At 39.3% G+C, this 144,179-nt stretch overlaps 5 protein-coding genes across 5 annotated transcripts; 3 read left to right on the top strand and 2 right to left on the bottom strand.

The window, feature by feature from the left end:
* Positions 1–1,475: 1,475 nt before the first annotated feature.
* itga5 (integrin, alpha 5 (fibronectin receptor, alpha polypeptide)) lies at positions 1,476–33,822 on the top strand. The gene is made up of 30 exons (XM_084916246.1): positions 1,476–1,935; positions 10,351–10,481; positions 14,307–14,407; positions 14,959–15,082; positions 15,244–15,305; positions 15,401–15,446; positions 15,567–15,692; positions 15,779–15,823; positions 16,062–16,105; positions 16,315–16,371; positions 16,981–17,033; positions 17,124–17,329; positions 18,189–18,380; positions 18,467–18,512; positions 18,784–18,897; positions 20,232–20,287; positions 20,692–20,849; positions 21,029–21,166; positions 23,506–23,573; positions 24,994–25,144; positions 25,250–25,342; positions 25,916–25,995; positions 26,146–26,226; positions 26,329–26,434; positions 26,733–26,891; positions 27,485–27,592; positions 30,225–30,338; positions 30,944–31,045; positions 31,174–31,296; positions 31,419–33,822. Exons 1-30 carry the CDS (start codon positions 1,727–1,729, stop codon positions 31,500–31,502), a joined length of 3,177 nt encoding a protein of 1,058 aa, XP_084772372.1. The 5' UTR covers positions 1,476–1,726; the 3' UTR covers positions 31,503–33,822.
* Positions 33,823–34,120: 298 nt separating this feature from the next.
* rapgef3 (Rap guanine nucleotide exchange factor (GEF) 3) lies at positions 34,121–53,708 on the bottom strand. Its single transcript, XM_084916248.1, has 27 exons — positions 53,078–53,708; positions 49,893–49,937; positions 45,954–46,060; positions 45,753–45,874; positions 45,066–45,243; positions 44,830–44,914; positions 44,442–44,502; positions 44,021–44,097; positions 43,770–43,916; positions 43,496–43,602; positions 42,388–42,476; positions 42,187–42,275; positions 41,837–41,980; positions 41,642–41,721; positions 41,510–41,540; positions 40,115–40,190; positions 39,003–39,140; positions 38,688–38,785; positions 37,819–37,944; positions 36,918–37,099; positions 35,896–35,986; positions 35,737–35,787; positions 35,537–35,624; positions 35,388–35,452; positions 35,227–35,281; positions 34,986–35,057; positions 34,121–34,843 (listed from the first exon to the last, which is right to left on the bottom strand). The coding sequence occupies exons 1-27, from the start codon at positions 53,159–53,161 to the stop codon at positions 34,725–34,727; spliced, it is 2,607 nt and encodes an 868-aa protein (XP_084772374.1). The 5' UTR covers positions 53,162–53,708; the 3' UTR covers positions 34,121–34,724.
* Positions 53,709–58,095: 4,387 nt separating this feature from the next.
* On the top strand, positions 58,096–61,600 carry slc48a1a (solute carrier family 48 member 1a). The gene is made up of 3 exons (XM_084918022.1): positions 58,096–58,829; positions 59,385–59,552; positions 59,707–61,600. Exons 1-3 carry the CDS (start codon positions 58,700–58,702, stop codon positions 59,841–59,843), a joined length of 435 nt encoding a protein of 144 aa, XP_084774148.1. The 5' UTR covers positions 58,096–58,699; the 3' UTR covers positions 59,844–61,600.
* Positions 61,601–63,928: 2,328 nt separating this feature from the next.
* LOC146364804 (solute carrier family 26 member 9-like) lies at positions 63,929–69,682 on the top strand. The gene is made up of 20 exons (XM_084917735.1): positions 63,929–64,053; positions 64,262–64,401; positions 64,527–64,637; positions 64,784–64,959; positions 65,062–65,226; positions 65,313–65,465; positions 65,595–65,677; positions 65,772–65,919; positions 66,005–66,118; positions 66,239–66,316; positions 66,423–66,518; positions 66,614–66,720; positions 66,808–66,877; positions 66,962–67,054; positions 67,145–67,282; positions 67,431–67,682; positions 68,205–68,259; positions 68,622–68,758; positions 69,503–69,562; positions 69,671–69,682. Exons 1-20 carry the CDS (start codon positions 63,929–63,931, stop codon positions 69,680–69,682), a joined length of 2,313 nt encoding a protein of 770 aa, XP_084773861.1.
* Positions 69,683–78,008: 8,326 nt separating this feature from the next.
* Positions 78,009–80,861, bottom strand: tmdd1 (transmembrane and death domain 1). Its single transcript, XM_084918382.1, has 5 exons — positions 80,772–80,861; positions 80,209–80,400; positions 79,784–79,903; positions 78,798–78,941; positions 78,009–78,317 (listed from the first exon to the last, which is right to left on the bottom strand). The coding sequence occupies exons 1-5, from the start codon at positions 80,839–80,841 to the stop codon at positions 78,082–78,084; spliced, it is 762 nt and encodes a 253-aa protein (XP_084774508.1). The 5' UTR covers positions 80,842–80,861; the 3' UTR covers positions 78,009–78,081.
* Positions 80,862–144,179: the final 63,318 nt, after the last annotated feature.

Here is a 144,179-nt window from a genome sequence, read left to right on the forward strand (position 1 = left end):
ATACTTAATAACGGAGCATGCTTTGTGCACTGGCTTGTTCCTGCTTGATGGCGTACATGCAGGTATGCATGAAAAGAAGTAGAGGAGGAATTACTTCAAAGAAAAATGTAACCAATACTCTGATGCTTTAACAGGTCACACAGATAAATCTGTGTGCACAGATAGCACGAAACCCATGGCTGTCAGTAAGTAGACAAAAAGAAGCCCGTGATGACTAAGAGCTGATTATCATTTGCTGATACTATTATACCCTGTGTCTAACCTCATGCATGAGGTCATAGGACTCTGATTGCACCACCATGACTACCTCCAATTGCTTCAGATTTCAGAACATCCAGAAGCATCATTATAAAACAGCAGTGCACCTTTGGAAGCTGCACTATCTTGTTATTTGAGAGCCATCGTGTGTTGGGGTTTCTGAATAACAAACCATGACCTCAGCTGAAAACTTTCAACAACAAATGTTTTTTATGGGTACAGCTCGTTTGTATATTAACCACACCTTGTGCCTTGGCTCTCAAAATGAACCAGCACTGTCATCTTAGGGACTTAAAAACAGAGTAAGAGAATGAGACCTGTCTGGGATTAGGGCTTTGAACCATCGAGCACCCCCGACAGCTGTGAACTGGCCCCCCCCAGACCCTCTGGATTACTCCCATCAGTTTCTGCTCTGTGTGTCAGAGCACTTAGAAGAGTTATAAATATGAGCAGCACTTGACAGAGAGTTCATGTTGCTACTGCCACACAGCCAAATTTGGCCCCTGTGTTCAATCCCTGAGGCCTCAGATGAATCAGCTAAACCAACAGTCACTAATTCCAGTCGGCCTGGATTGGTTTATTAAAGGTCTCATTGCAGTGAGTAGATGCTTTTCACAGCCTAACCACTTTCCTTGCTCCTCTCTCGTGTGACTCAGACAGAAATACATAATCTTCCCACACCCCCCCTTAAGCTCCCCAGAAGACATCATATGCCCAAATCAGATCCACACTGTAATTAGATAGAAATACATATGGATCACACATTGAGATCCAAGAGTGGCTGATGGACGTATAATTAGTACAGATTTATACAAATAGGTCATAAGGGAAGGGGAAAAGGCACATGGGAGTCTTGCATTTGGAAAGCGAAGCAGTTATATTTATAGTTTTTTAAAAAAAGCGTGAAGTGACGTTTCACTGACCTTTCAATCACCTAGCAGCCTACCTTCTCTGCCAACAAATTTGGTCTCAAAGGGTCACGATAAGTGTGAGATAAAATCAGAAAGAGGCTTTAAGGTCCATTGTTAACAGTCTTAGTGTGAGTGATAAAAGTGAGCGCATTTCTATCACATTAGTAAACATATGGGTTAATGGATTAGAAGATCCCTCTTCGAAGTTTTTTTTCTCTTCTCCCCTCTCTCTCTTCGTTTTTTTAGGGAATCACAAGCTCCTCCTCTTCTAAACTCTGTTACGGGTCTGGGAACTCCCTGCTGTATGTATCCTGATTAGGTGAGCAGAGAAGGCGTGGGCCTGAAGAGGGGCAGAGAGAAAGAAGCCGCAAGAAGAGCGGGGACGCCGAGAGGAGCTGACGGAGCATTAATGAGATATTGGCCGCTTAGAGTTACAGGGATGCAACTGTAGTTTTACTCCCCACTGTTTACAGGCTTGATCTACGGACTAGAAAGCAAAACATTTGGGCAATTTCACCATTCAAAACTAACTTTAGTGGATTAATTTATTGTCAAAAATGGGCTTGGTGAGATTGCTCACAAAGACGCCGGGGATAGTAGCCTTTTTCGCACGCTCATTTCTTTGTATTATCGGGCTATTACTGACTCTTTCTAAGCCTGCCTGCAAGGCTTTCAACTTGGATGTGGAGAACCCAGCTGTTTACAGCGGACCCAATGGGAGCTACTTCGGATATGCAGTTGACTTTTATTTGTCTGATTCTGGCAGGTAAGTGTGCTTAATATAGAAAACAGAAAATTTAACTGCAGAGCGTTATGTAGTAAAAAAATAAAAAAAATAAAATATAACATAGTTTCCGTATAAGGTCTGAAACATTTGAGGTTTATCTGGGCAATTCAAGTTTCCCAGTTGTACGCAAATATTGCGCACAGATTGCAGTGTTCACTGAAGTATTTCGGAACTTCTGGCCAAACTTCAGCCATCTACAGCTCACCCGTTAAAGTCAGAAGTTTCCAATAGGAAACACATTTCATTTGTGGGATGTTGTTTTGGCTCGGAAAATCTGAGTTTTGTGTGTATACTGTGCTTCCTGGACGCATGCCTTGCGCACAGCGCGCACACGGTCAGTCTGCCTACAACTTACTGCAATTGAATTTATCCAGAAAATTTGATTTTTTGTTGTAAGTGTTTTCTGAAATAAAGCCCACATAACTCCAATATAAAAGACTGAAAGCTTCAGTCTTTTATATTGAGATGAACCGAAACAAAGATCGGAACATTCGGAAATCTCCCTCAAAACTTAATCTCATTGTCCCACCAAATTACAAAATTAAGATGACCTTTTAATCCGCCCTTGCCTCGAAACCCCAGAACAAGCCACCTCACTGCAACCTTTAGCGATCACATCTCGGTATTAAATGCTGTGGCTGATTGTGATGCTTCCTGGTTCATCTGGGATGTGATCCCAGTGACTCTTAGCATGCAGTGACCGTCTCAGTATTCTTCCCGAGGGGTTTTTGGCATCAGTCACTTTTGGAAGTAAAACTTTGGCAGGCATGGCTGTGACCAGGACTTATACTCCAGTATTCTGTGGGGAATATAAATAAGGGGTGGGGTGGGGGATGCTCTGTCCCAGTATCATATAGTCTTTCTACCAGCTGGAATGCAGGAAAAGATAAGACATAGATTACATTAGTTCCTGACAGTTCTGCATTTGTGTTTGTTTTTTGTGTTGCTGACCATTCACTATATTTTGGTGAGACTTCCACCCAAACCTGTAATTGCAGTAATCATTAACAAAAGGTTATACAGCTGGAGTCAGGACTTCACTCCAATGTAATCACACTCTCTGGCTGACGATGTGTCTGCTGAACAGTTTCTCAGACCACTGTTCAAGCAGCCAGCATGCAGCGATTTGAGAACGGGCTTTGTGCCGAGTGGGCCGCGAGCATCAGCTTTAGTTTCCCTGTTTCTCCTCCCCACTTCCCTGGACGGCAGACTCTCAGACATGAACAGATTTCCTCCTCTTCTATGGCCCTGACTGTCTCTTTAAACTCCTTCTGCTATTGGTTTTTATTTCCCTGCCTGGGAAGCAGGGGTTTTAGGAGAGCTGTATGATTTAGAATGTGAAGCTTGCATGCACAGATCCCTCTCCCCCTCTCCGGCTTTCCCCTCCTTATTTCCTCCTATGCTGATGTCATTCTGCAGGCTTTTTAATTCACCCATCGCCTAAACCTTCCCCCACTGTCTAGCCTCTCTCCCCATCATAACTCCTAGTCTCATTAAGTATCAGACACTGTAGACGTCATCTTACCGATGACTTAATCTGAACTTTTTTACAGTTGAGTCGCTCTGCTCATGGAGGTGGACGTGAGACAATGGTTTATATGTCCAGGACAAGAATATTGCTTAAATGTAGTTTCCTAAAACACACTGCCCTGTAATTTTCCTCCTGATGATCTGTGTTCAAAAGGCAGACATCAAATAAAACGAAAGTCTGAGAGAGCACATTTAAAACCATTACTCATTGCTTTATCTGCAAACCACATTCATCTGCCACATTTCATCCACACTTTCTTAGAAGTGTACGCATCAAACATTATCAGCAGTGACATGAAATGAGTTCCTATTATCTCTTGTTTTGCCATCACATCATCATCGTCCACAATTTTTGGAGCCACAAGATGTGGGGGAGTATCTGGAACCACTGTGAGGTCAGTTGAGGGTTGCACAAAGAGATTCTTCTTGTCAGGATGAACTGCTGTGAGCCTGGCTCCAACCTTTAGGTAAAATTATTGCTGCTTTTCATCCATGCAGATTGCAGATGTGGATTCAGAGACTGAGACTTTCTCCTATCAATAAAGCTGCTGTCAAGTCAACAAAGAAGTGGGCTGCTTTCACCCACTTTGATGATGATCCTTGACAGCTAGTTTATATATGTGGGTCTGCCATGCCCTTTGGCATGACATAATAAAGTTAAATTTAGACATTTGTGGATGGCCCCCCATGGAAGGACGCCTGAGGATAGAACTATGTGTGACAGCTCTTGTCAGAACAGGGCAGGAAGAGCAAGAGGATATATGGTTCCCTGTTGTGTGAGCATGTTTCTCCATGTTGAGTGAAGATGGACATTTCACAGGCTTGCTTTTTTCTGTGTACATCAGTCCCCTTGTGTACCCTCCTCTACATGGACTTTGGAGGGCTTACTCTTTCCTCAACCACTTAATCACAACCACTAACTGACTGCTCTTTGACTTTCTCTGGTGTCTGGCATGGATAAGGGAGTGGATCATACCGAGATAGAAAAGGTTAAAGATCAGGAGCTGTAAACAATAACAGACCTCGCCTGGAGTGTATGAGCAGAAGAGACAGGTTGATGTGTTTCAGTGATGTGTTTGGTGATATGGATTAGCTTAGCAAGCCCTGTGCCTGTCCTGGTTTGGCCGTGACAAACACATGGCAAGGTCAGCCAGTCCATGTTGGTAACTCTCCTACAGTTTAATCTCTCAAACAGTGTTAGAGTTAAACTAATATTGACACTGGACTGGCTGCTAATGCACCAGTGTTTTTTCTGTGCCTGTGCAGGGGTCGCTCTCCATATATGATCAGTCTTATTTCTGTTATTGTTTTCATTGGTGTCCTGGTCTATAGACCTGGTTCTAAATCAAACCAGTAAGTGTTTGAGCTGCAGCACAGCACAGCTTGTATATTTGGGTTGCCAAGCTTTTCTTCATCCAGGTTCTCGTTGTTACGTGCAGACAAAGGGGCCCTTTGTCTAATGGCAGAATTTGTTTACCATTTTCCACTGAAGGAGCTTTCACTGTGACTCATTTCTTTTTTTAATTTATTAGCCTTAAAAAGCAGCTTTAATTTTCTGTTGTCAAATGTTGTTTTCACCTACTGGCCAGTAGGTGGGAAATATTCATGCAGGTTTTTGTGAAGTCAGGTGGGAATAGTTAGCTCGGTTACACTGTAGTCTCTTTCTAGGTTTTGCTGTTTTTCTTTTAGTAAAAGATACTTTTTTATAATGAGTCTCTGTGTGTTGCAGTGGAAACAGATGTCAACGTGGATGGTGATGATGGCTTTAAAGGGCCAGTGGAATGGAGCTAGCCACTGGTCAGGGCTGGCCTGACTGATACTTCAGATTTAATGTCTCACTGCCAGCAAGCCTGGTTTGTTTTACCTTGAATCATGAATGACTCACTTCTATAGTAATCTGATAAGGGCTGTCCTTTATATGGCAATAAGCACATGATGCCATTGTCTTCTTGTGAAATTCAAATTAGAATCAGTTTTATTATTTAGGAATATTTAGGTAACATTTAGCCTTTCTTGCCTATGAATGTGAGCTGCATGTGTGGGTGCAGCAGGGGTCAGAGGGGTGGAGAGGCAAAGTGCTCCAACAGCTGCAATCCCCCATGTTTAATACAACAGCTTCTCTATTCTGAGGTGAGAGCATTAGACCCCCTGATGTGGCCATTGTGGAGAGGTGTGAACCAGCAGCAGTAAAATCCCTGCAGAGGACTGTGAAAGAGGAAGAGACTGTGATCGTGGTTGGGGATGGGCAACAGTTTGGTATGAGAAAATGCAAAGATGAAAATCTGAGTCATTTTGGATGTTTTTCTTAGTAGCCGGGTGTTTTAAATGTCTTGCTTGCCACTTGTGAAACAACTTGACACATCAATGGTTTTAACAAAACAGCTACTGCTTTCCCCACATTCACTCTAGTGAGTTCAAACTGATTGCTGCTTGTTGAAAAGTTGGAAGAAAAGGCAATGATCGCTGAATGAACTTGTTGTCAAATTGCTGATCCGCGTAACAGCTCCTGGTTGAGAGCTGTGAAGAGAGTCAGCTGCTGAATAGCATAAAGTATTGAAGCCTAAGCTGTTATTTCTGGTTGTGACATCTGCTTGGATGCGCACACATTTTGCCTGTGTGACAATAAACAACATTATTTGGCTACCTTAGCTAGCAGTGCCTCAATTTCCAGGCCACCTGTTGCCCGGCTATATTATCCTTCTGAGGATACAGAGGAAATGGTTTTGCTGTGATATGGGATCAGATCCTTGAGAGACTGGGCTGTTTATCTTATCATCACTGGTGGGTGCATTTTCAGATCTTAATGACTTCTTTTCAAGTCAGTGCTGGGATCTGGAAATGTCTGTAAATTGTTAAAAAAAAAAAGGACATAACTTGCTCTAGGCTTGTAGAGCTACATATAGATCTTTTCCCCGTCCTGCAACTTACAGTAACATCTGACTGTTAAGAAAAAGGTGGCCTCTGCTCAGCGTAGTAGACTCACTGTAGTCAGCACGCGCCAACCAAACACTGCTACTCTCATCATATTCAGGCTCCTGGACAGCAGCATTGACAACATGTGTGTATGTGGTGTGTGTGTGACTAGACGAGCGTCCATATGGCAGCTGTAAGGACTCAAACAGCTTCTGTCTGGCCTTGACTTTGAGAGTACTATCCTGTTGTATGGGTCCATGTGATCTGCAATAAATCATCAGACACTACTGCCTCTCATTTCTGTCATTCAGCTGATCTCACTTCTCAAGTGTCAGTCACGCTACAGTTGGAAATCATTCAGCTTTTCTTATACGTGTTCCACATTTTAACTTGCTTTCGAATTTTGTCTCTGCTCCTGCTGATCCAGGTTTCATTCAAACTGTTCATGAGAGGGACGTTTAAATCTCTCTTTTTCACTGAAGGAATGAGAGCAGCGAAGGTCATGAGCTGTCTCTGGCTTAGATCAGATCACTGCATATGAGATCCTTTTTCTGATATGGAACCACTCCAGTGTTTAACCATATCCTAATAGGTTAGTGCAAACTCTGGGGCACACGTGTTTTACTTAGGTGTTGCTAAGGTTCAAGGGCCGCTGGTTCTTTTCTCTGGCCCTCTTTGTGCACAAGAACCGTAGCATTTGTTGAGCCGTGTTTATGACTGCAGATGGTGACTGCAGCCGGTGACTGCAACTGGAGGCTTAAAATGTGATTGTAATTTTTCCCTTTTCGAGCTTAAATCTTTTTTTTTTTTTTTTTTTTTTTTTTTAATAGTGTTCAAGTGACATCAGCCTTGCAGCTGGGTGGAAGACAATTAAATGTGGAATGGGGGGAAAAATGCTGTGCTGAACAGGAGGGGGGTAACAGAGGAATTTGACTGCTGACAACTTCCCTCTGTAACCTCATCATAAAGCGTATTAGTTACGGCTACGCACAGTTGTGTCACATCAGCAAGTTCCAGCACTCTGTATCACCCTTAATTTCTCAACCCCACATAAAATAGTGGTTGCAGTCTGGCAATTATGGCGTGGTGAAATGTTTTTTTGTCGAATGTCCCCTGATTTCTGACCTTCTAATGAGACAAACCCAGTACTTGGTTACAGTGAAGCTGTTGTTTACACATTCCTTACTTGCAGCCTAAATCGTTTAAACTAGTTTAATTAATGCTTAATTGTCAGCTGGGTGGTGCGCATCATTAGTGGCTGCTGTAAGGCAGTTGGTGGGACATGAAGAAGCCACTAATGCTTTTCATCTGCCCTGACTTTCCCATTAAAACATTGCTCAAATCTCTTTGTGTGTGAAATTGGCTTGCCATTTGTTCATAGCAGCATGACCAAATGAGCAGACCGATCTGTTTGAGATGATCACATTTGACCTTTTTATTGCCTGTCAGATGGATACTGTACTGCTGTTTTCACTGCACTACAGGAATTATTTGCCTAGTCTTCACTTTAGCCATTGCAGCACTAATGCAGCCCATCTCAGGAGTATCTCTGTCCTGAACAGCTGAGAAATCTTGTGCCTGCCTCTAATTACGTGTCTTTTCATGCCCCTACTTTTACCAAGGAATTTGATGAGTCGCACTCAGCAGATTGACGTTTGAGCCTCATTAAATGCTAATTATGCAAAAGCTCTTTCTTTTGAGCATGCAGCTATAAGATAAGGGTGGGGAAATGCCAACGAGAAGTTGATAGATCATCCAAAGATAAAGACCCATTAAATGCTAATTCTTCCTGCTTTACTGTGCAGATCTTTGTGTGTGCGCGTCTTTGCACATCTGCATGTATCAGTGTAAAGTCGTCAAAAAAACTGCCTTCAACTGCCAGCTTGCTGATTAAAGCATGATGTGCTTGTTTGGTTATTTCCTGATTATTTTTTTTCTCCTCTCTTTGAAAAGCTGCCATGGCCAACTGTGGCTGGACTCTGTTCAGATCTGATTCAACAAAAGATGCTGGGCTTTGTTTCCTCTGCCTTGTTATTGTGTACATGTTCCTCCAGCTGTGTCATTTATTGCATGCATGTGCTTGCAGATTAATTCTTAAATTATTTTGCCAAAAAATCATTTGCTCATCCTGGTTGTCCGAGAGCATTTGGCTGAAACAAAGGCAACTGTGCTCAATGAACTTTTCTCGCATAGGTTTGGAGGACTTGTAAGAGGCACACATGAAGTGTGTGGTCTGCTGGTGAGAAACTTCTGCTACTTCTAAACTCAGATCTGAATTTAAAGATAGCAAAAGCAAGCTCTCCATCTGTCTTATTGTGAGAATTCATAACTAGGAAATCTTGCTGTGATTTACAATACTGAACATGCAGGTCTTTGCTGCTTTACTGGGATATCCCTGAGTCAAAAATAAAAGGGTGGGGGGACACAGGTTCTTCCTCTCCAAATTGAATTGGTTTGCTTCTTTGTTCCTCTTCCAACGGGAGTTTCTGCTCTGGATTTGGAACTGGCATTGCACATTCTTATCAGGTACAGGCTACAGTAACAGTGCGACCGTGACCTTCTCTTTGTTCTCCCACATATGTGTTTTCATAACCATAGATACTAGAGGATTTCAAAGCTTTGTGCTGACCATCAGTAGACCCTGCCCCACCGCTGTTAGATTTTTTTTTTTCTCTGTGGTTTTCTGCATCTTAGCATCTACAGTTATGTTCCAGGAGGATTAATTACAGTGGATTACACCATCCTTGGAATATTCCACCGTTTAACTGCTGTTTGACTCATACTGACTCTCCTGTCTTTTTCTGGACCATACTGAGTAGTTACCCTTCGGGCCATGATACTAAGTTTAGCCCCAATGTAAACCTTCATGCACTATTGGTAGATCTAGGGCAGGAAAGGGTGTATTCTTCCTGTTTTTAAGCTCCCTAGACACTGTCTGGTCTCATTGGTCCCATACCTCCTCTACCCACATCAATCCCAACTACGTCTGTGATGCTTGTCAGGTCAAGTGGCTCAGGAATGAGGTAATGGCTAAACCCTTAGGCAAATTATCTACTGGATAGGTTTCCCCCCCTAATCTTGCCTAAGGCTTGATTGTCTCAATTTACATAGCACCCCCTACTGCTTTTATTCTTTTATTTCTGTTTGGAACTCACCTATAACCTCACTATTCTTTCCGTGTCTACTGGTTGCGCCTGTTCACGGGTGACTTGCCTTTCTGTAGTTGTACAGTGTAGCTCCAAGGACACTGATGTTTAGTATCACAGCTGTAGAAACAAGAGGGTGACTCTACTTAGCCTGTCTGCTTTTTTGTTTTCCTTGTGAATCTGGCCCACAGGGGAGCGTGTGTGACCATGCAATTGTTTCCCCTTGTATGTGTCTTACTGTAAACAAAGGGAGTGAATGTGCCTGTCAACATTGCTGCAGCTTGCAGTGGTTTTAGGGGATTATGTAAAACAGTGCTGCAACCTGTTAGGATGTTTAAAATAACATGCGCCGGATCATGCTTAAAGCTGTTCAGGTGGGAGGTCTGGAATGCAGTTTTTAATTGAAGTCAGGCTGGAGATGTTTTCACACATGAACTCCCAAAAATGTTGGAAAAAATTAGGTTGGGACAGTGTCCGAAAGTTTTCCTTTCTCACATGTAGCTCACAGCAGGAGATGGCTGGCATTTAGCTGTGTTGGAAATATTCTCTTTACTTTAGGTTTGACACCTTAACCTAAAGCAAAGTACCCATGCTGTTCTCATATCGGTGCAACTTCAAATAACAGAAACTTTGTATCTGTGTGGTACATTTGCACTCTCACATGCACCTCTGATTGATTAAAAAAGGGTGTAGCATATGTGTGAAATGACTTTTGAGCTACAAACTGTGGTTTGATTAAAAAATGTACATTTAAAAATGCTTGGTTATCTGTTAGTCACCCACCCTGTCTGTCTTTTCTTTGCAGTGCAAGTGTGCTGGTTGGAGCCCCCAAGGCTAGAACAAAGCAGTTCAACGTTACAGAGGGAGGGTCTGTATTCTACTGTCCATGGAGCTCCAGCCAAACCGACTGCCACGCCATCAAATTTGACCTTGAAGGTAAGTCTTATGACTGATATTTACACTCTGGGCTTCATTAGCGCCAAAGAAGTTTTATGCTCTTTTCTAGCTTTGCAATTCAAAAGAAATCCTTTTCCACGGGGCCTTGATGCTGCAAATCAGTTCATCCACTCTCTGAAACAAACAATTTTTTTCTGCCTTCTCCCTCCCTTTATGTCAAATTTCTTCTGTTCAACCATGAGGTTTGATCAGAAGATGTGCTGTTTTCAGGCTCAAAGCTGGTGCTGTTTCTCACTGACATCATGCAGAGTTAGAAATGAAAGAAAAAAATTAGCCAAAGTGGAGGCTTTGGAGCTTTTTACTTCATAGAAGGTTATTTGCACAATCCTGTTATCTGTGCAATGCAACTACACTCCCTTTTTCCTTTAACCTGTTTTTTGGGATATATTGTTTGCTCTTAAACTATTCAGTATTGTTGTTTCTCTGCCCATTTTTTGGAGGCAATCAGAGCATTTTCTTTCTGGAAAAGGAATCATTGTTTTACTCCATTGAGTGGTTGTTGGCTACATTAGTTCCTGGACTTTGGGTGTTCCTTTTTTCCTGTTTGTCTTCTCTTCAGGGATAAAAAGATAATGAGGTGTCAAAGAGTTCTTGAAGGGTACTACTTCCTTCCTCCAGATCATGTTTGTGTTGCCTGGCCTCGGGAGGTATACGGAGATAAGCAACCAATAAACAAATAGGTCGGACAAAGAAATATCCTGTTTGTATGACAGGTGAGGTAGACACTACCAGTCTTAACAAAGAGGCTCCAGTTGAGTCAAAATCAAGTAAAGTGGTTTAGAAGAACACGAGGAAGCGTGTGAGGTTGTCTTAAGAGTGGATTCATGTTTCAGTATGTTGACAGAGTGCCCACAAGCCCTGTTTTGCACAATGGATCCACGGCGAAGTGAAGAAAGAGCAGGTCAAATTATAAACGATGTAGCAAAGACATACTCCTATACAAACACACAAACAGTATGAAGCATACATGTAGGAGGACCCCATCACTTCTGGCTTCTTTACTGGGAAATCAAACTTAGAATTGTTGACCAACTTAAATTTATTCTCCCTAATCGACAAAGTGGAGAAATATTCCACTGCATGTTTCACAAGCCCTTTTCCCCCCTATTGGACGCCACTGCTTGGTACCCTTTGCTCCACTATTTTAGCACTGCTTTTCTTGCAACATAAAATGTGTCGTGCAGCCATGGATGCTGGCTAAAGGCCACGCAGAGTGATATCATGCACATTCAATGAGCCCTCGCGGTCAAGGTTAGTCTCCTGGGCTGTCAGAGTCCTTCATATTTTGAAAATGCTTTGAAAGAGCAGATTAGAGTGCCAGTGCCAGCTCTCACATCTGGATCAGAGTAAAACTGCAGTGCTGTGGAGGAACGCTTAGTCCATGAACATCTGCATGCAAATATGGCTATGACAAGCAGCTGTTACATGAATGACATTTACTGCTGCAATTCATTTACTGCAGCTTTGCCTGTATTTTCTTTGCCAATCATGATAGTAAAGACTAGTGCAATAAAAAAGACATTTAGTGATTTTTTTTTTTCTTTTCCCCAATTTATTCAGTATGAATAATAAAGAAAATGGCTCTAGAGTGTCTTGTATATTCTTGAAACAAAGTGGTGTCAGAGGTCGCCTGTTTCTTGGTGTTTTTGAGCTCTGACCCAGAGGCCACAGAACCTCTTAATTAGCCTAACTAATTGGGTCAAAGTGGCCAGAGACTCCCTCCTATCCACTTCCTCTGCCACTGAGATAAGAGCCTGTCTATTTGAGAGGACACATACAGGATGGGAGGCAGGGAACGAGAGAAAAGAGGAAAGGCCAAGAAACCAGAGACCAGCTCTCTTCTGTCCCCCTCTCGTCTCCTGCTGTCAGTACTCCCACAGGGGCAGCTGATGTGATGAGTGAATTTGGCCATTTGTCTTCTACCTCACTGACACACAGCAAAACACATACACACTTAAAACGAGAGGGTCTGACCACACTAATGGCTCTCCACTCACCCACAGTTCAAAGTAGACAGTGAGTCTATGTATGCACTGCAGACCTTCACTGCCCCTCTGCTCCCTGGAGAGACTGGCACCACATCACATCAGCACACCGTGCTATCCAGCCTCCCAGGGGGACTTTGGTCGGATCACATCTTGTTGTGGGTCCTTCTCTGGATTTCCCTTTATCTCCCCTGTGAATCTCCTCTATTTTCATCTTAAAGGAATTCCACATGATTACAGCTGGCTGCCTTCCGTCGCCTCACAGACAACAAAAAGAGCTTTTCATCATTCATTATAGTGACACAGAGCCACATAAAGACTTTGCTAACCTTGTTTGGGTCCTTACTATTAGGTGCTTCCTTTCTGTCACCCTGCAAGATAACCTGAGCATAGTTAGACAGTATGAATTACAAGACCACCTTTTTGAATGCTACTTTTGGTTATCTTGGGAAGTTAACGCAAACCAACACAGATGTTGGTCAGTCTTAAACTTCACCTGGCCGATTAGCATTTGCCTTGACCAAACAAACCCTTCTGTTAAGAAAATGTTAAAAAAAAAACATACCATGCAGCTAAGGCAGATTAGTTAAAGCAACAAGGAGCTGTTTGAAGTACTGGTTGGGGTTTTGCCCATGCAGCAAAAGCACTTCTTATCACTCTTTTGAACACTTGAGCCTGCTGCTCGCCCATGATGAATACTGTTAGCAGGAAAGCCCCAGAGATGTAGATTAAACAGAAATACATTTGGGTTATTAAAAAACTGTATTCTCTCTCCTTACTGCTTGGGTGATGGGAGGCATCACTCCCTGGAAACAGATGGGAGAAGGGGCTGTGCAGTTGTGGAGCCTTGTGGTGAGATAGTGAAAGAAAAATGAATAGGAAAATAGTGATAATGTTGAAACTGACAACAGAGAAGGGGAGAGTGAAGTGGGTGCCTAAATAGAGATGAGTGAGAAGCTGCTGTGAGGAAGCGAGGCCGGAGTGTGTGTGTTTTCCTTGGACCCCAGCCCCTTTGCTGTTTCCACAAAGACATGGTGCAGGCCTTCATCCTCAGCTCCAGGCTGCCTAGTTGGCTGGAAAGAAAGACTGAAGGAAGACAGGCATGGACAGAGTGAATATAATACACAATTCCTTCCTCACATCCACATGGGTCTTGATCTTTCCCAGTATCTCCCAGTTCTGTTTGACAGACACTAGCTCTGTTCTTTAGAAAGACACCTGTGGTTGCAGAAGTCTGCGTGAATGGGGATTATGAGTGAAGGACTCGTGGAATGGTTGATCTTATACGCACATTTGCACTTCCCCTTACAGATGTCAGCTCCTACACTCATATGAGCGATATGTGTCTTCCTTGCATAATCAATTAGTTGGGATTTCGTTCTTTATTGCAGCACAGATGTAGCATCTGTTTTCCAATAAAGTTGTGTTTAAACCTGACTCCCCAGACCATCTGTCGCATCACCTGCTGCTGTCAGAGCACTAAAGTGGGAGATCAGTGATACTGTCCAGGTGGTCAAACAGGGCAAAGGGTCAGCAGGGTTAAGCCACACCAGTCCAGTCCAAACCTGGCAAAAGCTAACACAACTACTATCTGTAGAACAGTGGCCGAGTAGGAAATAACATTCTTTTCAAGTCTAATCATCTCTGTATGAAGAAAGTGTAACATAATGCATGTTGTCTGCCAGTTTTTACAGATGTTTCCAAGAATCTGGAAGGGAGGGGCAGGCAGCGTTATGATGCTTGAGGTCCAGCTGAAGGAATGCATGTGTTATCATGCTGCTATAAATTCTTTTCTCTCTCTCTTCCTTTATTTCCCCAGGGGATCGCAATGTCTTGCTCAATGACACAAATTACCAAGCTGATTTCAAATCCCACCAATGGTTTGGTGCCACTGTCCGGTCTCATGGTGACACAATTCTGGTAAGGTAGCCTTCAAAGAGATGCATTTAAAATGATAGAATCTTCCTTAAGGGATGAAAACCTCAGCTGTTGCTTTCTGCTGTTAAGATCAGGAATTTCAGACTAGCCTGATGGCCTGATATACGACTGTGAGAAACTTTTTACTTGAGTGATGACTCACTCTCATGGCTGGGTGATTGCACATATCCTGTGTTAGTTAGAAATTAGGAGAAGTGGCTAGATTATTGCCCATTAAGTTGTTGTCATTCAGGTCCAATTTTCACCCCTAGTCTCAACTCACTGTACTCACAGCCACACACATACACCATGTGACATCAAAGTTTAGCTGCCTGTTGTTTGGTCTGATTGTACGGCTTGTGACCTGGGTTGAGTTACATGGTTACCCCCACATGAGACACTCCACTGACCTCAGCTTGAGACCCATTCTGAGTTCAACAGGGGGGTTTTCACAACTGGAAAAACATCTCCCACCTAATGGCTCACCCTGTTCATCAACACACTGTTAATCCTCCACTTTTCTTACTTGTCAATCCCACTCCTGTGAACTGCAGGCTTGTGCCCCACTTTACTCATGGAGAACTAAGGAGGATATTCCCCATTCTGATGCTACAGGAAGCTGCTACCTCTCTGTCGAAAACTTCACCAACTTTGTGGAGTATGCTCCTTGTCGTACAGGTAATCATCACCTCTCTTCAAATCTTATTGGCATGGATGCTTTAATATATCAGGATAACACCAATGGTTGTTTCCTGGATGGTTTCTGGATATCATTTGTTGATGCTTCACTTATTCTGACAGTAAGTCCTTCATGATACACCGCTCCTTTTGTCCTTCAGAAATCAGTGGTCCATCAGGACAAGGTTACTGCCAGGGAGGATTCAGTGCCGACTTTACAAAGGTAAATGTACATTTTCTGTCAGTGAACCAACACGGGTTTCTTGAATAGTTGTATTTTTTCCCACTGAGGTAATTCACAGGTGTTATTTTTTTTAGGATGGCAAAGTGGTGCTGGGAGGACCAGGCAGTTATTTCTGGCAAGGTATGTAGGACCTGCATCAATCAAAAGTCAAAAACAAAAATCACACACACACACGCACACACAGAAATCTCAGTATGTCCTTCCAAGTTTCTTTCTTATCATTATCTTATCTTATTTTAGGTCAAGTGATCTCTGCAGCTAAGGAGGACATTATCAGAGCATACTATCCAGGCTATTTTATTCAGGCGGTGAGTGGCCAGATCCAGACCAAACAGGCCCATTCTTTGAAAGATGACAGCTATCAAGGTAAGCTAATTAAAACGTTATAAATTTTGCTAAATCACATATCGTCATGTACCTGCCACGAATGCTAATTTTTCTGTTTCCTACAGGCTACTCTGTTGCAGCTGGGGAATTTAGTGGTGATGGGGTAGAAGGTAAGTCAACAAATCAGGTAGCAGACACTGCCAGCATTAGGTGAGGTTGACAAATAGTGAAACACTTAAAGACATTTACAGAGCAACATGAATGTTATAGTTGTAGTAAGATAAACATAAATCACTTACAATATTTTACATAATTATTGAGCTGGAAATGTCTTTAGTAAATTCTGTTATCCTCTGACTGGGCTTTAACCGTATTTTTCCCACTTTAAATCTTTGCTTTGTCTCACAGATTTTGTTGCTGGGGTTCCAAAAGGACACATGCTCTATGGTTCGGTAAGATCGCTTAATCATCACTCTCATTTTGGCTTTCATTTAGAATGGGAAGCCTGGGATTTATACTTGGGAATGATACAAGAAAGAAAACAACTTTAGCGATATTGTCACAGTGGGGATTATTTTTGCAGTGAATTCCTTTCCATGGATCGTGCTTATATTAGACCCTATAAAAAGAAAGTTCACCATATGTGCTTGCTGTGTTGCAGGTGTCTATTCTGAACGGTACAGATCTGACAAACATGACTGAGTACACTGGAGAGCAGGTGAGTCCAAAAACTCCCACCTGAGCCAACTACAGAAAGTTCTGTAATGCTCCACTTCCTCTGTGTTTTTATTGCTCAGCTCCCCATGAGAGCTCTTAATTTGTTGATTCATAGTAAGCATAAATAATTTCCTCTACTGCAAACCACAATAGAGACAAAAATCTAGCAAACACAATACTGCAAAGCTCAGTTATTGGGGTTGCAGTTGCAATTTGTGCAAATGGTTCTGGGAATAGAAAAGCAATCAACTTATTTCAACACTGGTGATTGACTCAGCTGAACAAACATAATCACAAGCGAATTTGCATACACTCCGGCGAGACTGCTTTTGCAGTGCTTTGTAGTCTGAAAATCGTGACAGAAACTGAACGAGAAATGGAACCGACCGGCCTTCACTGGACCCAACCTGTAAAACCCATCAAGCCTTTGTGATTTCTTGAGGCTTTATGATTTTTTTTTTTTGTTCTAGTAACAGAGAAAACACGCCTGAAGTTTAGTTTAACAGTGTGAGGGTTTGGGATTTTGGACTGCTTAAATTGTAATCATGCATTCTGTTGATGTGATGCTTAAAGTCATGGAAACACCTTTTCTTTTTCCTTTTTTTAATAGATGGGCTCATATTTTGGGTATGCAGTGGCCACAACTGACATTAACAGTGATGGGTGAGTAGTAGCTGTCTGTCTTTCTTTCTTTTATTTTTCAGTGTATCTGACTTTAAATTCTTTTTTGTGATTTTCCTTTTTTGTCTGCAGGATGGTTGACCTGCTGGTGGGAGCGCCCATGCTCATGGTCCGAAGCTCTCATGGACGCCTGGAAGAGATGGGCCAAGTCTACATTTATCTCCAGCGTAGCCCCTTGAAACTAGAGTCCCGCCTACCTCTAACAGGCACTCAGGTGTTTGGGAGATTTGGCAGCACCATTGCACCATTGGGAGATCTGAACTTGGATGGTTTCAATGGTAAGAATAGGGAATTATAATATGGTTGGACAGAAATTGGTAATGTGGGGAAATGATATATAAGGCAACAATTTAAAAGAAGGAAATTTAGTAACAATCTATTATGTTGCTACTTTTTTCTCATTACACTTTGAGAATGCTTGTATGCTTTGTTATAATATCGAAGATTACGCTATAACACAATGGCGCTCTGTAGAAATGTGCTTGCTTGAACCACTTATGGTCTCTAAAGAATGAAGCCGAATAGCTTTGGTGACTTCAACAATATTTATAGCCTACAATACATTTCACTTTATGAATGAACCAAACTAGAATACTAATAATGCTAAACCTAAAGACTGTTATGGATGGTAACTACCGTAAGTGTTTAGCTTAAAAGATAAAACAGTTATTGGTTATGAACTTTAAGTGTTGCTGCTTATGTCACAATATAAGGCATATAGTCAATAAATGATACAGTATATACAATGATGAGTATATCAAGTGATCTTGGTATAAGAGGATGAACATGAGAGCTGATCAGCTAGGATTCAGTTTTAGCTTTAATCACAGAAATGGACCGGACGTTTTATTCCTACATAACTGGAGATTATGTAGATTGCACAGAGCATCATCACATAGGTTGACTTCTAAATACCCCAGTGTCCTTATGTCAAAGAAAAAAAGTTTTGCATCTTAAGTGGCTTCTTTGTGCAATTTCAAAACATTTGCAACACTTTGGAGAGCAAGGAAATCTACATAGGCTATTTAAGTAAAGGATGCATATTCATTTTGTAGTGAAAAACAGCTGAAACTGTAAATAAAGTGCTCTGTGATTTTAGTTTCTTTCTCTAAATCTTAATTTTTCCCCCCCTGCAAGATGTGGCTATCAGCTGTCCATTTGGAGGAGAAGATCAGCAGGGACTGGTTTATATTTATAATGGATACTCAGAAGGACTCAGACAAAAGCCATCTCAGGTGATTAGGGGGCAGTGGGCTGCAGGGACTATTCCTGCTAGCTTTGGATTTGCCCTCAGAGGTGCTAAGGACCTGGACATGAACGGATACCCAGGTAAGTGAGGATGAAATTTGTAATGAGCATCATTAACGTTTTATTTTTTTTTTGTGTGTTTAATTTATCTTTCTTAATTTCCTCAGATCTCATTGTTGGAGCTTTTGGTATTAATAAGGCTATTCTATATAGGTATGTTTTATTTTTATGTATGTTTTTGCTTGATTGAAAAGTCAAATTCCAAAATTAATTCTGGGGGAAAAAAAGCATGGCTGTGTTCGTCTGCCTGGTATGCCAAGATAAATGTTTGGTCACTCTACAGATATAGTGTCAAAACAACACAAAAGGAAAGACAGAGAAATAGAGTTTCCAAAATCTGAAGCTAATGTATAAAGCACTTAAAGTGGAAACTGTAATATCTGATGACTGTGTCTTCAATCAGCATTCTTGTTGTTGCCTACAGATCCCGGCCGATAGTCAACACCAGTGCCTCGCTGACAGTTTCCCCCACCATGATTAATCCTGAGGAGAAGAACTGCATTCTCACCACTGGAAACTCCAGCATTCCCGTTTCCTGGTGAGTATTGAGACGGTCCAGAATTACAGAACACTCTGTTTCCTGCAGCTCTTCACTTTTGTATTTATTTGACCCAACTGTAGAGACATGGGCTTCCCCATTTCCCCCATGCATAAACATTTCTATCATAATAGGAAGTTTTGATAAAGAATATCCTTTACACAGTGATGGTATTCTGAGGACTGCTCTTATCTGACCTATTTTCAGATTGTCTTCATATAACACGCTTTATTTTGTGGAGTGGAGAGAGAAAAAAAGTTGAATAGAAAGAAGCATTGTTTGCAGTTTTCAGCCTGATCTAACTGTGCAAAGTATCCAGCTCCAAAAAAAAAAGAAAAACCCTAGAGGAAGGAGACCACGGTAGCTTGCTGCTCGACACGGTTGACACTGTGCTCCTGTTTCGGCTCCCCCCCCCCCTCTACACGCTGATCCATAAAGGAAACTGTTGTATACACATATGTCTTGATTGTGCTACGTTGCCTGGTGATGGGGAGATTTTGGTGATCGGGGGGAGGAGAGCAGAGGAAATAATGGGAGGGGAGGGGCTGGAAGGGTTTTGCAGTTGCTTTGAATGAGATATTGTTTGGTGGTGGAACACAGCTGGGAAACATCAGGACACGTAGACTCCCGTGAGCGTGCGCACACAGTTGTGCCGAAAAGGGCAGACACAGGAGCATTCATATGAAGTTATTGCTACTCTTCAAAAGGAGGCTTTGCACTTTCTCTGTCTTTTGCTCTCATTTTTCACCTCTCTTCCTGTTACTTTGCTTTTTTTCGGTAAAGCCCATCCGTCTTTCTTTTCTCTTTTGCATTATTTTTTTTTCTGTGACTCTTTCAAGGGGTTACTAGTGATAGGGGTTGGGGGTTTTGGGGTTGCAGACTTGGACAGCGGCGGCATGTTGTGTGGCTGATGTCATGGGAGAGAGCTACAGGCTTATATAGACAGCCACTCACTGGTCAGCACTGAAACCTGAGTCGTTGCTCAATTTCACCCTTCTTAACTCTGCTATTTCTTTGTGTGTGGGGAGGGCTGTGGGTGGAAAGCGGAGACACACTGATTTATCAGCCTGGCCGGCAAAAGTAGTTTTATGCCAGCCTATCTCCAAACATGTGTGGTTTTTGTCATAATATTCACTGAAAGCTCAGTGTGCTCCACGCCTTGTAATGTGAACCATGTAATGAGCTGACACACACAAAAAAGTCACCCATGAGAAAAGGCGAGAGAACAAGGGAGGGCATGTGAGGTGTCTTATGTGTACAGTATTTACACAGAGTCTCTGCCATTAATGGATATGCTTCTCTCATCATGTCCTTGTCCTTTCTTCCCAAAACAGTGTCAACCTGAGTTTCTGCATATCTGCTGATGGGAAGCACCTTCCAAAGAACTTAGGTGAGCCAATTTTCCACATCTGCATTTTATTACAACCAAGGAAACTGTCAAATAGCCAACAGTGGTAATGTTTTAAATCCATAACAGTCTGTAGGTTAAAGTGTTTTGGCAGCTAATGCAGATTTTCAGACTTTGTTATGACAAAAAGGGAGTGCAGCATGCCAAATGTCCTTTGTGATCCACCTTGAGTGATCTAACCTCTTCTGTCCTCAACATTTTTCCTCGTTACCTCTTAGTTATCATCTATTATTAGTCCCCCTCAGTACACAATAGCTCTATGTGCCATTGACTATGTTGTGTGTATTTCAGAGTATTTACGGAGGTCCTTTTCAGACCTGTCACTTTGTGACTCTAGAACATTCATCACACCATGAATGGTCATTTGTGTGTGTTATGCGTTCCAGATTTCCAGGTGGAGGTGCAGCTTGATAGTCATAAGCACAAGCAGAAAGGTGCAGTGAAGAGGGCTCTGTTCTTGGATTCCCAGCAGCCTTTGCTCCCGATGACTGTGAGGCTGAACCACGGAGAGCGAGTGTGCCAGCATAAAAGGATCTATCTAAGAGTATGTCCTCTCTTTCTCTAACAAAAAATGACATTTAAGCTTAGAATCATTATTGAAAAACTGCATATAAGTGAAGTGTAACTAATAGCTGTAGTCATTTTATAGTTGTGTTTCTGTGTCACTTTTGAACAGTCAAATTGCACAGTGGTATGACACAAAATGTGTTTTTCTCACTGTAGGATGAGAAGGAGTTCAGAGATAAACTCTCCTCTATTTATGTGGCCTTGAACTTCAGCTTGGACCCAAAAGCTGCAGCTGACTCCCACGGCCTGCGGCCCATCCTCAACTATCAGACCACACACATAATTGAGCAAAAGGTACTTTGACGTGAACTACACTTCTATCAGCTAGGTTAATTAACCCGGATATCTACAGAGCTGTTTAAATTATTATATAGTAAGTTCACTAATAATCTGCATGTGCGACTGAGATTCCTTCAACTCATTCTCTCTGATCTCTCGATTGCACTTTCCGCTATCATTCAGTAATCACTGGCCAACTCCTTACTGACTCTTCTGTTCATGATGAAAGTGTGAATCTTTTCTTTGTCGGCTGGGAAGAGATCCAGGGTGTCTGGAAAGTTGTTTTCAAAATGAAAATGTGAGACACATGTACAGTGGCGTGTTTCCTTGTCCCAGCAGGAGTAGCTCTTGGCCTGCTTAGCTACTGAGGTGAGTGTTTTCAGAGCTGCAGGCACAGAAGGATGGTCAATATTTCAGGGAGGGGCACGGACAGAATGTTGGCCCCTCTGGTTGAAGTGTCTCAGCATTTCTACATGAAGGCATCTTTTCAGCTGTGGCACAGCACGCACCATATGTTTAATTCAGCAACAGCCACCAGATTGGAGCATTAGGGGAATAGCAATCAGTCTAGTTTGATCTCCATCTCTTTCTTTTTCGTTCTCTGCCCTTGTGTGTTTCTCTTTTTTCCTTTTGGACCTTGTCACTGCTGTTTTTCTTTCCTAAATATCAAAGCTTTTGGGCCTCCAACAGATGTGGTCTACTGCTGTACCAAGACCTTGAGACAAGCCTGAGAGAAATAATTAGCCATAAACCTGAATCCGTTCTTTGAATGTATAAAAGCAGAGTAGGAGTGGTGTCAGACTGCCAACAAATTTAATTAATTTTGCTTTACTCTGTATGAATATAACGGTATACAAACAGAGTATGGTGACTATTATACCACAGCCTTGGCCTAGAATAGATACATGATGCCCTCTTGATTTCCACACATGCTTTGAGAATTTGTGGCAGGCGATATACCAGTTCATAGACTCTGCCAAGTTCGTACTCTCTCAAAGCTGGAGTGCGAATGAAAGGCAGCTGATGCGCCGAGCGCAGTCTCACTCTCTCATCCTAACATTTTCCACATGTATCTGTGAAGATTTGTGGCATTATGATGGATCTATTAATTGCTATCGCATCGCTCGTCTTGCACATAGCATGCATTTGTATGCATGCCAGTAAAGATTCAAGTTGCAGCCACCTTTGGAGAACTTGGAACCGGCTGAAATTGTGAATCAATGCCCTCCTTGTTCTTAAAACAAAGTCATCTGACCAATTGAATATGATTTTGATGAATGTGCTCCAGTCATGTTGCCAAGGTTGTGTTTTGTTTTTGCCAAATGATACTTGGACTCATTATGTCACATGCTGATGTCAGTGTTGATGTTGTTTAAGTACAGTAATGGTGGTACGAATGTTGTTTTCCTGCCCCAAACAGACATATGAGCTGGGGTGCACATGCGGCCAAGTTAGCATGCTGGTTACCATGGTGTGCATAATTAGAGCTCCTAGATGGTGTAATGACAAGGGGGGTTCTTGGCTCTCTCTAATCTTCTCCTCTATTTCTATTTATTGTCTTTATCGTCATGAACATCATCACACTGTCATAGTCACGGCGAGATGCAATTTAGCAATCCACAGAGCTTTCCCTGCCACACGTTCAGCGGTCATCCACTTATCCGGCAGTGTTTCTGCTCCTTTCTTGTCTTTCCCTCCACTGTAATCTCTGAACCATCCCTCCTGCTGTCAGGTCAACAGAGATATCTTATGTCTCAGCAAGTTCCTTTAGGCTGTAGGCTTCTCCCTTTGCATTTGATCATGCTCCACAGTGGTGTAGTGTGTGGTGAAGGCGCGGTTTACCACATAGCGCTGTGATGTGGGACACTGGTTAGAGTTAGGAGCTGGCTGCTTTGTGCTCAGCTCCATAGGAGTATCTTCTTTTGTACGGGCTCTGATCTGCACCCTGTTTATAATCTCCCCCTGTTTTACATTGCAAACAGAAAGCACGTGCGTGCCTGGACAGCTGGCTCATCAGGCTGTCTGTTCCTGTCATGACCTCACTGAGGCAGTTATTGTCTCTGTGTTTTTAGCTGTCTGATGTGTAGTGATGATGTCTTGTAAATAAGAGGGGTTGCAGTCCAGGTGTGTGTGCATCTTGGGTGGTGGTCCAGAGACAGGTGGTGGAATATATTAGTCATACTGCATGTTGCATCTTGCTACACTCATCTTGTTCTCTTCCTTAAACAGATCTTGTGATTTACCTTGTGTACCTAATTCTCTTCACGTGTAGAATAAGTGTCACAACCTACTGTGTGATGTTGGCCTGCACCTCTATATTCGGACTTTTATCATCTTCAATTTATATCTTCTAGGCACAGATTCTGTTGGACTGTGGAGAGGACAACATCTGTGTTCCTGACTTGAAGCTGGCAGTTAGCGGGTGAGTCTTTTTCCTTAGCTGTTGCTAAAAATCCCAGAGCATATAGGTTTTAGAAAATAGAATAAAGTTCAATGGATATTACACAGTGAACCCTGAACAGGATTACAGACACTGAAATTTTCACCTCCGCTATGCAAAAAGAGACCCTAAAGACCTAAAGACCTTTACAGACTTATTCTTGTTCTCTACTTTTTGTTTAGTTTAAACCACATTATGAGTGTTAATAGCTACAATTTTGCAGTACAGTAGGGGCACCATTCGTTAAAAACAAAACAAAGCAGGAAATGGCTCAGCTCCACAGGTGCTGTGACAAACGCTAAAGGGGGAAAGACAGAAAAGATGAAAGGAATCTGTTTGCAAGAGGCCCAACCCTGTCTTCATCGCCATCCCCGCTACACTTTGATTCGAGAAATCTGTTAGCAGTTTTCTCAAAAATAACTGCCTCCCTGATACTCCCTTCTCTGCTCTGTCATTTTGATTTCACATTCCTATATTTATCTACCATCTGACCCCATTTTCCCCAATGTATAACTTATCTATTACATATGGAACAACCTGCTGGGATTCTGCTGCGCCCCATCCGATAGAAACCCAGACGCAGAAAGTGTGATTATTGCAATTAAAATAATACTTTGTTGATTTTCGTCTGCTCTGCAGTAAATTATGGCAGCCTAATAGTTGTTGGAGGGGGTGATCAGATGGTCATGATTTAGTGGAATTTCAGAGAAAAAAGTATCCAACATTTGTACAATGTTTTTTTTTTTTTTTCTATTCCGCTGCCAAATCACATAACCTGTTAGACCAAGGGTCCCTCAGGGAAGTCTTTAGGGTTTTGTGGTGTTTTCTAATTTCGAGGCTTTGTTTGCTTTAAAAAGTGCCACGTCAGTTAAAATCAGGCCCCAGCTGAATCTTTGGCCAGCAGAGGATCGGCTTTATAACTCGTCTCCCTTTTGCTGTCTCTTGCTTTTATGAGAATAGACTTTAATTAAAAGTGCCCTTGTGGCCCTTCTTGTGGAATTTCTCTTTGTGCCTAGCTTTGGAGGAAGGTGTAGGGAGTGAGAAAAAGCAATAAATGGGAGATGTTTTATAATTCTGCGCCTTTTGTATGTCTTTAATATCACATGGGGAAAAAAATTATGTAAAGTGGGCTATTTTGAGATTAATCTAATTGTTGCATTTTTGCAGCCAGGTTCTAAATAAAATAGATCTTATAAGCACAGTGCATGCAGTTATATTAGTTTTATTAGAGCAATTTGCAATTTATTGCCTGTTCCACTGCCAGCAAATGGGAACAAAGAATGGCCTTGTTTACTTGGAAAACAACTTAATCCATGTTTATTTATGGAGGTATTTATCTAGTGACCCAACTAATCATTTGGGGTTTTTTTTGTTTTGTATTTTTTTTTCCTTGGGTCCTCAGTGACAGGAAGGAAGTCTACCTTGGTGATGACAACTCACTGACCTTGACATTCAATGCCAGGAATGAGGGTGAGGGAGGGGCGTATGAAGCAGACCTGTATGTGGTGCTGCCCCCTGAAGCTGACTACATTGGCATTGCCCGCAATAATGAGGTGAATAGAAACAATCAAACTGACACCCTGATTTTGGGACTATTAGGACTTTAATCTTGATGATTTTCTTTCGATGTGGTTTGACCAGTCTGTCCTCTTTTCCAGACCTTGACCCAGCTGACTTGCAGCTATGAGACGGAGAACCAGACCCGATACCTCAGCTGTGATTTGGGGAACCCAATGAAGTCGGGCACCAATGTAGGAGCAATGTTGTCTTTTGGCTGTCTTTCTCTTTTAGCTCAGTGCTTAAGAAGTTTAAGTGTTGTGGCACAAACGAGGTTGTTTGTTTGCTTGTTTTGTTTACATAGGACATATAAATAGTATCTGAAATTTAATGTATCAGTTATCAGTTCATAGAAACTAAAAAAGGAAGTGATGCGGTCTTCATTTTGGGTGTGGACAGCACAGGAAAAGTCAACGTGTATCAGGAAATGGTGTGGCAGGAAGTACAGGCTACATTTGTTCTATTGGTTCCCTTTTTTATTGATTGAGTCACAAGTCAGCATGTTTTTAATAGGTTTGCGGTGCAAGACAGTTGGCTACATGTTAACTCAAAGTGACAAAAAGACTTCTTTATTGTAAATGGATCTGAAATGACCCCTTAATAATGTGCAGCACAGGAACAAGAAGTCACATTTTTGTGCTGCTACATGCTCAAGCAGTCAGTCAGTAATTTTTAGATTGGGTCTATTAGGTCCTTTCCTTTTCTCTGTTACTTGTAATGAGAAAAAATTCAGAGGATGTTAATATGTCTGAACTTTCTTTCCTTAGCTTTGGGCAGGCCTACGTTTCACAGTGCCACGGCTGAAGGACACACACAAAACGATTCAGTTCGAGGCGCAAATCCGCAGGTACAATTTCATGTGATCACCAACACAGGAAAAAATAGAAAAAGTGTACACAATATCAACTACTTCTGATTTAATAGTACTGATTTTCACAACTCTCAAATGACATCAGCTAATCAGATCTTTTTTTTTTTCCATTCTCTGTTTCTACAGTAAAAATGAGAATAATTCCCATAGTGAGGTTGTAGCCTGCAAGCTGGAGGTGATTGTTAAGGCTGATGTCATTCTACAGGGGTGAGCTGAGTGTTAGAATTCCCCCATTCGTGCTTTTGTGACTTCATTAAATCCCTAGTGCCTCCCTACACATACTCTCATACCCCTCCTTCCCATTTTAAGTGTGTCTCGACCAGATAAGGTCTTCTTTCCGCCGGCCAACTGGAAACTGACCAAAAATTACAACGTGGAGGTGGACGTTGGGCCTGCCGTGGAACACATCTATGAGGTAATCGATGTTAGCTGTGCATGCTCAGTGGGGTTGAGCAGATTGGGTTGGAAAGCAGATATTATAGTTTAAAAAAAAGAAGGAGGAGGAAAACAGAGGAGGAAAACCAGATCACACGGTGGGATTTGCGCCAGTGCAGATCCATGGATTTGTAGATTAAAAAAAGTACACCAGATATTAATATTTCAGCATGGGAAAGAAACTGCTTGGAGAAACAAATGAAAAACTTAAGGGGACTCTTACAGTTTTTTTTAATGTTTGATATAGTAAAATGTTTCTTTTTCACTCCTTTTTCCAGCTTGTGAACAATGGCCCTAGTAGGATCAGCCACACCCTACTTGAGCTGCGCTGCCCTTTCCGTGTCCAAGGTCAAACTCTCCTTTACCCTCTGGAGTTCTCCACTGAAGGCCCCATTAACTGCACAGCTGACAAAAACATGAACCACCGAAACCTTAAAGTGAGTGACATTCAGATGAACACCTCTCAGGGTCAAATGAGGCAAAGTCAGAGAGTGAAGATCTCCCATCATTTCCCTGTGTGATTCCCAACGGTTGGCCCACACCCACCTTCTCCACCCTGAATCTCGACTCCACCCAGGACACTTTCCCCACCACTGCTTTGAAGTTCAAACTCTTCCCTATGCTCAGCACAGCTTGATGAACCACCTCACCCAGCAACACACTCATTCATCTACAACACCCCCTCATACTAAGTTGTAACTTGGGGATTTTGTGGGCAAAACATTTTAGTGTGGTTGTTTGTGTTTACATGTGACGTTTGACAGATGTTGAGCAGAGCTGTGAGTGGTCATCTGTCTTAGCTGTGATCTAATGTTTTTCCCACCCCCTAGTGAATTGCTAAGTATGGTGTATTTCCATGGGAATCCATAAGGAGTAGAGCTCACATGCTTCTGATTAATGACAAAAAGCCTCAGGGTCATGCTAACATTAGGTCTTATATTGACAGAAAGGGTGGTGCACTTTTCTGCCTAGTGAGGTCAGTATCTGTGTTGTTCTAATGGGTGGCTGGTGTGTTTCTGTTTTCCTTTAGCTCCAGCGCTCATCCACAGAGTCACCTATTCTGGCGCTAAAGGGCCATGAGCATCGCCTCGAGAGGAGGGACGTCCACAAGAATCAGCTTGCTCATTTGACTAACCTGGTAAGGCACTTAGAGGGAAATTGTCACATTCTATAAGAGCAACATGTTTTATGCATGAATGAACCCTGTCGGACAAAAAGGTGGAGTCTAGCAGTCGGGGACTGATTGTGATAGTGTCTTTAAAGCAAAGGAATGACAAGCTTTAGTTTAGTTTGGAGTAAGTATGATGATCGAAGTAAATCCATTTTTGCACCACACATAAACTTATATTTGAAACTATAGATTTGATGCTTTTCTGTGTATAAATGCGACCCTGTTTTGGTGACACTGGCCCTGCTCCTACATGAGGCTCTGGGGACGGGAAATTAGGTTATGATGTCGTTAAAAGGGAGGGGTCAGAGGTTACAGGCTTGTCCCATTGTGGTGATTAACATTAAAGAGCCTTTAGTAGTGGTGGGGAAAAAGGCATGGGAGGCTTTTTGACTGTGATGCACTGCTTAGTTCACAGACTTGTCTCTAATTTTTGGCTCTGGGTGTTATAAGCCTGCTCAGCCCCCACACACTGGTCCTATTGATCCACCCAGCTGTAGGTAGCTGCTCTATCTCCCTCTGTCTGTGGTTACCTGCCTCTACCAAAGAAGTCTTTGTCTCTGTGCCCGTCTCTCCTAACTGTGGTCGTTTATCAAGCATGTCCAATGACACTCTAGTATGAAGCAGCCCTTTCTCCTGTTTCTCTTGTGTCTGCACTTTTTCCTTATGCCTGAGAGAATAGACATCTCCATTCAGCGCAAGTCTTGATCAGAGTGCGTTACTGTTTTGTGGTCAGAGAAGGTGAGATGGTGAGAATTGTTTAGTTTTTGAAGGACTGGGATTAACTGCACCAAAACTCAAAAGACTTCCAAATTACTTTGATTTGTTTAAAATGGCCTCACTTTCACTGTGTTGTGGGACATGCAACATTCAGTGGCACTGAATGGGGCGCTCTTTGAAGATAATAGTGGTAGATCTTATTGTTCTAGCACATGTAATACATTTGAAACCACTTTACAGACTTTTCTGCTCGCTAAAAGCAGGACTTCTTGGTTCAAAGATACCAGACGACTGGGGTTTTTCTGTGCATGTCCTCTTTGTGCTTGTGTGGGCTCTCTCTGGGCACTCCAGCTTCCTCCCACAGTCCAAAGACCTGCATGTTAGGTTAATTGGTGACTCTAAATTGTCCGTAGATGTGAATGTGAGCATGAATGATTGCCTGTTTCTCTGTGTTAGCCTTTCGAAGGACTGCAAGCCTGTCCAGGTTGTACCCCGCCTCTTGTCTTATGACAGCTGGGATAGGCTCCAGCCGCCTCGCTACCCTAAATTGGACAAGCTGCTAAGAAAATGGAAGGATGGAAAAAATTTGTAGGCTAATAATGGCCGAGTGCTTTACACGTATGTTTAAGGCCTTTAAAACCTCATGGGTTTACCAAGTTGGGATACCTGGCAGATGTTTATCTTTATCAGAGGCTGAACCAAAGAACAATCTATTAACATACTGACTGTAGACTTGTGTGCGTATTAGTCTTAATTCTGTCCTTATTAATGATGAATGACTGCCATATTTTTTAACCAGCAACGGTAACTGTCAGCTTCAAGATTAACTAATTATAAATCTAACATCAAGCATGTCATATATGAAAAAGGGCTTCCACGTATTTAATAGCTCTGTTATGTTTTACCTTACCAAATGCTCTCATTATCTTACTTGAAATATGGCTGCAGTTAACAGTAGTTTTACCTGATCAACACTCTGATTCAAAACCACCTAATTTATTATAGCACCATTGAAGCGTAATTGTAAAACTTTGCAGACCGCTTCCGTACAGTAGCTGTGTTTTCAAGCTCAACTGTCATTTTATTAAGGATCCATGCCTCCATGATCCAGCTCTTGACCACATAATCCTGACAGTGAGGATATATGTGGGAACTGGGTCTGAGGCATCTTTGGCATTCGACCATGTGCATGTCATTTTCACAAACCTTTGAGGCCCTGCTGCCCTTGGGCATCAAGCATGACTACCGAACGGAAGCAGACTGATATGCTCTCTGTCTGTCTGAATAATTATTAAGTCTGTCTAAGACTGAGCCTAAAGGAACTAGGCGGGTACCCTCTTCTCCTACTTTTGCCCTTCTCTGTGTAATAAGTAAACTAATGCGTTCCCGCAGGAAACCCGCCGAAACCTCTCAGTCTGGGGGTGGTCTGGCTACAGTACCTTTAAAACAGAGTGTGCGCATGTTTTAAAATGTTAAATGTATCAAGCTGCACTATGGGGATCTAATTAAGATTGTGTACTCTACAGTCTTGAGAAAAATGGGCTGGTTTTAGTGGTTGGGCAATAATGTGGCGAGTGGTGCATGCTGCATTTTTACAGTCTCATGACATTCCTTCAATCTAATTCGAAGCAGGCGTGCAATAGGGATCATAACATTGGGTTCTTTGTTATATTTGTATATTTGTTCCACCGGCTTTTATTTATCTGTTCTGCTAGTTTTTAGATTTGCTTTAATAACTTCCACTTGAATTTAGGCTCTGTCATATTATTTAAGTTTAGTGGGAATAACATTTTTTGAGATGCTATTCTCGCACAAAATGGCTTGAAATGTATTTAACATCGCAAACCGCATCATAACGATGGCATTCTCTCTGTTTGCACAGAACTGCTCTACTGTGGACTGCTGGAAAGTTGAATGCAATGTGGGTCTTCTGCAGAAGGGGACTACAGCTATCCTTAAAATGCGATCCCGTGTCTGGGCTGAGACCTTCACTGAGGTTTGTGGGGGAAGAACCTTGCCATACAAACTCCCCCCACACATACTGTACATTTTACATATCTTCCAAACATAAGACAAAATACAGTGATAAATTGATCTTCCCCTACCAGTGGCTGTATATTTTCTCATGTCAGGCTCTGGCAGGAAGTAAGAAGCCATTTTTATTAAAGCGTTATTAAAATAACACTGAGACTCGACCTCAAATGTGCTGCTAGGAAAGGCAAATAGTTGGAGTTGTCAGTAAGACGTGTTTGGTTGTGATCAATTTGTACTCAGCAGCAGCTCTAAATCAGTTAACAGTATTGCCAGTTACGCATATTTGCCTAAACAAATGAGACAACGGTTGCTTTCTGAGGAAGCAGTTTGCTCCACACTGGTGTTCATACTGCAGCTTCTACCAGTGTTTGTCATGTCTAAAATACACAGATTCCCATCTATGTGGTATGTACTGAAAATTTAATATTTGGTTATCACAGCTTCTCATAGGGTAGGAATGCTAAAGGGTTTTTCGTAGGGAGATGCTCATGGTCAATGTCGCCACCTAGTGTATAACTAGTATATTATATGCATTTTGAATGTAATTTGTAATATTTTCTTCTTCAGAGAGCTTATAAGCAATATGTGCTGGAGTGCCTGGCAGAATACCGTGTGAAGAAGATGCCATATGCAATCCAGCCTAAACTTTTTCCCAGTGGAAACAAAAAGGTATTTAATGTGTTTATTAAGTTATTCAATTTATTATAACTTGTTCATTTCACACAAATCTATATTTTTAGTACATATTTTTGTATTGTTGTAGTTTGGAAGAAGACATCTTGTCTTGTCATCCTCAGGTGGTGACTCCAGTGGTTTGGAACAAGCCGGATATCGAGAACTCAGTTCCACTGTGGATCATCATCTTGGCTATTCTGGCTGGTTTACTGCTTCTGGCTCTTCTCATATACATCTTATACAGAGTGAGTACTGCTGTGATATAAAAGAATCATAGCATGCTTTTGATCTGAAAGATCAATTAATGTGATTTTGTCTGTTCTCATTTATGTTTCCTGCATTTCTGAAATGTTTTTTTTTCTTGCAGTTGGGCTTCTTCAAACGATCTGACCCTTACGGCACTGCCATGGAGAAAGCGGAACTCAAACCGCAGGCTGCCTCTGAGGCCTAAAAGACCACCAAAGCTACCAAAACCACAGTACCTGGCCATATGATTGCAACGGAGAATTGTGGTGGAATATGTAGAGTGGATTTTAAAAAAAAAAGCAGTTGAAGAGTTATAAGAAAGAAAGACTACTGGAACTCCACTGTGCTGCACTAGAGGAAGACAAAACTCCAAAGATCTCAAAGCCAAATGAATGTTTTCTTTTTCTATTTTTAATTTATGTCTTTTTTGCTGGCAGGGTTGGACTGTTATCAAATGGAACTTGTGTCAATGCATAAGGCTAACATTGGACTGTACAACAAAAAACGACTGCAGAAGAAATGCAGGCTACCGTCAACCTGCAGATGCAGCAAGATGGGTTTAATTTTATGGATTCTTGGTATGGATCATTTTGTTATTTCCCTGTAACTGCCTTATATTGGTGCTAATGATCTGATATGATTGCTGCCTCTGACAGGATATGGCCACATGTTGCTTGTGGCATCTAGGAGCTGTGAATTATGCTGCCTGCTGAGGCCTGAAAGTATTCTGATATCTCCTAAACACATTTAATTGACAAAAAATTAGAAAACTGTTTATCTGCCTTTAGTAAAGGCAACATTACATCGACAAATATTTAACAACAAAACCTGTTTTAAAGCTCAGATTTCATAGCTAATTGTAATTCCTTTGCTAAAATTTAAGTAATTTTAAATCCCAACTATTCAGAGGTGCTGATTCTTGCCCAGTGCATGCTGGGATATGCTCCACCACTCCACAACTCCGTAAATTTAAAAAAAATGCATAGATGGACATTTCTCACCCGACCATGGAACTGATCTCTCTCTGCCTCAGGTTGGTGGACAGTGCCGGGTTAAGTTGTTTTTGCACTCAAAGGAAATCTACTGATATTATTCCAAAGACACCAAAGACTGACTGACCTTCCTTTGAGTTCTGAATTTGACTCCTACTGATCACTTTGTTTAAATCCTGTATGTTTGAGTCGAGAGTTACCAGTGCTGGCAATGTCATTGTTGTGTAGTCGACTGGGATGGGACTGGAACCACCACAGACCTGTGAAACCTCATGTAAGGCCTGAAGCAGTGTGGTGCTTCTGTCAAAACGCAGTGTTCTCAAGATTTAGTTTTATTTTTAATGTCATTACTCCTGCTTTGTTTGGATTGGGTTCATTCAAGATGGAAGCCTAAATGAAGCAAATTGTGCTTACGGTGGAGGAAATAAGCATATAATGATATATTTTTTTTAAACTGAAGACATGACAATCAGCAATCCTGTAGCCTTGACAGTAGGCTGAAGGCAGAATGATTCTTTTTCAGCATAAAATGTGTGTTGCTGTGAGATACTGTATTTTTCTATTCTTTTTTTTTTTCTCTTTTTTGTGTAAATGCTGCCCATGCTTAAAATGAGAAGTAGCTGAAGCCATCCCACACCCAGAGGCTGCAAGGACACAACATTAAAATGCCTCGTGTTGGTTTCTTTTGACATATGCATAAGTTTAATGTGTCCTTAATGTAAATACTTAGTGCTTGTCAGTTACCGTTCCAGTTGTGTGTGTTTACATGTATACATGCGAGATTTCATGAATACATGCATTTGTGTGGATGGTATATTTATGAATGTTTGTTTTTGTCTTATTACCTTTCCCACTGCCTAGTCCTTTTTATGCCAATCACATCAGTAGTTTGAGATAATTGAGCTTAACCAGTTCTGCGTTACTTTTAAAATTGATAGCATAAATACCTCTAACAAAGGGATGACAGCTAGGCACTGGGAACTACATGTTGTTTGGAAGTGCAATATTTATATTCACTCGTTTTAATATTACAGTGCTTTCTTTTGATTTATGTTTTGTTTGTGATTGATTTGTGATAAATCAGACCTTTTACGTGTGAAGGTATGTGATGAACATGTAGCCAAATCCTTTGTTGGTGGTTCACTTGCTTTTTCTCACTAAGCATTATTTCAGGTGTGAAAGTTTTTGTTTTTCAAGGATTTTTCCCACTTCATATGTACTCACCACTGCAGGACCTTTCTGATCTCACTTTTTGTAGCATAGATTTTCATAAAAATACAAGCACATTTCTGGTATGCTGAATTAGTTTGGTGATTTATGTGCTCTGGTGTTGCACCTGTCCAAACAGCATCATACTGACCGTCTGCAATGCATTTGTTTGCTTCATTAAATTCTCTTCATAAATCCCCTTGTAGCTGATAGATACAATTTTCCAGATAGTCCACAAAATTTGCGTTTGGAAAATTATTTTTATCCTAAAATGTAGTCAGTAGACAATTTTTTTTTTTTTTTTTTTTTTTTTTTTAAACGAAACACAGAAAATCATTATTTATAATGATGGGATCATTATACTTCTTCCTCCTCAGTTACATCAGGAGAAAGCACTGGGTTCTTCATTTTGTTATTTACATGTCTTAGCCAGGACTTTCAAAAAGGTGTTGTAAATATTAATAAGATGGAGAATTGTGAATATCCTCACCCCATATTGGGGAGACCCTTTAATGTCAGGTGGAATGGGGGCTCTTTGAAGGTCAATTTTTACCTGTTACGGTTTGTACTTTAAATAAAATGATTCCTTTTTAAACATTTTTGTACTGTCATTAAATACACATTAGTGGGAAAATAATTTATTTAGAAAATAATATACGAAATTATGCATGTCAGTTAGTGCCAAACATGATCTGATACTATATATTTAATGCGAAAACACTTGTGCACTGACCTAAAGTGGTTAATTGTGGCACAGGTCTGTGTTCTTATGGCAGTTTTGTGGAATAAACAATGTGATTCTTCCACAGACAGCAGTATAAAAAAACTTCACAAAATGAATTTTGACACCAAAGACAAGAATACTTCACTGTACATCATGTTGTAACATTGCCTTTTGAAGGGATCACTTGAAATGTTTAGACACCAGTGTGACATAGGGCTTTCTGAATAACCACAAGTCCTGTCAACACAGAGTCAGGGCCACTGGAGCTCATTTCTGTGCACAGAGCCAATTTTCACTGTCAATGTTTTGCTGTGCAGAAAGCTTCTCCAGTAATGTCCAAACTCCTTAAGTAACAATGAATTTCCATGAGATGCTACATCTCCAAAGCTCCAGTTCCCACCTCTAATTGAGATGAGTTTGGAGGTTTTATTCTGTTATACAGAGTTCATTTTTCGGCTGTGACTTCAGTTTCACAGTCCTTGCACATTTTCAGTCATATGTCTTAGCAATCGATTGTTCTCGATAGCTGCGTCAGCTTGCGCTGGTTGTCAATCACCTTCAGGTTTTGGATATAGTGCCGGATGTTTGTGGAAGTCCGCAGAGGAAGGGCGTGATCTGAATCTAGAAAAGATTAAAATCATGCCTGAATCTGCATATGTTTAAGTTTTTGTACTTTTGTACAAACAAGGTTAAACTGAACCTTCTATAGATCTTATGAAGAAAATATTAAAAACTGTCGAATGGCATTAGAGATGTGGCTTACATGTAGACAAGCGAGTAGCAGCGCCTTCCAGAAACATACGATCTGCCAGGCCTCTCTGTGGAGATGAAGGCACTGCAGAGGGAAAATAAAACATTATCTTACCTGATGTATGCACAAACCTGCATTGTATGAGTTTACTCCAACATGCATGTGAATTACTTCCAACTTTTCCTGAATGCATACAGTCTCAAAGGTATGAAGTCAGTGGGGCCGATCATTTTGCTGCCAAACTATCACTTACCATAAGGTTGGCTTCTGCATCCTCGAACGATTTTCACTGTTTTGGCAAGCATTCGCTACGACAAGGTGAGAAAAGGAAACTCTCCAAGTCAGTCTCTTACTGAGGATATGGTTTGTAAGGAAACAATTACATAACAACATTTGAAAATAACTTTTCCATACCATTTTCTCAAAATTGACCAGTTTGTCTACATAGTTTGCGTTTCCCTCATGGATAAATGTCATGTCTAGATATAGGAAGGGACAGAAGTAATTAGTATCTTAATAATAAGGACTTGCCAGTGGATTTGCGATTTACTGGTGTCTGTTACCTTTCAGCAGCAGAGGCATGAAGGAAATGTAAGGAGGACTGAGTTTAGCTATAGCCAGTCTGTACGCCCTGTGGTTGCGTGAAGGGTCCTAAAAGAATAAGCGAGCATAGCACAATCAGACCATTAGAAACCTTAAAGAAGATATATTGTTTAGGACATTTATAAAACTTATTCAAAGCTGAGTACATAGTGTAATTTACCATGAGTCTCTCAAGAGAACAGTAAATCCTTTTTGTCTTGCTGGGTATTCTCTGTAACAGACAAGCAAAAGATTGCAAAGTCAATTTTAAAGTATTTGTTTAGTAAGTGTGGCAGAACATTTATTATTATCATGCCTGCTGCCTCAAGGGGGCTCTCACCTCCCAGGTCTTGTAAAGCCTCTGAATTGCACTGTTGCTTAAGCCAAACATCACAGCAAAGAATGAATTTAGATTCTTCTGCTCCTTTAATCTGTGATGGAGAGGACACATGACTGTAAATAAAGTGCAGTCCTTGAAGTGATGCTGGATGGATAAAGTTTAAGATGGGGGGATAAAAGTAAGTACAAAGGTCCTGCCCGGATACTCACAGTGACAATACCTGTATGATTACAATATATGATATTAAGCAGGATATTAATGTTTACTGTATCAATTTCTTTTTTTTGGTATAAGACCATGCTAACTCTTCTAAATGTATACTATATACAAAAAAAGTATTGGGCCGCACCTCAGTGGATAAAAAATGAGTTGGCCTGGATCTTTTAGTTTCAAAGAACAAACATCTTAATGCTTCTGCTTACTGAGACATTTTGGACAATTCAATGGTTCGAATGTTGTGGTAACAGTTTGGTGAAAACCTGTTTCTGTTCCTGCATGACTGTGCTCCACTGCACAAAGCAATGTGCACATATTTCACACATTTCTCTGTGAACCATAAATGCCAAACGTTTGCACCAAACCATCTGAGGTTTCAATCAACAAGTCTAAACTATGAGTTGCTTACTGGTAAGGTAGATGCACCTATGGTATGACTCTGAAAGTCGTAGATGACTTCCTTGTTGTGTCATTACATTACATTACAATGTGACATTGACCTTGAGGCTGACGTCACTGAGATTTAAACTGAGATTTGATTTATAGTAGATGCACCTATGGCATGAATCTCAAAATCCTACATTGCGTCATTCTTGAGTTATCGCAACCATAAACTTGACTGTCCACGCCGCCCACCCGGTAAGGTGATGACAACACCCCATCAGCCTTTTAGGGCCGGGAAAAAGGCAAGACATGCGTGAGGTCAGTAGGTTTCACTGTTGAGATGCTTATTTGTTCAGTGGCCAAACTGATGGACTAGCCAACCTGCTTTGGCTAAATGTATGGTTTATGCAATTAATTCTTACACTGAAGCAATCTTGATAAACTTCTTGAGCAGCATAGCACGTTTCACGAGGTCTTCACATAGGCACAGCTCAGTCAGTACCCAGTGCTGCACCTCATTAAAGCGACGCACAAACCGCTCTAGGTTAGCCGTGATGGCTCCAGGGAATTTGTGGCGCCCAAAAATGTAGTAGACCAGCTCCACCTGGAGAGACACAGACAATGAGTCACAACCACTGGCATAATTTAAACACACCGTGAAACAAGCAGACAGGAAGTCTTTTGCACGTATCTTTTGTTTCTTTAGAAATGTGAGGCATGCAGGAAATGACCCAAATAATCTGATGGCAAAGATGATACTGGTAGATAAAAGGCGGTAAAGCTTGAGAGTCATGCAAAGTTCTTTGTTGCACGAATGCTACTTTGAGCTTTGGTTATGTATGTCGGTGAGCAAATAAACAGCTATGGGCGTAGTGGCCATGAGATACAAAACACAACTACAAAGAGAAATCTACAACATTTAGAAAATGTAACAAAAACAAAAACAAATGCAGAACACTTCAGAACATGCATAAAGAATGTACAACAGGCAAATACACTGTTGAGAAACAAAAAGGCTTCAAAACCAAAAAGGAAATGCTGTCTTCTCCTTCCTGCATGGTTCTTTCTTCTTTCTCACTCCCGTCAGGCTGTGTTTGCTCAAAGGGGATTACCAGATCATTGTGTATCACTCTCTAATGTTGTAGGGCTTTTATTTTACAATATAAAGTACATAGAAATAGCAATTTTTGTAAAATATGCTATGTAAATCAAATTCAATACAATTAAAGTTAATTACTAGTTAATACTCTAGTGTTCTGAAGCAGTTTTGAAGCAGTCGATTGGTAAAATCAAATGAAACATCAATCATAGCCGCCAAGTTACCTCGTGCATGGCAGTGAACAACTCCCAGTCATAATTGGTGAGCTCACTGGCAATGTCTTTAGAAGACATCTGTTCAAGGACGTCAGCGGTTCCTTGCTCTGGACCCTGCTGCTCCTTTAGAGGTGTCTGACAGAGAGAGAGACGGCGCAGTGGCAGAGAGAATGAAAATCATCAGGAACAATGTTGTTCAGGTGAACATTTAATGACTCGCCTTATGGTTGGGGATGCTGCTTTCAACAAAACCATAATATGAAAAACCATAATAAACAACAAACATATTTAGAATATATCCCGTGAGTTAAATCCCCTCCTCATTTTCTATGAAATATAATAGGATAATATTAATCGTTACTAGTTCATGACCATGCTACAGTACTTTATGATGAAACTTGGCTGTGAGATGAAAATGACATGAGGCTTTTATTAGGTGTTGTAGGTACATAAATGCAAAATATAGGTTGTTTTAGGTTTGGCTGCTAGGTAGTTGCTATGAAACATAATGATATTGTGTATGATTCAGCTTTTGTGGCTATAAATGAAATGTTACTGTTACAAAATTAAATGATAGGATGTTTTCATAGGTGCTGTACATGCATAAATGCAGAAAACAGATCCTTTTAGCCTGTTGATAGTTGGTTGCTAGGCAACATCATAATGTCTGACATAGATAACAACCTGCAGCAATATCTGATGTAGATAAAGGACATAGGATGTACCTGTCTTCCAAGTCTGGTTGCTCAACCCCTGATTGTGTAGGAGGAGTTGGTGGACAGACAGACAACGAGTTCATGTATTTTAATAAGTGTGTTTTAATAAACTAAATAGACCAAAAAATGGTAAAGAAGTTATGGAAGAAAACAAATCCTCACCAGTTGTTCCACTTCGCTCATTGTGCAGATGAACAGTCTCTCGTTGAGTCCCAGGGCGGTGTAGACTGCAGTAGCATCCAGCTTTAGCTGAGCTCTTTCTGTGCGCAGTCATAGGAAACAGAGTAATTTTCACCGTAATTAAAAAAAAAGGAGAGCATTTGAAATTCTGTGAACACAACATAGGTTTGATGACAAACAGAATTACTCATCTGTTAGTACATTAGTCTAGCAATCTACAAAAAACTGATTATTTTAATGAAAAATAAGTGTTGATTCTAGAAAACAAAACAAAAACATATGACTAATGCCTCCCACCTCCTGTGGAGTTCATTTTGATGAGGACATGATCTTCTCCAGCTTTTCCTAATGCTGACATTATCTCCTGTACAGATGTATTCACCGGCAGCATCGGAGTGAGAGGTTTGTTGTCTGGCCTGTAGATCTCATACAACACTAAATCAGAAGAGGACAGAAAATAAAATGTCACATCATGCTAATTTGGTGATTAATTTAAAGACTAATGGTGCCCGTTAAGTTACTGGATGCTGAGATTGTTGTCCTTTATTGACATATTGCGTGACACACACTTCACAAGCACTGATTCTAAACCCTTTTCCCAACATCTGTCATCATGGCCATTCACGTGTTCATTTAAACTAACTCTAACCTGGATATGGACTTCAGCTTAGCATTTAAAACATTTTTGACTAGTTTTACTATTCCATCAATCAATCAGTTTTCCTGTAGACTCCTGGTGGAGCATAGGGCCGCAACAACACCACGCCAATGGACTGTTCTGGGGTGTTCTCTTCAGCTGGGTCCACGTCATTCGGGCAGTCAGTCCAGTGCTTGCCTTGTGAAGTTGTCGGATGGTTTTCGGAGTGTGTGGCCTATCCAGCCCCCTTGACCGACCAGGTTCTGGCTGGTTCTCTTCCACAGGTCTGTGTTCGAGATCTTCTCAGGCCATCTGATGTTAAGGATGTGTCGCAAGCACTTGCTGATGAAAATCTGTATCTTGCTGGTAATGGTGTTGGTCACCCGCCACGTCCCGGACCCATACAGGAGGACTGCTTTCACATTGGTGTGGAAGATGCGGATCTTGCCGCGCTTTCTATTCCATACTGCTATTTAATGCATATAGTGACCAAGTTGAACTTTATATTCAGTATTTTTAGTGAACATTAAACATGAACATCTAGCAAAACTGTTTATACTGTTTAGCTATATTTCAGACACAAATTTAGCCAGGTTTGATTTTGAAGTTGTTGGTAAAGATAGATGTAAAAGTTTATTGTGTATGATTTGCCATCAATTTCAGTCGTTTCCTTTTTTCATTTATTTAAATATCCCCCACTAGACTTCTATCCTTATTATGGGGATTTGGTTTTCTTGATTATTGTCAGCTGTAGTGTTTGAGCTTTACTCACCTTTATCATGTGCTCTGATTGGTTGAACCCTCCCCACTGACTCCTCAAAGTTTGAAAACCAATCAAACTGGTGGTTCTGCCAATAATATAAAAGGCGACTCAGTGACACTTCAGTGACATTAAACTCTCTAATGGCAGTAGAAAGACATTTCTTACACTCTGTCACACTTTTTGGCAAACATCCCAAAGGGTTTAAGCTCCAGTAGGACTTGTAGTATAAAGAAAAACTTTCATTTTGGCCTTTAGCCTCTGTCAGGGTTATCAAAAATATACTGCAGATACAACTTCAAATAGAACACATTTTAAGTAGAGAGTTTAAGTAGAAAAGACAAGCTGTGATATATGTCTGGTATACATATCCATCAATCCACTCAAATGTGTATTTTTGGGGAGGAAATTTTATTTTTAGTAGAAAATTATTCAGCATACATATTCACCAATAGATATAAGGCCAACTGGGCCTTATACCTTATAAGCCCCCCCTCAAAACAAATTAAATATGTCATGGCTGTGTCCAGGCAGGCAGGGATAGAGGACCCAAATGCAGACTCGAAAAGGGCAGATGTGAGCTTTAACAGCTTTATTGCTGGACACAAACTGAACTAAACCGAGAGATACAAACATAAGTTAAACCGGTAAAGGAGACAGAACACATAGCTAGGGTGAGGGTACCATGCGACGACGAGCAGTAGAAGACACGGACACTAAATACACACACTTGGTAACAAGGAAGTGGTGCACAGGAGGGTGACACACCTGAATCTAATTGCTCAAGGGAAGCAAGACAGAATACACTAACCTGAGACACGGACCCTCAAAGTAAAACAGGAAACACACAGACAGACCTTCCAGACACAGACTCAGACACACGATACTGACTAGACAGGTAAGGTGGGACCACGGCAGGTACAGAGACACCGACCAGACACTAAACAGAGGGAGCACTGAGTACAGGGACATGAGGAGCACAGGAACCAAAACCTAAAGAACTAGAAATACAAAACAGAAATCAAACCCTAATATATATGAACCAAGATGAAACCAAAGACTAATAAAAAATAACAATGCAAAATCCAAAACACTGGGTCACTGACCCAGGACCGTGACAAAATATGGTAAAGGATTGAAAACTGGTTTAAAACCATAGAAAACATACTATTAAAAAAGTGCTCAAATATGATCCAGTTAAAAGGAGTTGCTACTGTAAGAGAATTTTCTTGGGCATGATATCTCTGAAAAAGGGCCAATTTTCTTTACTTAATGGGTTGTTCCTCATACTACAAGAGTTGCTGGAGCTTCAGCCTCTTAAGACATCTGCTCTTCTCCATGCACCTTTGAAGTAGGCGAAGTTGTGCCAGAAACCTGTACTTTGTTTCCACATACTCAATAACTTACCCTGCTCAGTGACTGATAGCCATTCTCCAACCTGAAAAAGTATAGAAGAATTAAAGTGTTAAATAGTATGCGAAGAATATCTATGACTTGTGAATTGTTAAGAAATATGAAACATTATCTGATAGTGCGTACACTTTTGTCCTCCTCCTTTCTCTGAAGTCCTTCAGCACGTTGAACAGTTGCGAATTCGCTGCCATATCTTTCTTTAATCTCTGTTTCAACCCCAACATTAAAATAAAAAGATTGATGAAAAAAACATACTGACACAAAAATCACACAGTGATATGTTTAAAAATTTTATTTACGACTTTGAGGCTGAGATCTCACCTCCAGAAAGTCCAAGGCAATAGGGTCTTCTTTCAGGTGAAGGCCAAACAGTGCCACCCACTGGCCAACCAACTTTACTACTTTCTGCTTAATGTTGAGAACATAGGCAGTCTTCTCCTGCTCTGAGCCCTCAGCAAGCTGTGCCTGGTAAGTGCAATGTTGGTTAAGGGTATAACACATAAGACCTTAATTACAAAATAAAAACAACATTAACTATAACAATTTATTCTTGTAATAAAATGCACTGAGAATTCCATTATATTACAAAAATACACTATAATACAGCTTTGTTTGACTATAGTAATTCTCATAAACAACACTAGCTTCACTGTTGTCAGTATAAATGACACTGTAGGATATTGGTGCTGTAGTGCAGGACAGAGCTGGCTGGAGGGCATGAAGACTTTGTGGGTGAGCAGGAAGTCACTCACACAAGAATCTGCAGGGACACAATCATCACCATAATACAGTGATTAGAAAGTAACTGACTTGGTCTGAACATTTTTTTTTCAACAACAGAAAACAGGTATCTGTAATCTTAACAGTGTCACCTATAGCATCATTTCCATTAGACTCCAACTTTATTGTTTCCAGTAGGTGTTCCAAGATTTTCTCAGGTGTTCCTGACATAACTGTGTACCTGCAAAAAGCAAGACAGAAAAAAACAAAACAAAGAATAACTTTCAAAACCTTGTGTTTGCCTTACATTGGTCCACATAAATAAAGCAATAAATTAATTAAAACGTATTTGTTGTGTAAATGTTGACTGGTTATCTCCTCAAAAAGAAGAAGCACAAAAAGTCTCTTGACGTAATCATTGCATAGTTTGTCTAGCAGACTGTGTTTACAACACTTTGAAAGTTCTTAGCTGTATATCACAGCCGCGTAGACAATAGCGCTCTGTCTGTTTCAGATCATGGCTTTACTGTGTTTGCTTAAAACACTTCACCTTCCAGCACGTCTCTAATTTCCACACCCCTCTTTCGCTCATGATGCTTTTACATGACGCTACCTCATGTTATTAACTTTTGTGTACTCTCTCCCATACTTTGTTATGCTCTTGTTTGTTTATGCTCTCCTTTTTTTCTCTTTTCTTTCCCTCACCCCTCCACAGCCAGCTGATTGCTGCCCCTCCCTGAGCATAGTTCTGCTGGAGGTCTGTTTCTGTTAAAACTAAGTTATTCTTCTCCATAATCACCAACTGCTTGCTCATGGGGGATCGTCTGATTGCTGGGTTTTCTCTCCAACATCAAAGGATCTCTACAATGCAGTATAAAGTGCCTTGAACTGTTCTTTTCAATTGTGTAGATTTACAAGTAAAGAGAAGAAAGTGGTTTAAACGTAATCTAAATAAGAGTCCTGCATCAACTTAATTGACCTTCATACTTGATAAAGTGGTTCAAGACTGATAACACGTCACTCAGAAAGGCAGGGTTAAAGTCCGCCTATTATGTGAGTGTTAGGTAATACTCCATTAATAAACGGTTAACCACATCTTTAAAAAAGATTTATGTAATCATCACTTATTGTCAGCGGCAGTGTTTGTATTAGAGCCATGCATTATCAGCCCACACCCAGGCAAAGCGTCTTAATGATCATAAACCTACTTGTAAATTAACTGCAGTATTTTATAGAAGTTAGTAGGTCAGAGTCGCTTACTTGCTGCTGTTCCCTGCTCCTCCTTGTTCAGTCGAGTCTGCACTCTTTTCCAACACCAGCACAGTCTTCCCGTGCTCTTCCAGTCGCACTGTATTAGCCTCCACGTCCTGAAGGACAGAGAAGGATGACAACCAGTTTGAAAAGTTATTTGAAAATTTGCGTGAATCTCACATCTCTTAAATTGTCACATGGGGCTACATGTGTTCAGTAAGCACCCGATGTCTGACAGACAACTTCTGGTGATAAAAATGCAGTAAGAGGAAATCCAACAAACCTTGAGGATCCTTATGAAGTCCTGTTTATCAACACGAAGGAAATGACAATTGTCCTCTCGCAAGATGATGGTAGCGGCTCGAGGTTGCTCATTTAGCAAAGCTAGTTGCCCAAAATCCTCACCTTCATGTAGAGTAGTCACCAGACCCTATATCAACACAATACTCTGAGCTATACAGCATACTTGAAATCAATTGCAACGTGTTTTATTAGAGACAGTGGGTTTTATTAATTTGGAACCACTGGCTTTACCTTCCCGTGCGTGATCACATTTACAGAGCCTTTCCAGATGATGTACCAAGAGGTTCCTTTATCCCCTTGACTGAACACTATATTGAAAAACAAGCAGAAAGAAACCACATCAGTCAGTCATATATCTTTCTAACCATTACAACTCCTAGAAGATCACAACTTGAGAGCACCTTCCTTAAAAGTACTTTGTTAAATATGGCTTTAACATTAAAGAAATGGGTAGGATTGAAGAGAAAAAAGACCTGATGATCTTCTTACCCGCAGTAAACAAAGAAATTAATTATAACATTAGACGGTCTGAATAGTCTTAATCTTATTTTCTGGAAACAATGAATGTTTCACAGAAAAAGATGCTATTTTCTGTGCATAAGAACCGTATTATCGTGTGATTCAGCAACACAATGAAGCTGTGTAAACTCACAGACTGTTCCAGCTTTGGCATGTGATTCAAAGACCAGCACTGCTGCCAGCTCCTTACGCACCTACAGGCACAGCAGGACAAGAACAGACAGAAGCGCACTGATACCTTCTGCTATCATTGTTGTAAATGGGTTTTTCTTGATTTTCACTTTCATATTTCCAGTGTATTTTTAACATTTCTTTCATGTGGCATAAAATACAAAAGAAAAATATTATGGTTGATGTATGCAAGTAGAATACTGTCTTTAAAAAAAAAAAAAATTTTTAATAAAATATATCAGATCAAATCCATGGTTAACTATCATGAAAACTTGATAACAGTTCACATTAAAAAAAAAAATCAATATGTAGAGCCTTTAAAAATGTTAGGGGAGTTTATTGAGACTGACTGAAGAGGAGAGATGAGCGGCAGCTTTGACGTGGAGCAGCTCCTCGTAGATAACCTCCAAGTCCTCGGGACTCCTCTGACTGGGGCTGTAAAAAAAAAAGGAAAGAAGAAGAACATAATAAGCCAAACAAAACAAAATACAGTAACTTTGCTAGCACCTTGAACTTGTTGTAAGAAGCTTTCTGACAATACGGGTTATCATGAGGAAATGCTTATGTAACAACTAAACAAACTGACCATTTACGTAGAATCATAGTGAGCAGAGCATCAGGACCAAGCTGAAACAGCAGAGACAGAGCTTCCTGTAGTTCATCCTCTGAATCCTTCTCATTCAATATGTGGTTAAGTCCAAACTGGGGGTCTTGGAAGCGATAGAACTGTGTGTCCTTGTCGAGGAAATTCAACTCATGTTTCACTTTGATTGAGACAAAACACAGAAGAGAAAATAAAACCCTTAAAATGAAATGCAAGAATGCGGTTAGACATCTCCAACACACACGTTGCTTTAGAAACAACAACGAGGCAGATGAGTAAATTTTTAGATAAGTTTTATGCCGGTCATTTATAAAACTTTAGATAAATGGAAATAAATGCAAATGCTTTCTGAGTGAGTTCCTTCATTTGATGATGAAGCATTTCTGTCCTGATTGGAGTGGTCTCTTCCAGGAAGACAGTGTCTCATCCAAAGAGCTTAAGTGGTTAGTGAACACTTGACTGACTGAAATAACAACGCAAAACAAATGTCATGGTAGACTCGGTCACCAGATTTCAAGATACTCAAGCATGTCTGGGACATTTCTAAGTGTTGCCAAAAGCATTATCATCAGAATACATGAAAAGTAATTTGTTTGGACATTTTTCCACATCCTTCCAATTTTTCATCACAATACTAAATTTTTCAAAAGTTAGCTCTTCAGTTCTTACCATGGAGAAGTATTCCCTCATCCACTAAGACCTGCCATATTCCCACTGCCTGACTTCTTGATTGGAGGCCTTCATTTTGGGTCATCAGCCAGTCAACAAGGTCCTTACCGGAGCAACATTGCCTATGAGAGAAATTTGCATGTAATTAAGAGACACTGTTACTTTTAATCATGAACTAAATCACATCGCCAGAATAGGTACCTGTATGTTTTGAGGTGATGCTTTCTATCTCGGATCAGACCAGGGTTCTTCTCAATCATGACACTATATACTGATCTGGCTGCCTTCACCACGCGATCTGAGAGAAACTTGATAAACATGAAAGATAGGTGAAGTGACTAAATCATAAGGGTGTTGTGTTTTTTATAAACACAATTTCTGCCAATTTTTGGGATGGCGAAAGACCGAAGTCAGCAAAAGAAACGAGTGTTTGTGAAAGTGAGGAAGACAATTTCCCCCTCAGTTTTGAACAATGTTGTGTGTGGAGACTTCTGTAGGTGTCAAAGTGTAATGGAGTGTGTGTGGGGGTTGCACAGAGGTGAAAAGGTGTTAAAGATGCAAACTTAAATGCTCTGAGACTTTCCAGCTTCTGACTCTGGCCAGCACAGAGCAACAACAAACTGTATGACAACTCTGAACTAGTTTCCCTTTAACCTGCTTTGATGTCCCCACCACTCATTCTCAACAGCACACACACACACACACACACACACACACACACACACACACACACACACACACACACACACACACACACACACACACACACACAGAGTCCTGTTTTCATATCTTAGTGGGAAAATCCCATTGACATAATGCTTTCCCTAGCCGCCTACCCTAACCCTAACCATCAAAAATGAATGGCTGAACCTAACCATAACCTAATTGTAACTCTGACACTAAAACCACATTTTGAGTCTCAAAAATGCCTTTAAACTCATGGGGACAGGCATTTTGTCCCTATAAGGATTGTTATGGGGACAAACAGACCACACACGCGCACACACAAACACACACCCAGACACACACACACACACACCAATGGGTTGCATTAACCTAGACCATAACTTTAACCTAAACCCAAATCTTCAAATTTAGTGAGATTGTGGGGGCTTTCTTTTTGTCCCTATAGTCCCAACAATATTGGTAATACAAATACACATAGCTGCACATAACACACTGAGGTCAGGTTTGAACTCACAAAGGCCTGCACACAAGGGTGCACAACCTGCCAGCCACTCATGCAGAGGCAAAGCTTACGTAACAAGAATGTGCTTTGTTTGTGGCTGAAATTCAGCTCTCCAATTTTAGACCTTCTCATGCTTTATGGTCTGTATTTTGAACATAAAAGAATTGATTTAAACTACCACCCAACGATATTTACTGTCTCAATGACTGACAGTCGCACAAACTTTAATTCTGCGCCTCCCTGGTTGACTCCCACAGGTCTTGTGATTACATGCTTGACACAGGCTGTTGCCTATTTGTGCTGTGGATTTTCCCCTAGACACTGTTGTTTGTCTAAGGTGGTGACCTGGAGATTCACACAAAATCCAACACGGATTACTTCCTATATTATTTTCTTAAGAATGCAATGCAAAGAAGCCAGCAACAGAAACTACTTTCTGTCTCCTGCAGGTTTCTGCAATTCATTCAGGATGTAAAAACACCTACTGTTTGACTTATCTGCTGACATCATGCCTCGATGACTCCAACACAGCCCCTGGTTTTCCCTATTTAAAGTGGGCCATAACACATCCTTGGTAAATCCAAGTTCACACAAAGTTGTTAATTCTAATTTAAAATTGCAATTAACAGCTGCGGGCACAGTGTACACTTTAACCTATCGCCCTGACACTGGACTCTTCCCAGACCTGACATCAACAGAGTAAATGCGTCCTGAGGCCTCTGCTGTGCCCTGCTGAAGTTAGTGTGTCGTGAGGTCACTTGTATTCCCAGAGGCCCATTTTCCCATGGGGCTCCTGCAGTCACATTCTCATGCCTGTCAACTCCCAACTTATTTTCTTGATGAGGCGACTTTCCATTACCTAACTCATTCCTTACAAAAACAACATCAAAAGCCATACATCACTGTGAGCCCTCTGCTGCTGACTATATGTGGTTGAGTCTGCTTCCTGAACTAGGCCATCTAATCCCATTATCTGAGAACTACAACACACATGTAACTGTTTCTAGTGAGTGAAATTAAAGAGTAAACATTTTTCCCACAGGTGTGCCAGTCAATGACACAGAGTACAACACACACTCAGCCCATGCATAGCAACCGGCAGTGATGTATATGCCATCTATAACAGTTGGACAGGCGGCCATAATATATTCATGACAGGGCACTGTACTGTTGTTTAGGTAATTTTAAAGTCAGGAACCTACATTATTAGGTGATTTATGACTGAATATGTATAGTATAATACTCACGTGATCCATACTGGATCATACTCAAATTGTCAAGGAAATGATTATAATCTGTGATTATAAATTACTACAGCCAATTTTTGCAGGACCAGGCAAAGAACAGCTGTTCTATAGGTTGTACAGTTTACTCAAACATGCTAGATGCTTGAGAAAAGCTTGTAATTGTCTTTATCACACCTCAATTGGATTATCTTTTCTCTGTCTTATCCTTTTTGACTTAAATCTGATTGTGACTAAAACCATTAGTCATGCTCTTTTAAAATGTTTAATTTCATGCCTTTGTCTCATTCAGTGGAATATTGATGAGTGCAGCAATCACTGCATGTCTCCTTTGTAGGCGAGACATTTCTCTACTTTCTCTTTGACCTCAGTGGGCTGTGTTGTGTGAGAAGCACAGAGTGTGTTGACAAGCAGCTTCATCTTTGGGCTGATTTTTACCCCTCTCTTTCTCTGTGAGAAAAAACAACAACGCCACACTTCTTCAGCAAACATATATACCACAAACATGGGTAAAAACGTACGGTAAAAAAAAAGCTTTTCAGAGATTACTGACAGATTTCCGTTTCCATTTCATGTTTAAATTGGAAAATGTTGGAGCACAATCAAACCTTGCTTATTAAAAACACAAATCCTGTACAGTGCTATCATAATGTATGATGCTCACTACTGACTTTTAGAATCGGGAGCCAACATTTGCTAAGCAACAATAACAAAAAAAACGCCAATGAGGTTAGCAACACATGTCTCCTGCAGACTCAGTTGCTCTGTCCTCCCTCTGTGTCTTTACAAACCCGAAAATATTCACAGGGTTGATTATTTACCCATATGGAAAAGATATTTATATAAATCTTATAAAGTTTGTATCTGTCTTGTGTGAAACTTGTATTAAAAGCATACAAGAGTGAAAACAGATATAAGATCCCTTGGAAAATTATATAAATGAAACTTGTATGTTTTGGATACTTATTAAAACAATATATGAAAGTAATGAGAAAATGGCCACTTTCATGAGTAAATATGAAGTAGGCCACATCTTATGCAAGTCTTTTATAAGTTTTTACTATTTCTTTTCCATATGGGTAGGAGTTGAAAGATGCACTCTCTGTACTGCTTTCTACCTTTTCTGTCGCAGGGAGACCACTGAACCTAAACAGAAGCCACTTTCCCTGTCAATTCTTCTTATCAGGGTTTTAAAGGTTCACTACTTGGCATGCTGTTGAAGAAGCTGAGATAAAGCAACATGAGGGGCCTGGACTGAGTTAGGTAGGACTCAGGAGAGTGGGGAGGGTCAATTTATTGTGGGCCTTGGAGTGCTCTTTAGACTCCTTATGACTGCTTGCCCCTGCAAGGAATGTGTTTTTTTAAAACTCGGTTGAGTAGTAATGCAGGATATTATAAACAACAAAAGAACAAGTTCAGCAGTTTGAGAGGATGCAAGCTCTGCAACTCTGAATTATACTGGAGGTCAGTAAAACTAAAGCCACCAGTGCAGTGAAACCTGTCAAAGGCTAACTAGAGTTTAATCAGCTAATTAGTGACAACCAACAATAGATCTCACATGTGCTTAAATTATCTTTCAGGACGGGGGTGAAGGTGTTTACACTCTGCTTTAAATCTTACCTCTGCTCTCACATTGTGGTTCTCCTTATGGTCAGAGTGAGAGTCTCAAAGCACCACTGAAATGCTGTTAAATGTTGGCATACATACCTGCTTCATAGTGTCCTTTGAATTCAGAGCCTCTGGCAGTGGAGTCTGGGAGAAACAGAAAGACATACTTTATCCCCAGTGAACCATTTCTCCATATCTAAAACCTCTAAAATAAAGAAAATAAATTGCTCGGGAGCAGCATTCCACAGGAACTAGCTGGGCTGGTTGTTGATGACAATCTTGTTGTAGCTAGTCGGAAAAAAACACAACCAAGCTGGACCATCGAGATAGAACGAAAAATTGTTTTCTTTTCTTTGGTATGAAGGTCACTGCAGATGCATTATCTCAACCTGTGATGTGCCATTGTCTCCAACATGGTGTGGGTGGTTGTCAAGTGTGTGTAATGAAGTGGGAGGAAAGAGTATTTAGACCTCGGCAACAGAAGGCACATGGTTAAACTCTTTGAATTTCATTAAAGCAAATATTTGCTTTAAACTACAGACTATCCTTTCATGTAAAAAGTAATTGAACCTGAACATTTAAAGATTAATACTGAAGCAGCTGCCACAGGTAGACAATATTAATGTTTTTTCATTACACTCTTGAAATGCTCACTTAAAAGAGTCAAATCATTGCTATCTCTAACGTCCTACCATGTAAAAATATTCAACATTCCCACGTTTGTACTTTGACCCAAGTCAGACTTCCCCTTTGTTGCTTAGATTTTATGTTTTTATGACCATCTTGTGGCTGGTGTTGTCTGTCTGTATTCCCAAGGTAATTGGGTTCAGTGTAACTAATTGAAAATATAAAGGACATACTACGTTTCAACTTGCCTCACAGTTCTAATAATGTACTATTGTCACTTTAACACAAATCTCTCTCCTTCTACTGAATTGATGGATTGTAAGAGTTGTAACAAAACAAAAAAAGGTAAATATGCAGAGTACTCACATGACATAGAAGACATGTAAACAAACAGTAGCTAATGTGATTCTTCACATCGGTGATAGACATCGTTTTCTCTGCTTCTACTGCAGACACACTTTGTGGCATGTTTTATTTGGCCTGCTGTACAGGCAGCTACATCATGTGATATTAGCCGGAATGGACCACAATTTAGCTTGTAACCCAATTGCCACTGAATGGCAGTAACTCCATGAAAGCTAATTTATGAGCCAATCAAAACAAACGTGCCTCGTAAGTTAAAAACATGTGGAGAACATTTCAATATCTGTTAAACAGACACACTTAGGAACCCTTATGTATGTGAGGTATTTTTTCTGCATTGTGTCCATGTGTCAGCACTGGTATGCAGGAGCAAGAAGTCCAGGAGGGATGCTGCAAATGATGACAGCAAAATGAGCTCAGCTGTGCTCTTATCTGCCTCATGTGCTCAGAGAAAGAATTAGCTTAACCTTCAGGGCTTATTACTAAGAACACACGACAGTGAATAGAAAGATTGGATATCACTCTACTGCCAAACAACTAAACAGCTTTGAGTAAAACCAAATACAGCTATTATCTGTTACAGAATCAGATTCCACTAATGTGCTGATATAGCACAAACAATATTTGAAATGCACAATGCACAATGTGAATGCATGCATTTGTCAATTTTGCATTTAGGATGATTTAGCATGTTTTCAAGTTCTGTAATTTTTCTGTAAGATATCCGTCGGTTTTATCCGGTTCAGCGATACTTCTGGCGTTCAAAAAAAGATTGATACTTTTATCCTTCTAGATTAATTAAGCGGTTTGGGTGTTGTGCATCGTAGTGTTATGGTAAAAAAAAAATCCAAAGCAATTGTTGCTGTTCATGCAGAACTTTTAACTAGTTCACGGAAGTATGACATTGATATTTGGCTGGTAAAAGCAGGCGGTTTAGGACACAGTCTCTGCACGTTATCTTTGGCCTCCTGATACTTACAAATCAGGTAAATTTAGAAGACTTTCAGCGCTGTTATGTGTCTTCCTGTGACCTGGAAACGAAAACCTCCCTCATTTTGCATTCTTCTACAAACTCTTCTGTAAACTGAGCAAGGGTGTTTCAGGGAACGTGAACAATAAACAATGCACTATTTATAACCCGAGGTAAATAATAATAATGAAATATGCTTTGTTACCTTCCTGTGTCACCACAGCCAACTGCTACAACAATAGAGGAACCTGCTTCAGTCTACTTGGAAGCGTTCCTGAATATCTACAAAATGCAGAGACTCCAGCTGATTTACATAGTTAAGGCTGAGCTAATTTTATTTATTCTGTATATGACTAAAACAGCTGCTTAAATGGATGACATTCCATCTATTTTCCCGGAATCAACTGATGATAGGTTTTCAAAAACTAAGACAGTGGCAAGAAATGCCACCACAGTCAGCCACAACCAAAAGAGAAGGGTTCACACTCCTTGGTCTGTTTAATAGCCGAAACATCAACATTAATAACAATGAAAACAAGCTACAATAATAATTCAGAGGGAATTTTGAAAAGTTAGACTCATGAAAATGCTGATGTCAATTAATTTGCTCTAACTAACTAATTTGTAGGCTTGTTAGCTGCAACTGTTTCTGCTGTGGTTTCTATAATAAGGATAGTATACAGAGAAAGTACAGCTGGGAAAACTAGTAAATAGAGCAGTAAAGGCAGCATAGTGACATCAAATAAACAGAGAAGTGCCACAAAACTGTGCTGTACTCAGTTACATGCACTGTTCACACAACCACACATTTTGCTCCCAGATCTTCAGAAATGTTCTGTCACTTTTCCATCTTTCCTATTTCAGCACCAAATCTCGAAGCTTACTTGCAACGTAAAGGATACTTTTAGGGCCTTTTAGGCAACATGTGTCAGACATTTAGGAGATACCAATTTGCATACCAAATTATGATTACAGTCTTTTACCCTCGCAGTAGCTCTACCAGCAGTGATTTCATATGAACTAAAGCAAGAAAGCAAATGACATCTTGGAAGCCCTATTTTGTGCCAACACCTCAAATTTATAAGCTTTTTATGTTATTTTATTTTTTCTTAATGAACGCTAAGCCTTTAAGTCGTGTTACTTTGGAAATGAACGGATCAATACAAAAAGACAGTGAATTATGATGCCATCGTAGTCATCATTCTCATCTCTTCTTATCCGCATATTGTGACACCATGCAGTAAAAGCAATTCTTGCTTATGTTCCATAAAATATTCCGCAGTCGTTTCGCTTAAGTAAATGTATAAATATTAAAGAGGCATACCCAGCTGATGCCCCGTATTGTCTGTTTTTCCACCGAGCAGCGGTCCGGGAACACTTGGTAATTGTGAGTCCGAAAGAGATGCATCTTGTTTCGGATCAAAACAACCGACAAACAAGTTTCCCAGTCAGAAGATCTGCAGCTCGGCAGCTCTACACATTATTCACGGCACAGTAATCTGGATAGCCCCGTCTCACACTCATTACTGCACAGCGGCGACTCAACACGGCGACAATGTGAACTCATAACTCCGCATTTTGTCCTCCTAGTAATTCCAGGCAGGTCCTGCATCAAACTCAGATCTTGCTGCCTCATTGAGGTCGAGTCGTGTACTGTTCAGCCATCCCTCGCAGCACAGGCGCACTGTTGCTGCGTTGCGTGTGTGCTCACTTTGGCTTTTCACAAGAAACTGCATCAGAGAGACTGCCTCTTCTGGCAGTTTTACCACCTAATTAAAAACGGTGTTTGACGTACTTAGCTTGACCTCGTGTGTGTGCATGTGGAACCTTAACATTTTGTCCTTCTGTTAAAACACGTCAGCGAGTAGACAAATATGATATATGTGTATATTTCAACTCAAATTCACTCTTGAAGGCTAGAGATGAAATTTTCAAAGATGTCAAACCTTACTCAAACAAGTCTTAGTCAAACAAGTAACTTGCTAAAAATGTGCACTCTTTCTGTAAAATAACTGGCTTATTTGTTACAAATTTGCATCATTTCTTGGCTGAACTGTTAAAAAAAATGGGTGAATCCACACAAACATTGGGGTCAGGGGTATTAAAGGAGGTATAATGTTGCATGAAGGTACTATATAATAAAGTTTGTTTAGTACAGTAGTTCAGGAAAACACATAAGCTGCAGCACGTTGTATAGACCACACACTTATCAGGTTATCCAGCTGCCTGGCTCAACTGGGTCTGTAGGCAGAGATAAACTGCTTCAAGGGCAGAAAGTAATTTAGGTTTGAGGACAACACTTAATGCGTTTATGCAGTTCTAGTTCACAGGTGTTTTTCCTTTGGTGTTGAAGTGTTATGTACCCATTAAAGCTTTATGAAATCATAGAATTCATAACAGGTGTTCAGTTTTGAATGGATTTTTCAATATTTCTTCCTGTGATTCAAACCTTACACCTTTAGTTCACACTTTTGGCTTTTTTGTGTTCATTTATAGATGCAGGTGACTTACGTCCCCCAACTCTGGTGTACGCCGCCTTGGTGGAAAACTGCTGTTTCTGACGTAGTTCTCCATCAAGAAAACACCTTGAACAAAATCTGTGTGAAGAAAAAAACAGCATAATCATTTTATTCTTTAACAGTCGAGAAAGTAAAATGGGAAGGTAGTGTTTTCCCTTGTCAGTTAATACCAAAACAAGCAGATGTAAATTTGCAATGTCTTACATAAGGACAAGGAGACCCTTTTAAAAACTTAATTTCCCATGTTCTGTTATAACAGGATCATGTCTGTGTGCTGCAGGCTGGAAAAGTTATGCAAGAATTGTTTAAATCCCAGCTATTGTTCTAGTGCAGGGCAGCCCTTCCTGTACTGACCTCAGTGTCTGAGTCACTTTGCCAAACCTTTCCACAACACACACTGACCAGAGCATCCATGTTTTCCATGCTTGGCTGCAATTTGAGCTGTGTGTTCAAACCGCCTCTTTTGTATGTTTTTATTAAAAGCCCAGCACCTGTTGCTGACCTTTACTGTAGACATTACTGCTTCCATCTTGGAACCCTGTTACATAATCGTGTGGTAAGTGAACGGTGGCTCTTGGAGTACAGAAAACTGTACTTTAAAAGGTACCATGAGGCACATTTGCTGCAAATGTTCAGAAAAAATAATGATTTCTTACCATGTTTAGACCTCCTTCAAGTCATGACAACACTCCAGTCACAACTGTCTCAAAATCCAATCTTAAAAGTAACCAAGCAATCAAACCCAACCAAACAGAAAGTACCGCTGAAGTTTAGTCGATAAATTTTGTGCTCTCTGACTAAACTGTGTGTTTCTCTGTGTCTTGAAAATGGCTCACAGGGGCTCTCTGATGCCACATAGAGAATGTTCACAACCAAGGAATCCGGTTTTCCTTCTTATGACCTCCTGGGGGAATTTAAACACAATAGTTTAGCTGATAAGGAAGAGCATATTGCTACAGTCTGGTTGATAGCATCTGAAAAAGTGACTGTCTTGATTGTCTTCTGTAAATAGCAGCATATTACCGGGAAAACATTCTTTCAGGGGATTGATGTTTTGCACCAAATATCAAAAGACCTAAGCTACACTTAAACTATGATCAGCTTTCACCCTGAAAATCCTAAAAATTCAGCAGTGGCGATTGCTTTCTGGCCGTGGGATTGAAATCAAATCTTATTAACTCGTTTGGAGATTTAGGTGACCTTGTTTTAGCTCCAGAGAATATAACCAGCAAAAAGCTCCAAGTTTCAAGGTAGACTGAATTTAGACTGTTGACACCTTGAACTCTTATGGACCCAGGTCTGCATTGCGTATCACATTCCAGGCTGGCACTTTGAAAATAAATGCTGCCCCCTATTGATGATGCACATGCCCTGCAAAGCAATTCACAGGGTATTTAGAAATTGAGCAACTCGCTGATCAGTTTCTTATAAAGAATGCTCAAAATGAAACAAAAAAAATGCAAGCATTAGTTATAGAATGTTATAGACTTAATTTTATTGCACCATCAAACTATAATGGATTGTTTTATGTGCAGTGCTTATCTCTGTGTTTCTGTCTCTAAAGTTGTATTTATTTGTGTGCGTGTGTTTCTATTTAGATCCTTCGGGAATGGGAGTGGGATTTCCTGCAACACACCCATGGAATGTACTTTGCCAGTAGTCTTTGTTGTGACTGTCTAGTGTCTCTCCATACACACACACACACACATAAACACACACATGTGCGTGCACATACACACATTTTCCTTCCTTTATCCAAGCCAGTTAGCAGTGACAGGGAAATACGTGTTTGATCTGTTTGACCTTATGGTCTATTGAGGGCTGAAGCAGAAAGCAGAGCACACATAAGCAAAGACATTAAAGCAGTTGGAGACAATATTTCTGCACCCACTGCAACACTTTCACATTTGTCAACCACGTTCTTTCACTTCTAACCCCTGCTGTGCAGTCACATGTTGACATTTACATTACCGACTTAGTTTCAAATACTAAAAAATAACAATTTAAATATATTATTTGGAGAAAAACTAGAATTTGAACACCTGTGATGGAAAAGTGCCTTTATAGACAGAAATTATCCTTAAAACCCTGTCAGACAAATCAGCAGGGGCTTTGTAAAGCACAAGATATTATGATTAAAATAGACATATAATATTCATTAATTAGCACAACGAATCAAATGGTCTGCCACAATTCCACACAATCCTTTGCTCTGCAATCAGTAACTCACCAATGTCGCAGTCTTATAAGATTCTTCAGTTTGATTACTTCAGTTCTTTAATTTGTCTGCTTTCCTTTTCTAGCCTTCGCTTCTATCATATGTCTCTCAGTCAGGGTACTTTATGTGAGTTACGGGGAGTGCTCCTGGACACAGCTTCCTGTGTCTTTCTGATTGGTCCTGAAAAGAGTGCCCGGGGGCATGGGCTTAGTACAGCACTGATACATGGCAATGTATGTGAGAATATGAAGACAGAATTTGAATCTAAGCAATGTGAATTGCAGTTCATCAGAACTAGGTTATGTGGTTTTCTTGTTTAACAGTCTCGATTGTAGACGAGCTGCAGACAACCACAGGAAATCTATGAGGCTCAGCTTCTGAGAAAAAAATTCAGTACGCTTTACTATACATCCTTATCACTGTTCCATTCATAGTGAGATTATAAATACATTATGTTTTTCCATGGGAAAACTGCTTCATGCCTGCCACTGTTAGCCAGGAGCCATGATTTACTTTGAATATAGTCTTTGGTGTCTTTATTCTTTTCTGTGTGCAGCTGCATTAACACATGTCCATTTGTGCAGGAAAATACTTTGCTATATTTGTCTGACCTTATGACCACATAAACATTTGACATTTTACTCTTAAACTTCTAATGCATTAAACAGAAAGAAAAGAGACAAACTAAAAATTCATCTCAGGTCAGTTAGTTTTTTGTGTGTGACCAAAATGCAAATGTATGAACAGCACTACAGCACTGTATAAGTTATAGGGATTTTAGATGCTTACATTCTTATTTATCAAACATCTGATCAAGCATCATGCATTCAAGCATCAAGCATTCAGCATAAAATTGTCTTCAGAGACCTGATCAAGTAGGTCTGAAATCATGACACTTCTTCTTCTTCTTCCCTTCAGGGGTCGCCACAGTGGATTATCTTCCCTTATTCCTAGCATTCTCTTCTGATAACCCAGCCCCCTGTATGTCCTTTTTCAATACACCCATTAACCTTCTCTGCAGTCTTCATCTTTTCCTCCTACTTACCAGCTTCATATTCAAATATCCCTATATCCACCCAGCCTTGCCTCTCTAACTTTGTCCACAAACTGTTGAACCTGAACTTTCCCTCTGATATACTCATTTCTTATCCTCTCCATCCAGGTGACTCCCAGTGAAAATCTTAGCATCTTAAGCTCTGCACCCTCCAGCTTGGCCTCCTGTCTTTTTTGTTAGTGTCACCGTCTCCAAACCATACATCATTGCAGGTCTCACTGTCATCTTGTAAACCCTCCCTTTCACTCTTGGTTTTGTCCTTTTTTCACAAATCACCTCTGACATTTCTAATACATTAAAGCTGTTTAAATTTGCAGAATAGTTGCGCAAAGGTCTTTAAGGTGCTCAAAACAAAATTCCCTGAGAGTGCAGTGCACACAAACACTAAAGGCAATGGGTTGAAGTTAATAAACAAATAAAAAATTAATAAATTCCTATTTTGTTTTCAGTGCCTACAACTTTGCACAACACATTTAATTCTACAAAGCTCCATTAGAGAAGTCTAAGAGAAATGTTGTTTCTCTTTGCTCCACTAGGGGCGGTGTGTCGATAAGAAGGGGATTTCCTCTGTACAAAGATATTTAAAGGGGAGGTGATAGATAAATGTATGGCAAATTTTTGTAAACAGAGCATAGAAATTCGTTTTTTCCCTGAACTAGCAATGCTAGTTCATTTGTTTGTCCTGTGTTGTGTAACAGCGAGTGGCAGGTAAAGACCAATAACGAAAGTTTTTTACTGAAATAAATATTTCCTCTGCGGCTGAAGAGGCAGCTCTCCGGGGTGGTTTTGTTTTCTCGATGATAGCCTAAAATCTTTGCGGCGTATATCGGATAAGCTCGTCTGTTGTTATTTTGATGTTGCTTGCTAGCTGGAAATCTTAACGCCATTTTCGTCTTTGTATTACCTACAAGGCACATGAAGTGACTGATCTCTATTTCGAAATAGAGTTTTGCTAGCAGGGATAGCTGTCGGTCTCTCCCTGGGTCCTCTTTAGCGGAGGGGAAATTCATTTCATCCTTTTCCTGTAGCTTAGGGTATTGCATAATGTGGCAGTAAGCTGTGGTTTAACCTAATAATAGTTTGTTTTGAGGGAAAAAATACTCCTTTATCTTCGACGACGGTGCTAACGTTGGCTAACAGTAGCAATATTCCAACATGGGAGTCACCAACATATACATTAAAATAGGATATGCTACTGTTGGTACTGTGTTTGGACTGTCGGCTTTCTTGGTCTGGAATATCGCATATAAACAACCATGGACGGCGGCTATGGGAGGCCTGTCAGGTATGTTGAAACGCATATAGCATTAACTAAACACACTGCAAACAGTTAATGACTTTATCACGGGATATTGGCGCATTTAGCCATGTCAGGCATCCTAATCGCGATGTAGGCCTGGACAGTTAAGCGCCATAATCATATAACGACTCTTAAAATTTAGTCCGTCACTGAAATCTTTATAAAATACAACGCATTATTGGTACATTATGATTTTTTTTTTAAATTTGTAATGATATTTTAATGCTAAATTATAATTATTTATCTTTCAAGTAGAAAAACCGTATTGTTCTTTTTTTAATTAACTTTAGTAATTTAGTAATTTAATTTAAGTGATTTACTTGCATTTTCTGAATATCATGTAAATTTTATTTTAAAACAAATTTTTTGCAGAAAATTTCTAAAATAGTAGTCTTTTCTTGTTTTGTATGGGAGTAGTCTATTACATTCTATTACAACACTGTAATTTCCATAAATTACTGTCACGTGGTGGCTTTCTGTAGTCTTCAGGCTGCAGTGTTATCATACTCAATCGAAATCTGTGTTTTTCTGTCTTGACAGGAGTTTTAGCGCTCTGGGCTCTCATCACACACATCATGTACCGTCAGGACTACTGGCGAACCTGGCTCAAGGGTCTTAGATTCTTCATCGCTGTTGGAGTATTCTTCTCAGTTTTGGCTGTGGCTGCCTTTATTATCTTCCTAACTATGGCCATCGCACAGAAGCAATGTAATCTTGTCTTTTCTGTTCCTGTTTTTTTTTTTTATGAATTTTGTATTGTTGTTCATTTATGTTAAAATAAGTGACTGACAATTCTAATACTCAGAGAGGTGAGGATTGTTGTAACTCTAGTAGTAACCACCTTGTTTTTTCTGTCCCACAGCTTTCACTGACCCAAAAAGCTTCTACCTCTCCTGTGTGTGGAGCTTTCTGACCCTCAAATGGTCTTTCCTCTTGGCCTATTACTCATACAATTACCGCCAGGAGTTTGCGGACATCAGCATCCTCAGTGATTTTTAGTCAGTACTCATTTTAAAGACTTTGGTGGACTTAAGGGGTTTTAGGCTGCCAGCGGGAGATGGACAATGAGCTTTTATAATAAAGAAGAGGAAAAGCAGACATGGCTAGATTAAAAAAAAATCATCAGACTTTTATCACATGGTGCTGCATTTGCTGCACTTGCTTAACAAGCTCTGTATTTGCATAGTAACCTGTTCTCCCACTTTTAATGGCCTACGTGTTACAGTCCTGTAGAAATTGTAAACCTCTGAAAACGTCAGCTGCTTTTGAATGAATTTGTGGAGGACATTTGAGACGTGCAGGTGGTTTTAAACAGCTACAGCTTTGGATTGTTTCATTTTTAAACAGTCAGAAAATCCCCTCCATAACAGGCTTTTAATCCAGTGATTAGTGTTTCAAATGAAAGTTAAAATACTCAACCATAAAATTGAAACCAAAATTAAAACCATTTACCTTAAAAGTTATACTAGCTTGACAGCGAGTGATTGTTTTCATCCAAATTAGCTCTCAAACAGTCAGCACTCAACTGCAGAATACTCATGTCTCCTGATAGTCACTGACTTAATGTTTGAGAAGTGTTTTATAGTCATTATAGTCCAGGATTTGCTAGACAATACCAATACCACTGTTCAATACCAATTTCTTTATTCTGCTGCACTACTCTGCTATTGCTATTAGCGCTTGTTATTTTAGTATCACGACTAAACATTATGTGTGAAGCATTACTACAAAGATCAAGCTGTTGCAGTGCACTAACAAAAATGGCAACATTATCGAGAACGTTTTGTTTATATAAACTTAACTGAAACTTGTTCACCTTCACTTCTGTGTACAGATACAAATGTCTGTCTTTGATAAGTTAAATATGTTTTATGTGCATCCTACTTTTTGATGAAAATCCTCTGCGGAATTGGTTTTATACTGACTCGTGAAAAAATGTATACGCTCACTTCTTTATATTTTTTTCCCCTACAAGTCCATGTACATGCTGCTACATGTAGCCACGTATCACCAGTACTTGCAGCATTTTACTACTGTTGGCACCATTCACAAACAGTACTCTCAGCTTTTCACAGTTTTTGTTTGGAAAATGACTGGTTCTCATAACATTTCTGTCATTGTCAATTTATTCGTTGAACTATGTTTTTGGAAATTTAGCTGCAGATATAAAGTTTTGTGTTCTCATCGAAAGCTTTCTTTCATGTGAAATGTTAAGAGCATTCATGCTTCTGTAAGAAAGGAAGAAGTGCTTGATTGTTCTGTCATTCTTGAAGGCGATGCCTTCATGTGAAGTTTGTGCTTTTCTTTTTGTTCCACCAGAGGGAGTCTTTCTTTTTATCTCGAGAGGTTATTTGAATTCTGGCATTCCTCTTTTAGAGAAAACACAAATGGAACTACTATATAATTGCACTTTAGTCTATGATATTGATGCCATTGTTTTGCACACAAATTCTAATACAATGGGACAAAATCATGTGTTACACATTGTCATGTCTGTCTCACCCTTTTTTTTTTTTTTTTTTGAAAAGAAGGTGTTTGTATGTATCATTTTGTTGCAGTTAGCAGGATTACTTGTATTCGCCAAATTAAACTGGTTTGTAATTGGTTTAGTTCCAGCTCTATCTTATGTCTACCCTTTTCCCATAAAATATGTAAAGTTGTATTTTTGTTTGTGTGTTTCTGTTGATAAGTATGAATATCAGGATGCTACATGTATATAGAAACTGAACCTATTAAAATACATTTATTGGTAATTACATCTTGTGTCCTTGCTCAGTAGCGCACTGATGAAACGGCACATTCGGCAATCAGAAGTTTAACCAATTTAACTACACTGCTCAATAAATTAAAGGAACACTTCAGTCAGCGTATACCATCAAGTCAGTTAAATTTCTGGGACATTGATGTGGTCAGTTAAGTAGCAGAGGGATTGTTAATCAGTTTTATTTAATTTGTTTTAGTGAAATTCAACAATGAGACAAGCCTTCAAACAGCCACTGACATATTTTCCTTCCTCATCTCTTCTGATGACTTTTTTCACTGGTTTTGCATTTTGCTAGAGTCAGCGTCATTACTGGTATCATGAGTCGGCACAGGTAGTCCAACTCTCCCAGGACAGCACATCAGTGTGTGTCATTGCTAGAACACTTTGTCAGGGAAGTCTCCAAAGCATGGAGGAGAATGTAAGAGACAGGCAGTTACTCTAGGAGAGCTGGACTGGGCAGTAGAAGGCCTTTAACTCATTAGCAAGACCGGTATCTGATTCTTTGTGCAAGGAGAAACAGGATGAGCACTGCTGCAGCCCTATGAAATTACCTCCAGCAGGCCACTGGTGTGTATGTTTCAGACCAAACAATGAGGCACAGTCTTCATGAGGGTGGCTTGAAGGCCCAACGCCCTCTAGTGGTCCCTGTGCTCACTGCCTGACACTGTGGAGCCTGATTGGTATATTGCCAAATATTACCGGAATTGGGAGTCCAGCACTGGTTCCTGTACTTTTTATAGATGAGACCAGATGTTAAAAGGTCAGGAGATGCCATGGAGAACATTATTTTTCCGGTAACATTGTTCAGCATGACTGGTTTGATGGTGGAGGGACGGACAGACCTCTACTGGCTAGGCAGTGCTTGGCCTCATGTGGCAGGAGTATGCAGGCAGTTCCTGAAAGATAAAGGAACTGAAACAGCTAACTGCCCCCCATGCTCGCCTGGCCGAAACCCAGTAAAACAGCTCTGGGACATTATGTTTTGGTCCATTCGATGCTACCTTAGTCATCTGGTCCAGATATGGGAGGAGATCCCCAGAAGACACCGTCCATGGTCTCACTAGGAGCATCCCCTGACATTGTCACGTATGCATATCTTGGGCCTTCACATACATCTGAATACAATTTTGAGTTGTTACAATGAAAATTCAGCATAATGGACCTGCATGCTGTATTATTTTTCACTTTTTTTTTGTTGTCTTTGAATTCAGCAATCTAAGGTTTGATAATGATAATTTTCATTAAATGATGTGGCATCCTTATGATTTCATTATGTGTTTGAAAGTGTTTCTTTAAATTTTTGAGCAGTGTATTTCACAGTAAGCGTGCATGCACCAGGCTTTATCCTTTTAAGCTCCACCCAGCAGGTGTAGAAGGTCTTTAGCGTTACTTCAAAAGTAATCAAACAAGTCTTATTTGAGTCAAACATCTGCAGACGTGCTTCAAGAGTAAGCAAGGCAAAAGTAAGTACAATGTCTTAAAATTTCTGTTTTTTATTTAACATTGTACAACAAAATTTCTTTTTTTATGTTGAGCTTTAACATCTGTCTAATTGTGTTTGCCTTTACACACGGCATTTTAGTCAGCTGCAATCAGTCACACTACAGGCATACACCAGTTGTTAGGAATCACTTATTTACATTAACAGGTTATATGTAAGAGATGTAATGTAATATCCCTAGGTTGTGATATTGATAAGATATATTATTCACACAGTATTGCCATATTGGAGATTTATTTATTAGACAAAAAGGCTAAATCTAATTTCATTTTCTTAATGCAGTTATATCTCTTTTTAGCTTTATTTCTTTAAAATCTTCTTTTCCTGTTTAGTGTTTAACAGTTTATAAAAATATAACAACAATTACAACTGACAGCTGTTGGATCATCTGTTCAATATAAAAAGTAAAAATATCTGTGTATTCATAATGTATTGTATTGTCATTCTGGTGAAAAATAACATAAGTTTTTTCTCCTGCATGGAGAAAAGGATTACTGAGGACTGAATAAACTTGTGCATGATCTTTTATTTACCCAGTGTAGCTCAAACATTTTATTAGTCCCGTGAAGTTTTGGCTGATCTTTCATCAAGGTTAGATAAGGACCTTACACTTAAAATATGGGCCAGGTTTAGTATCGGGAAAGGTGAAGTATAAAGTTCCAGGTATGCTGTTGAGTTTTTATGGATACGTTCATGAATCAATGACAAATTTCAACAAAAAAGACACCAAATGACTTACTATATTAATGTGTTAAATTTCACTTTGAAGACATTGCATAAAATTTCTGTCTGCTTAATATATTTTGCTATGTTGTAGCCATGCAACAGGAAAGCCCACGTTATGTGATTGACAGGCCGGCATATAACCTCCCTGACTTTGACAGAGAATTTGACAAAAAGAGTCGACAGTTCCCTGTTGGAGAAAAAGTAAAGAAACTCTTCAGGTACCGAACTGCAATCTTACTGCACAGTCAACATGAACAATGTGCTTTTCTCTCACACAAACTCTTCTGATAAGCCTCTGTATTATATTCAAATAGCACAGGGATACATAACTAGAACTCAAGTTTACATGTGTGTTATTGACTTTTATAAATGAACAAGCAGAAAACCAGAGATCTTCTAAGACAGTTTTTTGTTTTTTTGTGTTAGATGTTCTGTACCCAGGCTCAAAGGCTTGTTACTTAAACACCTGCCGGTTCTAAGCTGGCTTCCTAAGTACAAAGTAAAAGAAAACCTGCTGTGTGATGTCATCAGTGGGGTCAGCGCCGGCACCATTCAGGTTCCCCAAGGTCAGTCAATCTTCTACTCTCAGATAACTCTGTATAACAGCCTTTGACTGATGCTAGCTGGTGGAGTGGATAACAGTTTTTGTGTTATTTTTTATTATTTATTTGACAGCTTCTTTTCTTTCCAGGCATGGCTTTTGCTCTCCTTGCAAATCTTCCTCCTGTCAATGGTCTCTATTCCTCTTTCTTCCCCCTCATCCCATATTTCTTCATGGGCACTGCTCACCAGATGGTCCCAGGTAAATCAGAATGATTTATCTACAGCAATTTTGTATGATGACAGTGATAAGTTACCAGAGCTGCATGGTGCTGCACTGAGCCTGACTTTGCCCGCTTTGCAATATGGCAAGGAAAATAGATGTGACACCCTACTTTCTATGTCTAGGTACTTTTGCTGTTCTCAGCATTATGGTGGGAATCGTGTGTCTTAGGCTAGCCCCTGAGTCGGATTTCAGTCATTTCAATGCCACTCTTAATGCCACAGTAGTGGACACTGACAGGATGAATGAAGTTCGTCTGGCTATATCTGGTACTCTGGCCTGTCTCACTGCAATCATACAGGTACTTATACCACTAAAAGCTCAGTCCTTTAAGGCAAAATCTGAAAGGAATATGGGATATAGTTTAAAGGTGGCACACTGAGTATGATTTATGTCTGTACAGATTGGTCTTGGCTTCATGCAGTTTGGGTTTGTAGCCATCTATCTGTCAGAGTCGTTTGTCAGAGGCTTCATGACTGCTGCAGGACTGCAAATCTTAATTTCAGTGCTCAAGTACATCTTTGGCATCACAGTGCCATCTTACAGTGGTCCGCTGGCTGTTATATATGTAAGTTACCCATTCATTATTAAAGAAAATATGATCGGATACTTTGCAAAATTATGATTTGCTGAAAATAATTTCTTTCCAAACAGACTCTCAAGGATATAATATTGGGCCTTCCTGATACCAATATAGCCTCCTTAGTCTTTGCTTTGGTCAGCAGTGCAGTTTTGATTGTGGTGAAAGAACTAGGTTTCCACTTTCGTCATAAACTTCCTTTCCCTATTCCTATTGAGATCATCGTCGTAAGTAGTTAAAATTTTTTCTTTTAGATATTTGAGATAGCTGTTGCACAGATGTTTTTCTGGGTGCACATAAGAGAATTAACAGTATATAATAGAATGTAGCGTGATTTCTGTTCCTGTTTTACACAGGTGGTGGTGGCCACAGCCATCTCAGGTCCGCTGCATCTTCCTGAGATCTACCACATGGACATTGTGGGCAATATTCCTCTGGGGTAAAGCAGACATCAGCTTTTTTGTCCTACTGTTATTCATGAAAGTCATTAAAGAATGTTTAACTCTGATTTGTTTCTTGTCTCTGTTTTCTAGATTTCCTGCACCGATCCTCCCAACAGTGAGTCAGTGGGAAGACATGTTGAGCACAGCTTTCTCTCTGGCTATTGTCGGATACGTCATCAACTTAGCTATGGGCAGGACACTGGCAGCTAAGCATGGTTATGATGTGAATCCCAACCAGGTTTGAAAAACTGCATCTCTCTTAAAAATGTAAGAAGTGTATTTTATTTCACTTTTGTCAACACTGAAACGGTCTTTTTGAATAGGAAATGTTGGCTCTAGGCTGCAGCAATTTCCTTGGGTCTTTCTTTAAGATCCATGTGATCTGCTGTGCTCTGTCTGTAACGCTGGCTGTTGACAGTGCTGGAGGAACCTCACAAGTGAGTGCAGATCATACTCAAATTATAACTAAGAACCTACTGAGGAAGATCTAGTATGGACTATAAATACAGCAAATGTTTACCAACGCCCCTAACTACTGCACTACTGCTCTTTTGTAGTTTGCCAGTCTGTGTGTAATGCTAGTAGTAATGGTCACCATGCTCGCCCTGGGAATCTATCTAAAGCCACTCCCAAAAGTAAGTAGACATAACAGTGTGAACCTGAAATATCATACAAAACATACAGACGTAAGAGAACAACTGAGACATATTAAGTAACTTCAGTTATCTTTGTTTCTCCAAGTCAGTGCTTGGAGCGTTGATTGCAGTAAACCTGAAGAACACGCTCCTACAGCTCTCTGATCCCTTTTACTTATGGAAGAAGAGCAAACTGGACTGTGTAATTTAAATAATTTGATATGATATTGAAGCATAATGCAGTGTTTTGTTTTTTTTTTACTATATTTTTTTCATGTCTTATTGTCTCTTTTTTAGTGTGTGTGGGTTGTGTCATTCTTGGCCACATTCTTTCTAAGCTTGCCTTATGGTGTTGCTATCGGAGTGAGTTTTTCCATCCTGGTAGTTATATTCAAGACACAGTTGTGAGTAAACTGTATGAACACGTAGTACATTTGAACCAAAAATGAGCTCTACTGTTTTAGTTTTTCATAACTACGTTTTCCTTACAGTCGCAATGGTTCAACAATTGTTCAAATTAAGGATACAGATATCTACAGAAATCCAAAGACGTACAGCAAGGTATATTAAGTATATATCATTTTTTTTACCATAAGAAATTACTTAGGGTGAATTGCATCTCATTTTTTTGTAACAACTCCACAGGTCATGTCAGTAACAGGTGTGAAAATAGTTAACTATTGTTCACCAATCTACTTTGCAAATGCGGAAATATTTCGCCAGAGAGTCATCAAAAAGGTAAGACAAAATGGACACTTTTCCCGTCAGGCAAGGTTGGCCATGTGTTCATGTGACATGTAGATGTTTATATAGTATTTGTATACCTAGACTGGGCTGGACCCTGGCAAACTTATCCTGGCCAGGCAGAAGTTCTTGGACAAAGAACAGAAGGAAAAAGTGAAACAAGATAAGGACAAAACGTCAAGAAGGCGGAAACCCAGCTCTTTGGTTAACATGAAAGCTCAGGTAGGATCAAGTTCATATGACATCAGACTCATGTAATTTACGGGCCATCCAACTGTTGATATATATCCCACTGAGTTAAAGGTGAGTCACTGAAAGTACAACTTGTGACCTTTCTGTACCTTTCTGTATTTGTTTCCTGTAAATCTAGACCATATCTCAGCTTGAACTGCAAAATGACTTTGATATGAAAGATGGCAGTGCCAACAATGCTGAACTTCCTACAAGCTATGTCAACTTCCATTGTAATGACATTGAACTGGGGGAGCAGTTGCCTGACCAAGAGCCATCCAGTCCCCCTGTTCTCACCCTGGAGCCTCAGCCAGTGCCCTTCCACACCTTAATCCTCGACATGGCGGGGGTCTGCTTCATAGACCTGATGGGCATAAAATCATTGATAAAGGTTATAAAGTTCTCTCCTGTGCTAACAGAATCAGGATTAATATAATATAGGATTAATGTCATGTAATATAAGTACACTAAATGTTTCAAATTTTGTTTTATGGTGCAGAAAGTAACCATAAAAGATTAAAGATGCAGTTATTTTAGATTGGAAAATAGTTTAAATTGGCAGCAAATGTTTTTTGAAAGGGGTTTGATTACGTCTAATAATATAAAATGGATGTCTAACAGCTAAGTTAATTAACACAAATTATAATTTCAGAGAATTTCTCATTTTGATATTCCCATATCAAGGAGACTGAGGCAGTTATGTCCAAATAGAAAAAGAGAGCTTCTAACCTGCGTTGAACACATTTTTGAATCATGAAAGGATGCCTTACTTTTTTCTCAAATATTTCATTTTCAGTTAGCCAGATGCTGTTCAGCCGAGCCTTTTTATGAGAGCATTAATAATTGGATTTCGTTGTAAGTTCATGTATGTGCATGTCCATGACAGGTTTTCTTTCTTTCATTTTCCATGCAGATGAACTCGGGCTACACGATGCTGGGCATTAAACTGTACCTGGCTAACGTTCAAGGTAAAATCTTAAACTACCTGCATTTGTTCACACCTGTTGGCTCATCTGTACAGTTGGCATGGCAACAAAGACCTAATCATTCATAAAGCACTGAGTCCATTAGCTCTGTGAAGTGCTCTGTCAGAGGAAAACAAGTTAGACATTGCTTATCATTTTGTGCAGGTAACCTCAATTTCCCAGCGAGATAAAGGGAAGATCCACAGTGACTGTAGTTTATCATGCTTGATTACTTTAAAGCTGCAAATCTTCTCTTGTTTCCTGCCTTAGAGAATTGTAATTACAATACTACAGGCGCGTTAGGCAAAATCACTACGTTTAACAATGTCTTTGTCCCTGTATAATATTAGTTGCCTTACTTGCAGCCCAGGTGTATGAAGAACTGGAGGCCGGGGGAGCGTTTGAAGATGGCAATGTTGCCCGCAGTAATCTCTTTCTTTCTGTTCATGATGCCATTCTGTTTGCTCAGCAGACCTCTGGAGAGAGGGAAGTCTACTCAAAGGTAGGCCTCTCTGCATAAAATAACCTTATCAGACAAATCCTTTTCAAAACATCACATACAAACACATGCTGTTTAAACCCTCTAAGGTTAGGGATATGGGGACAGATTAAACAGAGGAGAAAAAAAATTTTTTTCTTAAGTGAAAAATTCCTCTTCTTAGTACAGCTTTTGTCACCTTATCTGGTTCAGCAAAGGTAAAGAGAAATATCACAGGGTTTTGTGACAGAGTAAGCGCCACAACAAACAAAGCTGTACGTTACACCAAGGTCATGCGACATGCTGTATGCTCTGTATCTGATTTAGTCTCTCATATTGTTTCTCATTGTCACATGAGCTAGAGCAGCCTTTTTATTAATCTAACATGACATACACACCATAGAAGACAATAGCAAATTATTATAGGTGAACAGGTAGAAAATTGTTAATATTTTTTTAATTCAGAAGATTAATAAAATAGATTATGTTGTACATTTCTAAATAGAAAGAAAAAAAGCTCCCTAAAAATTGGTTACTGATAAAAAAAATATTACTTAGCATGGATAACAAATGATTTTAAAGTATACTGTAGTTCTGTAATGCAAAAGTCTAGGTCTTTGAAGAGCACTTTGGAGTAACTGCTTTCACACAGTTAAAGGAGATTTCATTGTATGCCAACTGTCTTACTGCATGTCGTGTCAGTATTAATAGAATCACATTGTGTACAAGCCTGTTTAACTAAAATATGTGAAATGTTGTTGGCTGCAGGCCCAGGGAGCAAAACAGGGACTTGATTTTAACATTAATGAGGAGAAGGATCTGGAACAGGTACACTGACGTTTGTTTGCACAACCTGATACAAAATGACAGGTTCACCTACTTATTATTAATTCTGTAGCGAAGATTCTGTGTCTAAGAGTCACTTTACTTTTGCAGGAAATGTTTTGAAGTGAACAAGAGCAGAAGAAACATACTGAAGATATTGTCAATAATCTTGACATTATTCTGCAATTTATGAAATGCGTTCTTGCCAAAATCCATCCTCTGCTTAAGCTTTCATCTTTTATCCGACTATCTAAAATTTTCATATGTTCTACCTTGATCAGTAATCAGGGGCAGTATCCAGTACTTCACATCACTGGCAGGGGGTGGCACGTACTAGCGCAAGAGACACCAGCAACAAGCAAGTGCTAATGAAGGGAACTCTGGGGCTCAGTTTGCCTACCTTTTACAATAACTGAGGAGTGAACTGCTGACTGCGCAGTCATACAGAAGTGCTCCTGTAATTAAATGAGAGTGTGCATGGCCACAGCTGTGAGCTACAACTAGCTGAGCAGTCTGGCTAAGCCCCTGTGGAGGTAAGGAACTGCAAAAGGCTAAACATAAGTGAAAGGAAGATTACATAGTATCAGCAGTTTCATGGCTTTGTTGTTGCAAACTCTGTTAAGCATCAGAGTCTTCATAATTGTCCATAAGGCAGAATTGAGCTACAACAACCAAATAACACCCTTAATTGTTGCCTCTTGCGCCAGTATAAACTGTAAGAAAGAGAAATGTGTGGGCCAGATAACTTGTGTTTGTGTAGCAGGTGCTTAAAGGCCTGTGGTGTCTAGTCTAGCAGCAGGCTGTCAGTGGTGTTGGTATGCCTGTGATGCATGAATGGATTTATAACGCTATTAAGAAATCATCCTAAGGTATTCTGGCACACATCTGCTCCTCTGCTCCCCTTCGTCTCTGCAGCAAATTGGCACCACAAGTGATTACAAGGTTTCTATGGCCATCAGCTTTAATTTGGAGCCTTGGGAAAGTCTTTCATCGCTTAATGCATGTAAGTGTCTGTGTGTGTTTGTGTTTAATTCATCACCTGCAGCTTACACTTCTCTTTCTTCTCTGCCTCGTTGTTTTCAGGCTGCCTGTGTGGACTTGATTTGATTTAAATTAAGGGATATTTTGATTGAAAGAATTAGTTTGACTATTGTTTGACATATGGTTATGAGCTATTATTGTCCTACTTTTCTTGACTGTAAATGTTTCAATGTACTGTGTAAGAAAAGGCAATCTCTCTGTCATTTTTCATTTTCCATACACAACGCTACCAAAAGCTAATAGACCACTATATTCATTTGTTGTACTAACTTTAGCCAGTATAGCAGTTTTTATTATGTACATGTGATAACTCATTAGAAAAAAGTTTTCAAAGGAGTCTGTGCAGTCCTTTGAAATGCAGAGGAGTTCAGCTCAGTGACAGCAAGGCGCCCAAATCATCACCCCTCCACCCCCCTTGACAGTTGGTATGGGTTGTTTGGCTGTGGGTTGTTTGGGGTGGTAGAACAGGTCAGCTACTAACCAGAAGGTTGATGGTTCGATCCCAGGCTCCTCCAGTCTGCATGCCAAATATCCTTGGGCAAGATACTAACCCCATGTTGCTCTCCGATGCATCCATCAGAGTGTGAATGTGTGTGAATATTAGATAGTGAGCACTTAACAGCTTATAAAAAAGTGCTTGTGTGACTGGGCGAATTAATTAGCTGTATAAAGTGCTATGAGTGCTCAGATAGAGTAGAAAAGCCCTATATAAGAACCAGTCCATTTACCATTTGTGCTGATATACTATGTTTGGTTTACCAGATGTGGTTCTCTGGTTCTCTCTGCATTGTGGTCAAACATATCTACTCAAGTCTTATCTGTCAACCTTTCCAAAACATACATGCTCAGTTTTTTTTTCTAATGGTGCTGTCATTAACTTCAACATTTAACATGCTCACTGAGGTCTTGCTATGTTTTTTTTTTCATTTTCTTTGAACATTGAATGGTTTGACTTTGAATTTGCTGGGACATGCAGACTGTGGTATTGTGTTAATGTACACCTGAATAAACCAATAAACAGCCAAAATGTATTCTTTTATAGAGGCAGTCACACTTACTGACCATCAGTTAATCAGATGCATTTGATCAGCAGTACCTGGTTGCTCCTCTTAATTCCTATAGCTCCAGTATTGGTGAGGACTTCATAAAGTCCTTTGAAAATGTTCTTTTTCAAATGACTGTAGTATTTAATTTCAATCACTTTCAATTAATTCTAGTTTTTAATGTTTTTTATTTTTTATTTTTTATAAATGTTACGTTTTTGAGTTTCAGTTATATTATGAAAGTTATTAGTTATTGGTATGAATCAAGATGTCTTTCATTGCAATACAAAAACAACACTCTGTTAAGACAAGTCCCTCACATTCATGTAGAAATCCCAAACTTAGTAAGCATCTACATTACTTACTCTTGCCTGTGCTAAGAAATTTTGATAATATTAATTGTTGGCCTAAATCAATTTACTTTGTATTTTTAGTTAAATATGTTAGTTCATTTGTGTTGTTTTTATTGTTATCTCAAAAATAAATGATTGAACGATGAAATTAAACGAGTTATTTGCAGTAACATAGTAGTTTCTTGCACTTTAGGAGAATCTTTTGATTTGTATAATATTGCAGTTTGGTCAACATTAATTGCAATATTAATGTAGATATGCTTCCATACTGTAAAAAACAAAAGTAACAAAATACAGTAAATAATGTATGCAATAAATATATGGATCACAGAAACATGTCAGTCATAGCAAAGTGCTTTTGAAATTGTGTGGTTGCCGCTTTTTGTGAATTGTTCAGAGTGAAAGGGATTAAAATACTGTAACACCCCCAAGCCACTGGTTCACATCGTCTGTGCACCCACCCATGAATTCTGGGCAACTGTTTATTCTTATTTGGTGTTGTTACAACTTTACAGTTACCATCATATTTTATTCCTTTCTAATGTATTCAAATTGAACATCAGACTTTGGACTACTTCTGTTTTCAATCGGACCCCCTTGATACTGTAACATTACTCCATAATTACTCTTTATCAATGAAGCAATAGGTAGAAAAAAACCAAACCTTTCTGGAGGTCAAACGATGATTACACTGAACTATGAAATACCTCCAGCTAAATCCCTTTTCAAATGAGATGCTGTTATAATGGACTAGCTTCTTAATCCTGTAATAGCAAGTTCACATAAAAATTAATTTTACACCCCTTGCACATTCATTGACCATGATGGTTTAATTAACAAGGTTCCTTTTAGAAATCTGAGACCAAGAGATTTATGTATTAAATTTGTTTACACGCCCAGTGGTTTCATACTATTGAGACTAATTGCATGGTGTCAGAGGGTATCTTCTCATTGAGTTATGGGACCTTGTCATTTAGCGCTCGCATGCTTTTATGAAGCGCCTTCCCTGAGAAAATATTTAGCTCTGACCTTTCAAAATCTGATTTAAAATTGGAGCGCTTGGATAAAGACCCAGGAAGCCAAAGACTGTTGTGCAAATTGGATGTGGGCTTGTGAGCCTCATCTGAGGAAATGAGGATGATGGAGAAAAAGCATATCACTTCTGTAAATTTAAATAATTGTTGTCTGACAATGATCAATTGACAGCAGTTGGTGCTTTGCATATGCATTTTACAGGCCTGTGTTTGGCGATCTGTTCTGCATCATTAACAAACTAGTTTTAAGCTGGGGCATCATAAATCTTGATTGTGTAATGTCAGCAAATTGTCTTTGGACAGGGTTTGTTTCCAGAGTTGCAAAGAGCAAATGTGACCAGTGATATCTGGTATTAATTAATGCTGCCTATTGTCTCATTCCAGTAGTTCAGCAGCAACTAAATGCACCAACAATGGAACGTTCTCTTGTGATTAATTAAGGCATAAAATCATTAAGTCTGCGTGTCTAACTGGAAGATGGTTAATTATTTATAGTTGAATTAAGCCACAACCCCACGTCTGATTGAAGATGCTGTTCAACCTTCTTGCCATTTTTGTTTTCCTCCTATATCAACTTGTAGATGCACTGAATTCTTTCTTTACATGCTACCATTATTGCATTAAAATCAGTAGCAATGCTAATTAATTATTTCAAAAGCCACTGACCTTTATGAAATGATTGAAACTACAAACAGCAGAATTTCTCTGTTGAAAACTCAGAGTTGTCTTTATTTTTTGTTTTTAACAACTTAATTGTGTGATTTCAATTTCATAAACAGTATCATAAACAAACATGCAACAAGAAGATAAATCTTTAGAGAGATACACAAATTTGACCTTGCTAATCAAGACAGATTTGCAGCTATTGTGTTGGACAGGTATGCAAGTGAGGTGTTTTATCATCCTATCAAGTCATTAAACAGAGTGGGGGTGCTGTTTGCGTTCCTGTCTCTTACTAGATTAAAAACAACAACAACGCAACAAAAACCAACCCCCTCCCCCCGCCAAAAAACGAGTGATGACTATAGAGTCTGGCTCCTTACTGAGCCCTTCAGTATCAGTGGGGAAATTAGACAAGACAATGCAAAACAACGCAGTGTGATGCAATGCTGGGAGAACTCATTAGAACACTACACAGAGTGTAGAACAGAGCCACATGATGCTTTGCAGCATGTCATCAGGGGTGTTATGAGTGTTATTACACAATGATAATTTAATAGCTGCTGTACAATTATTTCATTTATTTTGAGAATTGAATGATAAGCTCACAGCCCAATTTAGAAGATCTCCATCAACACTGATGGAGTGTTTGTATGTTCAGACTTTTAGAACCAAACTGTTCAGCACAACAGACACTTGACTTTAGAGACCATCGCTAGGCATAACTGGGTGCCTATAAATGCCTGTCACATGGAGTACGCTGAGACCATTAACCGCACAAGCATTAGTGAAATTGCCACTTGCTGCAGCTGCATAATATAGCAGAATCATTAACACAAACATATTAGCATCCCAGTGAGTTCTACATGAAAGTGATCCATAAAATTTTCCATAAATGCAAGTCTGAAAGCTGAAAAAAAGGGGGAAAATAGGAAAAAAGGAATGGGCTTCAATACCAGACCAGTTGAGACCAGTTTGGCTTGCTCTCTTTATGCCTGATGTCTCATGGGTAAATCTGCCTTTCTCTGGCTCAGAGGAAACACACCTGTCAGAAACACACAGGAGAAATCTTCTGCTTTTATCTCCACAAGTAGAAGAGCCAAGCAGCCATTACTGAAAACCCTTTACCAGATGTTACCATGACTTTGCTGTTGCTCACCTCTTGATTATTCATAACCTTTCTTTGGGGGAATTCAACCTACCTTTGGGATGACTTTTTCTAAAGTCTTAAATTAGAGCTAAAATAACTTAATCTGTTGTAAAATGTATTAACATTCCCTGATTTGAAAGCATCATGCTTATCTTAACATGTAAACTGCTGCACCCAACCAGATATTTTTTATTCTTTAACACCCCCCCCCCCCCCCCCCCCCAAAAAAAAAAAAATAAAATAAAATAAAAAGAAATTAAAAAAAATAAAATAAAATAAAGGGAGATTTATGGTGGAAGTTGAAGTTTCAGCATTGGCCATTTACTATGTTTAGGCATATGAGGCGTTTTATTGTGACAACAGTACACAGTACTGCTTAGTGATTCAATGTGCCTGACTCACTAAAACTCTAACTGCATCACATTATGACCATCTGTTCACCTCTCTCTTGCATTTTATTACATGACAACTGCAGGTGAAACTGCTTTTCTATGGCTGCTCCTGGAGTTAAAGCAATAAACGCAATATACAAACTCACTTTAAAACGATAAATGACAATATGCATTATTTTCTGCTTTTATAACATGGACATTTATTATAGCCATTAAAAATTGCTCATAAGTAGGGTTCAACCCCATTCACAAACGCAATCAAATGATCATGTAGAATCCTGTATTGACGTGCCATAACCACAGGATGGCACTGTGGCTATATCTGTCAACCCAGAAAATCCTCCTGTCTGATCAGCACTAAAAAACTTTGAAGAAGTCTCAGACCCCCCCCAAGGAAACCATGAAAGGTAAAGTTGTGAAAGCTGAAGTCGAGGCGATTAAAAAAAGTATGACTTTAAAAGAGCTGGTGTTGTGATCTTGTTTCCTGTGATCCATATATATTGAGCAAAGGCAGAGTGATGGTTGAGTGGGGACTGCAGCACCTCAGTGGCCCTGCAGATGAATGAAGATGCAAATGGAGGGAGGGGGAAGTTAAAGCCTTTAGTGACACTAAGCACACCCCAGAGGCCCTGGTGCAGAACGCTCAGCCTCAGCACATCAAGGACGCAGCCCTCTGTCTGAGCGTCCCCTTGGCACGCGCTACATCCAGTCCGTCTACATTTTCATCCAGACAAACTCTTGACTCCTTATGCCAAGCTGAGCCAATGACAAGAGACAGATGTGTCCTCCTCAGAGAATCCAGTTTGATAAGCTGGTCCACAAACTATTAAATAACCCAAAGAAACCACAGGAAAAAACCCCTCCTTCTGTTTAACATGAGAATGGATATGCCTGGAAACCGTACCTTCAGACGCTGGCATCGTCTTGGCTGCAAATGTCAATTTCATGTCACATTCTCTCTCTATTCATCCATGCTATCTGTGATTGCTACATCCTTTGCATGAGAATGGCTTGAAATGAACGCTGGCCTATTCTTCGGATCTCTGGAAATGACATGAATCTTAAAGGATGGGGTTGAATCCAATCACATGATCAGGCTTTACTTTATAGAATCTAAAATGGTGCACCACATTGTATCCTTTTACAGTTATGAAGGATGCCTCAACAAGATCACGGTGTGCTCATAGCTTTCTTTGTCAACCTTAGTTGACAAAGTAACTAGAAACTAAGCTTTCTGGTGGGACATTCTCTATGCTAAAGAGTGTCACAGCTATGATGCAGGCCCCCTTGTGGCATGTTGTTTCTGTGAGTCATTCAGGCATACAGAACTCTGGCTTTCCTCTCCACTGGTTACAGAAATACAGGTGAGCCCACAGCAGGTGAACCTGTCATACTCAGCACCTGCAAGATCCTAACAGCCAGCAGGGGAAAACTGAAGGACAGAGGAAGTTTTGTCATGAAGAGTTTTACTGTGCCACCTGGGAAGCTAAGCGACGAAGGTGAAACACAATGTTGTTTAAAGACACATGGCGAGAAAGACAAACTGTTACAAAATGTCATTACTGCATGCTACAGGGCTAAGGCTACATTCTGGCAATGTAAGGCATCTTTATTTTCAAAATCAAAGTCAAAGAAGTGTGAATTGCCTTATGCATTTGAATATTAAGGCAAAACAAGAAGATTCAAATTCAAATGACATCACTGTAAAGGGAACCCTTACAATGTTCTAGGATTTTAGGCCAGTGCTTCGGTAATACGACAAAACTCCGCACACACTTTTGGTCTGAGAGCTTTGCTCATACAGCTTTGCTTGGCACTATAATTTGTTTAAATGTTGATTTATGAACTAATAGTCGGTAATTGCTACTTAGTGCCACTGTTAATCCAAGCTGTCTGACTCCTGAAGCACATTAGGCCAGATTTGTATAATGAAGTAATTAGTTCAATTATGACAAAGAAAGTAGTGTTAGAGTAAGAAACAAGAAGCTCGAAAGTACTCCAGCGCCGTGAGCTTGTTTTCTATCTTGCAATTATGAAACTGTTTGTCTCAGCAGAGTAAGTAAAAAAAATATTCTGAGAAAATGCTTTTCTTAATTAAAACTTGCACATGTCAACAAAGTAAATTTGAAATTAGACATTTTTATTTTGTTGGTCTTCCGATACAAATTCTGGACTGACTTACTGCATCTCAAATATCAAGTTATTTCAGCTTGCTAAGAGTCCTTCCCACTTTACACTTTCAAAAAAATGTAGCCCTGTGTTTTCTGTTTGGCTTTGTCACCCGCTGGAAGCTGCCATCACAACCAAGAGTGCTCCATTGTCTGCTAGCATTGTCATTGTTATTAGTCTTTTGGATTGCCTGTGGAGGTATCGGCAAGCTCCGGGGAAGCAGGCGCCAGGCTGGATAATTAGTTGTTCTTCGATGCCAGACGGGCACGTTGCCGTCACTTGGAGGGGAAATGGAAGGTGGCATCACTATCACAGTAACACCGGAACAACCTTTGGTGTAAGGGCTGGGTTCCAGCGCATCTGTCACAGTACCAGTCATCTACCCACTGGCAAGACAATAACACTTACCAGTCTACCAATACACACAAGGATAATTATTTGATCTCAAACTACATTATGCTTGTCACATTTATCATAATTAGCAGTAGTGATTTAGAATCGATATTTAGGTCCTGCATTGGTTCTGGTGATGATCGAATGTTTCAGGCATATTTCTCTGCAGGACTTACCAGAACAGCAAAACCAAAGAAGACAAAATATGTTCAGCTTTTATTTTTGTGCACTTATTTCATTTTTGATAATTGGAATGTTTACATCTGACATTCCAGAAGCTCCCCAAACTACATGGCTTTACTGCTGGAACTGCTGGTGGCTCTGGAGTGACAGTTCTGAAGCCTTCCATGAGAAATGTGGACAATGACGAGGAGTAAAGCTGTGCCTATGAGCAAGGTGCCCCCGAAGCCCAACAGAAGACCGTACAATACTGGCATAGCTACATCCAAAGGCCCCTTCTGGTACGGAGGGACGCGAACCTGCTCCACAATCAGATCCAGGTCACGCCATGTCAGATCGCTAACTAACACACACACAGACACACACACAGCACAAACAGGACAGACACACTTACCATCTCAAAGGATTATGGGAGCATTTCTGTCAAGTTTTAACTTGAATGAAGCACCCAGGAGACTGACGAAATGGACAGGTGATAATTACATTTTGGGTTTCCTAACTGTCCTGGGAAATATTACTTGTATAGCGAGAGTGTTGATACTGAGAAGTAATGAGCTGGAAGCATGCCCACGACCACCAAATCTAATCTGTCATCTCATCTAAACACTTAATAGATTCAGGGTTCAGTGAAACATTATACCATTTGTCATTCATGGAGTCTCCAGAGGAATAACCCAGAAATCTCCTTTGGACATCTGTAGTCACAGATCTGGGCTTAGCATGGACACAGATGCTAAGACTTAGTTGTCTATCATGTTTTCCTGTTTTATGATCTACCAAGCTCAAAAGTGAAAAATTCAAGCTTTGAGTTAAGTGATCATACCCGTTCTTTTTCTGACCCTCTGGTGTCCGCGCTTTTGGTGTTTTGTGTCTGAAACAAAGTTTAAAGAGTTGACATATTTGTGATAATCTTCAACATAGCGCTTCAGGCTCAGGGCTTTGTCCTGGTTGATGTTCTTCCCCACTTCTGTGAAGACAAAATAACACAAGCGATCATTATTTCTCTGCATCTCAAGGTATAAATGTGTTTACGTATCCTATAAAAGATTGTAAAATTGGATTTGATTGTTGTTTTTTTTGCAATGACCATAATTACTTCTAGCAGGAGAGCTCCTGCTGTCCTTCAGAATAAAACAAAATTAATCTCTCAGGTTTCGATGTATGAGTAGATCTCTTCAGAAATGCAATCAAGTGTAAGATAATTGCTACATTTTGCATCCAGGCTTTTCCATCAAGGCCCCCACCCCACCCCACCCCAAACTCCAGCTCATCTCTTCCTATCCTTTCCTTGTCTTTTTTTCACTCCAAAGCTGCTGATGAAAGGAGCAGATGGTTTGTTCTGTGGCTGGTGTCAGCTCCACTGAGTCCTCTGTCAGATCATTTACACCTCCCTCTACCCAACGCCACTCGGCTGTGGACTTGTGTGCACACTGGACTGCAACACATGCCAACGACTGGCATTCCGCAAAATATGCCACTTTTGAAGTTCCAATTAAAATAAATCTCAGAGTAATGAAGCAATTATACACTGTTGTTAAAATCTTGAGGAGGCCTTCTTGACCGAAATAAACCAATTTTGAAAATACACTGCCATGTACCTAAATGAGGCTTTGTTCTAATTTCCTTTTGTCAAGGGACATGCTGTGATGTCTGCTCATAGGGATTTGTTCCTATCAACAACACTGTACTGTGTATAAAAAGTCAGCCATTTTAATTTGAAAACCATTACATTAGTAGCACAACACAGTTGTTCTGTTTAAAAATAAATGATTCCATGCTACAGGAGGCAGGAGTCACCATTATTCTCACCAGTGGCGATGTCTGTTCTGCCGATGTGATGCAAGGCACGTGAAAGTCTGTCATAGTAGGTCTCCTTGCCGTACCTCAGCAGCCAGTCTGTCAGGGCCGTTTGGCACTGGGCTTCACTATCTAGTAAACACAAAACATATGGCCCTCAGAAAGACTTTTCTTTGACTGTCAGTTTGCTGCCAGAAACTCTCTAAGATGAGCTGGCTGTGTGAGAAACAGACAGGTTTCAAGGTGCGCTTTGTCTTTATACCTTATTACAGCTCATAGCGTCTTTTCATCTCTCGCTAAAAAGTTAACTTTGGATTATTTGTTCTATAACTTATATTTGCATTGAAATGAAGAGTGACACTTAATGTTTAATGTATAAATAAGAAGCTTGTGACTTATGTGTTGCTGTCATCCTCAGATGTAGAAGTTTAGCTAACCTAGAGCAGAAGGCGTCTCTCTCTTGGCTCGAGGCTGGAGACCTAGGAGATTGTTTTCTGGTGAGAGGCGCTGAAGGTGCTCAAATATGTTTTCCTCTGGGTGAGAGAGGGCAGACAGGAGGTCCTCACACTCCCTAGGCGTCAGCATCTCCACTAAACGTTCCAGTTGTTGGACATCAATGTCTTCCGCCACTAAACAGCCACGACACAAACTACTAAAAGCGGTGCATAAACTCAAGGAAGACCACCAGTCTAACCAACAACATGGCAACGTGACCCTACGCTGAAATCAGCTACTGTCACATTAAATGTCATGCTTAATGAAGCATGGTGCAGACACAACAGAACATTTCTGCAGCACGGCTGTGCTTTCAATTAACAAGTGCCGCTTTTATGGCGTGAAACTGTCATTTTACCCTTCTCATCTGCAGTGCATAGAAACTCAATAATTCATACTTTATAACAGAGAACAGGAAAATCACAAATTTCATACTTCCTGTGTCAGCTCCAGTATTGCTGTCTGCTAATGGATATGAACCCAGCGTAAGAACACTTTCTCTCACCTGTGTCCTCTCCGACTGTTGAACTGTGTAGCAGAAAGAAGAAAGAGAAACAAAATTTCAAAATGTCCATGTCAGCTGTGTAGACCGATTTAATGCTACTAACAATCAAGGATGTTTATTTCCAAAAAGTCTAAATGATCTAGACTTCAAATGTAAACAACGTAGCTGCGTCAGATTTGTTTTGAATATGACTGGAATCTATTTTTTGTTAATCATTCATTAATATTTTTTGATTAGTAATATATCTACTGTATGTCAAGGGTTATAGTTAACAACTTAAAAAAAAAAAATCTTTATTTAAACAGAAAAAAATATCCATTGAGATTAGAAAATCTCTTTTACAAAGATGTCCTGGCAACTATAACAATAGTAAACAACTTATCATTTTGGGAAATGGAAAATTCTAACAAGAAAAAAAGAGTATTAAAAAAATACTTTAGATTTATTAGAAGATTTATTAGGCATGATTTTCAGGTGTTTTACAGCTACAGGTCATTTATTTTGTTTCCCATTTGGGACAGACAATAAACATAAAAAAACCCTTCTTAGAAACCATCTTAGTTTATTTCCAAACTTCAACAGGAATGAAAAAAAAAAAAAAAATTAAAACTTATTACAATGGCTACAAATGAATGACAACCTTGATCATGCAACATCCTCAAACTCAGGGCTACAACTTTTGATTGGAAGACAGTCGCACAAGTTGGCTTGTTGGAAGCAACCTCTCTCCAAACAGCTGCAGTCTGACTCCAACAGGCAATCACTCACGAGCAGCCATCAATTTATTAAACAGAGCCTGTGGACAGCCCTATCACAAGCACTGTGCTGAAAAAAGATACAATGACTAAATGACCATCACCCAGTGGCTCTGACCTCACTTGTTATGAAGTGATTTGAGGAGTTGGTCCTAGCACTGAACAGAAAAGGTGCCCCTCCTCTCTACATTAATACTTGTTTTCTTACTGGTAAAAAAGGTCAACAGAGGATGACATTTCACTGGCCCTTCACATCGTCCTGTAACAGCTGTATCTATGGATGTTGTCACTTATTATAGCTCCAACTTTAACACCTCCTATCAAGCTGGCTATGAAGCCTACACCCTCCCCCAACCCCAAATGTGTTTTTGGTAATCACACATTTTTTGTTAACTTAATAATCCTATCTTATAAGTAAATGTCCTGCATTTATCACAACCCAAATTGCTTGAAATGTATTTGAAAAATGTAGCGCATTATGATGATTTTAACTGTCAGTTGGCCACTCTCTTTTATAAGCGTGCATAAGGAGATGCCGCTTCCCTGTAGCAACATAGTGGATGGATTGACTCACAAGATTTCACAGGATTTAAGTCTGATGTAGGGGAGATGTAGGAGCCATGTGAGTATTGTTAGTTTGTTCTTTGGTTTACTGTTTTGAGCTGTGTTTGTTACCATAGTGACATGAATTCTGCATGCTTCACACAAGGGGTGTGTTTTCACATTACTTACCTGTTGACTCGGGCAACATCAGTATGGAGAGCATGGTGTAACATGTCGTTCGTGCCTTCGTGCATAGGCAAAAGATTCAGCCACTGCATTATTGGCATTTTCATACACATCAAACATTTTAGAGACTGCTTGTGTCCTGTTTATAAGGACATTGTCATCCTGGAGTAGACCACTCCCATTAGTATAAAAATAATTATTCAAAGGAAAATAGGATTTGACTCAAAACTAATTTGTATTGATTTAGGTGTGAATGCTTCTTCTAAAGGAAAATGCTGAAACCAAAAAAATCCCAGTGAGATGTGCCCCCAAACCAAAACACGGGGAACCGGATCCCCTCACTGTAGAGGTCAAGAGTTCATGAATTTCCTTTGATTTGTTATTCGTCTGTGTCTGGGGGCATTTCATCAGGGCTTGCACATTTTTTTATTGTCCCAATTGTGTTTGTTTGCTGTCTGAAAAAACCCCCACATTGCTTGTAGCAATGCACTTAAAAGCCTGGTAGTGCAAATGTCTAAAACCTTTTAGAGGCCACTTGGAAAAAATCTTAATATTTTTCAAGCCACTGTGAAAAGCTTCAGCCACTGTTGAGTTTATATTCACATGAATGTACCCACATGCATAACCATGAGCCAAGAACATGCTGCTTAGCTCTGTTTTGTTATTATTATTTCAGACAGACCCCTGCCATAAAGACAGATGAGCACAAACCTTGAGATGCAATGCTTTATTTTAAATGACACAGTTCTTAAAATCTCCAAGTCTGGTTTAAAAAAAATGAGAGAGAAGAAAACCCTGTAGTTATAGACTTTATAAAAGCTGCAAAGCATAGCCCACACATGGAATCTGCATCACAAAATGCTGAAATCTTGCACAGAGTAACACTCAGGAATGGAAAAGTAAAACAGCAAAGACCATTATCTTTGCCTTTCCCTTTAATGTGCGCTACTGGAGAGAAGTGTGATGGGAGTAGTGGAGAGGCATCTCTCTAGCACCAAGAAACATGTTTAATGTGTGGGCTACAGTGAGGGCATGTTTTAAATTGTTAATAAGCTTCATTTGCCAAACAGTAAAGGTTGTTTGTGTGGGCTGAGTCTTAAATTCTCCATGTTGGCTAATGAAAAAAAATCATGCTCTGGGGCTGAGAACCACGGAAACTCGAGTGTGGGTGGTATAATAGCTCTGTAATGATTTGAGATGTTGCACTTTTAGAAAAAAAGAAACACTGGGCACAAGGTTTGGAAAATTTATTCATATTAAACAGTTTTTCAATGCAGTATATATTGATTGAAAAGTATGCATAGCTTATTTCACACAAAAAGTACATAAACTATACTATACAACAGTGAATAAATGGAAGCAGCTTGTGAAAAAATTAATAGTTTCCAACATTGAAAATGCAAACCATAAAACAGCAGGTAGAAACTGAGAAATGTCAAACTGCCACGTTTATAACCTATGACTCAGTTGCCTTCTGCTGTTGTGACTGAAGTCGTATTTCCATGTCTCTTACACTTCACACCACTGAAATCTGGTCAAATACAGATACAGACTCCGGTGGAATGAAGGATAGAACACATGGAATATTCTGGCAGCGTCTGAAATTAAAGATAAAAATGTACATTGCCAAAACACTGCGCAGTTTTCTTCAACCTTCTTCTCTGAATTTCTTTCTGGCTCCGATTCATCCGTTTCCCCAAAGTAATATACCAAAATCAGTGTGTTTTTGCAGGAACATTGATTCCTAAGTTACATTAAGGAAAGCCTTGAGCTTTACTTTCACTGTTAAGCTTCAAGATAGAGGCAGAACCTGGAAGTTGGTGCAGAGCATGCAATTGGGACTGTGAGATTTATGAGGAAGCCTCCGAGGTTGAGGGGGTGGCAATGAGTGCGGCAGGAATTGGATGTTGGCCTCTCCCTTAGTTTAAGTTTGAGCCTGAGCCTGAGCCTGAGCGAGACCAGGCCTGCCCTTCTTTGTGGCTCGAGGGTTTCAGGCTGCTGTTAAAATCCTTAGCTCTGGCACGTTGTCACAGGCCTGAGCTGAATGATGGTTTAGTCATCATTGATGCAACTGCAGCACAGGTCTCCTCGAGCCCACTGTGGCCAGCCGTGCTATCTGTATACCTCAGAGTCCTGCTCTTGGGGAAACAGACTGTTCACTCTCCACACCTGAAGCTTTCTGATAGTACTTTTTTTTTCTCTTTTATGCACTTAGTCTTGCACACTTTTATTACTACTTCTTATATTCAAAAATCTCTGCTGATTATGCTGGACCTTAACACAAATGATGTCTCCAGGTTAATTCCACAAACACGTAAAAGCGACTAGCTATGATATGCAGTAGTAGAAGCTAAATTCATATGAAATGAATTTAAAATGCTTTTTCATTGAATAAAATAATACTGTACCTTGCCTTAAATGCATCACTCACCCTTTTGCTCCTTCATTTCCTTGGTGACTCAGTGAATGGAAAGCAAATCAAACAAGCGCCTTGAGGCGACTTTTGTTGTGATTTGGCGCTATATAAATAAAATTGAATTGAATTGAATTGAACAAAAATGCTCAAAGAAGTCTTCAGGAGGGAGTGAAGGTGCAGCTGACAAAGAGCTACTAGGCTTCCCTCTGACTTTTTTCTCTACCTGATCCAGGTATTGGTGTTTTAGAGGACTGTCCCAACCAATAACATTCAAGCACCTGAGTAGGACCACCTATTCCTCAGTCATAAAAAATCTGCCACACCCTACCATGTGCTACAATGTATTACCAAGAGTTAAGAAGCAGAACTGAAAAAAGAAACCAAATAAAAATAATAACACAGAATCAAAAGTAAAGTTCCCAAATCCAAAATGTGAACACCATTACAACAGTATTAGTAAAATCATCATATTTTAGATCCGTTATTAACATAATAGACATAACATCTTATTCACTTCAAAGGCTTTAAAGGAAGCCCCCAAGGGAGGCAAAAAAACTTACAAATGAAAGACTGGATTTCATGTAATATTAAGGGCTTTGTGTTCATTATTTGATGAGTCTCTGCTGTAATTTGCTCATTTTCATCTCACCCTCTAGAGTAAACCACATTCTTCATTAAACCAGAGCATCTCTGAGCCATTATAGTAAAGTATTTGAATTATAATATGCAACTATGGCAAGAAAGAAAAACAGCCTTTGGAATTAGTTAAATGTGTATATCTTTACAGTCACGTTCCTGATGATCAGTCCCTTCTAAGATCATTGTGAACCACAAAACAGTAGATGATTAAAACAACTGTATGCTATGCATACTTTAGTTAATTTTTGAATAGCATGCATGCATTTCTTAGCAATAGATTCCTAGCTTGGTGTACGTATCCTACGTTTAGCCTTAGATGAACACGGGGCGACACCAGCCATCCGTCACTGTGAACTTTTTGAAAAGCATTCCTTCCCTCAACTCACAATGGCAGAGTTGTGGGGGATGGGTGAGGAAACACAGCACTGAGACATTCCTGAGGTAGAGAGCTGCACCATGCCTCACCTGACAAGATATTCCTCTGGAGAGTACATTCATTTGAGCCCAATCTTCTTTATGTGTGATTTTATTGACAAGGACACCAATATCTTTGAGTTATGAGCTGTTGTTCTCCAGAGACAGGCTGTGCTTTACCTTTGTGTTCGGTGTGGGCCAGATAGCTCTGGACAGAGTGACTCGTTCAGGGTAATCTTTTGGACCACTGGAAGGTGACAGCTGAAAAACGAGCCTCTAAAAACATACCGTTTGAAAGAGACCCTGTGGCTGGCTTACTAAACACGCAGAGAAAGACTTTGCAGGAGGATTTCTTAGCTCTGTTGGTTATATCAGAGCAAACGGTCAATTGTTAGAAGGGATAATGCTGTTTAGTTAAAAATGTTGACGCGCATAAACAAAAGAGAGAAAAAGACAAAGAAACAAAAAAACTATTTCTTGCATTTGCACAGTCAAACTTTACCAGACTGGCAGCATGTATCAGCATGCATCAAACACATCAACTGATGTCTCCTTGAAGTCTCTGATAAAAGAGGGTGCTGTTTTTGGGCAAGCTGCCTCAGAAGAAATCAAAAGCCCCGATGTTAAACAACACCTCCTATCCACGAAAATCCACTTTCACAACACATATTTGTCCTATGAAGTATTCTAAGAAGTGTACTGCCTGCTGAGTTGATTTGACTGCTCCTAAGTAATGTGGCGCTTCATATCACATCTGCTCTTACATAATTTTAGTTTATCAAGTTTTATTGTCTCATGGTTTGTTAAGCATATTGATGCTATGATATCCCAAAATATCCCAAATCTTTTCATTGCAAAGAACATGATTGAAATGCTGTTCTTTTAACCTTAAACTGGTATTTTATGTCCCAGTGTGTGGCATACCTCAAACTTAACAAGTTGGTCAACAGTGCATTCACTCCAGAGAATTCAAAAACGCTGCACCTCCACCGAACAAGCAAGGTTACTGGCAACAAAACACTGTCATTCAGAGATGTTGTTGGGTGAGCATTGACCCTTATGACAGAGATTTGTTGAATGAAAAGGTGCTGTATTTCAGTGCACTGCAGTCCCTGGAGGCACAACAAAGAGCGATGGCTCCATTGTAACATGTCACTGTGAGGAATGTGAGAGCATCAGCACAGTATTTAGAAAGTCTCTGCAATGCCACATGGGCATGCCAGTGTATAATATCTATCTATCTATCTATCTATCTATCTATCTATCTATCTATCTATCTATCTATCTATCTATCTATCTATCTATCTATCTATCTATCTATCTATCTATCTATCTATCTATCTATCTATCTATCTATCTATCTATCTGCAGTAAAATGCAATGATGCAATGTATGACATGTATAACAATCTAGAAATGTTTTGACTGATGACATATGGAAATGTTACATATTGTAGACATATCACATCTGGTGCAGATGCTTAATATTTATTTATGAATGTAGTATCAAAAACATTGCATCATGAATCTGCTTTATTGCATGTGCCACCATTTTTACTCACACCGAGATAAACCTAAATAATATTTGCATAAAAAAACAAAAGCACTATTAATTTTTAAGTATTGGTGCTCGCTTTAGAGGCCTTTGACACATGTTGCAGTTTGAATGTATTTGCGTGAGATTCCTGGGTGTTGGCTGTGTCAGGCTCTATAGCCTGTGGCTGCCCAGAGGTTGTCTCCTTCTACCTTGATACTCCCCTCTGTCTTTCTCTCTTCGATGCCTCATTGGCTGATTCTGTTCTGATTTGCCTGGGCAAGAATGCACCCACCTTCTAATGCACTTTTATGTTCAAGCAAATTGACAATGAAGAGTGCCATCATTTTGCAGCATAAATATTTCATTCCCCGTTTGGATGCAGATTCGAAATGTCACACCCAGAATACAAATGGGCTGTGTGAATGGGCTGAAAATAACAAAGGCTCTCAGTGAATATGATTTGTGTGAGCGCTAGACAAATATGGTGCAATGTGATTAGGTCTTATTGAGAATCACTGTCACTGTAAACTAAATAAATAAATAAAGTCTGAATAATAATCAAATTTGTAATTTAAGCTATCCCCGGCAGCCAAGACATGCAATTACCTTGAATGTCCAACACTTTAAGTTTTTAAAAATTGCTGAAAAATAACATTGATGAGAGGCCAAATGGAAACAGTTTCAGGCAAATTCAGTACTCTCTGATGCCAGCTGCCTACAAGAGGTGAGATTTTTACTTAGTGAGTCTTTTTTTATATCTAGATATGTGTAGTTCTGAGGCTTCCTGGGTCATGGCATTTTATAACAAGTACATAACGTGAATGAGCGAACAATATCAGCAAGCAGCTGAGCACAGCTTTTGCTAAGCAATGAAACCTGTGTTACTGAAGACAAGTAAAAAGGAAGAAAAGAAGTACTTGTTTCCCCCAGAGTTTTTTTTTTATGTTATGTTACTGATACGCTTTTACTTCCATTTCCACTACATTTTAGAAGGATATCTGGTATTGTAGTTTTTACAACACTCATAATATTATTAGGGGAGTGCAAAGTGCCACTGAGTGTCTCCTTCCAGCTGACTGCATATGCTTGTAAATGGTTCAAAATAATTCTTAATTGGAGCACTGTGTGCTACATGCAAAAACTTGTGTCCCAATATGAATCTCTTGGGGTAGGTGGAAGCTGGATAATTCTTCCATTCATGTGTGAGACAGGGGGTCTGTCAGCACCCCGTGTTTATGCACTTCTCTCACTGACATGGAACGCGCTCTAATAACTGTGGAGGGATGGCATCGCAGCGGGAATCGTTAAAATGCTTCTCTTTTGCTGCAACATTGTGACTTATCCAAATATTACTGGAGCATAAATGGCCAGTCGTTGCCATAACCGCAGTATAGTACAAGACACCACAGACGCTAAGCAATTCCTAAGTGTGGAAAATTGTTTCAATTCTTCTTGTAATAAAGGCATTATTTCATTATTTCTATGAGTGCATCTTTCTGTCAAATGTGCTTACTTACATTGAGGCCACAAATAAAAAAGCTTCTCAAACACTCCCAGTTTTTACACTGCACCGCAGCCTCACCAGCGAATGAGTCTGGGCTTGTTTTCTTGTCAGCATACCTGTCTGTTTTTTCACTAAGCCTCTCTATAGAAATTGGGAACATTCCAGTAGGCTGAAGGTGCTGATTACTCCTGCTTTGTTTTGAATGAGAGTGTATAGAGCTTCCGTGTGTTGTGGGAGGAGATTGGGGGCAGGCATAGTTGAGAGGTCAACACTCATTTATTGACAAAAGGTGAGACTGACGTGACCAACACCCTTTGATTATCTAGTCCATTAGTTAAACTGGTCACACAACAGACATGGAGCTTTTGGGTCAAATAGCACTGGCAGAACTTTGTCTTCCAAAAGGGGGACTCTGTGATTGTTTGTTTGTTACTGTGAGTCTGTCTGTGTATCATGTATATATTGTGCTCTATATCCACAGCTTAACTTTGCTGTCTGACTAATGTGGAGATAAAATTCATGTGAAGCTTCATTCTTCATTTTAGATGTAACTTGAGACCTAAATTCCCAACTCAGATAAATAAAGTAGAGGTTATTCAAGCTGTATTTCCTGAATCCTTGTTTTCAGATGCACAGATTCACCCTCAAATTGATTTTGTCTTTTCCTGCTAACCTTAGGGCACTGGGTTTGGTTACCTTGGCGTAAAAAGTCAATACACTGTCTAAGGGGACTCAAAGAGGTCACTGAGAGCCAATTTAGATTTCTCATTCTCTAAAGTCAGAAGTTAATCCAGAGACAAAAGAATCTGTAGAAAAAGTGAGAAAGGTGTGACTGATTGTACCGATTTCCTCTTTGTAAAAAAAAAACACAAACAGAAATGGACCGAAAGTGTTTTCTCCAACAAACACACTAACAACATATTTGTGATTTTCTCAAAATAACAGTAAACAAGTTTTTTACTTTGACATGTGGAGAAAAAAAAAGGAGAATGTAATGTGATATATACAACAAAAAAGCAGTTCCACAGAATGAAATGAATATTAGCAGAGGGACTAAAAACAGTGGAAAACAAAGGTCCCAAAAGGGTCCCAAACTTAACAAAAACATAACAAGATTTTTATTTCACTAGTTAAAAAAAGTCCTATTGCTCGTATTGCTCAGATTTCTCAAAAGTATAACGTGCAGACTGATATGTGACATTTGATATATTTTAGATGCTGAATTTTTTTTCCTGCAACAATAGCTACTAGTCACCCTGCTGTGATCAAATTACTTGCACAGTATTATGAAAATTTCAAACATTTGATTATGTTGGCAGGTTTTGACTGGCACAGTGCTAGTATAGACTTCAACACTCGTTTGTGGTTAAAAAAAAAGGACAAGTGATGCCATTGTAGCTACTAATTTCTCAATGGCATATTTCACACTATTTCTGTGAAATATGGAGGAGGTGTGATTGTAAAGCAATACAAAAAAATTCCAGCAGAACTGACCTGAATATAATGTGAGACGGCAAGTAATGCCAGGCAGTTCCCAAAACTCACTGTGTATTGTCAGCTGAGGGTATTTATAGCTTCCCCATAAACAGCGGGATAATATGTGAGAAAATGTTCCTGTGAATTATTATAAAGACACATATGGGAAAATGGTAAAATTACAGTAACTTCTGTAGTCTTTTACATAGAATCTCAAGCTGCATTATCCCCACCAACTACCTGCCATTGCCCTTGTATATTTATTGGTTTTATTATGGTCCTTTATTTTTCTAATTTTCACTCCCTCCTGCCTTCTGTGTGTCTTGTCTCTGTCGTCATGTGAGGTGTTATAGTATGGCTTTATGATTCAGTCTTCTCTGTATTTTGGTTACTTCCTGTTTTACTTTTAGGTTGATTTTCGTATATGTCTTGTTGTGAACTGTGCATGTGCAAACGGACATACGTGATGGTTTTGAGAATTAAAAGAGTTAGTATTGGATTGCCTTGGGTCGCAATGATAGGTTACTAGACTACTTTAGGAAACAAGGTGGTTAGTCAGACATATCTCATGTCTTTACTATCTTTTGAACTTGACACTGTTACAGTGTGTAGGTCTGGTCTTTAAACTCTGACTGTATTGAGAACAAGCAGTTACTGTAAAATTAATTTAAAGGAGTATTAGAAAAAAATGATAACCAAAGCTGACAACTGAGTAAGATGTTTTTGTAAAGCTCAGGAGCAGTTATAATCCTCACAAAACAACAACACTCCCGCTGCTTTTCTGAAGCACCTAATCTCTCAAAGGATTGGTGGACCTGGGCAGCTTTAAGGCTGTCGGAGCTTAAATCACCTTTCATAGAGTTGTTTTCCTCAAAGTCAAGGAGTTACCAGATAATCCAAGGCAACATCACTGGTAACAGTCAGAAAATAAAAAAGTGATACTGTGGACCAATAATAACTGTCAGAAAGGTTAACAAAAACACACTTATAATTCATGGATCTTATTTAATTGGTTACAATTTATTGGTTATTTAAAAATCATGATAGGCTATTTATAGGCTCAGTTAGCACTTTGATATAAGTACAAAACAATCCAATAGAATTATGAGTATGACTGTTTTTATTATACCATATGGCTACATGTATCGACATGTTTTAGTCTGAACTTGCTCCCAAGAACCTCTTATGTTATGTGGTGCATGATGTTGCTGGAAGAGGTTTGTTTGTGTGGGAAGGTGCTGTTATTACTAAGAAAGAAACTCTTCTCCTAGAGATCATTTGTTAATTAAAGCTGGGTTAAAGCTGCTAAGGCATTGTGGGTATTGTGTGGTAAATCAAACCACTGACTTTGATTTACTTAAATGTGTAATTGCAAGAGACAAACTAACAAGTCACTATAATCAACATTTTTACCTAGGGATAATTATTTCCAGTCTATATTATAATGCAAATTCATTATCAGTAGACGATCAGCAGGGCTATGCTTTTCGTGTCATGTTGTTTCAGCAGAAAAACTTGACTCCTATTTCTCCAGGGCTACCAAATTATTCATTTTTCAGTTGTCTACTGTTTCATCACAGAATGACACATGACTTGAAAAAACTTGTACTTGTATTTAAAAATCAAAGCAATGAAAACTGATCAGGCAAAAATAATGTGTTTGTTGCGTGACGAACAGGTATAATATTTGGTTCCTACGAGAAGAGGCGTGAATTGTTGTGAATGTGTGACACAAGGTTTTCATTCAGAATGTGTTTCTGGGAAATTACAGTCCATGTAGGCTGAAAGGCTGAACAAAATGTGCCAAGTGCATATGCGAGATGCACATTGCAGGTGTGTTGTGTATCTTTGTGTACTATCTAAGTGTGTGCATTTGTTGATTTCACCTTTTATATGTCTATTTACAGTGCTCACACTTATAATTTAGAATACTAAATTTGAATAAATGACCAGCTTTTTGACCAAAGTCGTTATGATGGGTGTAAATATTGTTCTACCTTGAAAACACATAAAAAGACACTTAAAATATCATCAAGTTAATTTTTCTAACATCAGCGTTGCCCTAAACACAGGGGTTGGTTAATTTCACCCTTAAGTCTATTACTCCATTATTACAGAAGTCAGATGGAGGTAAGCTGAGGGTTTGTAATCTGGTTATTGTTAATTTTTTACCCACTGCTTATCTGAATAGAACATGAGGAGGAGAATGAATTTCTGACTTTTGAAAATAAGATCCACAGCCACTGCCTTTACATATTTATTTGGTGGCAAAGGTTGGATAACACAGCTGAGAAGCTAAATTATGTATCAACATCTAATGCTGATTTCTCTTCATAGGCCAAGCTCTTTAGAGGAGAAGAGGGCAACAGCGATGTCAGATGTATAACTCTACACGGACCTGTTTATTCCACAGAAAGTATACACAGCCAGAATATGTCCTGTTTTACATGTAGATAAAAAAAAGTATTCTGGATTTGGGATCAGATTGAAAGCAATTTTTTTTGCTATAAATATTCATTCTTGGCATTTTTTATTCAGTTGTTGTGAAGCTCAAAATTAATGGGAATTTATCTGGTGATCTCCTATATGCTATGTAGATTCATGACATTTGGATGTCTCTTCTGGGATAACCCTACTTCCTCGGGACGGGTTTTGTATTCTGTTATGACCTGAAGCAAGTCTACACAGATTTTCTCAGAATAAAGCTGATGTGGATTTATCCAACAATGAAAGATTTATTTTACAGTTAGTCAAGGATTTTAAAAATGCCTTTAGTTTCTCTTGCTGTCTGTTCCCATTCTCCTCCCGCGTTTTTCTTCTGCTTTCTTTTCAGGCAGGAATTTTCCAGAAGAGTTTCTGCAGAACTGTGGAATGTTGACAGGATGGAGCATGTTTCCAGTTCTTGCACTAACTGAAGAATATGTCAGAATATGTGGTGTCTGTGCAAACTAGCCCACTTTAAGAAAAACAAAGGAAGTTGTATCAGGCCATCAACGTGTCAAGAATTGAAGGTCAATTATAGTATTTGGATACCAGGTTTTATAACTTTATTACCTGTAATACATGTGCAAAAATATTGTGTAAAGGAAGTAAAAATACAATTTCTTCTACTAAAAGAACACAATGACGTTTTTTGCTGCTTTGTGAATTAGTATTCTCCAGTCTTTTGCATCGGAATTATTAAGGGAAGTGACAGACATGCTTCATGCAATGGCACTGGTTACCAGAGGAAAAAAAGTTTAAAGTGAGGTTTTACCGAGGACTCAGACTGAGCTCTACATGTGCTTTAGGCTGACTCACAAATGAATGTTTTGCTTTCACCTCCTCCTCAACTTTCATTCCTCACAAGCTGAAGTCTCCTACTAAGTTACTGCAGGAATTTGACAGAGTGGAGGATGCCTTTATTTTCTACTGAACGATGCTGACACAGAGCTACATGAGCTGCGGCTTTGTAAAGCTTCTTGTCCTCTGTGATCAAGTCTGGTTAAGTCACTGGACCCGCTTGCCAGTGAAACCTGAGCCAGTAGTGAAATTTTCTTTGAAATGGAAAGGTAATACAGTTTGCCTACCGAAAGTGTGGATAACAATTTAGTGCTTCTTGACTCTCTCCATTATGTGGGAGTACCATCAAAATGCATGAGTGCAACACATCTCTGTGGAGGTAATGGGATCTGACTCCTTGATAATGGTGTACAATTTGAAATCTCATTTTGGTGGAATGGTTAAGCATTAGCACCAGAAATGCTTGACCATTATCTGCCTTGATGCTGTTGACAATTCGAATGATTTTCAAATTAGGCAAACTTAAGCACAATGTTCTTTAATAAGAAAAATACTTGAGGGAAGACTCATCACGTAGTTACCCAATTTATTCCACTGGATAATGAAACTAAGTAAGTTGCCAAAGAACAATAACAACCTCGGGAGCAGAGCTGACGACCTGCAGGAAGATCATCAAGTATGTGCTTTGCCTGGCCAACCGTGAGACTCAAAGTGACCTTGTGCGCCATCTGCTGAAGCATAGACAAAAGTCTGATTGAGCAAAAGCGTAATTACTAGAGATCACTATGCTTTGAAGCAAATTACAGAATCTCAGTAAATGTACGGGTTGTTTTTTGTCTGTTTCAAAGGAAAAGTGAATACTTAAATGTTTTAGCATGATGCCATATCATGATGTGCTTTGAGTAAGTAATATTTTTTGAGATTTATTTTGTTTGTTGGGACATGTTGGATACTTTTTCCATGAATAAATAAAAATAATCTGAGATGAAGTTTATAGGCAGATTTGGTAAAAAAAGGAAAACATTTGTTGGCAAAGCATTATATACAAGGTTTTATAACATGTTGTTTCTCTGAAAATCTTTCCTTTGAAAGTCATTCAAAGACAGTGGAAGTCATCAAGTTTCTTACTTTCCACAGTTTGCTAGGTCACTGTACTAACATCTTATCTGAAACCTAACATTTGATGGAATTTGTCATTCTGCTCAGTCAGTAGCTCTTATGGACCTTTCTTACCCAGACTGACTGAGAACTTTCAGTTGATTACAATTCATGGTGGATCCACAGTGTGAGCCTGGAGAAATGTGAAATGAGCACCCTGACCAGCCCCTGTTTAATAGGTTCCAACTATTTCTTCCTATTTTGACATCTAATTTAATTTTGCTCTTTAACTCACCCAATATGCACTTGACACAGAATGTGAACACAGTGAGTCACCCCTGTGATTTCATACCAAGGTCTGACAAAGGTTACTCATTATTGCCATCAAAAAGAAGATTTTACAGCTCCAGATTCTCTCCATTCAGAGGATGTATGTTTGTAAACTTTAAAGCATAGACACTGCAATGCTAAACAATAGATTTTCAGAAATTTTATTTTGTAATGCAATTTTGCGTGGCTTTTTGTGTGGTTATTTATGGTGAGGGCACGCCGAATGCTGCACACAGCATATACGCCATCTGTCTCTCTCAGCATGTAGCCTATTTTCACTCTTGAAATATTTCTTTTTCTTTTGGAACTGAGAAATGGATATTTTGAGAAATGTGCAGAAACTAGATTTTTGTAACTTTTGAAAGTTACAAATGGTTTGTCTTTTCTCTGTATGAGAGTGGGCGAGTCGTACGGAGGTATTTTCTCCAGCCGGGGGAGACACATAAAAAAGAATGTTGGCAATATTATTTCTGAAACCGAGTTGACGTTATTGCAGTTTTATGTGTCATGGGAAATCATTGTGTCCTGGGTGGCAGCAAATGATTATTGAGAGCTAATAGTGTGTGATGTTTAATATAAGGGAAAGAGCAGACAAAATCACTCATAGCACCACGGGGAATAAATTAAGGGTGAGGGAAAGTGAGGATATGAGGCATCTCTGCAGAAAGAGAATCTTTATTACCACCCGCCTAGCTTTGTGTTGTGTCATTACTGGGACACAACAAATTTCATACTGTGCAGCTGGTTGAGAACTCTATTCCCAGTCTCTGCTGGAATGAGCACCATGTGTGGACTGCGGTATTTACTGAAACCAATACATCCAGAAAATATTGACTTGTGAAATGTAGTGGGAAGCCACGGACAGCATTCCTTCACTTCTTTGACCATATGTTTGACTTAACAAGTCCGGGGTCCTTTCATTATACATCCCATGTTCTCTAGTGTATCAAGGATAAATTTGCTGTCTGCAAACTAGATCATACATAATTTAATTCTTTAACTTCTGCAGCCCAGTGGTCTGTGGTGTCAGGTCATTGAGTCTCCTACATCCAGATCCCCAGGCAGGCAGAAACAGCTTTCTCTCTCACTGACCTTCTGCAGGGCAAACTATTGCTCGTGTGTTGTGGAGAAAGGCAGTATGGTCTCAAGAGGCCAACCTGTGCCTGGGTGTGCTTATCAGCAAGCAGAAGACAGGCTATTTTCCCATATCCTTCAGTGAAGGGCACCTGGAGAAGCTTCTGCACAAGTAGGTAGGGCTAACTATAAAGTATATTGGATTACCAGACAGAACAGAGAAGGAATATATTAAAATGCATTAAAATGCCTTAATATGCAGAAATGATCAAGAGACAGAATAATTTATCATATTTTTACATGCTGAATAATGAAGTCGTAGTATTAGTAGTATAACCAACAAACCCAAAAATGACACAAAATCAGTGATTTCTTGGTTTTAATTGTTAGCTTGACATCCCAGTTAGAAAGCCAGACCATCCTACACTTAGCTATATACTGGGGGTATAAATGGGCTTTAACTGTAGGTTAGTGTAAAATGCATGAAAAATTGTGACTCACATTACAGTTATTCTGTCAAATAAGTGCCTACTTTGCTTCCTGCATTGACCTTTATGTAGCTTTGACTGATTGTACATGAGCAGATGCCGTTTACTGGTACATAATTCTCTGGCATGACTGGGTTTTGCTGAGCAGAACAACATATGTAAAAGAAAGTCTTGATTGAAGGTGATTTACAAAAATACAATACAGTACAATACAATACAGTTTTACTTGTATAGCACATTTAAAAACCAAAGGTACACCAAAGTGCTTCACAATAATATAAACAAGTTAAACATCCTATGCCCTTATGCCATCTAAGTTAACAACTGTATAAGACACTTGAATTGTAAACAGTAATTTTACAGTAAACATGCAGATATGCAAACTAAAAATTAAAACAGGGTACAAAAATGGGTACAAAAATGTTTTTGATAAAACAAATATATAACTGTTTGATTGGAGACGTAAGTATAGAATATTAGCGGCTAGCCCAGTCCAGGAGGAGTTAAAGCACTTATGAATGTAATTACAATTAAGACTACATTTTCAGTTCAAATATGGTGATGTGAAGGGAGCAGTGTGGGGAAATGAAACAGGCAGAGAGGCTGGGAATGTATCCAGGAAGATATGAAGGAAGAGATCACAGACTGCAGAGATCACAGACTGTGTATTTGCATTAGAGGTTAACTAAAGCCTAGAGAACTGTGTTAGGGTCTTTCCCACTTAGTTTAGAACCAAGGCCTTACAGCTATGAAAAGTTGAGTGGAGCAGAGGGACTATTCTCTGCTATAGATCACACTATACAGGGAGTGCAGAATTATTAGGCAAGTTGTATTTTTGAGGAATAATTTTATTATTGAACAACAACCATGTTCTCAATGAACCCAAAAAACTCATTAATATCAAAGCTGAATGTTTTTGGAAGTAGTTTTTAGTTTGTTTTTAGTTTTAGCTATTTTAGGGGGATATCTGTGTGTGCAGGTGACTATTACTGTGCATAATTATTAGGCAACTTAACCAAAAACAAATATATACCCATTCCAATTATTTATTTTTACCAGTGAAACCAATATAACATCTCCACATTCACAAATATACATTTCTGACATTCAAAAACAAAACAAAAACAAATCAGCGACCAATATAGCCACCTTTCTTTGCAAGGACACTCAAAAGCCTGCCATCCATGGATTCTGTCAGTGTTTTGATCTGTTCACCATCAACATTGCGTGCAGCAGCAACCACAGCCTCCCAGACACTGTTCAGAGAGGTGTACTGTTTTCCCTCCCTGTAAATCTCACATTTGATGATGGACCACAGGTTCTCAATGGGGTTCAGATCAGGTGAACAAGGAGGCCATGTCATTAGTTTTTCTTCTTTTATACCCTTTCTTGCCAGCCACGCTGTGGAGTACTTGGACGCATGTGATGGAGCATTGTCCTGCATGAAAATCATGTTTTTCTTGAAGGATGCAGACTTCTTCCTGTACCACTGCTTGAAGAAGGTGTCTTCCAGAAACTGGCAGTAGGACTGGGAGTTGAGCTTGACTCCATCCTCAACCCGAAAAGGCCCCACAAGCTCATCTTTGATGATACCAGCCCAAACCAGTACTCCACCTCCACCTTGCTGGCGTCTGAGTCGGACTGGAGCTCTCTGCCCTTTACCAATCCAGCCACGGGCCCATCCATCTGGCCCATCAAGACTCACTCTCATTTCATCAGTCCATAAAACCTTAGAAAAATCAGTCTTGAGATATTTCTTGGCCCAGTCTTGACGTTTCAGCTTGTGTGTCTTGTTCAGTGGTGGTCGTCTTTCAGCCTTTCTTACCTTGGCCATGTCTCTGAGTATTGCACACCTTGTGCTTTTGGGCACTCCAGTGATGTTGCAGCTCTGAAATATGGCCAAACTGGTGGCAAGTGGCATCTTGGCAGCTGCACGCTTGACTTTTCTCAGTTCATGGGCAGTTATTTTGCGCCTTGGTTTTTCCACACGCTTCTTGCGACCCTGTTGACTATTTTGAATGAAACGCTTGATTGGTCGATGATCACGCTTCAGAAGCTTTGCAATTTTGAGACTGCTGCATCCCTCTGCAAGATATCTCACTATTTTTGACTTTTCTGAGCCTGTCAAGTCCTTCTTTTGACCCATTTTGCCAAACGAAAGGACGTTGCCTAATAATTATGCACACCTGATATAGGGTGTTGATGTCATTAGACCACACCCCTTCTCATTACAGAGTTGCACATCACCTAATATGCTTAATTGGTAGTAGGCTTTCGAGCCTATGCAGCTTGGAGTAAGACAACATGCATGAAGAGGATGATGTAGACAAAATACTCATTTGCCTAATAATTCTGCACTGCCTGTATATACTAGATAAAAGTTAGAGTGGATGATTTTAATAATTTATATAAATTAACTTATATACAGTAGTCTAGTAGTTAGCAAAGGGGTTTTAGTCATAAAGCTGATACATAAGCTTACAGCCCATGAGGGCAGAGATAGCTCAGTAGGTAGAGTGGTTGCCCCATGATTGGAAGGTCGGGAATTCGACTCTGCTGAACGGCTGCCCTGAGGTACCCCTGATCAAGGTACCGTCCCTACACACTGCTCCCCGGGCGCTGCATTGGTGGCTGCCTACTGGGTGAATGGGTTAAATGCAGAGGAGTAATTTCCCTACGGGGACTAACACCTTATTATTATATTAGCTTTTGGGAATTTTAAAAAGTAATACATTTAGGAAAATTACATACACATTGGTTTACAATAGAAAAAAAAAACAAAGTAATAAACACATTTGCTCTCTTAATGTATATTTGAATACCTGTAAGGTTTCTTAGTACAATTATGAGAAAGAAAAGCAGTGTATTCTTTTTTTTTTTTTTTTCTTTCCGCCTGCCCCGTTTGGTTCTTTTGCCATCAGAATTATTGTCTAAAGGCAAAGAAAGATGCCCAACGGATTTACTTTACCAAATGGACCATCCCAGCTTTGCCGTATTGGTCTATTTGATTCACCTTTGCTTTTATTGTTTATTTTATTTTATTTTCACTTGCTAAACATGGGACAGACTTGACTGGGGAAAAGAAAGGGGAGAAAGAAAGAGGGAAAGAAAAACAGCGGGGAAGAGGAACGGTGATAAAGGGCAAAAAACAAAAGCCAACAAAACAAACAGACAAAAAATACATATATCAATCACCTGGATCACCTGTTGAGAAAGAAAAAAGAGAAAACAAGGAAAAAAGAGAGCAATATAATAAACAACATCATTGCGATAATCTATGTGAATATCAATACTAAATATTGAATATTATTGTGCAGCACGTAAGATCGACAGCGCACAGTGTGCTTTGAGGTAGGAGCCAAAAAGGGTGTCGTTTGTGTGTGTGAGCACCCGTGTGTACACCTGTGAGCATGAGCGCGCTTGTATTTAAAAGGTTCCTTCATGTAATGATCTGCTAGAGGGTGTGGGGGAGCCACAGCCCCGTCCACCAGGGCATGAAGCAGGTATGGAGGAGATAAAGACTCCAGACATCCAGAGGCCCTCAGAACACAAGAGACCAAGGAAGACCAACGGAGGGGCAACCGTGCCACTCTCCCGGAAAGAGCTGAGGAGAGCCCCAGATGAGGGGTCACTCAGCAGCCGTGGAGCAGAAGCCAGAAGGGGTTGCAGTGACGTGCCCGTGAGCTCCGCCGGCAGCCAGCTGTGCCAGAGTGACCAAGCCCCAGGCCGAGAGGCCGAGGGCACCCCACCCCCGAAGGGGCCCGAGCGAGCCCCAGAAAAGCAATGTATTCAAAACTGATTTAAAAAGTTAATGGACAGCAACACTGTCTGAGTTGTATGAATTGCCTTCTCCACTGAAAACTCCTGATTAAAATTAAAATAAGTTATTTTATCAAAAGTGAATGAAAACAAACTGTGTGTGAGTGTCACGGTGTGCGGAGACAGGCCGTGTGGTGGTGTGTGTGATGGACCCAGGTGCGTACACAAGTGAGTAGACGGGAGTGAACTTAACAGAGAGCGAGCCTTTATTATGGCTGAAGACAAAGTGTACAAACACAGCAGGGATAGCGTGACTAAACTAGACTATAACTAAACTGGGAAAACTAGTACTGTGACAAACTAAGAAGACTCAGAGACTATGGTGATAACTGCAAAGACTGACCATGAAAACATGGAGGTGGGAACACAGACGACGCGACACTGACTGCATGAAACACAGAGACTAAATACACATGAGGGATGATCAGGGGAAGTGGCCACACATGGGAGCAAAGCTGACACACATGAACCTAAAGACAGGACAGGAGAAGTGAAACTAAATACACTGACATTGAATACAGACTTTCAAAGTAAAACAGGAAACATGGAGATTAGACATGACATGAACTAAACATAACCACGCAGACATGACTCATGACAGGTAGACGCACGAACCAGGGAGACTGAGTACAGGGGAAGATGACAGAAATGACAACATGAACTCGGCAACATAAGACACACAGACATAAACACATAGAATAGAATAGAATAGAATTCAACTTTATTGTCATTGCACATGCACAGGTACAGGGCAACGAAATGCAGTTTGCATCCATCCAGAAGTGCTTTAGTGATATAGATATATTACAATATATATTAGCAATAATATAGATATGTAAGTATATTACAGAAATGGGTCTATTATGGTATGTTATAATGTACACGGTATGAAGTATGTTGTGAATATTCTATAACTATAGGTATGTACAGGCTGTAGTGAGTACAAGCTATGTACAGGATATGAACAGGATATAAATATGAAAAACTATACAGAATATGAAATAAATAACTTTACAGAAATCTGAGAAGGGCAAGAGAGACTTAACACAAGGGTAATATAATTACAAATGAGCTAGAATAACTTAATGAACCTAAACAAACAATAAACATCAAAATAGACTAAAACTCAAAACACTGGATCGCACGACCCAGGACCATGACAGTGAAACACATTCACCCATTAGTGACTCTCATGGCTTGTGTTGTCCCTGTCAGTCTCCAGATCAGACATGTCAATCCAATCAGACATTACTCTCAAGCGTAACATTTCCTTGAGGTGTAACATGTCATTTTTTATGGAATTGTTTTTAAAACGACTAACAGAACACTGAAATTTAGCAAGGACCATGGTTCATCTGCACTGGCATCAAAGAATGTGTTTTGCAGAAGCTTAATTTAACCAGTACATGCTTATGCTGAAATATTGCTTGGTCTGTAATTTTAGTCTATTGTAACATGGTTGCTAGGCAACACATATATGATATGTTGTAATATATCATATAAAATAAAAGTTTTGAGGATAAACATAATAATAATTAAACTGAAATGATACAGTGTTTTTATTTAGTGTTATAGGTGTATAAATATTACAAATGGGTCACTTTATTTGATTGGTAGGTGGTGAAAAAGCACTTCAAGAGTTAAGATGTAACAGTGTATCAGTTTGGTTATTCAGCTCCTGATCAGGGAAGGGAAAACAAACATGTTTTGTGTATCATAGTAAGATAAAGAAATATCAAATAGGCTTATGTGTAAATTTTAAAATAACATTTAATGTTGTGTGTTATAAATCACTTCATTTCATCATTAACATTTATTAGTAAATCTTCTCATAATTAAAAATTTAAATGTAAATACACAGCACTTTTTTTGCCAGGTAAGCACTATATGTTTATATGAATAATTTCCATTAACATTTATGCTTTTACATCTTCACAGTTTATTAACATGAAGAGATATTATGGTAAATATACTGCCTTTTAGGTTATTATGATTTTCTTTGGGAAGGAATCAAGATATGTTTTGTTCAATAACACCTTTAAACAAATCAATATATATCATAAATAGCAACATATCCTTGACAAAGAGCTTAATTTAATGACAATGTATATCCACATAAAGTTCTTATCGATCACTTAGCGTTCAGCATAGTCCAGCTGGGTTCCAGAAAGTCTCGCTCATGTTTCCAGTGCATCTAGCAATATATTGCGGTCAACCATGTGGAATGCAACGACAGCAAGCCTAAGAGTTTTCCACTGTCCATGTCTACATGTGCATGGCATTCAAGACCTTAATATGAGCAGTGGATAAAATTCTGACTGGAAAACAGTAAACATCATGCGTTTAAATGAATCAAAAATGCTTACTGGAGCTTTCTCCAGTGACATTTGGCCCACCAGAGGCCTAGCCCTCTGTAACATCTCACAGTCCTGGAGGTCTCAACAGAGTACCAGTGGAGAGATTGGTGATTAAGTTAGAAGGTCAGGTGGAATTGATTCTTTTCCCAGGGGTACTTTCTTGCAGCACTTAGACTGGAGACGAAAGCCAATTTGTTTTGGGAGCATAGGATTATTTTGGAGACTCTCATTGCTCCCTTCATTTCCCACTCATCTCTTGGGGTTTTCATCTGCTCTTCCTGACCCTGTGGTGGTGCCTTACTGGACAGCTTCAGCTGCTGGCTGGAAGTCAGACAGACAGTGGTCAGACATGGGGAACAAGAAAAGGCAAGCCCTACGGCGATTGGCTTAATTTAGCTCAATTACTTCATGAGATGGCATACACTAACCCGGAATGATCTCTTCTAATGATTCATTAGTACATTAATCACCCATTTAGCTAATAGCTGGTACAAACAAAAATCATTTGCCCTTGGTGTGTCAGACTTTTTCAGTCTTTGTAGGATAACACAGTGATGAGTCAAGCCTTCAGATTTTGACTGGATCACATAGTACAGAAGCAGCATATATTTAACATAGAACAACACAATTGTTAATTAATTTGTCAAACAAAATGTTCTTTTCTTTTATTGTTTATTTATTTTTTATATCAGAATGTGTGGTCTGTATGGCAATTTATGGAGGAGGCAAAGGCAGGCGTCATGTATTTCATGTCATGTAGACAATATCTGAGCTGTGTAAGCTTCAGGCTGACAACTTGTTCTCTTGTCTTAATGCTTCATCAAGCATTGACAGCAGGCAGTAATTGTGGACCGAGCTTATGTTTTGATAGAACTAACTGACACAACGCTGACAGCACATACAGCTGCCATCAGTTATGAAGCCACTGACATTGTCTATGTGCTTATTAAACTGAGCTGAATTCAAAGACACCTGAAATGTAGCAAAAAACAAAACCAAAAAACCCCCACATACGCATCTTTAACTCCTGACATGTGAGTCAGATTGGAAGCCACAAACACAAATAGTTTATTGTGTGACAAGTGGGAATTTATGCATTACATAAAATTTATCTTTTGATATAAAAAAACACAAAAAGCCCCACAAAAATCGTTTCCAATTCCACGTATTTCTCCCTGTTAGTGTAAATCCATCCATTATTTGTTTTTACACCTTTCCATGTGTGCCCAATGTGTGTCTGAGAGAGTGAGAGGTCCACTGGGACTGGGATTGTGTGTGTGTGTTTTAACGATTCAACCTTTTTCTCCTGCAAGATTGCTGTGCCATAGCTGCACGTCAGGTGGCTATTCCCCTCATCGCAGGTGGTGGATGGAGGCACTCTGGGTGAAGAGTGGGTGTAAAATGTGCTGCTAAGCGTCTTACCACACATCCCAAGGGAAATGCAGACACTGAACTCTCCCTCACCGATACAGGAAATGGGGGTAGTGGTAGGTTGGTAAGTTTGGGCTGTTGTGTTGCAGGCTTGGCAGAGCAACAAATGCGGTCATGACGTAGGTAGTGGCTGCTTGGAATGGTAATGCTGTTATTATGATTTTGAGGGAATGTCTTCATAAATGTCTGCTCTCTGGGGAGGTGGAGAAGAGATGCAGGGGCCCTTGCACGGATGGACTCTTTTTGCCATGAATAAATTCATGTCCACTCCCGTGTGCTGCTGCAGCCTCTGTTTGCTCATCTCGTATGCAGCTGATTCTGCTGCCCATCCCAAGAGATGAAAGTTTGTAAACATGAATAATAATTAGGAACAGGTCGACGGGCAGGTAATCTGCATGTGAGTTCCAGAGGCGTACTTGCCCAGTATGCAGCCAGCTGGGTGGCTTTCATTAGCATTTTGTTTGCACAGAGATGCAGGTAACGTTTGATCTCTTATCAAGGCAAACAGAGTAGATGTAATTTCTAATTGCTTTTAAAAGAGATTAGGTGTTATATAAAGAGGGGAATGGATAGCAAATAGATTTCATGACTTCTGGGCATCCTTGATTTTTCACTAGACATTTATGCTAGCTACCACACATACCCCTTAGCGAACTGCACCCACACAAATTTTAGGCCTATTTGAGTTTAAATAGCAGACAAACAGTGAGTGTGTCTTATCAGTAGGATGCATATACACAGGAAGTTTATGCAGTAACACTCTGTTTACCAGACAGCATAGCCATCTTATTTGGTTTTAATTTTCAAATATTCTCAGACCCCAGTGTTGGGAATTGGGAATTGCGTAAGACTGGCACATGGAACATCTGGCATGGGGCACCTAAATGGGAACTTATTGGTTTTAAAGATTTGATAGAAAGCCCCTGGTGGCACTAGCTTTCTGACTTATTATTATAATGACAGGATGCTAATGATTAATTAAGAGCCTGATTTTCATTATTACTGTGGCAAGAGAGTGGTTTGATCTTGAAGTGACTTTGGAGCACAAACAGAAATGGAAGCTTTTGCTATTCTGCAGCCGTACCTTTTCCTGGCTCTAGCAAGGCCCTGACAGCAAACAAATCTTTGACAAGTCCCTCTCATTGCCCGGCCCCCTTTTATAGATAGTCTTAAGACTTTAATCCGGATCCAGTGACAGACTCATCCTCAGTCAATAGGGTAAAGAGAAGCGCATGCAAGGGATGTGTGGACTTGTCCAAAGGCTGGTTCAAGTGCTCATGACCTGAATCTTAAACTGGAGCTCACCTCAGATGAAGGGTATTGAAGGAGGAATTGACGTAATGTTTTGTGAATAAGCCCACGCCTTTATTCAATTCTGTAACGTGTTCAGTCTCACTGTTTGACTGTTGTCAAAAATATATCAGGTGAATGTGTAACACATTTAAAAAAAAGTGTCCGTAAGCCATTATTTTATTTTCATATAGTGTGAATACCAGAAGAGCTCACATAATGCACACGCTGTCGTTGGCTTTATCCACTTCCACATTTGATTTTTAGAAATTTACATTACCTCGTGTGTGTCCACTGTGCTATATGTGTGGTATCTCTGTACTGTCAGCAGTGATCCATGTGCACTCACATTTCAGAGCTTTAAGCAGGACTGTGTGAAAAGATCCACTGGTTATAACGATGTGCCCTGCAGGTTCTAATCTGTCTTTGTTAGGCCTGCTGTGTGTCCTATCGCAACCGCCTTGGCTAAGACTGATTACCACCATCTTCAACAGCATGTGCAGGTGCATCTAATATAACAATGTGTATCCACTTTGTAATTGTCAAAAGTGGCCAAGTAACCCTGTTGTTTCTGCATAGGCACAGTAGTACCTCTTTACAAAATGTGTTAAAAATTAAGTTTAAATAGGAGGTTAAAAATCTTAACTTTATAGGGAATAGTGATATCAGTGATCAAGCATGTTTTTGATATAATGTTATTCTTAATCTTAGTGGATTATTGCAACAGAACTGAGCATAACAATAATTTAATGACTGCAACTGGTTCAAAATGCTGCTGATGGACAGACACATGCACAGCCTCCTTGAGATGTTCCCACAGCATTTCAACCAGGTTGAGTTCAGAACTTTGACTGAGCCACTGGAATAGCCATTTTTCAGCCATTCTGTTCTACATTTGCTGCTGTGCGTGTGTGATCATTGTCCTCTTTCATGACTCAGTTTCGGCCCATCTTGAGCCGTCATAGAGAGCCTCATATTTGACTCTAGAATGCTTCGATATTCAGAGGAGTTTATGGTCAACTCAATGACTGCAAGATGTTCCAGTGACATGATTTAAAAAAAAGAATCCCGAATTATCCCCCCACCACAACTGACAGCTGGTATGAGGTGTTTGCTGATATGCTGTAATTGTTTTTCATCAAATTTGGTGCTGTGAATTATAGACAAGCTGTCAAGGTCCAGAGACACGTGACTCCGTGGTTAGGTTTTGTTTATTCTTTTTTTTAATCTTTGTCATGGTTTTGGCTTTTGTATTTCCTGTTTTTTAGTTATTCTTTTGCACCTCAGGGATTTTCTAGCCTTTAGGTTTTGTCTCTGTGCCTATGTTGTGTTCCTTGTGTGGTGTTGTGTGTTCGCCTCATTTACTGTTTTATTTGGACAATCCCATGTCAGTGTGTCTAAATTTGCTTCCCCTTGTCTCGTTATGTCTAATTAAGCCCGGCTGTGTCTCCTTCCTGTTTCCCATTCCCTCATTACTCCTCCATATATTTAAACCCTGTGTTTTCCGTTGCCCTTTGTCGTGTCGTACCTTCTTATGTGTTTAAGGCTCCCTGCATTTCTAGTTTCCTGGTGTTTGAGTTTTCAGTTTCCAGTGTTTTGTTTCTAGTTTCCATTTTTCTAAGTTTAGGTTGTTTTTTGAGCCTGTGTTTGTGGAGAATTTTTCCAGCAATAAAGCCTTAAGTTCATCATTTGTGTTTAAGTTCTGCATTTGGGTCCACCTCCTTTCTGCTGGCCACAGCTTCACATGACACAAGCATCTCCACTTTGATCTCTTCTGTTCACTGGACATTGATCCAGAGGTCTTGTGGCTTGTTTGCATGTAATGTTGAAAACCCAAGCCATACTGAGATGTCCTGAGAGAAAGACTTTCTCCTGGCAGTCCTAAGCAAGCCATACTTGTGTTTTGCATTTCCTCTGAGCATTGCACAGTCTATTTACTCCTGGAAAAGACTGGTAACTGTCTTGATTGTTTTCACTTGTGAATAATCTTTCTCACAGTAGAATGATGGATGCCAGCTTGTTTGGAATTACACTTTTAGCCTTTACCAGATTGATGGCAAGGAATTATTGCATATTTAAGAGTATTGTTGGCATCTATCCTCCTTGGAATTGTGTTTACACACACCTGTCTGCTCCACAGACTCTATGTACAGTATTCAAACCGATGGTCCGATAGATTCCACTCGATAGCGAAATAGACTTCTCTTTCCAACTTGCACGCACAAATCCCCCTTGAGGAAAACAGGGCAAGCTCCTGGACAGAAGAGAGAATGGTAAGAGGCACATACAGACAGAGGAGAGAGAGAGCCAAGTTGGAGAGCGAGAAGAACTGGGAGGGGTACCAGGAGGACTGAAAGACTATGGCAGGTACGCGTGTTTGCTGCTGATCAGTTAACTAACCAGGGCCTGCCAAGAAATGACCCCTCATTTAAAATAAGACAAACACTACAGTCAGCAATCTCCAGTTTAAGTGCTGTTACAAGCAGCTTTATTAACTATGCAACAAATATCAATTAATTAAAAATAGATATGTTGGTCTAACTAAAACTTCACAGCACAGTGTGGAGCACTATTCCGTTAGTATTCACTAATTCTGTGATCACACTCCAAAATCCACTGCAAACGATTCAGGTACCTCACAACAAAAACAACAATCTTTATTTATAGAGCACATTTAAAAACCAGCGGTATACCAAAGTGCTTAACATAAGAGACAGAGAAGTAACACGAGTATTATAAGGCCTTAGCAAAGTATCAAATATACTCACAGGTCAATACCACTAATACACAGGGGTAATATAAAATACATATCAAATAAAAACATAATAAAAGCACAAGCCATAAAAAAATATGTATAAGGAAAAATAGAGTAAGTCTAAGAGTCAGGTGCGACAACAAAAAAATAAAAACAGAAACAGTTAAAAACTCTAGTGGATAATAATCAACAAAGAAACAAAGAACAATTAGAATCACACATAGCACTAACAAACATGAATTGCATTCATGCAACAAATATATTCAATAATTACCCAACACTTAAATACAACTTTTCTAAGCCCAAAGGAGTTGGGAGTTGAGTACCTATTTTTAAATAGAATTGCAACCAGCAATATATATATATATATGAATGAGAAAATGGAGGAGTTGTACTTACATACATTTAAGTTGTCCAAGGTCACAGTTTCCTTCCACTAATTGCTATTATATTAATAGCAATGTATATAGTTACTATGGTCCTAATGCGTACATGTTATTAAAATTTGGGACATGATAGTTGTATTCATGTATAGCAACTTGAAATGCTCCAAAAAATGGCAATTTTTTTATGGCTTCTTAGGAAGTGCTTTAACATTGATCTGTATAAAGAAAACACAAAGAGTCAAAAGGTACATCATTAACAACAGTTTATTTTGTTTTTATTTAATTTATTTTTTCCTTAAAATTTATGACATACCTCTACGAAAAACATACAGCCCACAAGTTATAAGTTAATCAGCTATAGTCACTCATCGCATTCGTCACTGATTAAACCTCAAAGTATCTCTTATATTACGTATAATACATTTACTGCACATGGCTTAGAGGACTGTATTAAATCAACCTTATTTCCTGAGCAGGACAAAGGCCTACCACACCTGGTGCACTTTTGTTACCTAAGCACCTCCCACTAATACACCCACATTTTTTTAATGCATTATGTGGTTCTTTTTATTCTTCTCAAACTACTTAAATATTTTAACTGTTTATTGATAGTTTAATTTGTTGTGCAACATATACACAGTGTCAGTTGTGTTCAAATGTGCTGTATAAATACACTAATCTGACCGAATCCTTTTCATTTCTCCATTTTTTTTCCCTCTTTCCTTTAACGAGCTGTAGTTTCCCAGCTACTGGTGCTTGGCAGCATACTGAAATGCCATGGGGAATAAAACATTTAGGATTTTATTGGAATGTTCTTTCAAGTTGCAGTCAGTGGCTTACTTTTGGCATTTACATTTGCTGTTAACATTTTATTCTTAAACATTTTAGAGCATTTTATAGAATTTTAAAATGTACCAAAAACTGAAGTCATAAAGTTTTCCAATGTGATGTGTCAAAGACCCTGCTATGTTTCTAAAAGAGTTGACGCTCAATCAGTCAGTTAGATCCGAATGAGTCATACACTACCTGGCCCTCATTGTTTAAACAAAAAGCACCTCTGTATTGACTTGTTGTTAACTTTATAAGGATGTCAATAGTCATTATCGCTTAGCTTGTCTTGATTATCCTTTGAGCTGTAAAATCAATTAGGCATAATCCAATCCCGTTCTGCAGGTCAAAAGTTCGCGTTGTATGATGATTCACTGCAGAACTCGACCTTGTTTTTTCAACTCTCTTACATTTCTTCCTCTTCAGAGAGCTGCAGATATTATTTCATTTTCTGGGCACCCCAAGAATAAATGTAATTTGCTAAATAATGGCATCGTTTCACCTGTTTCTCAGTGGGAGAGTACAGGTCATGCAATACTAATCACAAGGCTAATAACGTTGAATACAGTTGTAAGCAGGAGCTACACAGAATGGCAATGACCAATACAGATGAGCCAGTGTAAGCAAATGCAAACTATTCTTTGCAGAGTTTACAGGTTAAAGGTGAACAACGTGACCTAACTTGCTTTAGCAGCTCACATGGGATAATTGTAAATTTCCATATTCAAGGACAGACTTTCCTACTGTTTCACACTCTCCACATGCTCAGCTTATACATTACACCAATAGAAACATATTGAGACTATTATTCTTTAAGCTCTGTGAATGACTCCATCATTCTTTGGCTGATTATGCGACCATACATGAGTGAGACACAAGCGAGTGTACACAAACAGAACACTAAAGTAGCAATAATACTGTATTGTCTGATCAGGTGTTCATCCTTGACTGAATTTGATGGAAAATTTGATGTGGGCATAAATACCTCAGATAATGCAAAGTGACAATTTGATGAGTGGCTTGGTTTTCCACATTTCTCTATGACCCACTACAGAGTTAGAAATCAAAGTGCTTAAGAAAAAATATAATCTAACAGGTTATAATTATGTGGACAAGTCTGTAAATGAATAGCACATTGAATTCTTTTGACATCGAAAAGCACAAAGTCAAAACAAATGCATGTAAGCTGTTTGAATAATCAACATGTAACTTTCATGGGGGTGGGGTGAAAAAGCTGTAGGTTACTGAGGAATTGTCCCTGCTGCAGCCCTGGCCTAAGACCTCCATGTCTGTGGATCAGAGTACACTAATTTGATTTCACGGCATGCTGTTGAAGATGCATTAATCTTTCCCAGACCATCATATGCCCCTGAGCAGCTGTAGAAAGAGGGAGAGTGAGACACAGAGAGGAAAGTGGGGTCAGAGCGACGTGCCTCCCATGCTAACAATGTTCTCCTGCCAACAGAAGCGCATCCCTCCAGGCAGGCCATGTAAACAGTGCACACCATCTCTAAATCACACTCCCACCCTCAGAGACTTTCTAGACTCTCTGTCCTTTTTCCATACATCCCTCCCCCTGTCTGTAGGTTCAGACAAGAGTTCAGTTGACTTGTTTTGGTGATACCACAAAAGTTTTCTTGTCACCTGTGTTATTTGCTTTTTGTTGTCTGAGTTCAGTGAACTGGGTTTTTTCTTAAAAAAAATAAAATCTGGAAAGATTTTATCACCTCCCTAACATTTCACTAATCACTCCACCCATGAGTTTATCTTTTAAAGATGCAAGTTTAAATTTTTTATGGATGTGACAATAGTGCTGATAGTATTAGTATTCCATGCAGGACATCTCTGTCTGGACCCTATAGGTTGGTCCTGAGACAGCTGTGTGCAGTGATAAATTGTGTCACATAATCAAAGCTAATCCATAGCTGCAAGGCAACTCCTATTATCTTATGTTACAGCAAAGTGGAAATAAAAAGCTCTATCAATGAGCAAATGTCCCCAAGTCAATTTTGGTCAACAGAAATCAAAGAAAACAGAGAAAAAAAAAAACACAGAGAGGGAGGAGATAAAGGGGACCACCACAGAATCTTTCTTGCTGTTAACCTCCACCCACCTCCTGTCCCATTGGCCTACCCAACTGTCATCTCACTCTGGGGAGCAGCACAGCTCTGCCAACAGCTTTCTTGTCTTGTTCTATTGATCCATTTTAACACGCAGTGGTGAGCGCATCAAACGCTGTGTGCCATGCAGGATCCATACCCCCCTCCCTTCACGGTTTTCAAAGGAAATGATGAAGGCATGAAAATATGAAAATGCTCTTCACAGGGGTCTGTGAAGGAGGCAATTTCCATCATGCCCATGTCTATTTCCTATGTAGAGGAAAATAACACATTTCTCTGATGTTTTCTGCACACAGAGCAGCAGTGACTCTACTTCTGCTGAAGCTTACAGAGAGAGTAGAACAGACTGGGGGAGTATTAAATTACTGAGGAGGCTGACATTTTTTTTAAACTCTTTATTTGGTTTACACCCCTGGGGTATGTAATCATAGCCACAGCAAATCCTTGGATTGGCTTATTAGCATATTCATATATCATGACTTATTTGTTCACATAAAACTTTGTGGTTGTCCAAGATAAGCATTTTAACTGGTTGTCTGATTACAACAAAATGTTATATACTGTACTATGCTTTGGAAGGGTAGAAAATGCTGTGGAACCACCGCGAGTATTTTATTTTTAGACATTTTTCTTTTTACTTTGTTGTAGAGAAATAAAAATAGCAAGTTGTAAAAAGTAAAATGTGACCCACTGCAGATAAAGCTGACTTGTTGAGAAAAGACTTGTTTGAATTCTTTTGACATCGAAAAGCACAAAGGTGCTGTATGTATTTATATTGAAAGGTTGCTCAATGTTAAACAGCTATGTTCTGTCCCAAGTCACATTTTCCTGTTTCCAGGCTGGTTTTTGATGTCATTCAGTCCTGCTTCGTCTTGGACTGCAGCTGGTCAAGTCTTGTTCTGCTTTGCAGCCTCTTTGTAAGAGTGGCCCTTGAGCTTGCAACCAGAACATAAACTATCAGTTCTACATGATAGATGACAAACTCAATTGGGAAGCACTTTAATGACATTTAGAGAATTAAAACAAAGGTATTCAGGCTTCAGGTAGGGGCACTGAATGAGCTGGCTAGCCAGTTAGCAAAACTTGTATCAAACAAACAAAAACAAAGAAAAAATCAAAACAAAGAAAAAAAAAGCTATTGAAATGACACCCTTTAACCCCATATCTGCTCTGCTAGTGCACTATTAGGATCTAATAATTCAGACAATGGGAACACCTCTATTGTTCCCCTCTTACATGTTGCAAGTATATTTATGCAAAAGTACAAAATTGATATATTTCAATCTATTCCTTTAAAGGAACATTACACTTTGATGGATGGATGAATGGAAAAATGGGTGATTATTCGATACCTTTACATAAATAAATCACTGTGTGACTTTGGTTTAACAGAATTCTTTCCTAAGTAAAGATTTTAATACATTCTCAAAAACTCACCATTGGTCTTTTTAAATAACCACGATGCCCTGGGGGGATCGTGTTGTTGTCGGGGAAAGTGAAGTATTCACTGGATAAAAGCTATTTGCATGAAGGAAATATACCCATATTAGAATTTGATGAGCTGCACTTGCTTAGTAAATAAATGAATTAATCCTGTCTATTGTCCTTGTGATTTATTCAGCTAGTGTCCTCACTGGAGACTAGAAGTTAATTAAGATCATAGTGAAGGATGTGGTTCTGTCTAGCTACTCATAAAGATATTGTGCGTGCGTGGAGCAGCAGTCCTCGGTTTGACTGCAGTTTACACGTACACTTCTTTTATCTAAGATTTTCGTGCTATTTGGAGATAATAGTAATTTGATTGTAATAATTGAATTAATCATCACCAATTGTACATTGGAGCAACAGTAAAAAAACAAACAAACAAACGAAAAAAAACTCCATCCCAGTGTGATCGGTCATATCTGATCTGACATATCTGTGGGAAAACAGTTTTTCAATTATCACCTAAAAATTAGTTTTAATGAAAAATAGCTCTCATTATTTTCACAGATTCAGTTCTCCTGCTCAGGTGAATTGAATCTATTATTTAATAGCAGTGCCTTTGGTAGACAGAAGGTTTTAAAGAATAACACCAAAACCACTGGTGTAAATGAAGAGAAACTGCTCTGTTTGCTAACATTTATATTCATGTAGGTGTTCTTTCCTTTACGTAATAAGAAGACTTTTACACTTTGAGATGATAAAATAATAAAAAATATATCCTAATAGTGGGCAACTTGTTTTAATAAAACAATAACTGCATTCTCATTCTCAACAGATATTAGTGAGGTGACTTTTCAAAACATTATTGTAGCAATGATTTGTGTAGTTTGCAGTTGTCGTACAGTGCATACATATTTCACCTTTCAGCTGATAGTTTTCCAAAGCAGGTGCTTTTTTTGCAACAGCAAAAACAAAAAAACAGGAAAGCTGTACTTTTAATGTGAATATTTTTTGTCTTTGCATTTATCTTTCAAGGTAGTGCTTATATGAGTGAAATGGTTAAGGTAGAGTTTTAAGAACTGGAGATTTCCACAAGCACTTAAAAGGACTATCAAGAAAAACCTGTGAAATCCGCTTTGCTGACAATTCCATTAGCATACTACACATTGAGATTTTAAGCAATTACGACAAATGAGAAAGCCAATGTAGTTAACGCTGTGGGGCCCTGTTAAGGCCTCTATAACATGACGGCAAGTTGTACTAACATGAATTGACAGCCACATAAAAACGGGAAGAGCGTATTTGTCGGTCAAAGATCGTAAAGGTGTGTCTGATTTCTTTACTGGGACAGACCATGAAAGAACTCGAGGTCATACTTGGCTTAGATCAGCTATACAGTCCTTTTCTCATTCCCAGCACATGTACTGGTTAATGTCTTTTATTTAACTTATACCTTCTACTGCACGTGCGTTTTGCTTTTTCAAGAAAAGAAGAAAAACATGTTTATTTTTTTATTTAAAATCTTATGACAATATTGTCCTGTCTTCCTCCCGTCACCCCAACCGGATGTGGCAGATTGCCATCTGTCAGGGACCAAGCAGTAAGGCATAAAGCACACAGGTGTTTAATTAAAAAAAAGGGGTTTTATTGACCCAAAATATAAAAAGATACTTAACAAAGCCAAAAAACCTAAACAGGCAGCCAATAAAAGAGGTCACCTCAATAAACTAAACTCAAGATAACAATTAAACAAACATAAGACAAACTGACCTGCTGAAATGACACAGGAGGGAACTTAAATACTGGCTTAGCAAAACCAAATGTCACACAAAGGGGAAAACAAAATGGCTGCCATATAACCAACTACTACAAAACAATTAAACAAACTTGAAACACCCCCCCAGGCAATGAAGCATGTGGTTTCATCCAATGAGGCTGTCAGCAGTACTTCAGCTCCCCCAGCCCTTTGCCACACCTTTCGCCAGCCAGGAAGGAGAAGCCAAACCCCAGGTAACTCAAACAAAGAAAGATTTATTAATATAACATAAAACAGAACTTTAACCTTGCAGTGTTAATATGTGTGCACGCCATATAAACATTGGAAGGTGTAATGAAAAAATAAATACATTTAATAAAGAAACAATATTGGACAATAAGTAGAATATATTTAAAGTTGACTGCAAAGCAAACTAAAGTGAAGCAACTAATGGTGAGGTGTAGCGCTTACTCTGTGTGGCTTGCCATCACACCGCCCCTCCCTGAGCCTGGTTCTGCTGGAGGCTTCTTCCCGTTAAAAGGGAGTTTTTCCTTCTCACTGTTGCCAATGCGTTTGCTCACTGGGGGGGGGGGGCATGTGATTGTTGGAGTTTTTTCTGTTTCCTTTGTATTATTGTAGGTCTTGGCCTTACAATATACAGCGCCTTAAGGCAACTGTTGTTGTGATTTGGCGCTATATAGATAAAAGTTTATATTACTATTATATTATATTCGTTTATATTACTTTGGAAGTAAATCTTAAGTAGATTTGTTTGACATTTGGTGGGGGAGAACAGCCTCAGTTGCACTTCCTGAACTTATGGCTGTTTCAGCTCCTGCTCAAAGCAGGTGGACACTTCTTACCAAAATACAATGAATGACTCTATATAACATGATCAGCCCTGCTCATTGTTGGTGCCTCACTGGCAGATGTGTATGTGGATATATATGATTGGTTGTTTTGTAATTTCTCTACTCTAACGCTATCCTATTTAAGAGAAGAACTTGTTAATAATATAATGATGAAGGCCACAAGCAGAAATAGATCTGTCATGCAATGAAGTTCTTTTTCATACTACAGGTGTTGCTGGACCTTTGATTTCTTCAGATCTTATCTTCATCTGCATGGTAGAGCAGGGTGATATGACCAAAAATATTTATCACGATATACATTTGAAAATTTGCGATAACGATATAACTGACGATATAACTGACACTAGACAAAATACTTTACAAGTCCACAATTTTATTAGTGCAAAACAATAAATAAATAAACTAATTTTCACTCAAACAAGCAGCTGTTTTTTATTTGCATTAAAGTTATATAAAAATTTAACAGTGCAAATGCAAATTCCTTGCTGACAGTTTAACCAAAAGGCATTTCCAGTGGAAACTGGCCGACATATCCTCAGCATAACCATGTATAATATCCACAAAACTTAAAAAGAGGTTATACACACACAGTACGGTAATATTATGTTGAAGCACAGTACGTATCACTCCGCGAGGCTCCTGCCTACGATAGTCGTAATGCTCCGACAATCCATCAAGCGGTGCGGGTTCGTAGCTTAGCAAAGTCGTACTAAAACATTTGACAGATTTTTGAGCGCAGTGTACGACATAAAATTGTTTCAAGGTCAGTAAACACAACCAGAATTCATACATAAGGCACACGGGATTATAAGGAGCACAGTTCATTTTCAGAAAAATCAAACGATTTATTTTAAGTGTGCCGTATTTTCCAAAAAACACGGTAATAACGACGGCCCGCTAGCATGCTCTACCAAAAATAGTGTTTTGTTGTGTATCTGACGGACGAAAGCTAAACTAGTTCCACACCACTGAAGTTGCAGCATTTTTACAAACCAATTCTGGTTCATCCGTTTCATTCAACAATCCGCTTTCGCCCTTCTCATTTTTCCACCACGTACGTATGAAAACAAAGGCACTGCGCATGCGCGTTTTACCCGTATTCTATTGCGATATTTAATTTTCTTATCGTTGCCCAACATTATACCGGTATTACCGTGAACGGTATATGGCCCAGCCCTACTGCATGGACCTTGGAATAAATTGTGCCAGAAACCACTTTTTTTTTAAAGTATTCTAACTCAAAGCATTATCTTTTAGCAAACCTAACCAAGCAGGTCCCAGTCATAATCTGTGATGACCCCAGTGATGTAGCCAAAGAGAAACACAAAACATGACTTTTGAAATCCATCAATTATACTTTTTGTCAACTCCATAACAGTACTTGAAAGAATAAATTCTAAAAAAGACAAACAAAAAATACTGTTGATGACTTAGCCCTCATGGGGTCAACCAGGCAAAGGGAAGCAAAACAGTAATTGAAACACCCCGCCTCCTTATGTGGATGTTGGGGCTCTTTCAACCAGGAGTGGCACAGATGCCAAAGGACAGCGCTCAGCATCTAAAGCAGCTTTAACAGAATGGCAGTATTTGACTCCCTGAATGATGAAGGGTTGGCTTTTTTGTCAGTGCCAGCTGAGTAAAAGCCCCAAACCTGCTTGATAGTACAACAGCTGCTCCTGGGGGCTACACATGAATATGTCAACAGACTCTTCCAGCCCATTTATTTGATTTATCCTTTTGGCAAATACTGCTTATTTATTTGTCTGTTTGTTTGTATTTATGGAAATTAACTTATAAGGAGCTTGTTTATTTGAAAACGTTTAAGCAAGTTGCTCCATGTAAAGGCTGCTTGAGTCAGTAACCCAACAGCAATGGCAATTTTATTTATTTGGCACATTTCATTATATGTAAACTCAATGTGCTTAACACAAGTGATAAAAACCAGTGTAGCTTTAGAATGCCTTAAGGCAGTGAAAACTGGAAAAAACAAAACAACCCGCACCTTACTATGATCTAGAAGCCCTGAGTAAAAGGAAACAGTATTATTAGCCTGATTATACGTAACTGCACAAGCCACCATCATGTTGTTTGAATTAACATGTACAGAAAAAAGTCCTGATCACTCTGTGACATGTGGCCTCTAGTGCTTTAAGTTTGTTTTTATAAACTGTTTACCTTTAGAGTGATGCCACTTAGTTGTCAAAAAAGATAAAAGATATCTACATCTGTTTCTCTTCCCTTTATTTTTTTTTATTTCAAAAAGAGCTTTAGGTAACAAATGCACTCATAATATCTAAAACCTAAAGCTGCATCCTCCCATAGGTCCTCATTACTGCCTGAATTTTGTATGTCTTGTTTTTTGCTGTGCAGAACTCACCAGATCCAATAATAGATGGGCCCCAAGATGTTTCAGAACATTACAGTATATTTAATTCATTTTTTTTATTATGAATATCTGTTGGTACCACTGCTGGCCATGTCCCCCAGCAGCTATTTAAACGACTTAATAGCCAGGCACAGCAGCTATATTTCACATATATTTCTTTCCTGTGTACTTACAGAGGCAAGCAGTAGAGGCACAGCAGTGATTGAAGTGAAGCCCTTAGTGGTGACAGTTCCAGCCTTGGTATTAATGGAAGCCCACATAATTGCGCAAGCCATTAAGGAAGTACAGATGCTATCAGGGAGTGCACACATCGTTATTTCTCAGTGTAACACCTCATTAATATTTGTTGTTTGTTAATTTTTTTTCTCCACCTCCCTCCCACTTTGAGAGGATGAAGGGAGGACTGGATGCTGTGCAAGATAGAAAATGACAGCGAGATGAATCTTCCTGACTCCAGGCAGATGTTTCCTGTTAAGCATTCAAATTAGAGGCACACCTTGATGAGAGCTTCAACAGGACACCCAGTAGAAATATTTTGGTAGATCATAAAATAAATGTAGGCATCCTCATCGCATGACTGAAACTTCCCTGAGTATTTCAAAGGTCAGATGGCTAAGAGCGAGGTGTGATCTATTCAGAGCTGGCAGAAACAGCAGCATCCCTCTCTAACCTTTTACTACTCAGGTCATTGTTGGGTTTGTTGTCACCTCTGGTCTTTTTACAGTCTCTGGAAACATCAAGTGTTGAACCTGAAGTGTTGAACTGGCAAACATGGCCATGCTGTAAATATTTTACTTGCAATGTGTCACTTGTTCAATTTAGCTGATCTTTAGTAATTAAAAAGATGCTCTGATGATACAGATTCTCTCATGCAGATTTGGTTATTGAACTAGAGCAATGATGCTGGAGAAGACTAGCTGTTGGCCTTCGTGTATACCTGAAGGAAAATGATCTCAAGAATAAAACTAGGTCTGATTTCAATTTAAGCACACTGCCACACTTCCTGTATGATTTGTGTGTATATCAGAGTTAGCTAATCACCCCACATCATTTAGGATTGAGGATATTTAATAAATAATATTTAGAACATACCTGTTCAAAATGCCAGATATACAGTAGATGAAAAGCTCTCTTTCCAAGTACTTGCTAAAATTGTACCAAATAGACAATTAGCCATGGTTGCTAATTAACCAAATACATATATTCCTGAATTAATTTAGAATAACGTTAATTGTAAATTTTTAATTCCAGAGGTCATGACAACTGATCAAACATAGAACATTAAAATAATTCCAATCTAATCCATTGACAAGGTGTCCAAATATATTTGAATATAATGTTTTCTTTTTTTTTATGTCCATGTGGGCATCGATTGATGGATTGACCTCAATGTCATTCATCTATTCTATTGTTCTATTTTTTATTCTTTTCTATTTTTTCCCGTCGAGGAAAAAGCCGTTCCATTTACCAATGTTGCAGGTATCTGGATCCAAACTTCGCAGCTGCTCCAGGATGAAAATTTCCAGTTTGGCTGTTGCAGAATTTCAGGGTGGCTCTTGTTGACTTTAATCGCCACGGCTTGGTTGGTCATTACGACATTTGGTTACAAACCAAAGCCCCCTTCTCCAAGGAAAGCCTCTACCTCGTGGTGCTTTCCCAAAATGCTCCCTTCAAATATTTCAAGCTCATTTGAGTTGAAGGATGGGTTCACACTAAATATGACCCTAATCAATTTAATATGAATCAAAGAAAATTTTGTTTTGGAGAATATTGAAATGATGAAACTGACAATTATGAAACTTTTTGTTAGCGTATTTATTTATTTTTTCTTTTGCATACCATGTCAAGCTTTTCTGTATATGGTCATGTTGTAGATTTGGGAGCAAACAAGAAATCGATTAAATATACAATCATTAACTTCATATATTCATATTTATACAAGCAGTGCTTTTATATCTGTGTGTGTGTGTGTGTGTGTGTGTGTGTGTGTGTGTGTGTGTGTGTGTCATAAATGACCTTTCTGTGTAACTTAGGAAGCAGTTGCTGGTAAATGTGAGGTGGACATCACATTTCTGACTTTTGGAGTACCATTGAATCCCTGTACGTTCTGCACCCCTTTGTAGTCCTATCTATGTTCCTAACACACACACACCAACACAGATGTACACATGCCTTCCTTTACATGCACATACTATTGCTTACCCACAAACATGAGTTTTACCTGAACTGACCCCTGACCTCCTAACTGCACCTCAAAACTGTTTCTGGGTCTATTTCAGTTTAAACATGGATTTAAAAAAAAAAGGATTTTACGTTCCTGTTGGGGAACCATCAACATGCTGCTGTGTTGTTACCTACACTTACATAACAAGCACACAAAGAGCTTTGCTTACTCCAGCCACCACTTTTATTCTTAATTATGTACAAAATCTTTCACATTAAAATTAACACAGGTTTTCGTCTTTGTAGGATTGATTTATACAAGGCAAAATTTTCCTGAAAAAAGATGACATCTATTGTTAATATAAACAAAACCGCGGTTACCTGATTTAAGATCTAGTTTGCTCTCTCGTTTTTACATTTCTTATTGCAGAACAAATCCATGCTTCATTATTCTTAATTTGTGTTGTTCTTCCATCTTATTTTCTACTTTTAAAAAAATTATTTCAGTTCAAAACAATAGCTAAATGGGTGATAATTTCCATTTAAATTTAATTCAGGAGTGTCATCAAAGAAGAAGAGATATACAGATATATAAGTGTTTGTGTTTGATAGTTGCAGTTTGGCACATCAACAGTTCGTATAGGCAACAAAAGAGTTAAGCTGCTGTAGTTGGACACTGCAGAGGTAGTTACGTTTGTTGCACTTCCTATGACCCCACAGTTTCCCAAGACACATTACAAACAAAAGTAATAGTAGTAAATACTAAAGTCATAGTGAATGTAAAACTCCTTGAAACCATGAATTCAGGAAAGTAATCACAGGATTCTCAAGAGTACAGAGAGGATTACTGTCATACTTTTATAAGGCATCACCTAAAAAAAAATCACATCCATAACAACCAATTAACTCATATGAAAAATAGATGAAATGAGTAAGATTTATGCAAAGATTCCCCACATGTTTCAGCAGTCGTGATGCAATAATTTATTTAAACAGAGAGCTCAAGGAGAAATGATTGAATGTATTAAACATCTAACCCATAATCTGCAAAAGATTAAAAATTACACATAATGCCCAGTACGTAAACCAAATGCTGCAAATAATTTTTCATTGATTACCGACCATGGTGGAGGATCAATATTCACCCTTTAATAACCTCAACTTGGGCATTCCCACTGCTTGTGTGGCAATCCCACATAGAAACATTACTGTAATATATAGCTTTGTTTACAGTTAGAACCCTTTGTGCCACTACAGTTATTTATCTCCACCACCTTATTACTGTTATTTGCAATGAGGTAACTACTTCAAGGCAGTTTTCCAGCTTCTAACTAGACCAACTGGGAATATGTTTGTTGAGAATGATATGACTGGGACACATCACCATCACTCCTCCCCAAATTACTGTCATGTTATAGTGCTCCAATATAATTACTGTATATGAATAATGCTGTGCAATATCGCTTTCTAAATGAAGCAGGCCTTAAATTGGCCCCTGAAGGAAGTCTAAGTTGTTGAAATTGAGAAAGTATTTGATGAACTGGTCTAAGTTTGCAAATCCAGTTTTCCTCTGTATATAGTACTTGACAACAAACCAACCTAGACCAAGTGTGGTAATCTATTGGAAGCTGCTTGGGAACACTGTAAAATAACAAAACAGGACTTAAAGTAATCAATAATATGATGCGTATTTTTCTTTTAAGATTAAGGTTCAACATAAAATGCATTAGATACAAAATAGTAGATTTTTTATTCAAGTCATGTTTATGATTCACTCTCGGAGAAAACAGTTGCTTTGTATTTAATTTTGCCAATGTCTTCACAGTGCCCTTTCTTGCATCCTTTACTTATTCCTCTGAATAGCATTAAGAAAACTTGGATGTCCTCAATGATGGTGGTCTAGATTGATTTCCAGGTCAAGCGGAGGATGGAGGACAAAGAAAAAAAATGGGATATGAAAAATGAGATGCACTAACAACTTGGCTGAAGCTGAAAGATGTCAAACTAAGTTTTAGAAAAAGTTTATGTCATCAGGGGCCAAGCTTACATCAGATAGACCTTGTTCTGTTCCTCCTAGTTATTAACTTAATACATGAAGGTAACTTATCTTATCTCGAAATGATGTGAAGGCCTCGGCACATTATCTGTGTGGAGAAAACTGCCTTTAGCTTCTTGTGAGCACAGGCATATTATCCCCAAGGGTTGATTAGACTGACCTAGTGACTTCGGGATGATTATTGGCATAACTATTATAGCCAAAATATTTAAATTGGGCTATTTCAGAATTTGCTGCTCCCTGGGGATATCACACCACCTGTGTCTGCTCCTCAACGCCTCAATCCCCGTGGGGCTGAAACCTTCACCAAACACAGGCCAGCAAAATGCAAACAGACTAATGAGGGATTTATCTTCTTCCCTCCTTTTAACTCATACATCCCAGCTTCACTTCTGCCCTGTATTAGCATGGTTTTGTCCACACTGAGATCATAATCCATTTGTATGTCCTTGAATGTAGCACAGTAAAGTCTTTTCTGTCAACAGCCCTGAAATCACCCCAAGTGCTCAGCAATCTAATTAGAATTATTCTTCCTTTCCCTCGCAGTGCCATCCGACCAGCTTTGTGGGGGGTTGTTAAGCATGTATTACTCCCTGTGGGTGGCTTGCCACAAAGAGACAGCAACACCCCATCAGAAGAAATATTATACAGTGCCTTCATTACCCTGTGAACCAGCAACATTTCCCACAGCTAATAAGTAGTATAAGAAATACTTTTGGTTTAGCTTAAACAGTGTTTCTTTCTTTTCTGTCTTTCTATTTTTTTTCCTTTTTGGTGGCATTTGGACAGATGACATGTATTTCATGTAATTAACGTGCTATATTTTTTGTCACAAACTCAAAGCAATTTGAAGTAGAAGTTCAAGTTTCAAGAAAACATCAATTACAATCTTTTTAATAGGAAACGCATGTGAGCATCCTGAGACAGGGATGAGGAATTCTCTCCACAGTCATCCTAAATATCTTTGCACTCTTTATCCACTTCCATTTCCTCTGTTTCTCTTCCCCTCCCTCTTCATTTTGTTCCCCTTTCAAATATCCATTCTTTCTAATTGGATCTGATGAGGATGGGGACTTCATTACCGGCTTGCAATGAATTATTATGTGGTGTAATTGGCCCTCCAGTCCCATAGGAGGTGCCCTGCTCCAGCTGACTCAACTGGAGGAGGCTCTTCTGGCCCAGGTGGAGGCTTTTGTACAGCTGAGGTCGAACTTTATCTCAGTAGATCAATTTGTCTTTGTGTCAGAATTTCCAACAGATTCTTACTGGAGTTGTTCGAAGATGAAATTAAATGGGTCTTCAACAGATGCTTTAGAATTGCCCATATTTATAGTTTCAGAAAGCTAATGATCAAAATCTTTCTGTTCCATAGTCATGAGTTAATTAACATGTGTTAATGACTTCTGAGATGCTAATTGAGAGACAGTGTTTACACCACAATAAGCAATGCATTCAGGCGGCTGAAAAGAGCTCATGACTGATGTATGGCTGGCTAGTGGTGCATGGCCCACATGACTCTCCAAAATATATATTTAATAAATCATGTCATTCTGTCAGAGTGACTGATAATTATCCTAAAGACACTGAAAGATTATCAGATGTTTTCCTGTTTTACTCATTGCAGCTATGGCTGTATCCTTTCTCATTTCAGCAGATTAGCAAACAATGCAAGCAATGTGGTCCTGGAGAAAAAAAAAAAGCTAATGTTGATTGTTAATTGAAAAATTAGAAAGTCAATCAGAGGCTAGAGATCTAATTAAACTGGAATGGAAATCCTGCTACAGACTCAATTGCTCTCTCCAATTTATAATCTCCTGAAGGTTCTGATTTGCCTGGTAAGTGAATGCAGTTCTCCTCTGTGTGATGCTAAAATACAATTGGCTTTTCTAGCTTAGCCATCTGACAGGCTGATTTGGATTCAATCACAGTCCCTTCTCTGGCTGTGAAAAAGATGAAAATAATAATATAAAGTCATTATGCGGATGGGAAGTCTCTAAACAAGGACAGACCTGAGTATCTGCTTCTCCCCTGAGAAGCCCATGTGGAGTCATTTTCTAATTCAGGCCCGAAGCTTACAGGATAGAGTAAGCAGCGGAATCTGCTCTGAGCTGGCATGCTTGAGCAATGCCTCAAATGTCTTAGTTAAGGACATCACATTATTCTTTAAGGAACTGATGGCAAAATGAAGATGTCACTTATGACAAACTAGTCTGAGTGCACTGGGTTGCTGCTCATCAGTTATGTTGTCAGAATCTGAGGTAGCTGTGCCTGAAATCTCTTGCAACCTATGAAGACTGTTGCCTCCACTCACATCATTGTTTACCTTACAGTTAGTGTTTCCTGTGGAAAGGGACGGGCAAACCTTGTTAATTATAAATAACAAGAGCCAGATAATGTAAAGAGATTCTGAAACCCAGCAACGCTGTGTCTGTGGGGGAGTTCTTTGACAAACACGTGAAAATGAAAATTCTCTTAGCCACATGTAATCTATATTGGCTGTCTGTAATATGTTATGGGATTTCATGGGTGCTGACTGCAGCAATTTTTATTCCTGCCCAAACATTTTTCTTTCTGCCTCCCGGTGATCATTACAGAGATCCATGGAAATGACTGATTGAGGGTTGTTGAATATGTGAATTGTCAATAATCAAACCCATGCCACAAAAATATTCACCATCCGACTGAAAAAAAAAATAGTAGTAGTAGTTTTGAATTTAATTTGGCAAATAAAATCCTAATTCTACAGCTGCAACACTAAAAATGTATTCGCTAAATACCAGCATGAGCATTGCCATTTTAAATAGGGCAACTAGCTAAAAGCACTAAGAAGTACTGTCTCACAAAGCCAGTAATATGGCTGCACACTGCTTTTATGGCTACTGATCGTGATGGCGTCACCAGTGTTGGGAAGGTTACTTTTAAAATGTATTCCACTACAGATTACAGAATACATGCCCCAAAATGTATTTTGTAACGTATTCCGTTACGTTACGTAGTCTGAATACTTTGGTTTACCTATTATATTATCATACTTTTTACAACTACATGAATGTTCTATTGCTGTGTGAATTATTACTTTTACTGAAGGTTACTCGACATACCAATACCGACGAAATTGTTAAAGCTTAATATAAAATGAGTAACAGTAGGGTGGACATTAGGTAAGGCTGCACTTTTTGCAACGATCTCATATAGAAAACTATTCCGCGCGTATATAAAACAGATCCGCGGCTCCGAACTGTAGTAAAGGGACCTCTGGCTAATACGTCGGGTTCCGTGTCGGGCTCGTAGCTGAAAACTAGCTTTACTTTGTTGTGTGGGTCAACTTTGCTAGCGAGAGACAGAGAGAGGCGTTGAAAGGCTGCTCCAACAGAACTTATTGTTTCTGAGAAAAACACGAAAAAAGTGTACAGGCGAGTCTTAATAGCTTACTTCAGGCACTCTTTTTGGCTGCAGTGGTTATTGTTATGTTTGCATGCTTCCATCTCCCGTTTCTGGTCGGTGACAACTTGTACTTTTCCACTCTCCTTTTTTCCCCTCCCTGGTGCTCACAAACACATAACAAGTATGGCAGTCCATTCTCCCTGCAGCACGGACTACACCGCCCATGAGGCTACATTCTTTAGGGCTATGCCTGTAACACTCTGCCTATTGCCTTCATATTAAATCATTTTTGTGAATAATTTTTTAAAATATTTCTTCACGTCGTTATGCGGGTCGCAAGTAGGGGTGACATGGGCTGCGAGATTGAGGCACAGGCCTCTTAATGCGTGTTTTGTTTGGGGTGTGGAAACCAAAAATAGAGAGGGCGTAGCCGAACATATGAAACAGGAGAATACCGCCGTGTAATCCCTTTATTTCAGCAAAGTAACTGTATTCTGAATACCACCTTTTTAAATGGTAACTGTAACGGAATGCAGTTACTCATATTTTGTATTTTAAGTAACGGCGGTACATGTACTCCGTTACTCCCCAACACTGGACGTCACTCATGTGAAGAACATAAAAATTAGCATGTGGAGATGTACTGTTTCATAATGAATAGAATTAAACAAAATAAAAATAAAAATATTCAATAAAGTTTGAGGGTATTCTGAAAAGATATCCCCAGATGAATAATATCATTTAAATGCTATCTCTTTCACAAAAGGAGCATAGAGCTCCTCTCTGTGCTTTATTATGTAAAAAGCTCTCTGCAAACAAACTGAACAGTCATTTGTTCAGTTTGGGGTTGGCTCCACTAAGCCATTTATCCCCTCTCATTATCTAAGGCGTTCTCTTTCCCTGATGGGGAAGGCAAGGGCAAACGTTCACCTTCGCATCCCTACTTGATCTAGTTCTCCTAGGTTGACAGACAAAGGCTAAAGCAGGACAGACTGGATTTTCTCTGCAGCGTGTCTTTATAATCCTACTTTGAAACATCCAGGATGATCTGTCTCTTTGAAAACAAGACTGCAGGTTCATAGAAAAATATATATTTAAATCACAATCTGATTTGAGTGACGTTAGTTTTCAGAACCAACCTGCAATTCAGGTTTTGATTGGTGGATTGCTAAGCTTTTTCAGCTTTTTTCTTCAAATACACTTAGACATAAATTATACTTATGCTGTCCAGACATACTAGATTGTAGAAAAAACGTTTAAATTGCTATCAGCAGAAATGGCAAACATTGTGCTTCTGGTGATATTATACAGTACTCAGAGTAGACCAAGCTACCTTGGCTGTGCCCTGGTCTGACTTGGCACATTTTTACACCAGGTGCCCTTCCTGACCTGATGCAGCCTTCAAGAAATCTGAATCTCTTCCTGGGATCAAACCAGGGCTCTTTTGCTCACTAGGCAAACATGTACACCACTTAGCTATGGAGGGGCAGAATACAGCACTAAGGATTTACAATTTATTTAAAAGTACTACTTTAAAATAAAAAAAACATCTCATATTAAGTAAAATGAGCTTTATCAAGGCATCTCTAAATTCTATTAATTTTCAAGATATACGAGCAATCTCTGTGTTCTTTCCCTGCCTATTTTTCCATTTCTCTTCTTTGCTAGTTCATATAGTGCATATAGAGTCTAGTTCAATTACTGTAATTTTTAAAATAATTTATTGTTTTCATTTTTTTTCTATAGTACCGAGTCTTGAATGGATTTCTAAAATTTTTCTTGGCACTCCAGCCTCTTAAGTGGATTGACTTGTGGCTATTATAGAAAAAGAAATTGCTTGTGTAATAGTCCTTTAAGAAGCCATTAGGGAGTCAACAGTAATAAATTATGAACAATACTGTAATGAGCTTCCAAGATAGAAACCTCATAGAACTTATTAATGATGACTGGTCACAGACACTTAATTTGAAGCATTAACTCTGATTCATTTGTTAATATTTATCAGAATAGGGGGGTGTATAAAAAATGACTTTAAGGAGCCGAAATGTTATTAAGCTCGGAGCTGAAATTACTTTTGCTGCCTTGCAGGGCACAGGACTCTTGAGTCTTCAAATGAACTCCCTTGCTTTAGAGTTAGGAGGAGTTCAATCCACTGTCTAGTACTCTACATGTGCTAGTCTGAAACTTGGAGAGAAAATGAGACCAAAAAAGTGTAACAGAATAAAAAATTCTCCAAGTTTGTACATATTATTTTCCCAGCCATGCTGCTGGGTAGGAGGCTACACAAGCGACCTTTGAACAGCCTGAGGGATGTCAGACACCTCAGCACTCCCAGCAGAGTTCTGGTGCCTAAGAATTAAAATCATTTATAGAGCGTGGAGTAAGGACCAAGGAAGAGAAGGGTGACGGAGATAAACAGTAGGGGTCAGAGTCTTACTTCACTCTCTGGTGGCCTATCTCCCTATGTCTGATTATCCTGTGGGATCACCGGCTTGCCCCCGCTCTTTCTGATGCTTTGTCCAGCAGCTGTGTGTGACAGGGCCTAGAGAGAAGGGCGGGGCAAAGTCACTCCCATCTGGTACAGTCGGATCAGCTTGGTCTGAGATGCGGGTGTGGGGGTCATGTGTCCCTCTGCATCAGTGACAAGACTGTTCTGCTAGTGATGACACTCTGTCCACTGGGGAAGAATGTTTTCTTCGCTTGAAAGAAATAGGACAATTGCGTTACTTTTTTATGAGTATTTTTCTTTTAACACAATAAAGAAATTCCTTATCAGGTTAAATAGTTACATTTTCCACTAACTTTAGGGACTTCAATTCTGAATTTTATCACTAAACATTAAGGTTCCCTGCACTGGTATGAATTGTTCTCATTGCGATCTAAATTATACAGCTTGTTTATTGTCCTAATCACAAGACATTTTTGGTCAATGTTTCTGAAAAACAGTGGGAGTGCTTTTAGATAAAGCTAATGATCTATCTTAATGTGTTATCTTTCATCTTTTAAGCATTTGCACAACCACAAACATTATTCCACTTTTGGGATAAATGATTGGATGCTTGTTTTTCATTTCTTTCCTTTCTAGATCCATTACAAATACATTTTATTCATCATCCCTCACTAAATAGTAGTGAATGGTGGAACTCTAAGAGGGGGTGTAGTAGTTTGAAGAGATATCGATGTGCCGATATTCACTGCTCTTTGTTGATTTAGCCACTCAAATTCAGCAGGATACAAGCAGATATTACACGAGGTCTGTGGCTGATTTCCAACTCCTAGACACTAAAGAAAGAATTAAAAGTAGAATTCAATGCAAGAAACTTGGCATCAACCCCTAAAATATAAGTTGATGCTTGCCATCCTTGATGTAATGAACCATAGATGTAATCAGTCCAGCATGGTATATCACTATAAACTGTCGCAACACTGCAAAGTAATCCTTTACATAGCACAAAGTTAGTATACTCCAGTTTATTCCACAAAAACATAATTCAGCAAAACATCTTGTATAGATCCCAAGAAGTTGATTCTGTTCATTTGGATGCAGCATTTTCAATGCAAGTTTTTTTCAGTGAACTTTTTCATCCAATGACGTCTTTAGTCTCAGCTGACTGCAGGTTTCCCCAGTTTTATAAACAGCACAGTTGAATAATGAATGAAACAAGTATCACTGACTAACAATAGGCTGTGAGCTCAATTTCATGAGTTAACAGTGTAAGCTTTTTGGAATTTCCTTACCTGGACTGCTGTGCATGCATTAAGACATAGATAGTATAGATGTATGTGGAGAGCTAATATTTGTAAAATACATACAGATCTAGTATGTGTACTTCATGTACAGTTTAAATTTCCAGTCTATAAAATTCCATTTGCTGAGCAGTCTTTACATGTAAAAATAACATCCCATCTACCTCTGCTGTCATCTCATTCTTACATTTTTTAAAATTTATTTATCAGTGTCACACATTAATGCTATTTTTATTCCCAGGAAAAAACAGCGACTGTATATTCATCTCACAGACACATTTTGTAACAAAATACACTGGAATAGTTTGTGTGATATTTGCTGAGCTGTTTGAAAAGGTGGCTATACTTCCTCTTCTGTAACTAGCTAAGATGTTGAAGTACCACAACCACCACTTTATGTCTACACCATGAATGTATGACATGGATGAGAAGAAAAAAAGGATGTGTCGAGGCCGTAAGTGCCTGTGAGATCTCATTATTTATGCTGTCACTGGAAGCAACACCAGGCTGGAGGACATGAAACATTAACACATTCAGTAGTAATATGCATCAGTCTCCCTAAAGAGATTTAGTTGCTCATTAACTAAAGGTTGTAGAATTTACTGTATTTATTGAAAATCAATCTTTTTGTGTGTGTGTTCATAATGACTACAAATAAGAAAACTTTATAGATGTTCCAGTACTCTTTTATGGCACTTTCTTGTCTATTTTCAAAGTTATTTAGAGTCTCATGATTGTGTAGGTAGAAACCACACAGGTCAGTGCTCCTTGCTTCTTTCTGGACTTCAAACAGTCCTGATAAAGCTTTGATGTATGTTTATGGTCACTGGTGTATAGGATGAGATTGAGCCAGATGATCTGGTATGGCAAACCCTAAAAAGAGGAGCGGAGAGAAGAAGTACATTTCCAACAAACTTAAAGCAGCTGAAAAGAGTGGCAGCTCTCTTTGGTTACTGGTTGATCATGTGCAAGTGGAGAATCGTCAAAATACTTCCACATTACATCAGCTTTCTTTATACTAATGGGATTAGTGTGGCTATTATAATTATCAGTGGGATTTGTAATTATTATATGACAGCTCTCTGAGGATTAATTTGGGGGGATGAGAAATTAGACTACAGTGAGAGAACCACGTTTTCTCAAAGGCAAAAATTAGATGCACTGATATTCACTGAGATTCACTGTTTCTATTTGCCCTTCCCCTCTGGTTTGCTTTACCTCCATGCCTAATCCCCTTTCCTTTGGTGATGAGCCAGTCAGTAATTGCTTGATGAGGAGTAAGAGTACATGGGCTACAATTCCACCTTGTTTTCAGAGGGCTTGCAGTGTGAAGGGCAGAGAGAGAACCTATAAGGTAAGTTAAATTACAAATTATTCCCTGTGCTTGTTAGCTGGATGGTCAGTGGACCATGCCAGCTGTCCTGCCCCCTGCCCCCAAACTGCCTCAGCTGTTAATCACAATGTCACAGTGACTGATTACTTGGCAGCACTTCGGTCATTCTAAAGCGGGATGGATATATGGAATAATGACCCCTTTAATACAATCTTTATTAGCCACGTGTATAAAATTGCTTCATAAGTGCTACAAAACAGATAATAATAGTCAATTCAGATTAAAAACAATTCGAAACAATATACTCAAAACCATGTTTTTCTCCATAACACTGAGAGATTCTCTAAATCTTTAGTTCTCTGAATAAAAGGAAGTAACTAGATAAGTAGATGATGACTGGGGTTTCTCAATGCCATCTCAAATTGATGTCTAACTTCTCTGCATGGCCATTCCAGTAAATCAAAATGAATAACAGTGATGAAAGTGAACAAATGAAATCAAATAAAACAGGGTCACACATCACTGGAAGGGCAACAAATGGGTACTGAATTGGAAGTAATTTTTCCCCCCTGTGTCTCAACAAAAATGGGAAAAAAGCCATCAGCTCTGGTCAAAAAGCAAGTTGTCATTTTGCCTAAAGCACCGCTAACCGCATCAACAAAAATATAGGTCTGTGTGGAACTTTGCATGACAGAGGAGGGTCACTCATTTTAATGTAAAAAGACAGTTCTTTTGTGAAAAAGCGCTGAGCGATCCAGAACTCGGGCGAGGTAAAAGCGGTTTGAAAGACCTGACCTTTGTTCGATTTGATTTCTTTTCTGTTCTGCAGTGTCAAAGGTATTTTAGAAGTTAGAAAACTCAGTAGTTCCCACATTAATCTGCTGAAAGTGGAGGGACGTGTAAAAGTTGCTAAATTTAATCCAACAAATACCACGTAAGTAGAATTCCATTTATTAAAATGATGTAATAAAAGTGATAGTATAATGGGTTCCATGTGTCAAGACTCCTGATTCCCTGAAATAAATTATATATAGAGACAGGAAACCATTGATCCATCAATATGATCCTGATAATGTAAAAAACACAGGAATACTAATTATGATGAATATAAAATACTCACTAGATTTAAATAAAAGCTCCTTTTTTTGAGAACACTTTCAAACAAGCATGCGGCCGGTCCAGGCTTTCCACCGATGAGCCTAACTACTTGTGACAGTTGTGAAAGAGCAGCATTTTAAAATGGAACAAAATCATAGAAACTGAATCCAGGGAGACAGCTAAAGTCCGTGACAGGGTTGTCCCTTACTTGCTGATGACGTTGCAGCCTTCCACCTACTCATCAGAATTTTAAATGGCTCTTTACCTTTTACATTTTATATTTTTTCACTATGATTTGTATCTATTTTTTTGGTTTGTTTCTTAAATGTTGATATAAGAGTGTAAAATCATCATCTCATTGATGTAAGCTAAATCCCATCAGAGTTCATTTAACACTTATGACAGTTTTGCGCAGCTGCCCCAGAAACACATCTGCTGCAAGCAGACAAACAAACCCAGAGTCAACTGAATACACACAATATCTAAACAAACAAAAAAACACCCCCACAATTATCATGAACAATATAAATGTATAATTGCATTGTTCAAAAATGCATATTCATACAATAAATGAAAAAAAAAAATACAGCTATTTTCACAAAAGTAGAAACATGTGGTCCTTGCTTAAAATTTTTCCCCTCCATCTACCTCACCGGCTGCTGCCCTAGAGAGCACTGCGATGTACAGTTCATTTGCCCTGGCAAGCCTCTTTCTCTAGGGGGGTATGAAACATGCTGGAGCCCATTAAGAGTCAGTGGCCACCATGTTTAGTATTGAGGATGTGGCCTCACCTCTTTTCTAATGATGTAAATACTCACTGACAGCATCCCCGCATGTAGCTTGCATGATGAATCACATGGAGCGGGTAAACAGTAAGTATTACCTGTCTCACTGTTGATGTACAATTATGTGTGTGGGCGCCTGCAGACATGACAGACTGGGGAGGTAACAGCTCATATTTTTCAAACATGAAGATAACACAGGTAATACAGTGAGGCCAGATGTATTATTTTTCTGAGAACTTCAGGAACTTTTTCTTTTACTCTTCTCTGAGTACTGAAATGAAATTAGGCATGTGTTTGTTTGTTTTTTTTAATCTTTCCTCTCTAGTTGTGGTAATTTCTGCACAGTTTCCATTGTATGCTTAAGAGTTCTTTAGTTTTATTTTTACTGTCTTTTAGCCCTGACTAGTTGAATCATTGAGAGAAACATGAGTAAAGGCTCTAACTGAAGCCCATGCCCCTGTGGGGAGCCCAAATCCTCTGCATATTCAGACTCAGTTTCTCTCACCTCCCCCTCCACCCCTGCAGGCCTGGCACATGTGTGACATATAATTGATTCATTAATAATGTGAACAGATGTTTCTGGTCCAGTCTGGCATCATTCCGGCTCTCCAGCATAGTATTTTACTGTCACAGCCTGCCTATCTGCATCCCATTAAATGCTCATTGACACAGAAAGGAAGAAGGTTATTTATTTTTGATCCTCAAGAGAGTGGAAGGAAAGAAATTACACATACACATAGGTTAGATAAATTGTACTATTTATGCATGAGCATGTCAGTAAGATGAGTGCTCCACCAGCACTCTCTGAAAGGGTCAATTTAACTGTGAACTTGCAGACATAACTGGAGATTTTGATCCTCCAGTGCCAAATTATTAATCAAGCGTTCATTTCTTTATATGCCTTTATATATATATATATTCAAACTCTGCTTCTGTGAATTGAACAGATTTCACATAACACCCATTTACACTACGTTGTGTTTGCACAATGAAAACGGTCATTTGATTGGCTAGACTGTGATAATAAAAGGCACTTATTGGGATTCTTATCATGTTACAAATTGCACAGCAGAGTTCTTCTGTTATAAGCATATGAGGGTGTTTGTTTTTGTTTGGCCATTTATGTGGTCACTTCACACAAATGAAAGTCCATTTGACTGTCATCATAGCCTCATGCTGTTGAGACCCATTGGCCTTTCACACCCGGTCAGCTTCCAGCCCTCTCACTGGTACAATAAGAGATGACAAATAATCAGGAGGGACTGAAATTGAGTGAAAATATAACTGTGGGATGTGCAGCAGGAAGAAGAGCAAAATGTCATCTCCATCCATGGCAGCAACATACTACACTAAACCTTATCATCAGGTAATTGTACATGCAGAGAATATCACTTTTCACTACTCTGAAAGGATAATAAGTATTGTAGCCAAGATGTGGGGACTTTTGTTCTAATGAGATGGAAAGAGAGGCTTTAGAGCTCATAGTGATGGACTAATTAATCAGTCTATGTGGCAGTTTCCCACAGCTATCCATTAGGGTTTCATTCAACAAGTCACTGGAGCTTCAATCTTAGTTCCATTGTTGAAAATAGGTCCATAATAATAACATGATTGCAGATTGATCACTAGAAGGTTCTGGAGGGAAATGCATGTGGTGAGGAATAATGATGCCCCGTGCAGATAGCCCTCAACAAAAGCATTTTCTACAAATTCAAGACCCAGAATCATTTTGAAATTGTACAAAATCAATTATGTTTTTCCATCAATGTGAAACAGCAAAATGACAGCCACAGTTACTTATTTTGTGTCATTTTTTTGTTAGAAGTAGAAACTACCGCAGGTAGCTATCTGGGCCTTCATCATTAAGTATGAACTCTTGTTATCCAATAGCCTATTTGGCTTGGGAGCTGTCTGTTATAAATAAACAAGATACAAGCCATTTAGTCCCGTCTCGATATCTGAGTCCAAAGACCTGGTTTCGATGACTGAATTTGTTCAAAATGCAGCAGTCTTCAAATCACCCCGGTACAACCTGAGAGGGATGTCCTAACATGTACATAAATGTAAAATAGATAGTTGAATACTTACTGTTTAAATATATCCAACAAGCTTTCAATTAGATTAGGTGGAATGCAGTCAGTAGCTTGATTATGTTAAGAGGCAACTGTTTTTTCCAGTTCAAGTAAAGCACTATATTTGTGAACTACAATAGTCTGCAGGAGGAGTTCAGTCTGTTGTTCAAGCTCATTCTACAGAATAGGTCAGTGAATGTCATGTTCATTGCATTTTTAGGGCAATAATAGAGGAACAAGCTTGCATTTTCACTACTAGTGGCACATCACAAGTGTGGCATAACATGTGACTTTGCTGTTATTGCTGTCCAGCTGACAAAAAGAAATTTTGACCAACCAATTAGGTATATAGGGTATATAAAAAGTTAAATCTTACAGTATTTATTTAAGCAACACAAAAATTAAAATGTGCTACACACTTTCCTTCTCATAGTGAAATTGCAAAGTATAAATGTCTGACATTAGGATTTTTTCCGTCTTGTGCCCTTTACTTCATATCCTCCTTCTGAGTGCTTGGTCTGGCTAAATGCTTGTGTCAGTAAAAGTTTGTGGCTTACTTTGCAGCAGCTGGTGAATTGACCAAAAGCCACCCCTCAGGCTTAACACTGCAGGCCTCATTAATGCAAATCTAGCTTTAACAGACTGATGGGAAATTGGCTCCCTCCACTCCACTGTGAGACTGTAGAAAAGGCAGGAACAAGGTGAGAACAGAGATGGGTTAAGTAGCCCGGGCATGGGATTTAAAAGCAAAGGTTTGCATCAATCAACTGGTGTGGACATAGATACCAAAACCATGAAAGCCTGAAATGAGAAATATGGTCTAGAAAAGTAGATTTTTCAAGCAGTTAAGTGCTTTTGCACTTGCAGTGTCTGCCACTGTCTACTGTTGTCAGTTGCAAAAACTGTTGCTACTGCAATAGAAAGTCATGATATTTTTTTCCAAAGGATCCACTGAAAATACAGTGTGGGAAAGGATACGGGAAGAGGTTATTCAACAGCAGAGAATGAACAGAACAATGAAAAAGCCAATAATGGAACGAACATCTGCTTATAGTATGGGGTAGTAAACAAATTCTATAATATTTGTTAATAGGGCGCTCCATATAAGTTTATTGTGTCATATGGCTAACCATATCCCTGATTTTAAGCAGCAACTCACTGTGTCTGAACAGTGAGCAGCAGCCTGGGGTGTACATGCTGTTAAGATGAAGTTAGTTGCATGCCACTGCTGTGGCACGGCATCCTGCTGCTGCCGCTGTTCAAAACAGAAAAAAAAGCTTCCAGGCAGCATCCACGATAGCAAATGCTCACTGTCTGAAAGCAGCATCGCTTGCATTGATGGGAAAGGTTGGAGAATAAATCATTATTCCAGAATCGCAATGTGAAGGAGAGTGAAGCCAAACCAAGCGGTTAACATGTCACTGCTCACAAGACGCTGGCGCTGCTGTCTTGTGTGGAGTCAAATGGAGAAAATAATCATTCTAACAAAGGCAAGAATGCCAAGAGTTCCTATACCGCTAAAATTAGCAAATGTTAGTCACCATGGTTGTTGTTTTTCTTCTTGCCACTTCAAGGTTCTTGGATATTGTTCTGTCATGCAAATCAGATGACGCTTAGTAGCACCAATTAAATTGACATGGCCCAAAAGTTTTGACATTAGCTTGAGTATTTTATAATGAGGAGAATTCAGTTCAAACAAGCACGCATGTGTCCATGTTTATTTTGTCTGTTTTCACAAAGAAACTCAAATGTACTGCTAAAAAAAAAAGAAGATAACAGAAACATTATATCTCAGCAAGTACAGTCAGCACCTAAACATGTGTCATGAGGTTTAGTTCATCTGGAGTGCTACAGTGATTTAAAGACAAGTGGTCACATGACTATTTACGTGGGAGGAGGAAGTCACTACGCCTGCCTCTGTCCATTGGTCCCTGCCGCTATGTAATGAAGGGCACAGCAGCTCTGCAGGTTAACATTCTGTCCATCTCCTGAAGACAACACGTCAGTATGGATTAGGGAACTGAAGTAGCCATGAAGGGGAAAAAAAACTCTCCCATCTCCAATTACAATAAGCAAACAGCTCCTGGGAATGAATGGAAGAGAAGGGATGATATGCACTCTAGCAGCACCCAGTTCAGCCCACACAAGACAAAGCAAACATTATTAGCTTAATAACATTTTCAGTTCACTGCAACCAGCATAACAACAAGCTAATGGAACACGAAAGCCCAAATTAATGAGAACAAATAATTTGTAATTACAACACAGTTTAAAGGCTCTCACAGGTCCTAAGTTGAATGATTGCACAGAGAGTTTGGCCTAATTCTCTGTAGTCAGCTTTGTGTGAATACAGTGTGCGGGTATGGTCTCCCTGCACCATGCAGGACTTTACAGGAGCCTGATGTTTCTCAGATAATAGTCCCATTAGCAGCTCCTCTTTTCCTGCTACCTAGCCTATGTTATGGGTTATTACCACTGCCATATTGAAGATTGCGCCCTTCTGACATGTTTATGGCACATTACAGCACACGTACACTTGTCTGTATAATAACTGTCTAGCCTCCAGTGTTCTTAATGATAAAACGAGGTAGAAACTGTTTTATGATTTAAGTGGCTGTAGAACATCAAGCCATCTGCTTCCGCTAGCATCATCTGCTTGTTTTGTGCTCATTTTGATTAATGCAGATTTAGGATTTACATTGACAACCAATGTAAAAGTAATCAGGACAAGATGTTTTCTGATTTTTCACTATGTTTTATTTTTCACTATGAATGAGCTTTCGGCAGCTCATGTCCCTCAGACTCACTCATTCCAACCTTTAGCTTTTGAGTTATTATTATTCTCAAATCTATTATTTGTTCATTCAGTCTGGCTGTTTTTCACAAGACGGAAGTCTGTAAATGTGCTAATGGATCGACTGCTGTGCCGTCATGATCTATAATCAGCACCAGTGGAAAGATATCACACTCAGTTCCTTAGTAAAAGGAGAATCTTGACATGATGTCTGGACTATAGCCCGAGCTAAATGTTCTGCACCAGCCCTAGAAGAGCTGTCTAGCTTCTCTCAGCTGTCCATGCAAAGAACCCGTTACAGTTGGCTGGAGCATAAACAAACTGAATAGATCAGCAAAGACAATGTGAAAGCCAATTCATCCCCTAATGATGCAATTTTAAGTATGGGCAGAATACTCCTGATTCAGAAGTCTGGAAATAAGAGAACTCATAACATTTTCCAATCTTTTGTAGGCATCTTCCTCTTAAAATTATCACAGGAACTTTGCTTTTTGTCAATACCTGTGTTTTTAGAACACCATGGCATGCTCTTTCCAAGGTTATTGTTTAAAGCGTAGGGCACATTTAGATAGCTGAGCTCTCTAAGTGTGCTCAGCTGGGGGGGGAGATGTTTTGGGTTCCCATGTCTTATGGGAGTTGCTTTAAATGGTTTTTACTGGAGAGTCATTAATATTTTACAGAGTGTAATAGGCCCTGAGCCTAGGGAACATGTTGGCACCATGATTACAGCACACATAGCTATTAAAACCGATAAGCTCTGATGTGAAGGAAGCCTATGTCCAGAGAACAGTTTGATAATAATTTTATTCAAAGCATTAAATGTTGGGGCCTTTTGAGTCAAGTGAACAAACAAAACCTTTGCCTCATCACAGCCTGCGAAAGTGAAAAACACATCCCCGGGGTACTAAACAACTTCCATCAAAGCCTGACAAATGATTTCGCCACCTCTTTATTATGCATGCCATACCAGCTTGGGAAGAGAAATGACTGTCCTTGAATCGCCTGAGCACCATGAAATGATACAACTAATGCAGAAGTCGGTTGTTGCGGTTCAAAAATGTTACGTACAACCACATTGCATGTTCTGTCTTTTTCTTGTCATCTATCTCTAAATGTGTATAATCGGGCAGAAAGGTCACAGACACATAATGCTGATGGCTCATATTTAAAAAAAATGTTTTTTTAAAACTCTAATTTCGCTGACTTGCTGAATCAACTCAGTATTCTGTGAACATGGCAGTATAAAAGCATTGTGCAGTATTAGTTCATGCGAAAGATGTTGTCAGTAGAGGTGCAGGTGCTTGGGTAATATTGGAGACTTGCTGCTGCTAAATGTAGTTTCCTGCGGCTTTATGAAGACCGTGCCGCACTGCAACCTGCAGGGAAAATTCCTGAGAGCTGGACACCATGTGGGAAAGATATGGCCATTACTGCTAGCAATCCCTCTAGTACTGGAACAGGCCACATTAGTGTGGGGCTGTGGGTCCTTGTTAACATTATTGGCAGGTGGTGCATGAAGCCAGTTGTCCTTGTGAGGACCCTAAAGGCAACTTCTCAAACAAAACTAAAAGCCTCGAAGTCTTGTAAACTTTTCAACCACAAGCATCGGTGCCTTGATGGATCAGGGGAAGAGGCATTCTTGGTTTAGCTGTAAAAAATAAACCAGACACACAAAATGTTGCAGAAAACTGAACTTCATACTCTGAAGAGAGATATCAATACTTCTATTGCCAGCGTTTTGTTTTTAAAAAAATGTTTTTGTATTTAAGAATGTTACGTCTCCTCAGAGAGTTGCTGATTTAACTATCTGCTAATAGATGAAGCGTTAGTGTGAACACATGACATAAAAACGAATTTAAATATGTTCAACACATGGATGGTTTTCCCAGGACAGCGTATTAACATCACTCAACTGACACAACAGCAGATGGTACACTGTGTGATTTTTTTTTTCTTTATTTTTTTGCTGCTGTTACAACACTACATGCACAACACAACAATACAAAACATAAAACAGAATAAAATGTAAAAATTTAAGAAAAAAAAAAAGATGTTTTGACATCACACTCTGTGCACATTGTTTAAATTGTCATATGTTTACAGCCAGTAAATCTAAGCTCTGTAAATAATGGCTTTGGTAAGAAGCCTGTGATTTGAGACAGTCTCATTCACTTTCCTTTCAAAAACAAAGTAATCAAAAAGTGAGAGACTGGAATGACTGAAGGAAGCGCGCAAGAACTGAAACTACTGAAAAAAAAATGTACTGAAGAGAGACAAAACCTGCAGGGCTGAAGTGTTTTAGAGGCTATCTTTACCTCTTGTGCACAAGTACACTCAATGTTTCTGCGTTCTTCTGTGAGCCCTCACCCACACAAGGTTAAACCGTGCAAACATTTAAAGCTTTTAATTTATGGGAATGCACTGTTGTTCTTGCCACACTGGACCTCACAGACGGGGGCTCTGGTAGAGGCCAGAGTTGACAAGGTTTAGTTTACAAGTGCTCGTGTGTGGGTGGGTGCAAAAATCTATCGTATGTGAACCTGCCTTAGTGTTTAATTTTTTCAAAGTCTTTAATTGGCAGTCTCATTAAGATTGCAGTCTCTTTGACTGCTGAATGCTACTGAGTGCACAAAATGTATTTCTCAATGAGGATATTTTCCTGCAAGTATGTAGACACCATAGATTTTATTTCCCTTGCCAAAATAATTTCGTTGTAATCACATGAAAAGTGTATTTTCACTTAATGAAACAGTACATTTTTAAGCAACTATGCCACTTTGCAACAATTTGGTTCTCTTTAAAGCCTGCTTATTAAAATGCTGCATAAATATTTCCTTTTCCCCCACTACATTAATCTTTTTGCCACAGACAGACACTTCAGCCAACCTTCTGAAAAAAAAAAAGCCTCACCAGCTGTCGGGAAAATTTAAAAAATCTCTGACAAGAGGCTCTCCATTCTACCGACAGCCCATATGTTCACCACTAGATCTCTACTCCAGGAGCTTATGCAGCTGTTGGCATGTCTTGAAGTCCAGGTGAAACCAGGAAAAAGACAGATGAGAAGATATCAGCAGATGATAAGCTTTAATGTTGGCAAGAAATCAAATCCAGATCTTCAACCAGTGTGCCTAACACTCATTAGGGTGGAGGCTTGGATATACTGTATAAATATACATGCAGATGTTTATTTGATCTCTTCCTCTGGCAGGTTATCTTGAACAGATTGTGGCTCCTTAGCACTGACACTTAGGTGCTGACAGATAGACAGATGGCCTGCTAGTTGCCCCCTTGGTCTCCTTCTGATGGCGTCTATGAGGATGGATGGGATTATTTTTAAGGTACAATTGGTCGTCTCAAACACTGCTGTGTATTTACTCAATGATCTACTTGCATAGATCTTGTTTACTCTTTGTAAATAGCAGTAATTATGGCCACATGCTGTGCTTTAAACAAGAGCCAAATGATTAAATCCTGGTAGTGCATAGTTCACTATGTATCAGGGGAGGAAAAAGTGTGCTGTGTAAACACACGACAGCAATTTTTGGCTGTTTTAACAACATGCTGGAAAGATTACATCTTTGCCACATGACACAGTTGTTCACATTTGATGCCAGTTAGCAGCTACAGAAAATGGAAGCAAACAGCTTTCTGAAGATGCTGCTTTAATTTGCGAACTACAGTATAATGACAACAGGCTCTGTGTGTGTAAGTGTGTGTGTGTGTGCGCTTGTAAGTCTGTCTGTCTATCTGGCAGGCTACTATGCCTGGGTAGAGAGGGAGTCAGGAACAGTCCACAGATCTAGGCATTAAACTAATGTGCTGGGATCAGGGGCCAGCGCCTCGCAAGCTGTCTCTTTGGCTGAAGGCTGTAATACGAATGGGCAGTGAGTGAGCACTGGCACTGGTGATGGCACAAAAACCAAACACCTGCCTAAGTCCTGTTCCAGTCCCCATAAACACTATATTTTCATCTATCCAATGTCTCCTCCGGTTGTGATTAGTGTGATCAACAATGGACCCAGGTGATGAGATTAAAGTCCCCACTTTGTTGGCCAAAGGGGATATTGAGAACCCATGACTGGATGCACTCATGGATGGGATCTTAATTGGAAATGCCATTATACTTTCAGCAAGTACATGGTACTCTTTGTTCAATTTAAACCTACTGCTATTTATTATTTACCTCTGATTTATCTGTTACTGACTAATTTATTGACACAGCTGGTGAAACTCTGACTGAATGCACTTAACTGAATGCATGGGAGAGTGTATCTGTGCCTGAGAGGTTTTATGACAAAAACAGATTTATTTTAAAAAGAGTTTTAGACGTTTACTTATTTAGATATAATATGAACTAGACACTGCATTTTATCAGCATGGATAACTGCTGGGAGGAAGACTTTGACTTACTAACTTGATATGAAGGGAGATTTACTTTTATTCCCAGTGATGAATTCCTCCTGACACACTCACTAGTGGAAGAAGTTTCCTGACAGTGCTCTGGAGTGTAGCCGCTTCTTCTATTCTCCTTTAGACATCTTTATGTCTCTCTAATTTCTTCTCTGATCTGCTTCTGCCACAGCGTTGCAGCGACGGGTTGAAGTAATGGGGAAATGAAATGGGGGGGGAGTGGATTTGTTGTCATAGTGCCATCAAGTTTAAGCCCCTTGACACTGAGCGTAAGGTAAAGAAAATGAAACCTGGCTCTGTCTGAGACCTGAAAGCACTGTGTCTTTTCAAAAAGGATATGATGTGGAGTTTATTTTTATTATCAACTGAGAGAGTTGGGGGGGTGATTAGGTTGCACTTGAGTGGTGAAGGCTGCTGTTACTTTTTCCCCTGGAAATTGTGACTTGCTATACGTTCCCCTCTCAAAGTCACCGGGTCCGTTCATGATAGTGCGGCTCATAAGAGACTTAGATTCTTTCCTTGTCTGGCATTAGCAATTACTGCCACCGTGGAAAGGTCAGGAGATGTTTTTAAAATGCGACCCAGGTCTTTGCCTGACTGCTTCACTGAAATGTTGTCATACATTTATTGGGTATCAAATGAGGCTCCTGCAAGTAGTGCCAAGTAGAAAGCCTTGACATTCTGACATTTTATACCAAGGTGAAAGCCTGTCAGAAGACTTTCTCTCGCTTTCTGTCATTTGTCTCTTAGTGTGATCCCTGCTGTTTAATCAATTAAAAGTAATTTTGCAAGCAACAGAGCATTTTGGAGTATTTCAATATGAGAAATGTATGAGATTAATAAAATAAACAGAAAGATGATTTTTAAAGTTGATTCAGGCTTTGTTTGTCTTTTGCTGCTCTAAATGTATATATATATTAATTTCCATAATTGGGGAAGTTTTTAATAGATATGAATCTAAATGACTGTGTGACTGTAGAGATAATCATACCTGGACAGACAATACAATTTTCAGCATGCTAGAAAATTAATTCCCATATTCACCAGATGTTTAATTTATCTAAAGGTTGATAACTGAATTTTCAAATATGTGCTATAAGCACATTACCTATTATAATTAGTCATTTCTACGTTATATGCCTGATTACAGAGAGATGCTACAGAATATGAGCATACAAAGGCGCACACATACATTTCAGGTAGCATATATATATTAGATAACCCTTGACAGTCTTATCTAAATTTTTAATTGCTCTTAGTTTCATTCCATTTTAATCCATTTCATTACGTTGGGTCTGTGCTATAAGGTGTGGGCTCTTTTAGCTGATGAATATAGCTTGCCTACTCTGTTCCATTTTGATTGTTATGGTAAAATGTAAGCGCTAATGTGAACCTAATTCACTTCACCCCTCAGCAGTTTAGGCTTTGCCTCATCCATCTCACTTAGAAACTGCACAGCTAGCCAGATCCCTTCTGTATAAAGAGATCAGCTATATTATAATGTCCAGCACAATGATGCTAAATTATTTATCTTACTTAGCTATGGTACAGCAAATAACTGTTAGACACTGAGGAGAAACAACATTCTAGTTATAGACTGTCCTGTTCACTTTTTTTTTCTCTACTGGATTGTGAAGGAGGTGCATAAATAATAGATAAGTAGAAAGATTTTTTTTTTTTTTTTAAAGGTTAGACCTGTATATATTAGGTTTTTGTTTGGCTCTGTGAATGTCCACAAACAATGCTAAATATAACTGAGTTTCCTGTCTTGGCATAACACGCATGTGTGTGCGATTGTGTGCGTGTGTGTGTTTTAATCAAAAAACTAATTAATGTCTTCATGTATCAAAAGGAGATGTGGCAGCAAAACAGGTGTTCTATTCACAACAGCAATTTGATAAGAATATTAAAAAGCAGGAATAAAGAGCAAACACACATCACACAGACTTTATATTTATAAATGAGACAGGCTACTCTTTGTAACAAGTAAGGCCCCATATATATTAATAGAAATGCAGGCTTTGATATGGATTTGCTCCAGGCTAAACAGAGATTGTGGCCTTCTGATAAATGCATTTTTCATGTCAAACCCATGAGAAAGGACTGGGCTAATGCATGCATAACTTGTGATAAGTTCGAATGTGGTTGCACTCTTGCAAGTTCAATGTATTTATCTTATGTATTTATCATTTTGCTGCATAGTTTAACATCTTAGTAATGTTTTCAATTCAGAAAAGGAAATGATTAATGGGTAATAAGACATTTACAAGTTATACGAAACTTGTAAAAACTAGAAACTAAGAAACAGAATCATAAACACATCTGTTTTTGTGCTAATATGTTAAGATGTAATTTTTAATATGCTTGTCGGAACAGGTCTCTTTTGTATATGAGACATTG

The sequence above is a fragment of the Perissodus microlepis genome, chromosome 20 (assembly GCF_051167445.1).
Source record: "Perissodus microlepis isolate ML-2025 ecotype Zambia chromosome 20, ASM5116744v1, whole genome shotgun sequence".
Classification (NCBI taxonomy): Eukaryota; Metazoa; Chordata; class Actinopteri; order Cichliformes; family Cichlidae; genus Perissodus; species Perissodus microlepis.

Coding starts and splice junctions, on each gene's coding strand:
- itga5 (XM_084916246.1), top strand. CDS start 1,727: ATGGGCTTGGTGAGATTGCTCACAAAGACGCCGGGGATAGTAGCCTTT. Junction 18,513..18,783: donor AATAAGGCTATTCTATATAG/GTATGTTTTATT, acceptor TGTTGCCTACAG/ATCCCGGCCGATAGTCAACA. Junction 26,892..27,484: donor TGAACCACCGAAACCTTAAA/GTGAGTGACATT, acceptor GTTTTCCTTTAG/CTCCAGCGCTCATCCACAGA.
- rapgef3 (XM_084916248.1), bottom strand. CDS start 53,161: ATGCATCTCTTTCGGACTCACAATTACCAAGTGTTCCCGGACCGCTGC. Junction 43,917..44,020: donor ATGTGATCACGCACGGGAAG/GTAAAGCCAGTG, acceptor GTGTTGATATAG/GGTCTGGTGACTACTCTACA. Junction 37,945..38,687: donor TGAGCGAAGTGGAACAACTG/GTGAGGATTTGT, acceptor TCTCTCTGTCAG/ACACCTCTAAAGGAGCAGCA.
- slc48a1a (XM_084918022.1), top strand. CDS start 58,700: ATGGGAGTCACCAACATATACATTAAAATAGGATATGCTACTGTTGGT. Junction 58,830..59,384: donor GGCTATGGGAGGCCTGTCAG/GTATGTTGAAAC, acceptor CTGTCTTGACAG/GAGTTTTAGCGCTCTGGGCT. Junction 59,553..59,706: donor GGCCATCGCACAGAAGCAAT/GTAATCTTGTCT, acceptor TCTGTCCCACAG/CTTTCACTGACCCAAAAAGC.
- LOC146364804 (XM_084917735.1), top strand. CDS start 63,929: ATGCAACAGGAAAGCCCACGTTATGTGATTGACAGGCCGGCATATAAC. Junction 66,721..66,807: donor GTTATATTCAAGACACAGTT/GTGAGTAAACTG, acceptor TTTTCCTTACAG/TCGCAATGGTTCAACAATTG. Junction 68,759..69,502: donor AGAGGGAAGTCTACTCAAAG/GTAGGCCTCTCT, acceptor TGTTGGCTGCAG/GCCCAGGGAGCAAAACAGGG.
- tmdd1 (XM_084918382.1), bottom strand. CDS start 80,841: ATGGACATTTTGAAATTTTGTTTCTCTTTCTTCTTTCTGCTACACAGT. Junction 80,401..80,771: donor AACAGTCGGAGAGGACACAG/GTGAGAGAAAGT, acceptor GTGGCTGTTTAG/TGGCGGAAGACATTGATGTC. Junction 79,904..80,208: donor AGAGACGCCTTCTGCTCTAG/GTTAGCTAAACT, acceptor TGTGTTTACTAG/ATAGTGAAGCCCAGTGCCAA.